At 35.6% G+C, this 144,179-nt stretch overlaps 16 protein-coding genes, 2 non-coding genes and 1 pseudogene across 18 annotated transcripts; 7 read left to right on the top strand and 12 right to left on the bottom strand.

The window, feature by feature from the left end:
* Nucleotides 1–3,425: 3,425 nt before the first annotated feature.
* LOC136412774 (5S ribosomal RNA) lies at nt 3,426–3,532 on the bottom strand (annotated as a pseudogene).
* Nucleotides 3,533–7,834: 4,302 nt separating this feature from the next.
* On the top strand, nt 7,835–9,619 carry LOC136412544 (ribonucleoside-diphosphate reductase large chain-like). Its single transcript, XM_066395623.1, has one exon. It carries the CDS (start codon nt 7,835–7,837, stop codon nt 9,617–9,619), a length of 1,785 nt encoding a protein of 594 aa, XP_066251720.1.
* An 8,733-nt stretch (nt 9,620–18,352) lies between these two features.
* On the top strand, nt 18,353–19,531 carry LOC136412542 (ribonuclease D-like). Its single transcript, XM_066395622.1, has one exon. It carries the CDS (start codon nt 18,353–18,355, stop codon nt 19,529–19,531), a length of 1,179 nt encoding a protein of 392 aa, XP_066251719.1.
* A 479-nt stretch (nt 19,532–20,010) lies between these two features.
* Dpck (Dephospho-CoA kinase) lies at nt 20,011–20,791 on the bottom strand. The gene is made up of 2 exons (XM_066395621.1): nt 20,712–20,791; nt 20,011–20,644 (listed from the first exon to the last, which is right to left on the bottom strand). Exons 1-2 carry the CDS (start codon nt 20,789–20,791, stop codon nt 20,011–20,013), a joined length of 714 nt encoding a protein of 237 aa, XP_066251718.1.
* A 2,482-nt stretch (nt 20,792–23,273) lies between these two features.
* On the bottom strand, nt 23,274–24,500 carry LOC136412540 (protein YkfC-like). Its single transcript, XM_066395620.1, has one exon. The coding sequence runs from the start codon at nt 24,498–24,500 to the stop codon at nt 23,274–23,276; it is 1,227 nt and encodes a 408-aa protein (XP_066251717.1).
* A 2,297-nt stretch (nt 24,501–26,797) lies between these two features.
* On the bottom strand, nt 26,798–28,537 carry LOC136412539 (single-stranded-DNA-specific exonuclease RecJ-like). Its single transcript, XM_066395619.1, has one exon. The coding sequence runs from the start codon at nt 28,535–28,537 to the stop codon at nt 26,798–26,800; it is 1,740 nt and encodes a 579-aa protein (XP_066251716.1).
* A 9,816-nt stretch (nt 28,538–38,353) lies between these two features.
* TRNAL-UAG (transfer RNA leucine (anticodon UAG)) lies at nt 38,354–38,435 on the bottom strand. The gene has a single exon. It is a non-coding gene; the product is annotated as a tRNA-Leu (tRNA).
* Nucleotides 38,436–44,676: 6,241 nt separating this feature from the next.
* LOC136412538 (CCA tRNA nucleotidyltransferase 1, mitochondrial-like) lies at nt 44,677–45,849 on the bottom strand. The gene has a single exon (XM_066395617.1). The coding sequence runs from the start codon at nt 45,847–45,849 to the stop codon at nt 44,677–44,679; it is 1,173 nt and encodes a 390-aa protein (XP_066251714.1).
* A 1,137-nt stretch (nt 45,850–46,986) lies between these two features.
* On the top strand, nt 46,987–48,081 carry LOC136412537 (ribosome-binding ATPase YchF-like). The gene has a single exon (XM_066395616.1). It carries the CDS (start codon nt 46,987–46,989, stop codon nt 48,079–48,081), a length of 1,095 nt encoding a protein of 364 aa, XP_066251713.1.
* Nucleotides 48,082–48,153: 72 nt separating this feature from the next.
* djl (don juan like) lies at nt 48,154–49,362 on the top strand. Its single transcript, XM_066395615.1, has one exon. It carries the CDS (start codon nt 48,154–48,156, stop codon nt 49,360–49,362), a length of 1,209 nt encoding a protein of 402 aa, XP_066251712.1.
* A 5,031-nt stretch (nt 49,363–54,393) lies between these two features.
* LOC136412535 (succinate dehydrogenase flavoprotein subunit-like) lies at nt 54,394–57,909 on the bottom strand. The gene is made up of 2 exons (XM_066395613.1): nt 57,891–57,909; nt 54,394–56,171 (listed from the first exon to the last, which is right to left on the bottom strand). The coding sequence occupies exons 1-2, from the start codon at nt 57,907–57,909 to the stop codon at nt 54,394–54,396; spliced, it is 1,797 nt and encodes a 598-aa protein (XP_066251710.1).
* A 783-nt stretch (nt 57,910–58,692) lies between these two features.
* LOC136412534 (biotin carboxylase 1-like) lies at nt 58,693–61,596 on the top strand. The gene is made up of 2 exons (XM_066395612.1): nt 58,693–59,197; nt 59,471–61,596. Exons 1-2 carry the CDS (start codon nt 58,693–58,695, stop codon nt 61,594–61,596), a joined length of 2,631 nt encoding a protein of 876 aa, XP_066251709.1.
* A 3,269-nt stretch (nt 61,597–64,865) lies between these two features.
* On the bottom strand, nt 64,866–65,576 carry LOC136412533 (ATP synthase subunit b 2-like). The gene is made up of 2 exons (XM_066395611.1): nt 65,414–65,576; nt 64,866–65,266 (listed from the first exon to the last, which is right to left on the bottom strand). Exons 1-2 carry the CDS (start codon nt 65,574–65,576, stop codon nt 64,866–64,868), a joined length of 564 nt encoding a protein of 187 aa, XP_066251708.1.
* Nucleotides 65,577–96,552: 30,976 nt separating this feature from the next.
* On the bottom strand, nt 96,553–98,052 carry LOC136412532 (putative DNA recombinase). The gene has a single exon (XM_066395610.1). The coding sequence runs from the start codon at nt 98,050–98,052 to the stop codon at nt 96,553–96,555; it is 1,500 nt and encodes a 499-aa protein (XP_066251707.1).
* Nucleotides 98,053–106,969: 8,917 nt separating this feature from the next.
* On the bottom strand, nt 106,970–108,322 carry LOC136412531 (inosine-5'-monophosphate dehydrogenase-like). Its single transcript, XM_066395608.1, has one exon. The coding sequence runs from the start codon at nt 108,320–108,322 to the stop codon at nt 106,970–106,972; it is 1,353 nt and encodes a 450-aa protein (XP_066251705.1).
* A 1,147-nt stretch (nt 108,323–109,469) lies between these two features.
* Nucleotides 109,470–109,542, top strand: TRNAT-UGU (transfer RNA threonine (anticodon UGU)). Its single transcript has one exon. It is a non-coding gene; the product is annotated as a tRNA-Thr (tRNA).
* Nucleotides 109,543–110,627: 1,085 nt separating this feature from the next.
* Nucleotides 110,628–111,716, bottom strand: LOC136412530 (DNA processing protein DprA-like). Its single transcript, XM_066395607.1, has one exon. It carries the CDS (start codon nt 111,714–111,716, stop codon nt 110,628–110,630), a length of 1,089 nt encoding a protein of 362 aa, XP_066251704.1.
* A 3,527-nt stretch (nt 111,717–115,243) lies between these two features.
* Nucleotides 115,244–116,203, top strand: LOC136412529 (D-alanyl-D-alanine carboxypeptidase DacA-like). The gene has a single exon (XM_066395606.1). The coding sequence runs from the start codon at nt 115,244–115,246 to the stop codon at nt 116,201–116,203; it is 960 nt and encodes a 319-aa protein (XP_066251703.1).
* Nucleotides 116,204–138,915: 22,712 nt separating this feature from the next.
* Nucleotides 138,916–139,617, bottom strand: LOC136412528 (ribonucleoside-diphosphate reductase subunit beta-like). The gene has a single exon (XM_066395603.1). It carries the CDS (start codon nt 139,615–139,617, stop codon nt 138,916–138,918), a length of 702 nt encoding a protein of 233 aa, XP_066251700.1.
* Between the last annotated feature and the right edge of the window lie 4,562 nt (nt 139,618–144,179).

Here is a 144,179-nt window from a genome sequence, read left to right as displayed (position 1 = left end):
CTTTAAAACTGGAAATAGTATCAGAAAGTGAAACAAATTTACCAGGCATGCCAGTAAATATTTCTGCAACGTGAAAAGGTTGAGAAAGAAATTTCTGAATCTTACGAGCCCTATCAACAATAATTTTATCTTCATCAGATAGCTCATCCATACCAAGTATTGCGATAATATCTTGCAGTGATTTATAAGTTTGCAATATACGTTTCACCTCAGAAGCTACCTTATAATGTTCTTCACCAATGATTTCAGCAGATAAAGACTGAGAAGTTGAATCAAGTGGATCAACAGCAGGGTATATTCCCATTTCAGCTATTTGCCTTGATAACACTGTGGTGGCATCAAGATGAGAGAATGTAGTTGCTGGAGCTGGATCAGTTAAATCGTCTGCAGGAACATATATAGCTTGCACAGAAGTAATAGAGCCAGAAGTTGTTGAAGCTATTCTTTCTTGCATTGCACCCATATCAGTTGCAAGGGTTGGCTGATAACCAACAGCTGACGGTATTCTTCCAAGTAAAGCAGAAATTTCAGAACCAGCTTGTGTAAATCTAAAGATATTATCCACAAAAAATAGAACATCTTGGTTTTCACGGTCACGAAAATACTCTGCCATAGTAAGTGCTGTTAAAGCAACTCTAGCCCTTGCTCCAGGAGGCTCATTCATCTGACCATAAACCAAAACAGCTTGAGATTTTTCATGCTCATTTATATTTATTACATTTGAAGTGATCATCTCGTGATAAAGATCGTTACCTTCACGCGTTCTCTCCCCTACCCCGGCAAACACAGAAAATCCTTTATGAGCTTTTGCTATATTATTAATTAATTCCATTATTAGGACTGTTTTACCAACACCGGCTCCACCAAATAAGCCAATTTTTCCTCCTTTAAGATAAGGTGCAAGAAGATCTATAACTTTTATTCCCGTAACTAAAACTTCTTCCTGTATTCTCTGTTCAGTAAAACTTGGAGGTGCTCTGTGTATAGGCTCTAAGTTATATTTTCCCTTCAGTGGACCACACTCATCTATAAGCTCTCCAACAACATTAAAAATCCTTCCTAAAGTTGAACGACCAATTGGCACCGATATTGGTGCACCTGTATCAACAAATTCATCCCCCCTTGACATGCCATCTGTGCTATCCATAGCAATACAACGAACTATATTGTCACCTATATGCTGCGAAACTTCTAAAACCAGCTCCTTATCCTTATATTTTAGTTTGCTTTTTAAAGCATTAAATATTTTAGGCAATTCACCTTCAAATTTTATATCAACAACTGCTTGAGTTACCTTAATCGCTCTACCTATATTCATCTCTTTATTTTTATCACCTAACACTATAATTCCATAAAAGAACTTCTAAAGAAAATAAATTTTATATTATTAATAGAAATTTTGCAACATTAAAACGCTTGCTAGTTACGCTTCATTACAAACAATGCAAATGCATTTAATAGCCAAGTAATAATAAACAATACTAAACTAAGCGCATAAGCAGCAAGAGTTTGTACACTATTGAAATCCTGATCTCCGGTAAGTAATGTAGCGATCTGCACGGTAATGGTAGTAACTGAATTAAGAGGGTTAAAAGTCAAATTTGCGTTGATTCCCACAGCCATTAGCACAATCATTGTTTCACCTATTACTCTTGAAATTGACAATAAAATTGCACTTAAAATTGTAGGCATTGCATAAGGTATTGTTATATGCCATATAGTTTCCGCTGGAGTTGCGCCAAGTGCCATGAAGCCATAACGCAAGCTTTTTGGAACAGATCTTATGGCATCTTCGAGTAAAGAAATAATAAAAGGAAGAATCATTATCCCAATCGATAAACCGGCAACTAAGGCACTTTCTGAGTGTATACTTAAACCAAAAAAATTTGCTACCTGCTTTATAAAGAAAGACAAAAACACAACCGCGAAATATCCATATACAACCGTAGGAATAGCAGACAAAACTTGCAAAGTTGTATTAACAATATAACGCACTTTCTCACTCGCATATTCACTAATATATATTGCAGAAAATAAACCAAGCGGAACGACAACTAACATTGCTATAATAGTTATAAGTAATGTACCAACTAAAAGCGGCGCTATACCCAAACATCCTATCTTCTCTTCATTGATAGTGACTACATTGTGGCCCCATTTCAAGCAAAACAAGAATTCTGAAATAGCTACTTTATTAAAAAAACTAATGGATTGAATAAAAATAGACAGCATTATAAATAAAGTGATAAAAAATGATATGGCCAAAGCCACAAATAACGAAAGTTTTATTATCTTATTTCTTTTATTTTTAAAGATAAAAGCAAGCATGAAAAAAAGTAACGCTATAGAAATAAAAGTTACAAAACAATTATTATAGAATACTAACAACCAAGTTAGCATCCATACACAACTAAGATATAGATAAGATTTAACCTTATTTACTTCTTGAAACCTACTAAAACAAAATAAAAGGATTAGTAAGACAGGTATGACTATCACCGAATTCATTCTTCCATGCATCAAATTTTATTCTACGAAAATGTCATACAAGTTCACCATTATTTGACAATAAAGTAAAACAATTTAAAATAAATAATTATATTAATATAAAAACAATGAAGAGAACATTTCAACCAAAAAATTTGATAAGAAAGCGCAGACACGGATTTCGTTCACGTATGGCAACAAGAGCTGGAAGAAAAATCCTTAATAAGCACCGTTCATTAGGGTGTAACAAATTATGCGCATAGTAAGTATAAAAAAAAAGATTTTTCTTCTGCTTTCAAAAATAAGTTAGCACTCAACAGTCTTTTTTATCGTGGGCTTTATATATCACTGTACGCTATAAAAGAAAGAGAACCTGAAAAGTACATTCATACTATTAGAGTAGGTCTGGCTATCAGTAAAAAAGCCGGAAAAGCAGCAAAAAGAAATAAAATAAAAAGGCAACTACGAATGCTTGCTAAAATTAACATTTTAAATATAAGCAATATAGGGCACTACTACATAATACTAACTCATAAAAACATTATGCAAGCAAGTTATAAAAACTTACAAAAAGATCTAACTATTTGCTTAAAAAAGATAAAATAAAAAAAAATCTCAATTAAGGTATTTACAACTATATTTTTTATGATAACATAAGTAAAATTTTTAAAATAAATTAATGGGTGTGGGTGTTTAATGGTAGAGAGTAGAAAAGAACAAGATAAAAATCTCAATATAAATACAAATAACGTTAAAGAAGATTTTTATGAATATAAAGAATCTAGTTATCGTACACAATGGGAATTAGCATTTGAGCAAAGCCAATACTTAGAGCAGAATAAAAATAAGCCTAGACCGCAATTATTAGATTTGAAGATAGAAGCAACTTCTCACAATAAAAAAATTATTCAAAAAAGTTAAAAAAGAAATTTCTATAAACTTGGCGACGACCTACTCTCCCTTTTCAAGTACCATCAGCGCTAAAAAGTTTCACTTCCGAGTTCGAAATGAGATCGGGTGGTTCATTTTTGCTATAGCCACCAAGTCAACAAAAATTTCTAACTTAACAATTTTAACTTAATATTTAACACTGCATACACACATATAGAAAGCAAATAAATCAATCAGGCTATTAGTACTAGTTAGCTTCACATGTTACCATGCTTCCACATCTAGCCTATCAACGTGGTAGTCTTCCACGGCCTTAATTGGGAAATCTTTTTGAAGAGGGTTTCTTGCTTATATGCTTTCAGCAATTATCCCATCTATACATAGCCACCCAGCGATGCTATTGGCATAACAGCTGGTACACCAGAGGTATATCCATCTCGGTCCTCTCGTACTAGAGTCAGACCTTCTCAAATTTCCTTCACCCACGGCAGATAGAAACCGAACTGTCTCACGACGTTCTAAACCCAACTCACGTATCACTTTAATCGGCGAACAGCCGAACCCTTGGGACCTTCTTCAGCCCCAGGATGTGATGAGTCGACATCGAGGTGCCAAACGGTGTCGTCGCTATGAACGCTCGAACACCATCAGCCTGTTATCCCCGGCGTACCTTTTATCCGTTGAGCGATGACCCTTCCATACAGAATCACCGGATCACTATGACCGACTTTCGTCTCTGCTTGGCTTGTCAGCCTCGCAGTCAGGCAAGCTTATGCCATTATACTATCAAGCTGATTTCCGACCAGTTCTAGCTTACCTTCGCACGCCTCCGTTACTTTTTAGGAGGCGACCGCCCCAGTCAAACTACCCACCATACAATGTCCTAGTTCCAGATAATGAAACATAGTTAGATATCAAAAGTGTAAAGGGTGGTATCTCAAGGTTGACTCCATTATAGCTAGCGCCATAACTTCAAAGTCTCCCACCTATCCTGCACATCACACTTTTAATAGCAATGTAAAGCTATAGTAAAGGTGCACGGGGTCTCTTCGTCTAACCGCGGGTACCCCGCATCTGCACGGGGAATTCAATTTCGCTGAAGTGATGTTGGAGACAGTGGAGAAATCGTTACGCCATTCGTGCGGGTCGGAACTTACCCGACAAGGAATTTCGCTACCTTAGGACCGTCAGTGTTACGGCCGCCGTTTACTGGGGCTTCAATTCGGAGCTTGCACCCTTCCTATTAACCTTCCAGCACCGGGCAGGCGTCAGACCCTATACTTCCACTTACGTGTTTGCAGAGTCCTGTGTTTTTAGTAAACAGTCGCTACTCCCTATTTTGTGCCACCTACTCATAGTTGCCTAAAAGCAGGTTACCCTTCTTCCGAAGTTACAGGTATAATTTGCCGAGTTCCTTCAACATCATTCTTTCAACACCTTAGTATACTCTACTCATCCACCAGTGTCGGTTTGCGGTACGGCCTCATAAATATAAGTGCTATTTCCTGGAGCTTCTTTTAAGCATAGATCAATCCAATAAGATCTATACAAATACGAAACCCGTCACACTTAAGAGGTTTAGGAATATTAACCTAATTGCCATCGACTACTCCTTTACGGACTCGCCTTAGGAACCGACTAACCCTACGCAGATTAACTTAACGTAGGAACCCTTAGATTTTTGGTGAGAGTGTTTTTCACACTCTTTTACGCTACTTATGTCAACATTCTCACTTCCGATATCTCCAGCAGTTTTCACAAACCACCTTCACAGACTTACGGAACGCTCCGCTACCGCGCCTATTGATCGAAATCAATAAGCACTCACATCTTCGGTATACAGCTTTAGCCCCGGTACATTTTCGGCGCAGAAAAACTTATTTAGACAAGTGAGCTGTTACGCTTTCTTTAAAGGATGGCTGCTTCCAAGCCAACCTCCTAGCTGTAATGGTTTTTCTACTTCCTTCCCCACTTAGCTGTAATTTTGGGACCTTAGATAGTGATCTGGGTTGTTTCCCTCTTCACCACGGACTTAGCACCCGTAGTGTGCCTGCTGTATAATTAATTGTTGGTATTCGGAGTTTAGTTAGATTTGGTAAGACGGTGAATCCCCCTAGTCTATCCAGTGCTCTACCCCCAACAACATACATACAACGCTCTACCTAAATAGATTTCGCGGAGAACCAGCTATTTCCAAGTTTGATTGGCCTTTCACCCCTAATCACAACTCATCCAATAATGTTGCAACATTAACTGGTTCGATCCTCCAGTGTGTTTTACCACACCTTCAATCTGGTCATGACTAGATCACTTGGTTTCGGGTCTAATCCATAAAACTAAAACGCCCTATTCAGACTTGCTTTCGCTGCGCCTACACCTAACGGCTTAAGCTTGCTTCATAGATTAACTCGCTGACCCATTATGCAAAAGGTACGCTGTCACTCTAAATATCAATAAATTGATATAGAGCTCCAACTGTTTGTAAGCACTTGATTTCAGATTCTATTTCACTCCCCTCCCGGGGTTCTTTTCACCTTTCCCTCACGGTACTTGTTCACTATCGGTCGTTAAGGAGTATTTAGGCTTGGAGGATGGTCCCCCCATATTCAAACAGGATTTCACGTGCCCCGCTCTACTCAAGGATTTAAAAACTTTCTACTTATACAGGACTATCACCTTCTATGGTTACTATTTCCAGAGTATTCTAATTCTTATTCTTAAATCACTAGCCTTTTCCGCTTTCGCTCGTCACTACTAACAGAATCTCGGTTGATTTCTTTTCCTTTGGCTACTTAGATATTTCAGTTCACCAAGTTTGCTTTACATACTTAGTACGTAATAACTAGCTAAACTAGTTGGGTTTCCCCATTCGGAAATCTGCGGATCAAAATTTGTTGACAATTCCCCACAGCTTATCGCAGCCTGCCACGTCCTTCATCGCCTCTTAACGCCAAGGCATCCATCAAGTGCTCTTAATAATTTATCTATCCGACTATATGCAGAATATGCAGAGTTAAATATTATTAAAATTGAATTGAGATTAAATTAATCTCTACCATAAAACTTGTCAAACATCTAAAAACTAAATTAATCTTTTATATATTATAACCTAATAAATAATATGTCAACGCCTTTTTGCACAAAACATTTACTTATATTATCAACAACAATATACTAGCAATCCTAAACAGTATAATCTGAGAAATATGTGGTAAACTTATATATACAGTAAAAATTAATAAAAAAGATATTTTGTAAGATAAAATGTGTTAAAATCAATTGCCTAAAAATGATAATAAACATTCGGAGTATTTCTAACGTATGAAAAGTAATCTCTCTTTTATAAAAAACGTTGCTTTAAATTGTATGTCTAAGCTCATTGGCGTATTAAATATTAAGAAAGTAAAACACTTCATTGTGAATAAATATAATACTCTTCATAAAGAAATGACAGTGCTTCTTAAAAAATCTAAGAACCTGTTAAATACCAATATTGAAATCGGTTTATATCACTTTTATAAAGGTAGCATATCAGATGCAAAGTTACGATTTTGGTTAATTAGCATATTTTACCCCCATTTACCTATAGTCTGGTATAACATCGGAAGGTGTCATTTTGCGGTAGGGAATACTAACAAAGCTTATAATTATTTAACAAGGACACTAAAATTAGATAATGACCACGAGGAGGCGTCTTACTATATAAAAAAAATGACAAACTCAGCGCCTATTACAGAATTGCCAAAAAACCTCATAAGACAATATTTTGATTACACAGGTGAATATTTTGTTGAGCATTGGTTGATTGCCAAACAATATAGAGGGCATGAACTTGTACACATGATAATTACAAAAATCTTCAACAACTCCACTTCTGAGCTCAATATACTTGACCTTGGTTGTGGAACTGGAATATGTGGTCATTTCTTAAAAATAAATAGTATTGGAAACCACATAACAGGAATTGACATTTCAAGTAGAATGCTAAATATCGCAAGAGGATGCTTTATAAAAGGTAAGCCTGTTTACAATGAATTAATACATATGGAAATGAAAGAGTTTCTTAAACAAGAGAAAAACCAGCAGTATGATGTAATTATCTTTGCTGAAGTGCTACATTATCTACATGACTTTCAAGAAGAATTGGAATTAGCAAAAAGATCTACGAGCAAAAAAGGGGTTATTGTATGTTTAATAAGAAGAAAGGAAGGTGAAGGTATTGACTTTGTAAATAAAGGAGACTATTTTCGTCACTCAGAAGGTTATGTTCAACATGTTGCAAAAGAAATAAATATGCAAATAAGTTATATGAGTTACTGTAAAATATATGGCAGTCAGGTTGACGGTATCTTGTTTGCATTACAGCATCAACAAGAAAGTCCGAAAAACCTAACTTAAAAATTACTCAAAGTGGCTTTTAAGTATCTATATATAATAAAAGAATAAAAGGAATTTTATGAATAACATTGCTATTGATTACGCAAAGGACAGCAAATTAACCGACTTTGGAAAAGCAGTCCTATCAGACAGGTATTTAATAGAAAATGAAAGTTATCAAGACCTCTTTGCACGTATTACTAATTACTATTCTGATAATAAAGAACATGCGCAGCGTCTTTATGACTACATGAGCAACTTGTGGTTCATGCCTTCAACACCAATACTCAGCAATGGTGGCACCAAGAGAGGGTTGCCTATCTCTTGCTTTCTTAATGAAACCGAAGACAGCTTGCAGGGAATAGTTGATCTATGGAATGAAAATGTTTGGCTTGCTGCACGTGGTGGTGGAATAGGTAGTTATTGGGGAAATTTACGCTCAATAGGCGAAAGCGTAAAGGGTAGCGGCAAAACATCAGGAATTGTTCCATTTATTGTAGTGCAAAATGCTCTAACGCTTGCAATTAGTCAGGGATCCTTAAGGCGAGGAAGTTCAGCAGTCTATCTTCCTGTATCTCATCCGGAGATAGAAGAGTTTCTGGATTTGCGTAAGCCAACAGGCGGTGACCCAAATCGCAAAGCGTTAAATATACATCATGCTGTAATAGTAACAGATAAATTTATGCAGGCTGTTGAGAATGATCAAGAATGGAATTTAATAAGCCCTCACAACAATAAGGTTATTTCAACTGTAAAAGCGCGGGATATATGGATCAAAATATTAACAGCAAGAGTTGAAACTGGAGAACCTTACATTATTTTCCTTGATGCAACAAATAACAATAAGCCAGAATCTTACAAAAAGCTCAACTTAGACATCAAGATGTCAAATCTATGCAGTGAAATAACTTTAACCACAGGTTATGATCACCTGAATAAGTCACGCACTGCTGTGTGTTGTCTATCATCCGTAAACCTTGAGTACTACGAAGAATGGAAAGACAATAAACTCTTCATAGAAGATATAATGCGCTTTCTTGATAATGTATTGGAAGATTTCATAAATAAAGCACCGAATGAAATGCAGCGAGCAAAATATTCTGCAATAAGAGAACGCAGTATTGGTCTTGGTGTGATGGGCTTTCATTCATTTTTACAAAGCAAAATGGTTCCTTTTGAATCAGTAACAGCACAACAATGGAATAAAAAAATATTTAAGTATTTACGCGAGCAAGCAGATATAGTTTCTAAAAAATTAGCAGAAGAAAAGGGAGCATGTCCTGATGCCAAAGAAGTTGATCTAATGGAAAGGTTTACACACAAACTCGCTATTGCTCCTACTGCCTCGATCTCCATTATTGCAGGTAATACCTCCCCTGGAATAGAACCATACGCAGCAAACGTATTCATACAAAAGACACTTACAGGTTCATTTGTAGTGCGAAATAAATTCTTGCAAAAACTATTAGCAGAAAAAAATCAAGACAATGATAAAATATGGTCTTCAATTTCAACAAACGAGGGTTCCGTTCAGCATTTAGATTTTCTTAGTGAGCATGAAAAATTGACATTTAAAACAGCGTACGAGCTTGACCAAAGATGGATTATAGAACATGCAAGTGATAGAACTTCGTATATTTGTCAATCTCAATCAGTAAATCTGTTCTTACCTGCCAACGTACATAAACGTTACTTGCACAAAATACACATGCTTGCTTGGAAAAAAGGATTGAAGAGCTTATATTACTGCAGATCACAATCAATGCAGAGAGCCGATAAGGTCTCGCATGACATATTCAAAAAAAGTGAAATATTGCAACAAAAAACAGATATTGACTACGATGAATGTCTGTCATGCCAATAGCGGCCTTACTCAAAAAAAGTAGAGAGAAAGTTAAGCAAATGGGTAAATAGACTTCTTGCATAACCATATAACGCACTTTTATTGGGAATAGAAACGAAAAAACTTTCTTGACAAACTCCGCCAGCCCCCTTATCATGAAACTGAAGCTATTTATTTATCTTCGCAATCTGTGCAGGTTAATGACAAAAAACTTAGGGTATTTGGCGTCTCATGTTTAATTTTTCGCACTACGTGCATCGCATGTCTTTAAAAATTTCTAGGTTTTTACCTATATAAGCTGAAACGCGCTTACAAAGCGTTTAAGACAGCAAAAAACGTCAAATTGACAAGGGAGAATTTGAATACTAGCTACCCTAGGGTTTCTTTGCCTTTTTTCCTGCTTGGTAAATTTCTTAAACACTTGCGGTGTAGGTTAGTTGCAAGTTAAAAGCAGCTAAATCGCTCTTAATCAAGCGTTTTAGAATAAAAAAAACGCCGATATTTTAGTACATAGTAAATAGCCAACCACCATGGGGCTTCTTTTGCCTTTTTTTTCATTTGGTAAATCTTTTAATATTTATACGGAAGGTGTCATTCCAGCGCGTGACGCTGGAATCCAGCCTTTCTGCAATCTCATCGAAAACGTTGTATTTTAACGTAAAACACCTATTTTTATGCTTACCAACTTAATAAAATTCCTGGATCCCAGTGTCTGGGCACTGGGATGACACCATTCTTTTTTCTGGATTCAAGTAGTCAGGGCACTGGGATGACAGCTAGCCTGACAACCGTCATCCCGCTACGTGTTAGCGGCTGAGATACTGCGGCGGTATGACGTAGATTGCTGTCATTCCGCTACTAGTTAGCGCCGCAGCGGTATGGTGTAGGAAAATTAGCTATATAGCTAACTTGTACCACGCGTTAAAGCTTTTAAACAGGTCTTGGTTTACTTACTCCATTATTTTCTTTATTATCAGATATCATTTTAAATAATATGGAGGAGCAAATTGTCAGCAATTGCCATTATTGATTTTGGTTCACAGTTTACACAGCTTATCGCAAGACAAGTAAGAGGAATGGGTGTTTATTGTGAGATATTTCCAAGCAACATCAGTTTTGAAACAATATCAAAATTCAATGGGTTTATTCTCTCTGGAGGACCACAATCTGTAAATGATGATTGTTCTGAAACAAGTAGAGTAGTACATGAAATTATAAAACTTAATGAGGCAACAAACGTTCCTATACTTGGAATATGCTATGGACAGCAACTCATTTGTCATTATTTTGGAGCAAAAGTAAAAGAGAGTTTCAAACAGGAGTTTGGCAGAACTAAAATCAAGATACTAAAAGAATCCCCCATTATAAAGGATACCTGGAATGTTAATTCTGAAGTGGATGTATTAATGAACCATGCGGACAGTGTTGATACTATACCACAGGGATTTACTGTTATCGCATCAGGTGTGATAAATCAAACAATTGCAATGATTGTTAACGAACAGCGGAAGATTTACTGTACTCAATTCCATCCTGAAGTGAAGCCCACAACAAATGGCAGTAAATTGCTCTCTAACTTCTTGGATATTGCAAATTGCGAAAGAGACTGGACAATGAAGTCGTTTATTGAGGAGCAAAAGGAAAAAATCAAAAATGTAGTAGGAGAGAAAAAAGTAATCGCTGCAGTAAGTGGTGGGGTTGATTCAAGCGTTGCAGCGGCTCTCACACATAAAGCTATAGGAAAACAATTGAACTGTATTTTTATCGATACTGGGTTGTTACGCAAGAACCAAACCATCGCTATGTTGAAAGAGATTCCGATAAATTACGTTGATAAATCAAATTTATTTTTGAGTAGGTTGAAGGGAATAACTGATCCAGAAGAAAAGCGAAAAATTATCGGTAACACTTTTATTGAAGTGTTTGAAGAAGAAGCAAAAAAAATAGGTGATGTGGATTTTTTGATGCAAGGTACCATCTACTCTGATGTAGTTGAGTCAGGGCATGCCTCAGACAACACTAGTACAATTAAGTCTCACCATAATGTTGGTGGGTTGCCAGAAAAGATGAACCTGAAGCTAGTGGAGCCTTTACGCTACCTCTTTAAAGATGAGGTAAGGCTACTTGGAAAAGAAATTGGGCTTTCAGATGAGATAATATTTCAACATCCATTTCCTGGACCTGGACTTGCAGTGAGGATTATAAGTGAAGTCGATGAAGAAAAGGTGCGAATATTGCAAGAAGTAGATGAAATATATATTAATACGATGAAAAATTACGATCTATACGATAAGATATGGCAAGCTTTTGCTGTATTATTACCAATAAAAACTGTAGGCGTTATGGGAGATGGTCGTACGTATGGATATGTTTGTGCTTTAAGGGCTGTAACATCATCTGATGGTATGACAGCCGATGCATTTCCATTTGAAGATAAGGATCAACACTTGCTAGTATTTTGGGATTTTTTACGCAATGTCGGCAGTATAATTGTTAATAATGTTCCCGGAGTAAATAGAGTTGTTTATGATATCACTTCTAAACCACCCGCAACTATTGAGTGGGAGTAAATCAAAAAGATCCCGCTGCTTGTTAGCTGGATCTAGAGATACCGCGAATGAATCGCGGTATGACGGTTAATTTTCTTTATTTTGCTTATAATTTCCACAAGCAGTGCAAACATAAATGAAGAATACAAATATCCTTTTGGTAATTCTATATGAAATCCATGAAGTATGAGGTACACACCGACAAGTAAAATAAATAAAATGGCGATTATTTTTAACCCTGGGTTAGATTTGATTAACTGGGCGGTATAACTTGATAAAAACAGCATTGCTAGCATGGAAAATGTAAATGCTGTAGCAATTATTACCATGTTATAAGTTAGTGCTATAGCAGTTAATATCGAATCAACCGAAAAAACTAAATCTATTAATATAATTTGTAGCACAACTAAAAAAAATTTTGATTTAACGTTTGCTTTCTTTTTATTTTTCTTACATACAAAGATGTCATCCCGTAACTCCATAGAGCTCTTAACAATAAGGAATAATCCCCCTGCGATCATAAGTAAATCCCTTGCTGATGCAGTGTGAAATATAGGTTTTTGCATTGATAATATAGATGATGTAAAAAATAGTATTACAAAACGCATTAATAGTGCTAATCCAAGGCCCATAAGGCGCACTCTTTCTCTCAGCGCATTTGGTACCTTATCTATTGCTAGAGAAATAAAGATTAAATTGTCTACACTAAGTATAGTTTCAAGTAGTGTAAGTGTCAGTAAAGTCCAAGCATCAGTTAGCATTTTTGTTTCAAATTCGGTTCTTCTTACTCTACAATAGATGTGTAAAAATTAAGTGACTTCACTCAGAAGTTTTATAGCAGTTCTCCAGAAAAACAGGATATATAAAGTTCAGCAGCTTCTTCTATTTTCGTTTTTGAGCAAAATCAATAATAAGAGAGTTTCTTATTTTCATGCACGCAAATAAGATAAAGCCTTATTTTCATTTTTGACTTTATTTGAAAATAATATATACTATAAAAATAGTGTGCTAGGTTGAATGAATGTATATTAAAGGATCACCATCAGGCAAAGTATTCGCTGGTTATCAGGCATTTATACCAAGCCCCTTGCCACCAAAATTTGAATGGGACAATGATTTAGTGAATAGTCTTTAAACCCTTACTTTACTATAAGGAAAGTGGTTGAAAACTTAGGTGTCGTATTTACAACAGCCCAAAGAGCAATCGTAAAGCTTGAAGATTTAGGCATCGTTTCACAAACTTCTCAAGGAAAGAGAAATCGGGTTTATTGTGCAACTGATATTTTGAATATTCTAGAAGAACCAACTAAGATTACAGAGAACTTCGATAGCACATTGTAGCTATTGTGATGAATAAATTCAGCAAACAGCAAGCTTAAAGAGTCTGATCCAATGGACATGCTGAACAAAAAGTAAGGAGCTCCTTTTGGAGGATTATATTAACTTATTAATTAATTGCTTGACTTTTAGCAGGATTTATTATATTATTTATTAATGAGTAATGCAATCAAACCAAGGAGGATAGCATGATAAATAATTTGGATTCAATAATTCTTGGAATAAAAGATGGTGAAAAGGCGATTGAAGATTTAAGGGTTGTTCTTAAAAAAAGAAAAGAAGAAGTTATTACTACACAGACATTTAATTACGCTTTACAATGCCCACAAACTACAAAGGAAGCGATAGTACACGAAATTCTGCTTCATTTTATACAAAATCCTGGCGAGCAATCACTAGAACAAGTAATACAATACTTAGATGGAGCAATACAATCTAGGATATATGCAAAAAACAACCCAATAAGAAATCTAGATGAAGAATTTCGTACTCATATAAACTTTAAAGATGAAGAGGGAAATACATTACTACATCATGCAGTTATAGGTAATAAAACTGAAGAAATAACCACCCTTCTTGTTACATATAGTGCAAATCCTTTGATACAAAACGCGGATAATAAAATTCCTTCATATTTAGCTCAAGGAAAAACAAAAGAAGTGCTTATTAAAAGTATGAAAAAACAAGCTAATACGAAAAAAGAAAGCGCTATGGTAGGCAGTTTGGTGCCTGGCGTAATAATTGGTGGTTTTCTTGGTGTTGTACTTGGAGCTGGTGTGTGTGTTGCAGTAAGTCTTTCTGGTGGTATGATACTAGGTGTAATGATAGCATCTTCTCTTGTTGCTAGTATAGCTATTGAACTGGCCATGTATTTTTTGAGTCAAGACTATGAACAGGCTAAAGCGATAGAAAAAACTATTAGCACTGTTAGCTCTGAAATATCTGTTGATGATACAACTGCCGCTAATAAAAATAATAAAGAAGGGCCACAACTTACATATAGCTGACCCAAGCAACACGTCATACCGCGATTCATTCGCGGTATAGATTCCGCTAACTAGTAGCGGAATGACGAATATGTCGTTTTTCAAATTGTCGTAAGTCACTTTTTAGCTATAATACACACAAGGAGGGTGTCATCCCAGCGCCCCTATGATGTCATCCCAGTGCTTGACACTGGGATCCAGAAAAGTTTGCTTGTAAACTAGCATGGAAAGTAGCTGATCTTACACTAAATGAATGTTTTTGATGAGGTTGCATAGAAGCTGGATTCCAGCGTCACGCGCTGGAATGACAACTGCATTTTTTGTTTTTTTGTCATCAAATACTCCTACTCTTTATGTCATCCAAGTGTCCTGACTACTTGGATCCAAGAAATTTAATTGTTTCAAATTTTTCCCTCTATACACCTATTTAAAATTTATGTTATCCACATGTGCAATATAATCTATAATAACGTTTATCAATACAATATATTAAAAAATATTATGAGCTTCGTGAAAGAAAAAAACACCCCTGTGATGGAGCAGTATTTGAACCTGAAAGCTCAATACAAGGATCATCTGCTATTTTATAGGCTAGGAGATTTTTATGAATTGTTTTTCAATGATGCTATTAAAGCTGCGAAATTGCTGAATATAGTGCTAACCAAGAGAGGTAATTCGTGTGGGCAGGACATACCAATGTGTGGAGTGCCAGCACACAGTAGTGAATCTTACCTACACAAGCTAATAGATTTAGGATTCAAAGTAGCAATCTGTGACCAATTAGAAACTGCTGATGAAGCAAAAAAGAGGGGCTATAAATCCATAGTAAAACGTGATGTAGTGCGAGTTGTAACTCCAGGTACAATTATGGAAGATTCGCTACTGGAGGATAAAAGCAATAATTATCTCGCGTCCATAGTTGAACAAAATGACGAATATGCTATTAGTTGGCTTGAATTATCAACGGGAAAATTTTTTCACACTTTAACGAGTTTGAAAGCTCTAGATAGTGATTTATTGCGTATATCACCAAGAGAATTATTAATTTCTGAAAAATTCACTGAGGATGAAAAAATTAGATCGGTTTTAAAAAATTATAAAATATCAATTACACAACACGCCCAGAGTTTTTTTGAGTATAGTAAATCTCACAGAACGTTATGCGAGTTTTATAAAATCAGGGAACTTGGGAGTATAGGAAATTTCAGCAAAGTAGAAATCATGGCGTGCGGTGCACTGCTTGAATATGTCAGAGTAACACAAAGGGGCTCTATTCCAAGGCTTGAATTCCCAAAAACCTATAAGCAACAAAATTTCATGCTTATTGATGCTTCAGCAAGGAGAAATCTTGAGTTGTTTTCAACTCAATTTGGTGAAAAGAAAGGTTCACTAATTTCAGTTATTGATCACACAGTTACAGCCTCTGGTGGACGCCTGTTAAAACAAATGCTTGCTTCACCACTTGCTTGTTCTAAGGCAATTAACCTAAGGCTCAGCACCGCTCAATTTTTTGTAAATAATCATGATTCACGCAAAAAAATACGAGAGATATTATCTAACATTCCAGATATTGAGAGGTCTTTATCGCGCTTAATACTAGGACGTGGTTCACCAAAGGATATGAACCTATTAAAAATAGGCCTAGGAAAGACTTTAGAATTGTCTGAGTTCTTATGTAAAATTGAATCAGGTGAAAATGGATCTCTCCCACAACAATATGTCATCCAAACTGAGATCCAGCCAGCGCCACGCGCTGGAATGACAGTAAAATCAGACGAGAGTGAACTAAGCACAATACATAAAAGCCTTGGCAATCATAAAGACCTATTTGAACTGTTAAATAGTGCTATACTCGATAATAACCTCAGTTCCGTGAAAGAAGGAGGATTTACTCACTCAAAATACAACTCAGAATTATCTGAGTTATCCTACATATTAAATAATAGTAATAAACTAATAACCAAACTCCGTGAATCTTATCGCGACCTAACTGGCATTGCCGCACTCAAAATATTACACAACAACATACTTGGTTATTACGTTGAAGTGTCGGCAAATCACAAAATAACTTCGGATATATTTATTCATAGGCAAAGCTTAGCAAATAGCATGCGCTACACTACTAATGAATTGAAAGAACTAGAAAATAAAATTCTTACGGCACGTGATGCTGCAATCGGCTTAGAAATGAAAATTTTTAGTGAACTGTGTAGTGAAGTCGCTAAAGAATCTGAAAAAATTGCTCTTGCTGCAAATGCTTTGGCAAAACTTGATATTAGAACCGCATTTGCAGAGCTTGCAGTGCAAAATAATTACGTAAAACCCATTATTGATGACAGCAAAGAGTTCAATATCTGTAGCGGAAGACATCCAGTGGTTGAAGTTAACGATAAATTCATTGCAAATAGCATCAATTTAGCTGGTATACATCTAATTACTGGTCCTAATATGGCTGGAAAAAGCACTTTCTTGAGGCAAAACGCTCTCATTGCAATTTTAGCTCACATGGGGTCATTTGTGTCAGCAGAGAGTGCACATATTGGAGTGATTGACAAGATATTCAGCAGGGTTGGCGCAACGGATAATATAACAGCTGGTTATTCTACCTTCATGGTAGAGATGATCGAAACAGCAACGATAGTAAATCAGGCAACGGACCGTTCCTTGGTGATACTTGATGAAATTGGTAGGGGCACAGGGGTGTATGATGGATTATCTATTGCACAGGCGGTGATTGAACATATTCACAATGTAAATAAGTGCCGCGCCATTTTTGCAACTCATTATCATGAATTAACTAAAGTAAGCAAATACTTGAAGAACGTGAAATGTTTTTGTGTAAAAATAAGAGAGTGGAACGGAGAGGTTATTTTTCTACATGAAGTAATTGAAGGCATTGCAGATGAGTCATATGGAATACATGTAGCAAAACTTGCTGGTTTTCCTGATTCTGTTTTAAATAGAGCAAGTGAAGTGTTTGAGGAGCTGAAGGCTTGAATCATTATTATAAGTGAAGAATTACCTATACAATCGTGGTAGTAGCTATAGAAACGAAAAACTTACTTGACACCCTTCGCCAGCGCCCTTATCATGATAGTGAAGCTATTGTATTTGCTTTCGCCAATCTGCAGATTAAAAGGTAAGGATTACTTAATGTATTGGCGTCTTATGTTCAATTTTTTGCAGTATATAGATATTGTATGTCTTTACAAAACTTCATCTACATCTAGATTTTTATCTAAATAAGCTGAACGCGCTTATAAAGCGTTACAAGACATCAAAAAATGCCAATACTCGACAGAGATAGTAAAAGACTAGCTAACTCGGGGGTTCTTTGTCTTTTTTTCTGCTTAGTAAATTTCTTAAACATTTGCAGCGTAGGTTAGTTGCAATTAAAAGCAGCTGAATTTCGCTTGTCAAGCGTTTAAAACATAAAAAACGCCAATATTTTAAAGCGGATAATAACCTCAGGGCTTCTTTTGCCTTTTTTTTATTTGGTAAATTTCTTAATATTTATAGCTAACATGAAGCTAAGTACGAACTTTGTTAAACACAACAAATGGTGTCATCCCAGTGCTTGACACTGGGATCCAGGAATTTTATTAAGTTGGCGAGCATAAAAATAGCTGTTTTATCTTAAAATACAACATTTTAATGATTATGAAAAAGCTGGATTCCAGTGTCAAGCACTGGAATGACACCATTCTTTTTTCTGGATCCAAGTAGTCAGGGCACTGGGATGACAGGAGAAGGAAGCACTGGAATTGGGATGGAAAAGGCTATTTGTGTGATGCCAATGAGTGATAGAAAGTCCTACAATAAGTCATTAATTGCAAAAATTTAATATAAATTATAAAATAAATCCACTGAATAAAAAATATATGCTAATTAGTACAACATCAGAACTGGAGAATACATGTGAAGAGTTAATAGCAAAAAAGCCGAAATTTATAGCAGTTGACACGGAGTTCATTAGAAATAATTTAATCTACTACCCAAAATTATCGTTAATTCAAATTTCTTACGGAGAGAAGAGTTTTATTGTAGACGCATTAGTGCCAGAAATTGATTTATCATTCATTAAGAAAATAATGCTAAATCAGGGGATAACCAAAGTGTTTCATAGCTGCCGGCAGGATATAGAATCCTTACTCACTGTGTTTAAATGTATTCCCACTCCCATTTTTGATACCCAAGTTGCTGCTATGTTTTGTCATTATTATCATGACTTTATTGGTTACTCAAAAGTAGTGGAGCAATATCAAGGAATAGCACTGGATAAAATTAAAACTAAAAATTCAGATTGGTTAAGGCGTCCGTTGTCCGAAGATCAGTTAGATTATGCAGTAAACGACGTGGTACACCTATATGACCTATACCAAATATTGTGCAATAAACTTGAAGAAAATAATAGGATGGGTTGGTTTCAAGAAGAGATGGAATCAACAGTTGATATAAATAAGTATTTACATAGCCCAAAAGATGCATGGAAGAGGATTAAATTTAATTATGAAGTAAATCCAAGATTGATACTAACTGTTAAAGCAGTTAGTGAGTGGCAAGAAACCTTAGCACAGCGCTATAATATGAACCGTAATAAAATAATCAATAATGCTGTAATAGCTGATTTTATTGAAAAAAATGTAGAGCATGTTGATGAGATTTTAGATGATCTCAAGAGGAATACAAAAAATATAAAAGATGCGGATTTACTAGAGTTTGTGAATATTTTTAATGAAAATGAGAGAAATTGGATGCAGCAAAACAACACCTTATCGAGTAATTATGACAAATCTGTACTTGATATACTCTCAATTATTTTAGATAGTAAATGTAAAGAAAGTAACATATCAAGGAAATTAGTTTCTTCAAAAGATGAGTTAACCGGGTCAATATCTGGACAGACAGATAAATTATTCAAGGGATGGAGATATGATTTTTTTGGCAGGTCAGTTGAATCATTTTTGAACACAAGCTCAAAATTTGAGATTTCAGCAGTGAAATCCGCAAATAATATAACCAAAATTCAGAGTAATTTAGTGGAGAATAACTGTTGCTAAAGTAACTTAGATTTATCGACAATCGTCATCCCGCTACGTGTTAGTGGCTAAGAGATACCGCGGCGGTATGACGGTTAAGTAGGGTGTCATCCCAGTGCCCTGACTACTTGGATCCAGGAAAATTGATTGTAAACGAGCAAACATTTTCGATAAAATTACCAAAAAGCTAGATCCCAGTGTCTGGGCACTGGGATGACACCATAGGGGGCTACTTGGATGACAGGAGAAGGAGGCTACTTAGAGGACTAAAAAAGGATGTCATTCCAGTGCTTGACACTGGAATCCAGTTTTCCATATAATCTCATCGAAAGCGTTGTAACCACTTTCCGTGCTAGTTTACAAGCAAACTTTCCTGGATCCCAGACTGGGATGACACCATTATAGAGTGAACCAGTGTCAACTTAGGATGACACCCTGACAACCGTCATCCCGCTGCTTGTTAGCGGGATCTAGAGATACCGCGGCGGTATGACGTAGAGCTACGTGTTTAGGTTTAATGAATCCACTATTTTTTTTACTTGAGAAAAAACATACTCTTTGCTTACACTGGTATCGATAATAAAGTCACTCATCTTCTTTTTCTCCTCAATAGATAACTGAACATCGGAGATTAGATTAAGCTTTTCTTTATCTATGTTGCGTTCGTTAAGTCTTTGAGCTTGCACAACGCTATCTGCATGAACAAAAACAATAAGGTCGCAATATAAATAAAATTTTGTTTCTAATAGAAGTGGCACATCTAAAACTAAAAGTTTTCTATCGATCTTTTTTTCCTTGGCAATAAAAAATTCTAATTCACGCAGCACAGCAGAGTGAACCAAAGATTGAAATTGTTTCCAACTTTCATCATAGGCTAAAAAATATTTAGACAGTACTGTTCTATCTATTTCATCATTTGCCACCACTCCAGGAAAATTTTTCTCTGCATAACTTATTATGCTTTTATCCACTTTATAAAGTTGGTGTACAACAGAATCAGCATCAAATACAGCAGCACCAAACTCTTTAAAGTAATTGGCTACAAAGCTCTTTCCTACTCCAATCCCACCTGTTAAACCTATAATCATATAGCAAAATGCATTAACTTCTTTTGAAACTATAGCTAAGGTTTCTCTATATATATTAACTAGATTTTCTAGATCCCAATGTCAAGCACAGTTATCTAAGTGGAGAAAGTCACCTCTCCCCACTCGACTTCAAAACCGGACTTGTGACTTTCACCACATCCGGCTTCTCTCTAACTTGGTGTTTGTCATACATACTTCTCCATGTAATTAACATTTCAAAGCTTGGTAAATTTGTTTTTATAGCTTAAATACAGCATTCTCTATATTACTAGAGAAGTCGTATTCATTCATACCTAACACTTAATGTTGGCTCATAACATATTAACCACTACTCACAACTTTACCTTCCAAATTACAGTGTCCACGTCAGCATATCCTAAACATTACTTTAGGCCTTGGCTTCTTAGACAATCCCTCATTATAGGTGCATACGGGTGGCTCCCTGCTTAAAGAATAAGAGCATCTATAATGTTACTCCGTTCCATGAAATTGTTTCATGTTAGACTTAGGTTCCAACTTTTTGCCGGGAGATGGGAAACATCTTAATCAGACCAGTCAAGTTCTAATTATCCACTTTCTCCGTACCTTTTGGTCTATGCGTTAATCAACCTTATTTCGCATATCGTTCGTTACGACAATTCAGGCATTGGTTCCTCTCGTAACCATATCTAACTCTGTTTGCAGGGATTCACTATAAGGTTTAGTGTTACCTGCTTTTATCTCATGCTTGCATCCTAGAGGTTGCCACTCTCTAAAATGTGAGACATACATTACCCCCGATGTCTAGGGAAGATGGAATTTTACCATCACAAAATCACGACTTTCGGGTCGCACTAACTATACGAACATTTATTTGCGAAGGCAGTGTGTTAAATGTTATAGCCGATTTTGCCTCAAACACAAAGATGTCATCCCAGTGCCCAGACACTGGGATCCAGGAAAATTGATTGTGCACTATAGCAACATTTTTGATCAAAAACTGGATTCCAGTGTCAAGCACTGGAATGACACCCTTCCGGTGGAAATTGCTCTCAAACTACAATATTTGTGCAGCGTGGATAGGATAGGCTTTGTTAGCTATAGAGGCTCTGATGATACAAGAAAAAATAAACAGCTATCATTTTTTTAGTAATTAAGTAAAATAGAGTGAAAGATTGCGAGGAAGTTTTGAAAAATAAGATAAAAAAGATAGTAATTTCAGGAAAGGAAGTGTGGCCAATCATCGAGGGCGGCAAAGGCATTGCAGTTAGTGATGGAAGATCAAGCGGAGCATTTGCTGCAGCAGATGCTGTGGGTACATTTTCTGGTGCAAATGCTAAGCTTATTGATGATAATGGTGAGTTAGTGCCACTGATTTACAAAGGCAAAACAAGAAATGAAAAGCATAATGAATTGATTGAGTATAGTATTAAAGCTGGAATTAGTCAGGCAAAAATAGCAAATGAAATATCAAAAGGCCATGGAAGAATACACATGAATGTACTTTGGGAGATGGGGGCAGCAGAACGCGTGCTTCATGGCATATTGGAAAGAGCAAAAGGCTTAGTTCATGGTATTACCTGCGGTGCTGGTATGCCTTATAGGCTTGGGGAAATTGCAGCTAAATATCAGGTTTATTATTACCCTATTATCTCATCAGTGCGTGCTTTTAAAGCATTATGGAAACGTACTTACCAAAAAATATCTTCCTATTTGCTTGGTGGAGTAGTGTATGAAGATCCATGGCTTGCTGGAGGGCACAATGGACTGAGTAACAGTGAAGACCCAGAGCTACCACAGGCTCCATTTGAAAGAGTTGCAGAGCTTAGATCTTTCATGAACGAGATCGGTCTTTCAGAAACACCAATTGTTATGGCAGGAGGAGTATGGCATTTGAAAGATTGGAAACATTGGTTTGACAATCTGCAAATTGGACCAATAGCTTTTCAGTTTGGCACTCGTCCACTTTTGACGAAAGAAAGCCCAATTTCTGCAGAGTGGAAAAAGAAGCTACTCACTTTAGAAGAAGGTGATGTATTTTTAAATAAATTCAGTCCAACAGGGTTTTACTCATCTGCAGTAAAAAATAACTTCATACGTGAGTTGCAGGAACGGAATTCACGTCAAATAAAGTTTTCAGAAAATGCTAGCGAAGAATTTAATAATGAATTTGCAATGGGTAGCAGAGGTAGAAAGATCTACCTTACTGCAAAAGACAAAGAACTGGCAAATACATGGACTAAAGCAGGGTATACAAAAGCAATGAAAACTCCAGATACAACTGTTATTTTTGTGACGCCAGGCAGGTTTGCAGAGATAAGACAAGATCAAATCAATTGTATGGGATGCTTAAGTCATTGTTTGTTTAGCAATTGGAAAGATCATGGTGACCATTCAACAGGACGAAAGCCAGATCCGCGTAGTTTTTGCATACAAAAAACACTGCAAAACGTTATACACGATGGTGATATTGAGAACGAACTCATGTTTTCCGGGCACAATGTGTACAAATTTAAGCAAGATCCATTTTATGAGAATGGCTACGTACCGGCAGTAAAAGAACTGGTGGAAAGGATATTGACTGGGTATTGAGTCAACAGTGGGTCGAGTAGACCAGTGGAACTTCCCCCCCAGCCCCTCACAGAACTGTGCATGAACCTCTCGATTCACACAGCTCCCATTATTCAGTACTTTGATTACCATACCAACCTCCAGTGGTAAAAAGTATTCGGATTTTCTGTTCTCATTTTTCCTAGAAGTTTCCTTGCTAGTCTTTTTCCAATCAGATATTTCTTACTTACCCACTTTTCTAGATGCCGCTCTACATTATTAAGAAGTTTATACATCTCCGTTTGGTAAAACCTGCCATAATACTGACACCAGCCTCTGACTATTGGATTTACTTCCTTTGATATTTCCTCCAACTTCTTTCCTGTAAATCTATGTATTTTCCATGACCTTATGGTTTGAGTGATCTTTTTCTTGGCCTTATTGCTAATTGCAGGTAGAAATCCAACAAAATATTCTCCTATTTTGCTCTTTGCTCCTCTAGGTCTAAAGGTATATCCTAGAAAATCAAAGCTTTGTATAGGAAATGTATTCTTCCTGTTGCTATTCTTACAGTACACTATCCGTGTCTTTTCGGGATGCAACTTTAGCTTATACTCAGCCAATCTTTCTTCAATCTTTACTCTCATAAAGTCTGCCTGTCTCTTAGTTTTGCAGTGCACTATTGCATCATCAACATACCTTTCAAATGGTATTGTGGGGTAGTTTTGCCTCATCCACATATCAAACGCATGATGCATAAATATGTTAGAAATGATTGGGCTTACAGAACCTCCTTGCGGAACTCCCTTATTCCTCACTTCCCTAGTGCCATCTGCTTGTTGAATAGGGGCTTTCATCCACCTCTCAACATACAGTATGACCCATTTGCAGTTTGTATATTTCTTGATAGCTTGCAAAACTAATTCGTGATCCAGATTGTCGAAAAATCCAGATATATCAAGATCTATCGTCCAATCGTACCTCCAGCATCTCTTGCGTGCTGTATCTACCGCATCCAGTGCAGATTTATTCGGTCTATAACCATATGAATCCTCGTGGAATTTTGGCTCTACTAGCGGCTCAAGATACATAGAAGCTGCCGTTTGCCCTATCCTGTCGAATACTGAAGGAACACCTAAAATTCTTTGTCCTTCTCCCGTATCCTTCGGTATTGCTACAGCTTTTACTGGCTCTGGAAAATAACTTCCGGATGACATCCGATTCCATAGTTTGTACAGATTATCTTTTAGATTTTCCTCAAACTTTGTTATCGAAACCTCATCTACACCTGCAGCACCTTTATTTTTCGATACTTGTTTATAAGCTCTCCAAATAAGTTGTTTCGGTATATCAAAAGACTTTGTTTTATTCATTAACTCCTCCCTTTCGGTTGATAAATAATTAAAACTAAATAACTCAGCCCCTTCGCTCCATTTCCATTACAGAAACTTCTTCGCTACTACGAGCCGATCCGCCCCTGTTTTCCGCATCAGTACTCTCATCCTTAGAGTTTAGCTCCTCGAATTTCTCCCTTATCATCGAAACGACAGGTTCCCGCAGTTCCACACAATAGCCTAAAATAGATTCACGCCACCTCTATGCCGGACGCCACCTATCCAGTAAACAAGTTCCTGATAGGTTTATCCCAAGAGATTCAGGAGCCCATGGTTTTGACGTCGTCTTTGGAATTTCGACACTTCATCAGTGGTTCATTTTCATTCACCTCTCTATTTTACACATGATGCATAATTGCACCTTTTCCATAACGCTCACTACCATAGCTCTTTACCACAGCAGCTTATGGCTGTTTGAAGCCTATTCTTGCAAACCGACTTCAAGGGGCCCACCCTCATCTATTGTGCAGCTTTGCACTTAGTTTGCTCATTTTTTTTTTTTTAAGCATTCTTTGTGTCTCTACGGCACACCCTGAAAAGTCCATTTTTCACTTTATAAAATGTTTATATTTTACTACCTACTTTATTTGAATAAGTTCTTCTGCCACACTTGAACGAATATCAAAAAAGATTGAATATTTGTATAGAATAGTGTATAATTATTAATCTTTTCTCAGTATTTTTACTATGGCTTTATCTAAGTTTCTCGACCCCAAGCTGGATTTAACCTTCAAAAAAATATGTAGGGTCGAGAACTGGCGCGCCTACTTTAGGGTTTGGTGGCTGATCCATTGTTTTCACAATAGGCCTCAATCCAAATTCCCATGTTAACGTTTCCAGCTCCCGCCTCGTCAAACGCAGCATCCGCACTACGCTTTCCTAGCAGATTCTTTACCAAAGTTTATAACATATTGTGCTGGTGATGCTTTCGGTTTGTAATACCTTATTCTGTAGTCTGAATATAGACCCAGCGTTTTGTATATCCATTCGCTACTCCACTTCTTCCAACCAAACCCTTTCTGACCTTACCCAGAAAAAGTGGAGAGAAAGTTTGGAATGTTTTTTACAAAAAGAATGATGCATCAAATTGTTCTGGAATGCAATAGTTAATAGTGACGTTGTTTGTTATAAAAAATTTCTATGTATTCAAATATTGCAGTTCTAGTTTGTTGAGCAGAGTGTTGTGAAGTATCAATAAGTATTTCTCTTTTCAATGAGCTAAAGAAGCTTTCTGCAACAGAATTGTCGTAACAACAGCCTTTATTACTCATCTATATTCTTTACAGCTAAGAGATATTGATACCCTTGCGCAGTATATTGTGAACCTTGGTCACTGTGCAGCAGTAGATTTTTAACAGGTTTACGCCTATTAATGGCCATTAATAAAGAGTTCATAACCAATTGTTTATTTATTGCACTACTCATTAACTACCATACGTGAGAATTATTGCTGCCAAATATAGCCATCCCTCCTTGGTTTTGATGTAAGTAATCCCATACTTTATTTGGTTGATCAACAATAAAGTTTTGATCTAGTATATTGGGAGCTACAGCTCTATTATCTGTTCGTTGTTTTTTAATTTTAAACTTTCTTCTCAGTATAGCCCTGATGTCATTTTTCTGCATAATACTTTGCACCGTTTTCAAATTGCAACTTTTACCCAAAGCCTTCAATTCAGCATGAATTTTAGGAGCTCCATATCTACATTTAGAAACTTGATATATTTTTTGAATAGCTGCGAGTAGCTCATTATTTGCTGATTCTCTACTGCTTATTTTTCTTGTGGTCCACTTATAGTAGCCACTAGCAGAAAATCCTACATAATTCCTGTACTTTATAGCAGTTACTATATAAAAAAATATTTTACTCTTTTTGACTGGCCAGGGCTTTTTTTTAAATGTCTCTTTCCCTTGTTACTCTTGCTAACTCTCTTTGTAAATCAAACCTCTCTTTGTCGTAAGGAGCCATGTTACCTCTACCTGGAAATGCTTCTGCTGCCGACTTTTTTTCGTTGTGTTTCTTTATCCATTTTCCTAATAAACCACCCTTTATTCCTAAATCCTTTGCTGTTTTTGTAATTGTTTGACCTGCCTTTCTTTGTTCATTTGCCAGTTTAACAGCTTCCAATTTGAATTCTGCTGTGTATTCTCTTACCATTTCTAATCCTCCAAAATTTTATTTTACCCAAAAAAACTCTTTTCTTTCTCTCCACTTTTTCTGGGTAAGGTCAGTTTATCTTGTCTACCTATTTTGCCACTCTGCTGAACAGATACACTCAACTAATGGTCAATACATCTTCTATTAAAAATTGTACAAATTCATTGCCATTCCAGTAATTCATAGAGATTTTACCCAAAATAGCTTTAACATTACCCTGCATGATAGCAGAGCCAAGATGAGTATTTGCAGAACGAAATGCAATAGCTCTTACCATAACATTATCATCAGCAATAAAACATTTTATATGGTCAACTCCTATAACTTCAGGCTTTCTTATCTTTGCTCCCTGAATGATAAACCTTGGTTCAGGATTTCCAACTCCAAATGGTCCTAAGCGTTGCAATTGATTCCATAAAGACAAGTTTATTGCTTTAGCAGTTACTATACTATCAGCTTTTAAAGTTTTCTCATTTATAGAATTTGAAAATCTTTCAGTAAAAAAATCATGCAAATCATTTATTTTGTCTTCTTTAATTGAAAATCCTGCCGCCATACTATGGCCACCACCTTCAATAATCAAATTTATAAACTTTGCGGAAAGGACTGCAGCACCGATATCAACTCCCAAAATTGATCTACAGCTTGCTTTTCCTATTCCATTATTTAAAGATATCACTACTGTTGGCAAGTGAAACTGCTCCTTTAGCCTTGATGCAATTATACCAATTACTCCCTGGTGCCAATTGCCACTTATCATTATAAAATTCGCACCTGATTGGGCAGACTTTTCCGCTTGTGCTGTAGCTTCCAAGAGAGCCTCATTTTCTAACACTTTTCTTGCATTATTCAAATCTATTAATTTTAGCGCGATTGAATGTGCCTCTTCATCATCATCGGTGGAAAGCAACCTTGCACCAAGCGATGCTTCTCCAATTCTTCCTCCAGCATTTATGCATGGCCCAATACTAAACCCTAATCGAGAAACACTTGGTTTTTCAAGGATTCCCAAAGCATCAAATAAAACACGCAAGCCAACGTTTTTTCTTGTTGACATAACTTTTAATCCTTGTGAGACAAGTGCTCTATTGAGGCCTGTGATCTGCATAACATCACAGACAGTTCCCAGGGCAACCAAATCCAATAGATCAAATAAATCTGGTTCTTTTTTGTTGGTAAAAAATCCTTGCTCACGTAGGCTTTTATTAAGAGCAACAATTAGCAGGAATGACACTCCAACTGCTGCTAGGTTATTATAAGGAGAGCTCTCATCAAGGCGGTTTGGATTCACAACTGCTACGGCGCTTGGTAATTTTTCCGTACCAAGGTGATGGTCAACAACTATAATATCAAGACCAAAAGCCTTTGCATCTTCTATTGGTTGATATGCAAGCGTACCACAATCAACGGAAATACATAAATCAATTCCATTCTTTTTAAGTTGTAATAAAGCATCTGTGTTTAATCCATAGCCCTCATCAACACGATCTGGTATGTAGATTATAGAGTGTATATCGATTGCTCTCAGGTACCTGTTAATCAATGCTGACGACGTTGCACCATCAACATCATAGTCACCAAATATTGCAAGGTTTTCATCATTTTTTATTGCCCGTATTATACGAGAAACAGCTTTATCCATATCAAGAAGGTGAAAGGGATCTGGTAATAGCGATCTGATTAGTGGATATAAGAAGTCGCTTGCATTTTCTATGTTAACACCACGAGTAACCAATATTCTTGCTAATATTTCTGGTAACTCAAATCTCTGTGTAAGAGTTAAGATTTGCCTTTGATCTGCTTCTTGCAACTTCCACAATGCATTTGTTATGCTGCGCTTTTCAATTTCAAGTAGCATATTCTTTCTTTGTAAATAAAACTACTTTACCAGAATTTTTAAGCTTGTTCTATAATTGTATTAGACTTCTGCATAACCTAAACTAAGTAGAAAAAAGGTATCATCTAAGTAGCTGACACTGGTCTCCATCCAAGAGGGCAGTAGCCCCTTCGGTGTCATTCCAGCGCGTGACCAGGTCTTTTTAGCTATCATAGGATGACAGAAGCAGACACTCCACTTTGTCGTTCCAGTGCCTCCTTTTTCTGTCATTCCAGTGCCTTGACTATTTGGATCCAGGAAAAAGAATGGTGTCATCCCAGTGCCCCTATGATGTCATCCAAGTAACCTCCCTCTCCTGTCATCCCAGTGCTCCTTTTTTTGTCATCCCAGTGCTTGACACTGGGATCCAGGAATTTTATTAAGTTGGTAAGCATAAAAGTGTTATGTAAAATACAACGTTCTTGATGGGATTGCGTGAAATGCTGGATCCCAGTGTCAAGCACTGGGATGACAAAGGAGGACAGTGTCAGCTACTCGGATGACAAAAAAAGGAGCACTGGAATGACAGCAGTCCTACGTCATACCGCCGCGGTATCTCATCAGCTAACAAGCAGCGGGATGACGGTTGTCGTTTAGCTATAAACATTAAGAAATTTACTAAATAAAAAAAAAGGCAAAAGAAACCCTAGTCATTGTCTATTTTCAGTATTTGGCGTTTTTTAAGTCTTAAACGCTGCAATTTAGCTGCTTTTAAGTGCAACTAACTTTAGCTAAAATGTTTAAGAAATTTACTAAGCAGAAAAAAAGGCAAAAGAAACCCCGTGGTAATTAGTGTTCACTCTCTAATCCTGCAAATTGGCGTACTATACTGTCTTAAACGACTTATAAGCGCGTTTCAGCTTTTATAGGTAAAAACCTAAAAATGTTGTGAAGACATAAGGTGCACATAGTGCAAAAAATTAAAAATAAGATGCCAACTACGTTGTTTTCTTGCTGTTTAATCTGCACAGATGAAGATAACTGAATACCTTCAGTATCATGATAAGGGCGCTGGCGGAGTTTGTCAAGGAAGTTTTTTCGTTTCTATGGGTCAGTTGGTACGCGCTTTGCCTTTTAACAGATGTAAAAGCACAATTATTACGAACAACATTCCACCAACAACTGATATAGCGCCACCTATAATGAAGCACGTGCGTGCTAACATTGATGAAATACTTGGCAGATCTGCAACCTTCCTTAAAGCACCATACCCACCAAGCCAAACAAGGCCAGTAATATGGAGAAAATGCCCTACACTGTAGGCATAAATCTGTAATCTTACCATGGAGTTTTTTACCTCTTTAAAGTTTAATTTGGGTAACAGCCAATAAATGAAATTCATAAAAGCTATAGTGATCCCAACTACAGAACCGTGATAATGAGCGGGAATGGTGACATTTCCTTCAATAGTCAACACTCCGAGCACATCTCCATAAGTGAACAACAAAAATGAATGTAATAAATAGTTGCTTTTATCACTAAAAAAAGTTCTGATGTTGCAGCACACTAATATTATCAAAAAGCACGGCAAAACTGCTCCAGCAATCCTCATATGCCAAGTAAAAAACTGTATTAACTTGGCACTATCAACTGGATAAACAAAATATACAAACGGTGCGCCTACAGCTAAAATCGTGTTTATAAATAGTGGTAAAATAGTAATTTTACTGTTTGAAGCTAAACTAACATCACTGATTATTAAATACACTAAAAACATTCCTTGAGTAAAAGCAAACTGCAATAAATGTCCGCCTCCCCAAAAGAGATATTCGTAAAACAAATTCTTATCTGAATGATATAGGCCTGGAGGCATATTTTGATATGCTAAAACAAAGCAAAGAAATGATGAAACAAGTACAATAACCAGCCCAATTTGCCCCACAGAGAGATATGAAACCTCTTTTTTTGATGTGTATGCTAGCATTGTATTTACTAATATACTGGCAATAAATAAACTGAGTCCAAGTAAAAATAATTTGTTTTGTAACACGGGAATATAGTTACTTTTGATAACTTCAGTATTTGGAACGAATGCAGATATAAACATCAGCAGCATCGAAAGGGTTGATAGAACCCATGAAAAGTTAAACCAACTATTAGTATTTTGTAGGTTTATGATAAAGAGCAGAGATATTATAGAGCACATCCACACCAAAATTGACAAATTTACGTGTATCACCAGCGCATTATCAAAAATATATTGTGCAAAAGGAACAAGAGAGGAGATAAAAGGCAATCGTAGAAAAATAACAATTATCGACAACAATCCAGAGCAAGCAAGGGCACATACTGCTAAGAATATCCATCTTTTACAAAGTGAAGTATTGTCTTGTATGTTAAGCACAATCTTTTTTCTCAATTTTGTTCAATACAATATATAACACTGCAATAATACCTAAAACATAGCAATAGTATACGTGTGGTACGACTGCCAAAGGTGAAACTCCAGCAATAGTGCTAGCCAAAAGCAATTGAGCGCCATACGGTATTAATCCCTGAAATACACAAGAAAATATGCTTAGCCATGCTGCACTATAGTGAGGCGGTATTTCATATTTCTTAGCAATATCTCTAGCAATTTCACCACTAAAAATTATAGCGATGGTATTATTTGCAAGTAAAATATCAAATATACTGACTATTTTTGCAATAAATAACTGCGCTGTTTTTTGTCCACCACGTTGTATCATAACCCAAGATGAAAGTTTATCTGCAAACTCCTTAGAATTTTTACCTACCAGTCCTGAAAGCCCGCCAACCATCAATGACAGTAGCATAATTTCATGCATACTCATAAACTCCTTAGTGATGTTTTGGCTTAAAAACAATAAACCATAATTGTTGTTATTTATAAATCCAATGATTCCAGCAAAAGTTATGCTTAAAACCAATGCCGTAAATACATTTATTCCAAAGTTTGCAAGCAATATAAGTATTATGTAAGGAGTCACAAGCAATAAAGAATACTCCTTAACTGAAATAGCAGCACTATTGCTTGAGCTATAAAATAATATAATTATTGTGAATATAGAAGCAATTAGTGCCACTTTTGCATTCAGTTTTAATTTTTTCTTTATATCAGCCTTTTGAGACATCACAGATGCAATTGTAGTATCAGAGATAATAGATAAATTGTCACCAAACATTGCTCCTCCTACAACGGTTGCCACTCCTAAGGAAGGAGAAATCCCAGCTTGTGTCAGTTCAACTGCAATAGGAGCAATTGTTGCAATGGTGCCCATTGATGTACCAATAGCAGTGGAGATGAAAGCTGCTACAAAAAATAATCCTATGAGTAAAAATCGTGTTGATATAAATGAAAGAGCCAAATTAACTGTGGCATCAGCACTACCGATTGCTTTAGTTACTTCACTGAATGCACCTGCAAGTAAAAAAATTATGCACATAGTGATAATATTACGATCTCTTACCCCATCTAGAAAGGCATACATTTTTTCTTCAGTATTGCCCTTGTATAAAACCCAACCCAGAGCTATGGCAGGAACAATGGCTACCAGTGGAGATAACTGATAAAAAGCATTTGACACGCCAAGAATAGTAAAATATATACCACTTCCTACAAAAAGAAATAGGAACAGTAAAATAGGCAAAAAATTTGTAAGATAAAACATACCTCAGCTCTGATAAACGCAAATCAACTATGATATAATTTATATTATTATAAACCACAGTTAGCACCTTGACCAATGTTTTTCTAGAAAGCAATCTACCAGAAAAGGTTTTCATGAAAAGGACTATTATAATATATCATCTACTTGAATAAAACTGGGAGATAGAATAAGTAAAAAATATGAATGACATAACAACAAAGCAGGTTATATCCTTATGGAATGCACAAATTGGTGGATTTTTGCCGGATAAAAGAGAAATGGAGATTGATAATATTTTTTTAATCTAATGCTTCAATGTTTCCGACATAGGAAAAGTATCATCTTTACTTTCTATAGAGGAAGGCACACTATTTTGATTATCATCACCATCAATTGGAGTAGTAGGGTGCATTAAAGCAACTTTCATAACTTCATCAATATTCTTAGCAAAAACTACGTTGATCCCCTCTTTGATGCTTGCCGGAATCTCTTGCATATCTTTCTCATTTTCACTTGGTATAATCACAGTTTTGATTGATCCTCTGAGCGCTGCAAGCAATTTTTCTCTTAAGCCCCCAATAGCTAAAACTCTACCACGCAATGTCACTTCGCCTGTCATAGCAACATTTTTGTTAACTGGTATATTCGTCATAAGAGAAACAATAGACGTACATACCGCGCCGCCAGCAGAAGGGCCATCTTTTGGTACCGCACCCTCAGGTACATGCAAATGTATATCATTATTTTGGAATTTTTCGGGCTTTATACCAAAAAACAAACAATTTGATCGAATATAACTATACGCAGCTTTTATAGATTCTTGCATAACCTCTCCAAGCTTTCCTGTGTATTTTATTTCTCCCTTGCCCGGAATTAGGACTGATTCTATCATCAAAATATCACCACCTGTTTCAGTATAGGCGAGCCCAGTTACTATTCCTACTAAACTCTCATTTTCCGCAATGCCAAAGGTATATTTACGTACCCCTAAATAATCTTGTAAATTGTCAACTCCTACGGATATTTTCTTATTTTTATCGGTCAATATTTCTTTAACTGCCTTTCTCATGAGCTTTGCAAGCTCCCTTTCCATACTCCGCACACCACTTTCACGTGTATATAAACGTATCAACTCGTATAACGCCTCATTAGTTATGTCCCATTCCTTCTGATACAAACCATGCTCCTTCTTTAACTTCGGAATAAGGTGGTGTGTAGCAATACTGATTTTTTCATCTTCAGTATACCCAGACAATTGTATAATTTCCATCCTATCACGCAAAGGATGTGGTAAATTTAAGCTGTTTGCCGTAGCTACAAACATTACACTTGAAAGATCAAACTCAACTTCCAAGTAATGATCCGTAAAGTGTTTATTGTGCTCAGTATCTAAAACCTCAAGTAATGCAGATGCAGGATCGCCACGCGAATCAGAACCCATCTTATCTATTTCATCAAGCAGAAAAAGCGGGTTGCATGAATTAGCTTTTTTCATGTGTTGAATGATTTTACCAGGCATTGAGCCAATATAAGTTTTCCTATGCCCTCGTATCTCAGACTCATCACGCACACCACCAAGAGCTATGCGAACAAAATCTCTTCCTACTGCTCTTGCCATAGACTTAGCTAAAGAAGTTTTACCAACACCTGGCGGTCCAACTAAGCAAAGTATAGGACCTTTTATCTCTTTTACTCTTTTTAATACCGCTAAAAATTCTATTATTCTATCTTTTACTTTCTCTATGCCATAATGATTTTCATCTAAGATTTTTTTAGCTGCATTTAAGTTAATTTTTGCATCTTTGTACTTTCCCCACGGCAAATCAAGTAACCAATGCAAGTAACTAGATATAACTGTAGCCTCAGGAGAAATGGGATTCATTTTCTTGTATCTCTTCAAATCAGTTATAGCTTTCTCTCTTGCTTCCTGAGAAAGCTTTGTTTCATTTATCTTTTTTTCAAATTCATTGAGTATATTCCCTTCATCACCATTCTCAAATTCACCTAATTCTTTCTGTATAGCTTTCAATTGCTCGTTAAGGTAGTAAACTTTCTGAGTGCTTTCAACTTGCGATTTAATTGTCTTATATAAACGGTTTTGTGCGTTCAAAATACTCATTTCTCTCTCAATAAAAGCAAAAGCTTTTTTTAAACGCTCTTCTGGGTCATAAGCCTCAAGTATACTTTGTTTATCTGATACTTTTATATTTAAATGTGAAGCTACCGTGTCTACAAGTTGATCAACTTCTTTGATTTGATCAATGGAGTTAATGGCAACCTCGGGCTGATTTTTCTTGTTTAGCTTACACCAGCTATCGAACGCGTCTACAACAGACCGCCTTAAAGCCTCTAAATCAATATTGCCTTCATCTTCTTCATATTCATAATGACTGTCTAACTCTACCCTGGCTTGTAATAAAGTATGAGAGCTAATATATTCTACAACCCTTCCCCTTCTTATCCCCCGGATTATAACTTTTACTGCATTGTCAGGTAATTTTATTAACGGTTGTACAATGCTTGCTAACACACCTACTTCATAAAGATCTTCAGGCTCTGGATTATCAACAGAGCCATCTTTCTGTGCTACAAGAAAAATCTCATTCTGGTGATTACTACTACTTATTGCATACTCTAGTGCATTAACAGATTTTTCTCTGCCTATGAATAAAGGCACCATTATATTTGGAAAAATTACTACATCTCTTAAAGGTAATACTGACAATGCAGCAAAACCAGAGCTCACAGTACATTCAATGTTCACAATATATGCCTCAAATTAATCATTAACCGTTATAACATTGCCATTATTATTATGATTAACCGTTGCTTTTCCTAACTCTACCATTTTCTTAGTGATTACTATAGTGCTACCTTCAAAGCCTCCATTTCCGGCTATATACATAATGTCAAGCAAAAGTGACTCTAAAATAGCACGTAACATTCTTGCGCCTGTTTTATAGCTTATAGCCTTTTTAGCAATAGCTGATATCGCTTCATCTGAAAACTCAAGGTTTACTTTGCTAAACGCAAGCAATGCTTTGTATTGTTTTATTAGCGCATTTCTTGGTTCTGTCAAAACATGTATTAAATCTTCATGATCCAGCTCATCTAAAACAGCAGTTATTGGAACCCGCCCTACAAATTCGGGTATTAAACCGAATTTGATTAAATCTTCAGGTTGAACATCATGTAAAGCATTTTTTTTCTTTTGCTCTTTAGACTGACTTATATCTGCTCCAAAGCCAACTGACGTTCCCTTTTTTCTCGCTTCAATAATTTTATCGAGGCCTTCAAAAGCTCCTCCACAAATAAACAGTATATTACTAGTATCTACTTGTATAAACTCTTGTTGTGGGTGTTTTCGCCCTCCTTGTGGGGGAACATAAGCAACTGTACCCTCCATAATCTTAAGCAGAGCTTGCTGGACCCCTTCACCTGAAACGTCACGGGTTATTGAAGTGCTTTCAGATTTTCTTGAGATCTTGTCTATTTCATCTATAAACACTATACCACGCTGTGCTTTTGCAACGTCATAATTTGCAGCTTGTAATAAACGCGACAACACGCTTTCTACATCATCACCCACATAACCTGCCTCAGTTAAAGTTGTCGCATCAGCCATAGCAAATGGCACATCTGAAACTTTAGCAAGTGTTTTGGCTAGCAAAGTCTTACCAGAACCAGTGAGACCAATAAGCATTATATTTGACTTCTCGATTTCAATATCACTTATAGCATGAAATTGTACCATGGATTGACAATGGTTATACATAGCTACAGATAAAACGTGTTGCGCGTGTTCTTGACCTACAACATGCTTGCTGAGAAAGTTTTTTATATCCTCAGGTTTCTTTAGTAATAGCTTCATATCAGATATACGATCTGAATTAAAAGATCTATCTTTCTTTTGACTTATTGCTTTATGGGATAATTCTATGCACTCATTACAAATAAACACCTTTAAACCATCCGAAGAGTTAGTAATCAATTTATCTACTTCATCTTGCGCCTTGTTGCAAAAAGAACAGTAGTGTAAATCATTATTGTTATCCATTAACCCACCTTTTGTTTAACTTTAATATTTTCAATTTCAATATCTGTACGCTCAGCTATCACCCTGTCAATTAAGCCAATTTTCCTTGCTTCTTCAGGATCCATGAATTTATCTCTTTCCATCATTCCTTCAATTTTCTTCAGTGAATTTCCAGTATGTTTTTCATAAATTTGATTTAGTTTTTTCTTAACCCGCAAAATTTCATTAGCATGTATTTCTATATCAGTTGCTTGACCATGATAACCACCAGATGGCTGATGTATCATAATTCTTGAATGAGGTAGAGAGTAGCGCTTACCTTTTGTACCAGCTGCAAGCAATAAAGAACCCATAGACGCAGCTTGACCTATACATAAAGTTGAAACGTCTGGGTTTATATACTGCATTGTATCGTAGATCGACAAACCAGCAGTTACAATACCACCTGGTGAGTTGATGTACATACAAATGTCTTTATCGGGATTTTCCGATTCTAAAAATAAAAGCTGTGCTACTATTACACTGGCCATATTGTCTTCAATAGGACCTGTTACAAAAATTATTCTTTCTTTCACTAGTCTTGAATATATGTCATAAGCGCGCTCACCGCGACTAGTTTGTTCAACTACAATTGGTATAAGAGTCATACCTTTTCCTATTAAATATTATCAAATAATTCCTTTAATTCTTTCACAGAAACAATCTGCTCTTCTTTACTAACTTTTTCTATTATATAATCTGTCACTTTATACTTAAGCGCTTGCCCTCTAACTAATTCTTGAAATTGTTTATTTGATTCAAAATGCTTAAGTACTCTGTCAAATTGCACATCTTTACTGACATATTGATTTACAATAACACTCAAAACATCATTTTGAGTTAATGATATTTTATGTTCTGCACTAAATTTCATAAATAACATAGCAAGCTTTACACGTTTTTCAGCTTCTTTACGAGAATCATTTTGAGCACCCAATTCTCCTTCCATTCTTTGTTGCTCCTGTTTTACTATGTCTGTGGGTAAATCAAAACTATAATTAGCATCCAAATAATCAAACAGCTCCTTTTTAATTAAGAGATTTCTCATTTCGGTGCACTGATCACCAATCATTTTTTTTGCATGATTTATTAGCAAAGAATAATCTTTAAACCCAATACTCTTAGCTATTTCATCATCATTTTCAAAATCTTTGGCAATTTGAATCTCATTAACTCGCACAGAAAAATCAGCTTCCTGTCCTGCAAGGGAAATGGCTTGGTAATTTTCAGGAAATTTCAACTTAAAGTTTTTTGTTTCTCCCTTTTTCATACCAGTTAATTGATCTTCAAAACCATTAATAAATGTGCCAGACCCTAAATTAACGGCAAAATTTTTGCTACTTCCACCTTGAAAGAGCTTATTCCTAATCCGCCCTTCAAAATCAATTATCAATTTATCCCCATCTTTCGCTTGATAAGAAGCATCATCAACAGAGGCGAAATTGGGGAACTTTGTTTTAATAGAATCAATAAATTCTTTTATATCTTCCTCTTCAATCTTTGCTTCAATTTTCTTTAAGTTTATTTTGTCAAGATCTATCATCGGTACTTCAGGCATCGACTCAAAAGATAGCTTGTATATAAAATTGCCCTCCTCATTTTCTTTGCCCAGATCTGGTAATGATATAACATCAACCTTAGGATAAATGTGAGACTTGACTTCAATTTTTTTCATCAAATCACTTGAGCAATAATCAATTGTATTATTTATCACATATTCCAAAGCTTCGTTTTTATAATTTGCAACAACAAGGTCATAGGGCATCTTTCCAGCCCTAAACCCAGGTGATTTTGCATTTTCTGCTATCTCTTGCAACCTGGAATTTACCTTTTGTTTTATATAATCACTACCAACTGTGATTTCATACTCATACTTTAGCTTATCTATACTAAGCTCTTTGTAGGTATATACGCTACTTACTTCGACTGTATTTTGAGGTATATTATTAGACATCATAATTCATTTATTAACATTTTAATTCATATCTTAATAGAGTCATTTTACCAGAATTTAAGTTAAACACAATCCTTAAGAACAGGTTTTTATACAAACAAAAGTGTATTTAGTGATTATAAATTTTCCCTTAAAACCTAAGTTACATGACTTTAAAGTGCGGATAGAGGGACTTGAACCCCCACGAGCAAGCTCACCAGGACCTAAACCTGGCACGTCTACCAATTCCGCCATATCCGCAAGAAATTTTCAGTACCCTATTATAGGTATTCCATTAAAAATATTCAAGGTTTAAAGTCTTACTTAATTTATGGTATTTACACAATCAAAAAAGCTTATTAACATTTCTTAATGAAAGCTCTAAACCCTGAAAATCAATAATGAGATTAATAACAAGCTTCTTACTCGCAATTTTTTTGATTACACAAAGTGGTTGCACAACCCTTATAATAGGTGGTGTGGTGGCTACAGCGACAGCAACAGCAATAACAATGCAGGACAAATCCTTGGGAAATATCATTGATGATACGACTATGGTCATCAGAATTAATAAGGGGCTCTTAAAACATGGGCTATTTTCATCCATAAAGGTTAAAGTAAGTGAAGGAAGAGTATTGCTCATTGGAAGTGTTGACACTCCTGAAAAACAACTTACAGCAGAAAAAATAGCTTGGCAGCAAAAAGAAATTAAAGAAGTGATAAATGAAATAAGAGTAATACCAATTCAAATGGCTTCCATGCTAGACACCACTGTAGATGGCATGATAACAGCGGAAATAAGAACAAGACTCCTGGGAAAAAGAAATATTAAGTCAATTAATTATAGCGTTAATACGGTTGATAGAGTTGTTTATTTGATGGGTATAGCCCAAAATAAAGCGGAATTAAAAGCTGTAATAGCAATTGCAAGAAAAGTAAAGGGAGTAAAACAAGTTGTAAGTTATGTACGATATAGGTACAGTAAGTTACGCCATTAGGCAAAAATCGCTTTCAAATTATAACATTTGTACAATTGTGACAATAGGTAGAGAACATAAATGAAAGTTGCCTTTCAGATGGATGAAAATATAAATTTTGAAACTGACACTACATTCGTGCTAATAAAGGAAGCACAAAGGAGGAAGCACGAAGTTTTTGTCTATGCTCCTAACAATTTAGCACTAAAGCTAAACCATCCAATTGCTCTGGCTCAGAAAGTCAGCGTTGATGATTTTAGTTTTATCTCTAAAGAGGATTTAGCAATCAACTTGAATGAAATGGACATCATATTTATCAGACAGGATCCACCCCTTGATATGCGTTATATTACAACAACATATATCTTAGAAAAAACCAGCGCATTGGTAATTAACAATCCAACAGAAATAAGAAATTGTCCTGAAAAATTGATGACTTCATTATTTCCAGAGCTAATTCCGCCAACTTTGATTACTGAAAATATATCAATGATTAGAGATTTCTACTACAACTATCAAGATATTATTCTGAAGCCATTGTATAGTTATGGAGGAAACGATGTGATAAGAATACAAGATGAGAATAGTATTCATGTAGTAGTGGATCTCATGATAGCAAAATACGAATGCCCTGTGATTGCACAATCATTTTGTAAAAACATAGATAAAGATAAAAGAATATTGCTACTTTATGGCCAACCAATTGGTGTAATGAAACGAATTCCAAAAATCAGTGGAGAGATCAGAACAAACATGCGACTTGGAGCAAGTTTTGAGCCCGCTCAAATGAACGATAGAAACAATGAAATATGTAACAAAATTGGTCCTGAATTAAAGAAAAGAGGGCTAATATTTGTTGGTATTGATATTATAGATGACTTCCTGCTCGAAATTAACACAACTTCACCCACGGGAGTAGTTCATATCAATAAATTGTATAATATATCGCTAGAAAAGGATCTTTGGGACGTGTTTGAAGAAAAAGCAAGCAGCCATCAACTAAACCTGTGAACAATCACCTTAACAAACTCAGTAGTCCCATTCTTTATCCCTGTTTTTTCTGTACTATTGGTCATATCACGCAATTTTTGAGAATTATTTAATAGATCAAATAGTACCTCTGTTAGATTTTTTTTTGCTTCACTATTCTGCTCAACTATTATAGCTGCTCTCGAGTCTTCAATATATTTTGCGTTATAAAATTGGTGATTATCTTTTGAGTAAGGGTAAGGAATATATATAACAGAACGCCTAGCAAGAGTGATCTCTGCTATTGAAGTTGCTCCTGCTCTGCTAATTACCAAGTGAGCATTGGCCAGTCTATTCTCCATATCATCAAAAAATTCACTCAATTCACAATCGATCTTTTCACTTTTGTATAGACTCTTGACCTTGTTTACATTTTTCTTCGTACATTGCTGCGTCACTCTAATTTTCTTTTTCATTTTAATAGGTAAATCACAAATTACGCTGCTTACTACATCATCAAAAAAATTTGCACCTTGGCTGCCTGCTATGACCAATATATTTAGGATTTTCTCAGTGCTAGAATGGCTCTGTGCTTTTATATCAACAAAATTTCCTGTAAAAATACATTTATTGCCCTCTGCATATTTAGTCTCCGGAAAGCTGGTTGCAATTAATTTTGCACTCTTGAAAAAGAATCTATTTACTCTCCCTAAAACTGTGTTTTGTTCATGTAAAATTATAGGTATAGAAAGAACTCTTGCTGCAAGAAGAGTTGGAAAAGAAGCATAGCTACCAAAACCAATGACCGATTTTGGTTTTAATTTTCTTACTTGATACAGTGCTAACATAGAGCTGTATATCAAGAAAAGGAAAAACTTAAATTTGTTGCTGCTTGGTCTACGTAATGGTAAGGTGTAGCTTTCTATGTCGGTATTTTTATTTGTTTTTTTATCAGTGAATAATATGCAATTGTATCCTTGTGTCTTTAGTGCTTTTGCTAAAGCTATGGCCGGAAAGATATGCCCACCTGTGCCACCTGTTGCTAAAATAATATCCATCTGTAAATAATAAATCCTAGATTGTTAACTGTTATTTAACAATTTGCACGTAGAATTTTATTAAGCCTTATGATGGTTGAGTTAAAAATGCCTAAAAGTAATAGTAAAAAAGAACCTAATGAGAAAAATAAACCTCAAGAACAAAGAGAAGGCAGAAGCGGAGGTTTTTTAGAACTGCTAAAAAATATAATAAAAATTCTTTTTAATTCGGTCGTTGACCTACCTGAGCACAAGCAGCATAATAAAATGAAAAGCACTAATCTACAACAAGGTTTGGATACTAAAGGAAAAGGCCCAGAAGATCTTCATCCAAAGGCAAAGCTTGAAGTCAAAGAAGCAGCTAAGGGATTGAAAGAAGAGTTACAGAATTCTGATGCTGGTAATCAATCTATTGAAATTAAAGTGCCTAATCAAACTACTACCCAAGACATTGACAACTCTAAAACGATGGAACGTTAGTTCAACTATTTAACATCTGCAGCAAGCACTGATTCATGTGTCATCTCTGAAGTGGTTGGATGAGGAAAAATCGTAGATTTTATGTCGAAGTCTGTTCCTTCTAGTTGCTTTGCAAGAGCAAAATTGCTAATTAACTCCGTTACTTCTGCACCTATCATGTGGCTACCCAGAATTTCTCCGGTTTTTTTATCTATAATCGTTTTCACTAACCCTTCAGTTTCACTGAGTGCAACAGACTTACCATTAAAGTTAGAGTGAAATTTTCCTATTTTTATATCATACCCACCTTTTATTGCCTGTTCCTCAGTAAGGCCGATGCTCGCTATTTGTGGATGAGAATAAGTGCAATTTGGTATGCATTCTTTTTTTAACGCATGAGCATTTTTACCAGCAATCTTTTCAATGCAGATCACGGCTTCATGGCTCGCTTTGTGTGCTAAACATGGTGGGCCAGCTACATCACCTATTGCATACACATTTGATTCACTAGTTTCATACCATTCATCCGTTTCAATAAAGCCAGAAGGGCTTAATTTAATTTTTGTATTTTCTAAACCTATATTTTCAATATTTGCTTGAATTCCAACCGCAACAATCACCCTCTCAAATTCTTTGCTCTCACCACTACTTAGTAGCACTTGAGCAGAGTCTTTACTTTTAGTAAGAGCTTTTACGCTACTGCTTGTATATATTTCTATCCCCTGTTTTGTGAATATTTCTTGTGCTAAATCTGAAATATCCTTATCCTCCAGCGGCAAAATAGTGCTCTTTATCTCTATGATTGTTACATCAACCCCCAAAGTACTATAAAAACTTGCAAATTCTATTCCAATTGCACCAGACCCTATAATTAGTAGCGATTTTGGTAATCTCTCTGGAGTCATAGCGTGCTGCGCATTCCATATTAAATCTCCATCTGCCTCTATTCCAGGCAGATTCCGTGCCCTCACGCCTGTTGCTAAAATGATATGCTTGGAAACAATTTCTTGTTCTTCCTTATCGCTAACGACTTTTATAGTACTATTGCCTGCAAGTTTACCAAAACCTTGATGAACTTTGATATTATTTTTTTTCATCAAATATGCAACACCACTTGACAATTTATCAACAACGTTTCTTGAATATTTCACTATTGATTGTATATCAAAACTCGCTTCCTTTACTTCTATACCAAACTCTTTTGATCTTTTTATTAGCCTATAAACCTCAGATGCTCTAAGCAGTGATTTTGTTGGTATACATCCCCAATTTAAGCATATACCGCCTAAATTTTTTTCTTTTTCCACAATTGCAGTTTTAAACCCAAGCTGTGCCGCCCTAATTGCCGCTATATAACCACCAGGACCGCTACCTATAACCGTAATATCATACTCATTCATCAGTTTTCTTCGTATTCAAAAAGATTATATATAACAGATGGAACCCATACAATCAATGGTCTGTCATCTACCGTCTTAAGAGTCAAGATAAAAGTTGTTATTTTTTATCATGGCATTTAAACAAACGATAATTTTTCTCATGACAGCAACTAATGCAACCTTAGCAGCTTTGCCAGAATCAACCAAACGCTGATAAAACGCTTTCATTTTTCTGTTGTGGCGCATAGCAACAAGAGCTGACATGTATAGTGCTTTCCTTGCATAAAACCTGCTTCCTTTGATTTGAGCTTTGCCAACTTTTCTTCCACTTTCACTAGTGGGAGTGTTAAATAAACTGTGTCAAACCGCATTTTTAATTCAACTCAATTTTCAATCTACCAGGAAAGAAAATATCAAGCTGAGAGATGGTTAACGCCCAGTCATGTACAGGCATAGTCCATTTTTCCTCTGCTTTCTTTATAGCACAATATACCTGTTTATACAAGGCATTTGTGCTGGTAAATGAACCCTTAGTTTTAGTGAATTTTCTGATCTGTCTATGCAACCCCTCAATTGGGTTGGTAGTATAAATTAGGCTTCTAACAGGGCCAGAATACTTGAAATAACCAGACAAATTTTCCCAATTGTTCTGCCACGATTTTACAACCAATGGATACTTTTCTCCCCATTTTTCTTCCAGCTCAAGTAAGTAATTCTCAGCAATTTCTCTACTTGTAGCACGATATATTTTTTTCAAATCATTCATGAAAACTTTTACATCTTTGCTCGATACATATTTTAGTAAATTCCTTATTTGATGCACGATACATAGCTGTACCTCTGCGTTAGGAAATACGCTGTTTATTGCTGTAGGAAAGCTTTTTAGACCATCAACACATGCAATTAGAACATCTTCTACCCCTCTTTCTTTGAGGTCATTTAGCACCCCTAACCAGAAGTTAACTCCTTCGCTTTCAGCTAAATAAAAGCCCAAAACTTCTTTTCTGCCATTCTGGTCTATACCTAATATATTGTACATACATTTACTTACACAACGTCCATCTTCTTTCACTTTAAAGAACATTCCATCCATAAAAACTATTGGATAAATCGCTTGCAGCGGACGGTTGCGCCATTCATTGATTACTGGTAGCAGTTTATCAGTAATGCTGGATATCTCTGCTGCCGATATTTTGTGATCATAAATTTCCTCGACATGTGACGCTATATCTCTATAGCCCATACCACTGGCAAATGTACTTAATACCTTTGCTTCAAGCTCTGGATGTAGGCTTGTTTGTCTTTTTCTGACTATTTGCGGTTCAAAACTTCCTTCTCTATCTCTTGGCGTTAAAAGCTCAAACGACCCTGCACTTGTGCGCAAAGTCTTCGCATTTCTTCATCTTCATTTGATAAGTGATTTTCTATTTCACCTTCCAAGCTTGCCTCCAACAGCCTTTTTATCAATGGTGTTAATGCTCCACCCCTTCCTGTTAGCGGTTTACCTTCTCTGATAGATGATAAAATATTTGATTCTAGTTCTTTGTAATCTACCAATCCGTTAGTTCTATTTGCTATTTTTTGACTCATGTCAAACCTCCATTTTTTTATATCAATTATTACTTTGTTTTTCGGTTTGACACAGTTTATTTAACACTCCCTTGAACAGTCGGAAAGCAAGTTAAAGTAGGCTCTTAGCATAAAGCACCAGCTCCTCTTTTGTTAAAGTGTAGGAGCTGTCTTCCCAATGTTGCCTGAGCAACTCTAAGTTTTTACCTAAACTTTTTCCTGGCTGGTGACCTATATTTATCAAATCATTACCAGATAGAGGAAATTTTGGAATATTGAATATATTAGCAAATGAAATGTATTTATCAACATTTTCTCCAGACTCAACACCACAAATTTTTACTAAATCACAATATAATTCTCTACCAAATAAAGATATGTATTTTTTTTGCTCTTTTTCTGAGAGTTCTGTTTTGATATCGTTGGATAGTAAAAATAGCAGCTTTTTCTTTTGCTTGTTCGAAAGACGTAAAAATTTGCTTACATATTCTCCAAGATTTAGCCTGTCATTTTTGGTGGTCCTAAGAAGTAACGCTAATTTTACTAGTGCATCAGTGCCCAAAAGAAGTGACGAAGACAGAATTTCGCATTTTACTTCTTTTGGGATAATCTTTTGCAAAACATCAGATTCTTGCATGCTCTTAAGTGTTGGAAAAGGATCATTGCACTCCAGCAATTTAAGTATTTCATCTCTTATTCTCTCTCCAGAGAGGTTTTGAATCATATGCGAATGCTTTTTGCATACGTTTAGTATTTCATCACTCAAATCTCCGACACATATTTTTGCATGAAAACGAAATGCTCTTAAAATACGTAGATAGTCTTCTTTAATTCTATCTTCAGCGTTGCCTATAAAGTTTAACCTTCGCGCTTTTAAGTCCTCTATACCACCAAAGTAGTCATATATATGGCCATGCTTATCTGCATACAGAGCATTAAATGTAAAGTCGCGCCTTGAAGCATCCGCTTGCCAATTATTGGTAAATTCTACTTTTGCATGCCTACCATCACATTTCACATCATGCCTTAGTGTTGTGATCTCAAAAGATCTTTGATTTAGAACCGCAGTGATAGTTCCATGTTTTAAGCCAGTTGGAATAGTTTTTATATTACGGAGTTTTAGCGCTTTAATCGTTTGATTGGGAAGCAAATTAGTAGCTAAATCGATGTCGTGGACATCACGCTGCAAAATTGAGTCTCTCACACACCCGCCGACAAGCCTAGCCTCACCACCAAATTCCTCTATGGCATCAATAATTAAACTAGTCTCATGGTCAACTTGCATTTAGGTTAGTACGTACTGCAAGTTCATATTATATGAAATGCTTGCAAAAGCCCTATATAAAAATATACAGGGCTATTAAGATTTTACAAGTTGTGGTGCTCGTTGTTGATGAAATGGTTCTGCCATCGATTCCGTACCACATCTTAGTAAACTTGAAGGGTTTTGCTGCTCTATGCGCTGCTTTATATCACTAACGCACTGCTCTACAACATCACAAATTTTTCCATCAGCATTTTTTGCCAATAACTCATCAAATCTCTTCTCAACCTCTGCTCTCTCAGAGATATCCTTTGAAAGGTTACAATATTCTAAGATCTCGTCTAGCTGAAGTTTTTTTGCTAATAGGAAATCTTCTTGTTCTTGCTCTTGTTTAAGTTTGGTTTCCTCTTGCAGTTGTTTTGCTAAACTTTTGTTTATATCAAGCAATGGTTCGAAATGAGAATAGCCTTTGTTTATTATATGCACAATACTACTATCATTATAATCAACTTTATTGTATTCACCTGCACTTTTTGAACCTGAATTGTCTATTAATTCATGCAAAAACCGATCTTGTTGGGTGTCAATAGCATGCAATGGGCTACTCTCTATAACATGTAATTTTACACCATACTTTTCACAAAGTATTCTGCCTTCAACGTCAGGGTCACCCCACCTATCGTTACGCATAATGTTTGCTGTATAATCATCTACAGTTTCACTACGGTGCTGGCCATTGTTATCATGACTATTGACAATTGCATTTGTAAACCACTTTGGTGGATTCTTTTGCGCAAATTCTTTACAATCATTTCTTAATTTTTCGATAGTAACTTGCTCTCCTGTCTGTTGTTCTAGACTTTGTCTGAACGAGTCAAAAAAGCAGCTTCCATTACCAATTGCTTGTCCTACATAGAAATTGTCAGGGTAAGGGTTACTATTTAAAAGAGTTATTTCTTGCCCTGAGATCCTGGGCCTTTTTATTCCAACCTCAACATCATGAAAGTCACTTGGTAGTTTCCGTTTCTTAGCTGTAGTCATAGTTTTACCTTAATTTAAGCTATATATTACTATACCAACAAAATTGTCAATAAGCGACTAATTAAGTATAGCAGAAATTTTTAAATTATGCAATAGTTATAATTTTACATAGCAAATATGAGTTTTAACTGCGGTATAGTTGGGTCACCAAACATAGGAAAATCAACCTTATTTAATGCACTTACAGAGTCAAGTACAGCCGAAGCTGCAAATTATCCTTTCTGCACAATTGAGCCAAATATAGGCAAGATTTCGATAAAAGATCAGCGTTTGAAACAAATCGCAACAATTGCAGGCTCAGAGAAGATAATTTATAATCAATTAGAAGTTGTAGATATTGCAGGTCTGGTAAAGGGTGCGAGCAAAGGTGAAGGGCTCGGCAATAAATTTTTAAGCCATATCAGAGAAGTTGATGCCATCGTTCATCTGCTCAGGTGCTTTACGGATAACGATATCAGCCATATACACAGTAAAATAGATCCAATATCAGATGCTGAAGTGGTAGAAATGGAATTAATCCTAGCTGATATTGATAGCATAGAAAAAAGGCTACCACAACTCGAAAAGAAGGCAAAGCAAGGTGATAAAGAGCTAAAGAGACAACTTGAATTAATGCAAGAGGTATTAGCTACTTTAAAATTAGGTAAACCTGCAAGAAGTTTGGAGAATATCGATGGAGATGAGATGAAGTCGCTTCAATTGTTGACAACAAAGCCCGTTATGTACGTTTGCAATGTTGAAGATACAAATGTTATAACTGGCAATGAATTATCTAAAAAGGTAGAGAGAATGGCGGAGGAAAATAAAAGCAAATTTTATTGCATTTCAGCAAAACTCGAAGCAGATATTGCAAATCTTGATAGTGAAGAGGAAAAACAGAGTTTTTTATCAGAATTTGGCTTACAAGAATCAGGCCTTGATGGAGTAGCGCGTATTATGTATGAAGTGCTGAGTATGATAACTTTCTTTACTGTGGGCCCCAAAGAAGCACGGGCATGGCCAGTAAAAATAGGGTCAACAGCCGATAAAGCAGCAGGTGTAATCCACACTGATTTTGAGAAAGGCTTTATAAAAGCAGAGACAATAAGCTTTGCAGACTACATAAAGTATGGAAGTGAATCAGCTTGCAAAGATGCAGGAAAAATTCGCTTTGAAGGCAGAGATTATATCGTACAAGATGGCGATATAATGCACTTTAGGTTTAATGTGTAGCTTTGGTTTTTTATCTAAGGCATTTTTACTGTAGATTAATCATTTGATTATAGTATCATTTTAATTAAGCTTATGCTTGGGATATTTATGAAGAATATTTTATATTTTATATTATTAGCTGTCGTATTCGGATCACCCATCCTGTTTGCCGTAGAGCAGCTTGAAGAAAAGAAAATTGAATCAGTTCATAAAAACGAAAATGTAGGTGTAAGGAAGCAAGATAGCACAAATCAAAAAGATGAGTTAAAAAGCAACGTCGATGCTAAACAAACACAAGAGGCTGAGAGCAAAAGATTAGACGGCACTACCGATGAAGAGAAACTGCAACACAACGAGGACAAAGCTTCCGTGGTTGAAAAAACTATAAGTGAAGGTGAAAGGATTGATAAAGATTTGCCAAATGACCAGCTAGAAGGAAGCACAGACAAATTTGCTCAAAATTTACCAAATGTGGCCAATAAAGAAGTGAATAAAGATTTGAAACCAGAGCCTTTGCCTTTAAGTGCTGATTTAAATGAGAATACAGCTAACCCGCAAAAAAATCTACAAGCTGATCAGAAGATTGATATAAAAGACAATGAACTTTCAAAAAGTGATGCGAGTCAATTATTAGAAGAAAAAAAAGAAGAAGTAGGAAGTCAGTCTGAAGAAAAAAAAGCAAAAAGAAGAAGTAATAATTCTAAGGACCGCAATAGAGTAAAACCTATAACTAAAAAAGATGAAGAAGAGCAAAGTGAAAAGAAAAATTTACAAAAATGGACAAAGCTAAACAGAGAACCAATAAAAGAATGGGATCATAAAGATATACAAAGCAAGTCAATATATAAACGACAATATGATAGCCTTAATGAGCATCTTCCTACACCTATATTTATTGACGATTACAGTAAACAATTTTTTTACTGCATTAAGAAGAACAACTTAACTTGCTTAAGAGGAGTAATAAGTAAGCTAGAAAAAATTGGATTAACAATTCAAGAGATACTAAGATTTAGAAATAAATTGGGTGACACTCCTCTAATTTATGCAGTGAAGCAAGGTGAAATAGATACAGTTCGTTTTCTCTTATTACAAGGTGCTGATCTTAGAGTAGTTAATAATAATTTTCAATCCCCAATTGATATAGCAATCGAAAAAAAGCAGATCAATATAATAAATGCGATTGCCGAAATGATGCCACACCTTTTGGAGGATAGAAAAATAGACAATAAAGAAAGCTCAGCAATGTACGATTGGGCTGTAAAAACGAAAGAAATACAGTGCGATAAGCAAGATGATTAGATTCTTGATATTAATTTTAGTTGGTCATTTATGTTATGGAAACGAAATAAATGATGAAAAAAATCCGATTAGTGATTTTTTAAACGCTCTGCATGATGTAAAATATGTATCTTACAGTAAAAAAGACTTTGCTGAATTTTTGGTGCAGTGCCACAAAGAGGGCGTGCCAGAAGATTTTAAGAAAGGTTTTGGTTCTAACTTAAATGGAGCTAATTTTAGTCAATTATATCTCAATAAATCTGTTTTTGATGGAGTAAGTCTGATTGGTGCTGATTTTTCTAACACCGATTTATCCTACGTGTCTTTCATTGATGTTGATTTACGTGGTGCTAATTTCTCCAATGCTAATTTACATGGCATTAAAATAAAAGGTACAAATTTGAGTTTTACAAAATTTGTTTTTGCAAACTTAACAGATATCGTATTTGATCAGTCTAATGTTAGTTATGCTGATTTTATCAGTTCCGATCTCAAAAAAGTGAGTATGCACAACGTAATTGGTTTGCATACTAATTTCTCGAATGTGAAAATGAATTTCTCCAACTTATCAAACTCGAATGTTAGCCACGTAAATTTTAGTGATAGTGAAATAAACGATACCGTTATGCAGAAAAACAACCTTGATAATGCAAGTTTCTTTGGAGTGGATGCATATAAATTAAAGATACAATTTTCTTCATTAAAAAATGCTAACATATATGATGCAGAGTTAAAAGAATCAGACTTTACAGGTAGCAATCTTTCCGCTGCCTACCTTAATTCTTCTATCATAATTAACAGTAACTTCGACGAAACTAATTTAAGCAACACACAAATTTCCTATGTGAATGACGATAATTCAAGTTTTGTTCAATCTATACTAAATGGTTCCAAGATAAAGCATACATATGTTTCTGAAGCAAATCTTCAGGATGCTGATTTATCCAATATTGATTTTAGTTTTAGTGAACTGCATCAAGTTAATGTCTCTAATGCTGACATTCGTCACGGAAAGTTTCATAATACTAAAGTTGCGAATTCTAACATGAATGGCTCATTTTTTGACCATTCACTATTCACCTCTGCGAAGATAGAAGATTCAGACCTTTCTACAACTTCAATGTATAAGATAAAAATCCAAGACTCTCAAGTTTATAACAGTACACTTTCTCGCCATAATATTGATTCCAGTGAAATAGAAAATTCAACATTCTTTAATTTATTAGCTGATAATTCAAGCTGGTCTAATTTAAAAGTAACTAATTCAAATTTTATTGAAAGCGATTTCAGATCTTCTTTGCTTCACGCTAATGCCTTTAGGAAAACTAGCTTTTTTCTTAGCAATTTGAGCAATTCAACAATTAGTGATATGTCTTTTCACTCTTCAAGCATATATAAAAGTTCAGTTGCTGATGTTCACTTAACAGGTTGCAAATTTGATAATTCAATTTTGATTGACAATCAAGGGCAGGAGAAACTCACAGGTTCAGAAAATGCTATAACTTCAATTGAAGATTTGCAAGAGAAAATATCACAGGGTGAAAAATTTAATGTAAATTATTCTTACTTTGAATTTAAGGATATGAATTTAGAAAATGCTGATTTTGCTAATTCAACATTGAGTAGAGCAAAGTTTGTAAACGTTAATTTGAATAAGGCAAATTTTGAAAAAACCGATTTGCGCTATACTGTCTTTGATAACTCTTCTCTCATTGGCACCAACTTATCAAATTCTAATTTAGAAGGTTCTAGCTTTTTAAACTCTGATCCAAAAAGCACCATGTTAAAAAATGCAAAGAAAAATGACCGTAAAAAGTGAGGGCGTATTATTGGTTCTATCCTCCCCTTCTGGAGCTGGAAAAACTACTATATCAGCAAAATTACTTGAGCAATCAACTAATTTAGTTAGGTCTGTTTCTATGACTACACGCAAGCCTCGCCCCGGCGAAATAAATGGAAAAGACTATTTTTTCGTTACCGAAGAAAAATTTCACGAGTTATGCGAAGCTGGTCAGATGCTTGAATACGCCAAAGTTTTTGAGAATTTCTATGGTATACCAAGAGATTTTATAGAGCAAAACCTGAGCAGTGGAATAAGCGTTTTACTAAGCATAGACTGGCAAGGAGCATTTCACTTATTCAAGCTCATGAGAAAAAAAGTTGTGAGTGTTTTTATACTTCCCCCTTCAATGGAAGAGCTTAGGTTGCGTTTGCAAAAGCGTAATAGCAACAGTGCGGATGAAATAGAGCGCAGATTAGCCGAAGCTCAAAAAGAGATAAGCAAACGTGATAAATATGATTACGTAATAATCAATGATGATATTGATAAAAGTGTAGAAGAGATAAGCTCCATACTAAATAAAGAAAGGCTTAAAAAACTAAAAGAAAAACCAAGTCTGGAAGACTGATAAAAACATTAATGTATCTGTTTAACAGAGTGGCAAAATAAGGTAGACGAGAAAAGACAACTATAGGAACAAATGGGTGTCATGCCAGTGCGTGACACTGGCATCCAGTCCTTTTGCACAGTTTCATCAAAAACGTTGTAAAGCGCTTTCGTGTTTACCAACTTAGTGCCCAATCTGGATCCCAGTGTCAAGCCCTGGGATGACAAGAAAGGGAGCACTGGAATTTTTGTTTCAGCATTAGCCATGCATCTGAACAGATACACATTAATTTGCAGCTATAGTTTCTTATCCTATTTCAGCCAGTAGCAAGTTTCGCAGTTTAGCTATATTTATTATTTTTTAAGATTAAATGGTTAAAATAGTAGACAACTGTTCAAGTGAGGTTTAACTATGACGGCAAATTTTCTCACAGAAATCAATTTTCTGCCTTTCCACCTATATTTCGATCACATATACAACGTTTAGCTCAAATTAAAAGTCAAACTTCTTGGTTGTTAGTTTAGTGCTGACAACTTAAATAGCTTTTAATATTGAGGTTTTAGTATGGGTATAGATCTAAGCGCACTAACTACTAATGCAAAAAAATTAGATGAATGCATAGATAAAAATGAAAAGCAAGAGCGGGATAGAAAAGACGAGCAATTGTATGGCATTATAGAGAGAAAGGTAAAAAAAGAAGAACACAAGCGTGAAAAACCAAGAGGTCGAGACGGAACCCTCAAGGAGTGTAAAAGGTTATTTGAGAAAGCTGAAGTATTAACTAAATTAGAAGAATCACTTAGAGAACAAGAAAAATATTATAGGTATTATGTCCAATGCTTCCTTCCAGTGCTAGGTAAAGCAATAGAACGATCGAAAAAAATATCAAATGAAACAAAAGAACGAGTAAAGCAAGTAATTTCAGAAATTACTGATAATAGCAAATATTGTTCTAATAGTATTACCCACAACCAAAATGATCGTAGGAATAGTGAAGATAGTGAAGCAGAAAGTGGCTACGGTAGCGATGTTGAAGATGATCATAAAGTAGAAATAAGCAACGAAATAACAAATAGCAATGCTCTATTACTAAAAGCGATCAAAAATGGAAATAACAGGAAATTTAAAAAATATCTAAAAGATTGTACGGATATTAATAGTGTGAAAGGTGAAAAAGACAACAATATTTTACACCTTATCGTGTCGTTGGAAAAGAAACAGAAATGCAAGTTTCTAGGTACCCTAATAAAAACGGTCACCGAGGAAGATTTAGCACAACTCATTAATAGTGAAAATCAGGAAGAACAAACACCTCTTCATCAGTTGCTTCAGCATATAAAAGAAAAGAATGAGGATCGATCATGTACAGATAGAAAATTTGAAAAAACAAATAGGTATAAAGCCTTAGAGTTATTTCTACAAAATGGTGCAGATATTACTGTGCAAGATAAAGATGGAAAAAATGCTCTGCACTATATTGCTTCATTCAAAGGAGAACAAAAAGTTACATGTTTAGAGTTGATTTCAAATAAAGATGATGCTGTAAATACTACTAACAGGGAAGGATTAACACCTCTTCATCAGCTGCTTCAGCATATAAAAGGAAAGAATGAGGATCGATCATGTACAGATAGAAAATTTGAAAAAACTAAAAGGTATGAAACCCTAGAACTATTGCTAAAAAACGGTGCAGATATTACTGTGCAAGATAAAGATGAAAAAAATGCTCTGCACTATATTGCTTCATTCAAAGGAGAACAAAAAGTTACATGTTTGGAATTGATTTTAGGTTTAGTAAAAAATGGAACAATATCTAAAGATAAATTAGGTAAAGCTATAAATGCTAAGAATGGAGAAGGGAACACACCCCTAGAATTGGCATTAAAGAAAAAAGCAGAAAAAAGAAGTATCGAATACCTACCGCAAGGAACAATTTTTGATACAGCAACTGCTTATGACAATACAACAAAATTTTGTACAATGCTGCTAGAAATAGGCGCTGATCCCTGTTCTCTGGAGCTGAAAGATCCAAAATTCCATACTAAAAAGTACTATTTAACTTTACGAGATCTAAAAGATTATTCAGGGACTCCACAGAAAGCACAGGAGAAAGCTAAAGAACTAAAAGAGAAGCTTGAAGAAAAATACCACTGTAAAACTGCTTCAAAAAAATGCAAGTCTGGCATTAAAGAAGCAGGTTCTGGTATAAAAAAAGGAGTATCTGCTGTAGCAGGATTCATAGATCCAGCAAAAAGGACCCGCGAACTGTTAGCAATCACGATAACGATTACTGTTATTGCAATGGTAACATTTGCTTTCTTTCAGGGTCAAATGGCAATTGGAGCAGCCATTCCTATCATAGCTGTTGCTGGAGTTATATGCCTTACTTTAACTTTAGGATTTAGTGGTATTAAGAAACTTTTTGAAAAATCAACCAACAAAGCACAGGACACATTTAACGACAAAAACCGCTCTAATTCAACAACAGAGCAGAATCAAGCTTCGAAGAACCTTGTTAATAATGATCAACAGAATTTAAGAAATGAGACTAAAAATCAAGCAGTACAAGAGTCACCAAATCAACCAGAGCATACAGAAAACCCAGCTACTAAAATGAGCGATGTATCAATACTACGTCAATTCATGAATAAGCTAGATGGGCTGACTAATAAACCCTCTTCTCTGGCGCTATGAAATCAATCTCACCGCTCAGAGTTTTTTCAGCAACTTTTTTGTAGTCAATTTTTACGTTAATTTGCCCTTTCTTTTCTTCAAGCCACGCTATAGTGTGCTTCATCCAGTTTTTGTCATCACGTTCAGGAAAGTCTTCACGAGCATGGGCACCTCTGCTTTCCTTGCGATTAGCTGCGCATTCCATGGTAATAACCGCTTGTGGGATCATGTTAGCAAGCTCCAGTGCTTCAACTAAATCACTATTCCACATCATACTGCGATCCTCAAGTGAAATATCAGACATCATTTTTGCTACCTTTTTTATAGCTTTTTTACCTTCTTCTAAAACTTCAGCAACACGGAACACTGATGCGTACTTTTGCATAGTGTTCTGCATTTCGCTGCGTATTTTTGCTACTTTGAGCTTCCCGGAAGCAAATCGCATTTTATTGAATCTATCTACTATCCAGTCTGTGCAGTCTGAATGCAATTTTTTATGTGGTGTACCGGATTTTAGCTTCTCTTCTGCTCTGAGCGCTGCAGCTCTACCAAAAACCACAAGATCAAGAAGCGAGTTAGAGCCAAGTCGATTTGCACCGTGCACAGAAACACACGCAGCTTCTCCAATTGCAAATAGTCCATCTACCACTTCTTCCTTACCTTGCTTCAACGTGATCACTTCTCCATAATAATTAGTTGGAATGCCACCCATGTTATAGTGAACAGTCGGAATGACCGGTATTGGATCTTTAGTGACATCAACTCCAGCAAAAGTTCTTGCGGTTTCGCTAATGCCCGGCAATCTGAGTTTTATTACTTCCGGATCAAGATGTGCTATAGTTAAATACATGTGATCTTTTTTCGGTCCAACTCCCCTTCCCTCTCTAATTTCAATTGTTATTGCACGACTTACCACATCACGGGAAGCTAAATCTTTTGCTTTTGGTGCGTAACGTTCCATAAACTTTTCGCCCTGAGAATTAACGAGATATCCCCCTTCGCCACGGCATCCTTCTGTCATCAAGCACCCTGAGCCATATATTCCTGTTGGATGAAATTGTACAAATTCCATATCTTCAAGTGGTAATCCAGCCCTTACTACCATGCCGTTACCATCACCTGTGCAGGTATGCGCACTTGTTGCAGAGAAATAAACACGTCCATATCCACCTGTTGCTAGCACCACCCTATGCGCGCGAAATCTATGTAATGTACCGTCGCATAGCGACCAAGCAAGAACTCCGCAGCATGCTCCGGTTTCGCTATCCATAATTAAATCAATCACAAAGTATTCAACAAAAAACTCAGCGTTGAATTTAAGACACTGCTGATATAGAGTGTGAAGGATTGCGTGCCCAGTTTTGTCTGCTGCCGCACAAGTGCGTTGAGCTGATTTTCCTTTACCAAAGTGAGTTGTCATTCCACCAAAGGAACGCTGGTATATTTTGCCATCTTCTGTACGAGAAAAAGGTACGCCAAAATTTTCAAGTTCAATAACAGCTTTAGCAGCGTTTTTACACATATATTCTATTGCATCTTGATCACCAAGCCAGTCTGAACCTTTTATTGTGTCATATGCATGCCAGCGCCAATCGTCTTCACCGATATTACCTAAAGCTGCACTAATTCCGCCTTGTGCTGCAACTGTATGACTTCGTGTAGGGAAAATTTTAGAAATGCAGGCAACTGAAAAATTAGTTGCAGCCATCCCAAGCGTTGCTCTGAGCCCTGCTCCACCTGCACCTACTACTACCACATCATACTCATGCTCTATGATCTCATACGCTGACTTATCCATATTTACTTATTTTATCATTACAGGCTTATGATATCACAGAAGTAGAAAAAATCTATACAAGTTTTCTATAGCTATGCCGCCGCGGCGCTAACTAGTAGCGGAATGACAGCAATCCTACGTCATACCGCCGCAGTATCTCAGCCACTAACACGTAGCGGGATGACGGTTGTCAGGCTAGCCTGTCATCCCAGTACTCCTATGATGTTATGAAAGTAGCCTCCTTCTCCTGTCATTCCAGTCTGGAGTCCAAAAAAAAGGACGATGTCATCCCAGTGCGTGACACTGGGATCCTGTTTTTAATTTAACGTAATCAAGAACGTTGTAACCACTTTCTATGTTAGGTTGCTTGTGAGCAACCTGGATCCCAGTGTCTGGGCACTGGGATGACACCCTAGTAGAAATCGTTTTTGTAATTGCAACATTCGTGCAATCTTTAGCCATAAATATTAAGAAATCTACCAAATGAAAAAAAAGGCAAAAGAAGCCCTGGGGTTATTATCCGCTTTAAAATATTGGCGTTTTTTATGTTTTAAACGCTTGACAAGCGAAATTCAGCTGCTTTTAATTGCAACTAACTTACGCTGCAAATGTTTAAGAAATTTACTAAGCAGAAAAAAAGACAAAGAATCCCCGAGTTAGCTAGTCTTTTACTATCTCTGTCGAGTATTGGCATTTTTTGATGTCTTGTAACGCTTTATAAGCGCGTTCAGCTTATTTAGATAAAAATCTAGATGTAGATGAAGTTTTGTAAAGACATACAGTATCTATATACTGCAAAAAATTGAACATAAGACGCCGATACATTAAGTAATCCTTACCTTTTAATCTGCAGATTGGCGAAAGCAAATACAATAGCTTCAGTTTCATGATAAGGGGGCTGGCGAAGGATGTCAAGTAATTTTCTTATTTCATTTAAATTGCTTGTAACCTTCTTATACACTCATCTTTACCAAGAATCACCATGATATCAATGATTCCAGGTGCATCCATTACTCCAGTTATAGGGGCGCGTAATGAGTGGTATACATCGCTTATTTTCATATCGTGCAATTTTGCACATTCCTTGATCTGAGAAGATAAAAAACCCTTATTCCAATTTTCATCACCGATCTTTGACAGAAATGATGCGAGTAACTTAATTATATTGAGGTTAGATTTGACAATTTGACAAGCTTCTTCACTTAAATCAAGTGGCGGATCTTGAATATAAAATTTTGCTAAATCCAATAATTCGGTCAGGTAGTTTGCTCTTTTTTTTAGCTCTGTCAGTCCCTGCAGTAAATAGCCCTTTTTTTTGTCAGTTAGAGTATTTTCTCTAAGCATTAGAGTCAGAATATCTTCATTGCTCATATTACTAATATAGTGGTTATTCAAATGCTCCAGTTTTTTGAAATCGAGCCGTGCAGGTGAACGACCAATACTTTCTAAATTAAACCACTCTATTGCTTGCTCATCGCTAATAATCTCATCGTTGCCGTGACTCCAGCCAAGTCTCAGCAAGTAATTACGCATCGCTTTTGGCAATATTCCCATCTTTTCATAATCGCAAACGCTTGTGGCACCATGCCTTTTGGATAGCTTATTACCATCTTCCCCATGGATAAGCGGCACATGTGCAAAGCGTGGAATGTCAAAATCAAGAGCCTGGTATATTAGCAATTGCTTAAAAGTATTAGTGAGATGGTCAGAACCGCGTATTATATCAGTCATTCCAGCATCATGATCGTCAACTACTACGGCAAAAATATATGTTGGAGTGTTATCAAAGCGTAAGATTACTATGTCATCAAGTTGGTCGCTATTTACTTTAATTTGACCGTATATTTTATCATCAACAACGATCTCTTGTGAGTCTGGCACTTTGAAACGGATAACTGACCTCACACCCGATGTCATTCCAGCGCGTGACCACATATTTTTTTCTGGATCCCAGTGTCGGCTACTTGGATGACAAGAAGGAGGTTTTGTAGTACACTTATGCTTATATATCTTGCCCTCCTCTCTTGCTTTTGTCTTCCTTTCTGTAACTTCATCTTCAGGGCAATAACAGTGATACGCCCTACCCCTCTCAACTAAAAGGTTTGCTACTTCAATGTGCCGCTCTATTCTTTTTGACTGATATACTATTTCCCCATCATAGCTCATACCGAGCCATCTTAGCCCTTCTATAATTGCATCAATTGCTTCTTGCGTTGAACGTTTTCTGTCGGTGTCTTCAATTCTCAGCAAAAACTTGCCACCATGATGCTTTGCATAGAGCCAATTAAATAACGCAGTGCGGGCCCCTCCAATATGCAAAAACCCTGTGGGTGATGGAGCGAATCTCGTGACTATACCTGGCATATTTGTCCGTTACAGTAATATAAATGATGATAGCTAAAATTTATGTTTGTAACAATTTAGAATTTATTTATTCTGAGAGATAAAATTTTATTTATTTTTCATAAATTGTGTTGTATAATTTAGTATTGATTGAATATGGCGAGGTGAGTTATGGATGGACTTGTAGATATAGCAAAATTGCTTTCAGATAATGAAGCTAATATCAATTGGCGTTATACCGGCCCTTTTGATAAAACAAAACAAAGAGTACAGGCAGATAATCTCCTGCATTTAGCTGCAAGAATACAAAACAAAGGTAAATTTGTAGACATTTGTAAGAAGAACATTGCTTCTGTAACTGCGCATAATGAATATGGAGATAATCCATTTCATGAAGCAGCAAGAAGTGGAATTTTGCTGCCTGCAGTACAAGAGATTGTGAATGACTTAGAGACGGAAGCTGATAACAAAATTACGAAAGCAGAAGAAGCTGGAGATCGGAAAGAAGTAAGCAGATTGAAAGAGGAACTCAAATGTAATAAAAAATATATTAAAGATGCGCTCTGCAGTAAAGGCTATGCTTTTAATAAGAAGAGGGAAACTCCTCTTTATTACTTAAATGCTGCACAACAGAAAGAAATTAAGCAAATCGCAGGCATAAAAGACAGCTTTATATGTAACCAGAAGTTTCACCTGTGCTTATATATAATAGGAGCGATAGCATGTATCGCTGCTTTATGTTTGTCTTTATACTTTTTATTTTTAGTTTCTCAATCTTTTGCACTAAGCTCGATGGTTGCAATAGCTTCTGGCGGAGTCACATACCTGTCAGTTAAAGCATGTAGCGAGATACATGCCTTGCATAACGAAAGCACTTTAGTGGAAAATGCTAATGTACAACTTGCAGGAGAAAGTTTAGGTGTTTGATGAAGCTAGAAATTACTTGCAGGCAATGATATAGAAATTTACTTTCTTAACTTCAGAAAGTATACTCATACGATGATAGAAAAGAAGTACAGTAAGATTTTAATAGCAAACAGAGGAGAGATTGCCTGCAGGATTATCAGAACTGCCCATAAGATGGGTATATCTTGTGTGTGCATATACTCGGATGCAGATGTAAATTCTGTGCATGTAAGACAAGCAGATGAGTCAAGATATATCGGCCCTTCGCCATCTTGCCTCAGTTATTTAAACATTGAAAAAATATGTGAAGTAGCAGTTGAAACAGGTGCGCAGGCAGTTCATCCTGGCTATGGTTTTTTAGCAGAGAATCCAGATTTTCCACGTGCTTTGCAGAAGCATAATATAGACTTCATCGGCCCCAGTGCAGAAACAATAGAAGTTACAGCCAACAAAATAACAGCAAAAGAAGCGGCAAGAAAAGCTGGAGTGAATGTAGTGCCAGGATATATGGGTAAGATCAGCGATGCTGCCCACGCAGCTCAAGTTGCTAAAGAGGTCGGTTTTCCCGTTATGCTCAAAGCTGCATCAGGCGGTGGTGGCAAAGGAATGCGAATTGTAAACTCCAAAAAAGAAATTGAACTAGCATTTACATCAGCCACAAATGAAGCAGAGAAAAGTTTTAAGGATGGCAGTATCTTTATAGAGAAATATATAGAATTACCAAGACATATCGAAATACAAATCATAGCGGATAAATATGGCAATATAGTATGTCTTGGAGAGAGGGAGTGCTCAATACAAAGGAATAATCAGAAAATAATGGAAGAAACGCCAAGTCCATTTATTAGTGAAGAAGTAAGACAAAAAATGTATGCCCAATGTGTTTCTTTAGCAAAGCAAGTTGGCTATTTTTCAGCAGGTACTGTTGAGTTTGTTGTAGATAAAGACCAAAACTTCTATTTTCTTGAGGTAAATACGAGATTACAAGTTGAGCATCCAGTAACAGAATTTATAACTGGAATAGACATAGTAGAAGAAATGATTAGAACTTCCTGTGGAGAAAAATTAAGGTTCAGTCAGGATGATATTAAACTTACTGGTTCTGCAATAGAAAGTAGAATTTGCGCTGAAGACCCATCGAAGAAATTTTTCCCTTCCAGCGGAAGAATAAAATATTACGATAAACCGGGTGAAAATGATTATGTAAGAATAGATGATGGAGTTGCTGCAGGTTCAGAAATTAGCACGTTCTATGACTCAATGATTGCAAAAGTTATAACATATGGAAAAGATAGAGTAGAAGCGATCAGCAGAATGCAAAAAGCATTGTCTGAATGCTATATAGAAGGAGTAACAAATAATATAGAATTTCTAGAATCCATCTTCCATCACCCAAATTTTATCGCAGCAAAGCTCCATACGAGATTCATTCCAGATCATTACCCTAGTGGGTTTCACGGCGATTTTGTTGCAGAGGAGTATATTAAAATATTTATTTTCACTGCGTTATATGTTCATTTGGAAAATGAAGAAAGGTACCATCATAAAGCAGTGAATGAAACATCTCAGGTGTCATTCCAGTGCGTGACACTGGAATCTAGTAAAAAAGAAGGGGCACCAGTATCAGCTACTTGGATGGCGGGTGACCGTGCAAGAGATTTATTCATAGTGAATATAAATGACAATGAGTACTCCGTAAGTGCAAGATATCAAGATAACATATTAACAACAGTATATAACCACAATACATACTCTGTAGTAGGCAAGTGGAAATCAAGTCATAAGTTACTATATATTACAATTAATGATGATGCTGATATAACATTTAAAGTAGAAAAACAAGGCAGTAAATACTTCATAAGACATGCAGGCATGAAAGCTGAATGTTGTGTATTCAAATCTCATGTAGCTGAATTAAGTAAGTTAATGCTAAACAATAAAACAGAAGAGATTTCAGTAGATGCTGTAAAATCCCCAATATCTGGCTTATTAGTTAAATTACACGTAAGTGTAGGAGATCAGGTAGAAATAGAACAACCTTTATTTGTTGTGGAAGCGATGAAAATGGAAAATATTATATGTGCTGAAGCAGCAATGGTGATAAAAAATATTCCCGTTCAAGAAGGAAAAAATGTGCAGATTGGTGATGTAGTCTGCTTCCTTAAATAACACAAGAAGTATAAACTTGACCCAAACAAGATAAATGAAAACACTTGATGAGCTATGGCAATGGCTATCGGTATGTGCAATAATAGAGTAATTACACCTAAAATGATCTGAATGACGACGGAGAGCAGTATAATATATACCGGTTTTATGCTAGCATTTTTTATTGTGAGTATTACTACCAAAGTTAGTATTAGCAATGCCAGTGCTCGATGTATAAATTGCACTGTCGCTCTGTTCTCAAAGATATTCAGCCATATAGGCTGTAAGAAAAATAAATCTTCTGGAACGATTTGTCCGTCCATTAGTGGAAAGGTATTATAAATCAAACCAGCATTTAATCCCGCAACAAATGCGCCGAAAATTATTTGTATTACAATTAGAATCAGAATAAGTATTGTGTAATATATACTACTGTTAGTAGATTGAAATCCTGTCATCCGAGTAGCTGACACACAACTGTACGAACGCTTACTTTTGAAAATAAATTGCACAGCAAATGGTGTCATGAAAGTAGCTGACACTGGAATCCAGCTTTTACTATGCAGCCACTTATTTAAAGTTAAGTTTTCTGGATCCCAGTGTCTGGGCACTGGGATGACATCTTCCTTGGTGAAAATTACTCTTATATTGCAATGTTCGTATAGTTGTGTACGTAACACTGGGATCCATATTTGGTAATCAAAAAATTGATACGATAATAGTGCAAAGATAATTAATGCTAATAATAAGTGAAGTGCAAGCCTATAGTGGCTAACATGAGGTTCAGTTACTAAACCACTTTTAACCATATACCAACCAGCAAAAGCTTGTAAAGCTCCAAATAATAATGCCACAAATAGCTTTATTACTACCTCTTTAGATATTTTTCTTCTTAATGTAAAATATATAAATGGTAGGACAAAAACTAAACCTGTTAGTCTTGCAACCAATCTGTGTACATATTCTATTAAGTATATAGCGCGAAACTCCTCCATACTCATACCATAGTTGAATGCTTTATACTCAGGTGTAGCCTCGTATTTTAATTTTTCTTGTAGCCAGTCTTGCTCATTCAGTGGTGGTAATGTTCCAGTAATAGGTTTCCACTCCGTGATTGACAATCCCGCTCTTGTAAGTCTGGTAAATCCACCAATTCCTACCATAAGAATTACCATAACCGAGCAGAGAAAAAGCCAAATAGCTACAGGTTTTGCTTCCATAAACCATGTTTAGTTTTGTTCCATCGCTCAGGGTAAAGAATAAATTCCCACAAGGCAAGAAAAGCCGCAACACTATGTAGCAGACTATAGACCGGAAAAAATATCGATACTATATAAAAATAAAAAGACATCTTTTGCTGTTTAACAGCTATTACCAAAAGAATCAGGTTAGTAACGTATACCACTACAAAGTAGTACAAAAATAATTCATTTAAAACTTTAGTTAATATCAATGAAAGCAGTAAAAATGGAGTAGTAAAAAATATAAAAGCTGCAGAGCCAACAAAAAGATTCAATAGCAAAATTCCCTTAAATCCAGTGTGTTTATAAAGTGACTTTATATTTTTTAAATGAACAATATAAGTTTGCATATAGCCTTTGATCCAGCGCGCTCTTTGCTTAATCCAAGCAAATACAGCAATTGGTGACTCTTCCAATGTTTCTGAGTCAATCATCCTGGTTTTATATCCCATTTGCGCAAGTCTCAAACCAAGGTCAGCATCTTCGGTAACACTGTAAGCATCCCAGAAAAACACTTTTTTTAGAATTTTTACTGAAAAATGATTACTGCTACCACCCAAAGGCATTGGCATGTTCATTTTTTGGAATCCAGGCAATAAGTATTGAAACCAGTTCATATACTCCAGAGAAAAGGATTTTGTGAGAAAATTATAATCACAATTATAGTAATTTAATTTCGCCTGTACACAGGCTAACTTATCGTCGCCCTTATTAAATTCAATCAGTGCTTTTTTTAACTGCAATGGGTCTGGTTTATCGTCCGCATCATATATTACTGCATACTTTCCTCTAGCAAAGCTCATAGCATAATTGCATGACTTGGCTTTTGTTCTAGGCAAAGAATGAGGCACTTTTATTACTTCAAAATACTGCGGTAAAGTGTACTTTTCTATAGCTGCTAGCGTTTCTTGGTCATCACTTTCTACCTGAAGCTTCACATCTAATTTTGATTTTGGATAATTCAAACTTTCAATGCTTTCGATCAATTGCTCTATCATTGCACTTTCTTTAAAAGCAGGCAATAAAATAGTATATATAGGAAAATCTTCTTCATTCAGCTTACTATAATCCACTTTTTGGTTGGAGGTTTCACATAAGCTAAAAACTGTAGCTATAAACTTGAATAAATAACTAGAACATCCGATTATAAATATCAACATCAAAGCAAAATATGTATATTTCTCTGTTAGTGTTAAAATTGAAGTTACAATAAAGAAAGAAGCAAAAAATATTGAGCTTAGTTTAATGCTTTTAGCTGAAAAATTAGGATTCTTGTAATATAAGTAGTTGCTTGCAAATTCTGAAATACCAAAGTGCGAGTTAAGAAGATTTAAAATCTGTTCGCTATCCACTTTTATTAATACATAGTCAATACCGTAATGAGCTTCGACCCAACGGTTGATATCTCGGCTTGTGTCTTCAACCATAAAAAAAGTAGTATTATTTAATTTTTGCCAAGGAATTATATTAAATTTATAGTAAAAAAGTTTTTCTTGCTCTTTGCATAAACTAGAATCAAACTTAATTTTTTCTACATTATCAGCTTGAAGTATGGGCATTAAACCTAATGCAATTTTTTATTTAAGTCACGTGAAAATGAAGATATGACCTCGCTACTACGCTTATCATCCTTACGTTCATGCATTATTTTTTTTACAGCATCAGCAGCTATATTCGCTGTGTTAGCCTGTAAATCTCCAAGAGCTTTTTCAACTTGGTCAGTGACTTTCTTCAAGTTAGAATGGGCATTGTCATCTAATGTCTGATCTAGCTGCTGTCTATTGTGCTTAATGATACTATTAGCTTTATCAAGTGCTTCATTCATCATTTTATTAACTTCTGCATCTAATTCTTTGTATTTTTTAGAAGATTTTTTGTAATACTCCAACATATCTTTCCTGAATTTTTCAGTTTCTTCACTTGAAAATTTGCTTTTGTTACGCTTATTGTTAAGCGCATTTTTTATCACTTTCTTTAGCAATTTATACGAAAGGACAAAACTTACCAAGAAGGCAAGACCGATAATCAGTGATGTAGACATAAAAACCCCTAAAATTCTTTGGACACCAAGTCAGCAATAAATTCCTCTTCAATTTCAGAATTAGTCAATTTAGTATAATAAATTAAAGCAATACTAGTAGCCATTTGTTTTAACTGATCAGTATATTCAGATTTAAATTCTGCCACTTTTTTTTCAATAAGCTTGCTCTTTTTTTTGTCTTCCTCTTCTAATATATTCTTAACATTAGCTCTCATTTCTTCTACCTGAGCAAGTGCATCATCTATGATTTTTTTTGCCTGTATTCTAGCTTGGGTTAAAGCTGCGTTATACTTGGCAACCTGATCTTCCGTAAGTCTTAAAAGATGAACAGAACTATTAAAAGAATCCAATACTTCTTTACTTCTAGTGCTTATTATTTCATCTAACTTTGGTAAAAATAAACAACTTACTACGAAAAAAAGTGAAGAGAAAAAAATTAAAAACCAAAAAACTTGAGAAAAGAAGGTTGAAACATCAAGCTGTGGCATGTGTTAAGTACGGAATATCAATATCATTGCAATTACAAATGCAAGAAAGCCCATGACCTCAATCATACCAGCACCAACATAAACATAAGTTCTCATCTTCTCTTCCGTGCCAGGATTTCTTGCAATCCCATTTAGTATACTAGAAAAGATATGAGCTACGCCTAAAGTAACACCTAACATAGCAAACACCATCAAACCAATTGCTATAAACTTTAAAGCTACTAAATCCATATATTACCCTTAACTATTCCTTAATAATATTATAAAATGTTCTACAGGTAAGTCAAGCACTTACTTTACTGTATCTGATAAGTATACGCATGTTAATATAGTAAATATATAAGCTTGCAAAACTGCAACAAATACCTCAAATCCTATTAGTGCAATTATAAATAAAAAAGGTGCAGGAATGAAAAGTACGTTCATATTCACAATCAACCCCGCTATCACTTTAATGACTGTATGACCAGCAATCATATTTGCTGCAAGCCTTATTGATAAGCTAACTGGCCTTACTAAATAAGTAAGCAACTTGATAATAATTATTATAGGTGCAAGCCACCAAGGAGTTCCTCTTGGTAGGAATATGCGTAAAAACCCTATTCCCCTTTTCTTAAATCCAACAATTGTTATATAAATAAAAACCACCATCGACAAAGCAAAAGTGACTATCACATGACTTGTAACTGTGAAACTATAAGGAAGAATACCAACTAAATTACACGATAAAATGAAAATAAATACTGTGAATATCAATGGAATGTGCTCCAAACCTTTACTTCCAGTGTTACTTTCTATTATTGAAATAACAAAATCATATACATATTCAACAGCAGCTTGCAAATATCCTGGTATTACTGCCCCCTTCTTTATTCCAAAAAGCAAAAAGAGTATCACCAATATCACCGAAATCATCGTGAAAAGAGATGAATTGGTAAAGCTTACGTCATACCCAAATAACCTAGGTAACTCTATTATTGTATATACTTTAAACTGCTCCAGCGGATTTAATGCCATTTTAATCTGAACTATAAACAGTAAATAAAGTATGAATTTTATAGGACAAAGTCAAGAATTAAGATAGAGCTCTGTGTTATTATAACATTGATACATTAACAAAATATGTAATTAGAGTGTTAATTACAGTCAGCTCTGTATTTTAAAATTTACTAATCTTATTAAATTACTCAACATCTTGACTTAACATCTTATTTTAATTATAATTTAATTTTTAGTGAGGTAGATAATGAACGAAATAGATTTTATTAACACTAATCATCTTTTAAATTTAGAGCAGGAATTTGGTAACGGATACATCAAATTGACAGATGGTTCCTTTAACGAATATACTGGCCATTATCAAATAGGAAGCGAAATACTAGATGAAAGCCATAATATGATAGGAAACTTAACTATTGATGGTTACATTTGTAATGCCTATGCAGGTGACCACAATATGAATCTTAAATTCTTTACGGAAATAGATTTAAAAGGTGATATAAAGAAGATAAATTCTCTTCGCAAGAAGATATAAAGTTACAAAAGCTTCTACATCGTTGCTTGTAATGCTCTAGTGTACAAACATTGCAATTTGTAGATAATTTGCGTAGTAGGTGGTGTCATTTCATTGCTTGACACTGGAATCCAGTTTTTATTGTACAACCACCTGGTGTACTCATTTAAAATTAAGTTTTCTGGATCCAAGTAGTCTGGGCACTGGGATGACATCTTTCTTAGTCTCTTGTATCACAATGTTCGTACAGTTGGTGCGACCCGAAAGTCGTGATTTTGTGATGGTAAAATTCCATCTTCCCTAGACATCGGGGGTAATGTATGTCTCACATTTTAGAGAGTGGCAACCTCTAGGATGCAAGCATGAGATAAAAGCAGGTAACACTAAACCTTATAATGAATCCCTGCAAACAGAGTTAGATATGGTTACGAGAGGAACCAATGCCTGAATTGTCGTAACGAACGATATGCGAAATAAGGTTGGTTAACGCATAGACCAAAAGGTACGGAGAAAGTGGATAATTAGAACTTGACTGGTCTGATTAAGATGTTTCCCATCTCCCGGCAAAAAGTTGGAACCTAAGTCTAACATGAAACAATTTCATGGAACGGAGTAACATTATAGATGCTCTTATTCTTTAAGCAGGGAGCCACCCGTATGCACCTATAATGAGGGATTGTCTAAGAAGCCAAGGCCTAAAGTAATGTTTAGGATATGCTGACGTGGACACTGTAATTTGGAAGGTAAAGTTGTGAGTAGTGGTTAATATGTTATGAGCCAACATTAAGTGTTAGGTATGAATGAATACGACTTCTCTAGTAATATAGAGAATGCTGTATTTAAGCTATAAAAACAAATTTACCAAGCTTTGAAATGTTAATTACATGGAGAAGTATGTATGACAAACACCAAGTTAGAGAGAAGCCGGATGTGGTGAAAGTCACTAGTCCGGTTTTGAAGTCGAGTGGGGAGAGGTGACTTTCTCCACTTAGATAACTGCTTGTGATACAGAAGTTACCTTTTATTCCACTACAACAAACTTTAAAAGCACTACATTTTATATTACAATAACTCTTTTATTTCTTTAAAGGTTCATGAAATTCACATTATCTTGGTTATTAGAACACTTAGAAACCAATGCTAGTTTAGAAGAAATTACCGATAAATTAACTCACATAGGGTTAGAAGTAGAAGATGTAATCGATAATTCCAGATTAACTGGGTTTATCGTTGCAGAGGTATTAGAAGTCGTACCTCATCCAAATGCCGATAAATTAAAATTATGTAAAGTAAATGATGGGAGTAAAATTCTACAAATAGTTTGCGGAGCAAACAATGTTAGAGAAGGTATGAAAACTGTGCTTGCATCTCTTGGTAGCACATTGCCAGAAAGTGATTTCACAATCAAGCCCACAAAAATACGAGGAGTGCTAAGTGGAGGGATGCTCTGCTCTGCTTCTGAACTTGCACTTACTCAAGAAGAAAGTGAAGGAATAATCGAGCTTTCTGATGATTATAAAGTAGGGGATAAATTTTTCAATTGTGACCCTGTAATTGATATAAATGTTACTCCAAACCGTGGAGATTGCTTAGGCATTTATGGAATAGCTCGCGACCTTGCTGCAACTGGAATTGGAACATTAAAGACTTTAAGCATTCCACAACTTACCAGCTCCATAAATTCACCAATCGATGTTGAAGTTACTGACGGGGAAAGTTTCATTAGTGGAATATACATTGCCAATGTAAAAAATCAAGAAAGCCCAAAATGGTTAAAAGATAGGCTGGAATCGATAGGAATGCGCTCCATTTCTGCAATAGTTGATATCACGAACTATATTATGATATCTTTCAGCCGCCCAATGCACGCGTATGATGCAAAAAAAATAGAAGGAGAGCTTGTAGTACGCAAAGCAAACGACGGAGAAAAATTTGCTGGTTTGAACGGTAAAGAATACTTATTAAACAAAGACATAAGCGTTATTGCAGGTGATAAAAATATTCATGGAATTGCTGGAATTATAGGTGGTAAGTGCAGTGAATGTACTTTTGAAACTACCAATATTTTTTTGGAATTAGCTTTGCTCGATCCAATCTCTATTGCTAAATCCTCAAGGGAGCTGAGCATCTCCACAGACGCTAGTTACAGATTTGCACGTTCAGTTGATCCTGGATTTACTTTTGATGGACTTAATCTTGCAGCTAAAATGATTTTGGACTTATGTGGTGGAGAAGCCTCAAGCGTAGTGTCTGCTGGCAGCTTAGATAATGCTGACACCAAGGTGAACTTTGATTATCAGGATGTGAACAAGTTTGGAAGTGTGTCTGTATCGCCTGATGAGGTGCTTGATATCTTAACGAAACTAGGGTTTAGTATTGATAAAAAAACCGAAGGCAATTGGAATGTACAAGTACCAAGCTGGAGACCGGACGTGACTATACCTGCTGACCTAATCGAAGAAGTAACAAGAATATACGGCTATGACAAAATAAAAGAAGAACCACTACCAAATAATGTTGAAGAAGTAAATAGTACATACGACAATTTGCGTATTTTGATGACAAACAGGGGGTTTCATGAAGTGCTAACTTGGTCGTTTATGAGTGAATCAACAGCTGAAAAATTTGGTTACTCGAATAAGTTATTTATCATCGATAATCCGTTTAACAATAACTTTAATATAATGAGACCAAGTATTATGCCAAATTTATTGCAAGTCACTGTTGATAATATTGCCCATGGAGTACCTGATCTTGCAATCTTCGAAATTGGGCCGATTTACGATGGTGAAGCTCAGTCTAAGTATGTTTTTAGTGGAATTAGGTCAGGAAATAATTTACCGCGAAACCATTATAATACTGATAGGAAAGTAGATGTTTTTGACGCAAAGGCTGATTGCATAGCAGCTTTGGAGTTTTTTAACGTTAATTGTGATAATTTAACGATAGAGAAAGCAGAAAAAGAACATTACCACCCAGGAAAGTCAGGCACTCTCTCTTTTAAGAATAAAGTAGCAGGTTATTTTGGAGAGTTGCATCCTAATATATTAGATCTTTTTGATATCAAGCAAAAAGTTGTAGGTTTTGAGGTAATACTAGAAAATATTGAAAATTTACCTGTAAGTAGAAAGAAATTTATCGATTATAAATACCAAAGTGTAAAACGTGATTTTGCATTTATAGTAAATAAGGATGTGGAAGTAGGTAACATAATCAATGTGATAAAAAAAAGCTCAGAGCTCATCACAGAAGTTTTGATATTCGATGTATACCATGGAAATAATATAGAACCGAATAAGATGTCTATAGCGTTGTCAGTTACTTTTTGCTCTCCAATCCACACTTTAACTGAAAAAGAGATCCAAAAAGAATCAAGTGCTATAGTTAATTTAGTATGTGAAAATACCGGAGGAACTTTGAGAACTTATCGTTGAGTCACAATCATAGTTTCCTGCCGTTGCTGTGTCACACTTACTTCATCCAATTTATTTCCAATATTGAATTCAATATCCTTGAAAAATCTATCCCACATTCCATGCAAATGCTCTTCTATTTTAGGCCACACATCATTTTTAAATGTTACCCCATCATCAGAAAATAAATTACCTAAAAAGGCTCCAACACCTTCATAATTTGACTGAAAACATTGAAGAAATGTCTCTCCTTCTTTATAAGTATTATGTGCCACATTTAACGCTTTTCTCTCTGTAGTCTCTTTATAAGCATTTGATGCTCCAATCTTTATTGCACCAAACATAACTTTACTCCAGTTCTTAACTTTCTGTATACAACCTTCACTATTTCCTGGTATATTATTTATTATATCTTTTGTCAAATTATCTATCAAAGGAGACAATAAACCTTGATAAAAGTGCTTGATATTATTTTTTGTTTTTATCACAGGACTTTTTATGCATTTTTCTGCCAAATAGTATTCAAGTTCCGCTTCCTCTAACAACTTCTTAACTGCTTCTTCGTTAAAAGTTTCACGCTCGAACTCCTTCAGTAAATCATCCTCTATTATTGCAAACTTTATTTTTTCGCGAGATTCTAGTTCTTCTATATAATCATTTTTTGTTTCTTCATTTATCAACAATCCTTTTTCTTCTAATTCTAACTGTTTTAATGCTTTGAGAATTTCTTGGTTATTTTTCAAATGCTTCTCTATTAATTTTGTACTTGGATGCTGTTCTCCTTTCCTATTTCGCTCACCTTCTAAATATTTGTTTAAATCCTCATTTTCTTCTATTACTTTCCTTAACGATATAGGTTGCTCTAAGCATTCTGCAATTTCCGCTCGGTGCGCATTAATCCTCTGTACTAAATCCGGCTCCTTTTCCTCTAACAGCTTACATGAATCCTCTATACCCTTTGCTTGGCCTTTGAGTACATTTTGTATTTTGCATTTCGTTATTTCTAAATATATCTTTGCTACAAAAGCATTTACTTTATCTGAAGCTTCTTTTAAATTCTCACTCAAAGAACCTTTTATCTCCTTTTCTAAATCCCGAAACTGGTCTATTAAGCTGAGCATGCCTAATAGGCCTAACTCACCCTTGGCTTTTTTCATTACTGATTTTACTAGCCTTTGCTCAACTTCTTGATCATCATACTCGAACTTAAAAAGACCTTCTAACCTTCTTCTTAAAACATCACCTGCTAAATTATTCTTTTTTACATCTCCATATATTTCTTTCAATTTTTCATGTATCCTAATATATCTTTTTTGTCCTTCTTTTTTTAAAAGATTAATCTCTTCTTTAGCATTACCTAGAGCTGTCTCTGTTTCTCTACTATGTATATATTTATAAACATCAATAATTGTTCTCTTAGCTATCTTCCCTTCTTCCTTAAGCCGCTTCCATTCTGCTTTAAATATAGGAAGCTCACTATCATCTAAAACATCCGGTACTTTTGCTCCTGCTTTTTTCAGATCTCTTATTATCACTTCTTTCTCACCTGGTAATTCCTTACCTTGACTCTCTAATTCCTGTCTCACTAAAGAATTTTTTATCTCATCTTCCAGTGAAAAACCTTCTTTCCGTCTATCCAGCTGAAACCTAACTGCTTGTATAAAGGCAACTTGATAGACGTTGTATATTAAGTGAGTTGTCAACTTAAAATCTATGCTACTTACCACTTTTAACCTGAATTCGTCCAACAATTCCTTCAATTTATCATATGTAATCTCTTTCTTTTCTAGCTTTATCAGTTCTTCCATAGTCTTCGCAAATTCTTGAATAGAAGTTGCAAGCACATTCTTGATCTCATTACGTAAAGGCTTAAGACCATTTTTTAAGTGGATATTAGCTGATAATTTCAGTATGGTATTATGTTCTGAATCACGTGCAACATTAAACCAACTACCATCTTTATCTTCGTATAAATCTCTAAGTAGTTGTTTAAATTGCGGTGGAAACTTAACTTCCATATTCCACTTAATGTCTGCTTCAATAGCCTCTATCTTATGAAAAGACACCTCAATATTTTGGTGTTCATTTTGACATAACCCATTACTTATTTTAATAGCAGCAATCAAAAAATGAGATAATTTTTTATTTAAAAGATAAAAAGTAGCCAAAGCGAGTGTTGCAGGAATAAGTAATGCTGCAAGCACAGCGATATTAACAAGAATCACTATTGCAGCAAGAACACCATATGCCAATCTTTTTGCTGTACTTTCACTTACTTCACTTTTTTTTTGTTTTATTCTCCTCTGAACTGATTTGTGTCTTATCATTTGTTTTTAATTTATTATATACGGCTAATCCTAACGCAGTGAAAACTATATAAGGAAACATTAAAACTGATAGAGCTAAATTTAATACTTTCTTCTCCGGGCAAGCTCGATTTACCTCTTTAAATATTCTACTTGATATATTATACCAAGAAGTAAAAAAATCAGAGTTATAATCTTTATAATGAAATATACTGAGTGGAACGTTAAAATTAGCTAACGGCTCTTGTTCTTCCACAGCATCAAAAAATTCTTCTTCCTCTTCTGAAGTAGCAAGACCTAAATCATTCCCTTCTTCTACATTAGAAACAGCTTCCATAGCATCAAAAGACTCTTCCTCTTCCAAAGTAACATTGGAAATAAATTCTACTTTACCTAAATCATCACTGTTGTTATTCAAATTAACAACTTCCTCACAATCTACAACAGCATACATACCATAACCTTACCCCAATTACCCTAAGTATAGCACAAATGCTAACAATTTGCAACTATCAACAATCTAACTTAATACCAACAATTGAATCTTGGTATTCTTTAGAGTAAAAGTTGATTCCAATTTCTATATTAACCTCTAAAGATAAGGCTAGAGTTTGCTCTTTTATATATTCACTCCACGTATTTATTGCTTCCTTAATTTTCTCATCTTCTGTTTTGATTATTACTCTGATTCTATTTGATACATGAAAATCAGCTTGTTTTCTGGTTTCTTGAATAAGCCTCACGGCATCTCTCGCTAGCCCTTCTAGAATTAATTCATCATTTAGTTCAGTATTTAGAATGACAATCCCTTTATTGTTATCAAATACAGAGGAATATTCACTGTTTGCTTTTAACAATAGTTCATATTCGCCTTTTTCTATAATATAGTTCTCTGATTCGTCTCCTAGAAATATCTGCTCATTCTCAACTTGCTTCCATTTTCCCTCCTTGACATATTGAACTAGCTTCTTGATTTTGTCTGGAATTCTTTTCCCAAGCAGTGGGAAATTTAGCTTTAACTCTAGTGATGCAATACCTTCAAGTCTGTTTACTAATTCCAAGCTTTTTACATTCACCTCATCTTTTATCATCTCCCGGTACTCATTTGAATCTGCAGCACACTGGATCCCAGTATCAGCTACTTGGATAACAGGAGAGAACTCTGAGATGACAGAAAGCGGTTCACCTTCAAGAAAACTACAGGAAGACTGATGATAAATCGTCATACTACTAAGTGGTTGTCTGATACGTATGTTAAAAGTGTTTCTAATAGAGAGCGCAGAGTTGCATATCTCTCTCACTAAATCCATCTTGGCAATGAGCTGACTATCAAACTTCTCTAATTGTGGAAAATTAGCCAAATGAACAGATGTTTCTTCATACTTAAGCCCTTGCCATATATTCTCTGTTATAAGTGGCAACAAAGGAGCTGCAGCTCTTAGTATGTAATAAAAAACTGTATATAGAACATTATAAGCATCAGTTTTATCCTGATCCAAATCACCTTTCCAAAAACGCTCGCGACTGCGACGAATATACCAGTTATTCAGCACTTCAAAAAAATCTATCAGAATTTTGCAAGCCTCTTGGGAGCTATAGCTGTTCATAGAAGCTTGGATACTTTCTACAGCTTCAAAACATTTGGAAATCATGTAGCGATCAATAGTACTTTGATAATCCTTACAAACTTCAGCTTTAATTCCATCTGCATTTGCATACATAGTAAAAAAGTGATAACTGTTCCAAATAGGTTTTATTACGTTTTTCAGAACATCTCGTATTGAGTTTCCTTCTTTATCGAGTAGCAAATTACCACCACAAACAATAGATCCAGAAAGCATAAGAAAACGCAGTGCATCAGAACCGTATCTATCAAAAACCTCCATTGGATCTGCATAGTTATTCAAACGTTTGGACAATTTTTGCCCTTTTACATCCAAAACAACACCGTGGCATATGCAGTTCTTAAATGGTTCCCTATCAAACAAAGCAGTGGACAATACAAAGAGCGTATAAAACCACCCCCTGGTTTGCGCTATGTATTCAGTGATAAAATCCGCAGATTCAAACCACTCCTTATTTTCAAACGGATAGTGGATTTGCGCAAATGGCATCGAGCCAGATTCAAACCAGCAGTCAAACACGTCAGGTACACGGCGCATAACTGATTTTCCTGTTGGATCATCAGGGTTTGGTCTTGTTAAAGTATCGATAAATGGTCTGTGCAAGTCGTCTATTTTAACATTAAAATCTCTCTCCAGTTCTTCTATTGAACCATATACATCTACTCTTGGATATCTCGCATCATCTGATTTCCATACAGGGATTGGCGTACCCCAGAATCGATTGCGTGAAATTGACCAGTCGTGTGCCCCTTCAAGCCATTTTCCAAATTGACCATCTCTAATGTGGTTTGGTATCCAATTAACTCTCTTATTTAGCTCTACCATTCTGCTTTTGAATTTTGTAACAGCAACATACCAAGAAGGCATAGTGCGATAGATCAAAGGAGTGTCAGTTCTCCAGCAGTGTGGATAATTGTGAATATATTGCTCAGTTTTAAACCAATTCCCTTGCTCTTTTAATTTTTTTATTACTGTATCATTGGTATCAAAAACATGAACCCCTGCCAAATCTGAAACTTCAGCAGTAAATTTTCCACTGTTATCAATTGGACAAATAACTGGAATATCATAGCTTTGGCAAAGGTAAAAATCTTCCTCACCAAATCCAGGAGCAGTATGTACAACGCTAGTACCGTCTTCTTCCGTCACATAATCAGCAATAAAAACGCGAAATGCATTTTTTGTGTCTTTAAAATAGTCAAACAGTGGTTTGTAAGAAAGACCTGCAAGATCATTCGCTTTAAGTTTTATATTGCAGTTTTCATATGGAATATTGTTTTGTTCAGAGTGGCTGATAAATTTCTCTAAGTAGCTTTCAGCAAAAATGTATATTTCACCATTCATTGAACTTCCTTCACTACTCCCTGTCATCCCAGTGCCCAGACACTGGGATCCAGAAATAGATTCCAGCGTCACGCGCTGGAATGACATCAAAGGGTGGACTGACACTGCACAATACTTAATATCTTTTCCTATTGCTAAAGCCAAGTTGCTCGGCAACGTCCAGGGAGTTGTAGTCCAAGCAAGTAATTTACACTTTCGTTTAACACTTTTAAATTGCTGTGGGTTTTCTAAAAGCTCAAATGCAACAGTTACAGCTTTGCTAACTTTTTCTCTATACGCGTTATCAAGCCTTGTTTCGAAATTAGATAATGGAGTTTCGCATGCCCAGCTATATGGTACAACGCGCACTGATTCATACACCAGACCCTTATCATAAAGCTGCTTGAATGCCCACATGACCGACTCCATGAATGATTTATCCATAGTCTTATAGTCATTGTGAAAGTCTACCCACCTTGCTTGCCTATTTACATACTTCTCCCACTCTGATGAAAATTTCATCACAGAAGTACGGCAATGATCGTTAAATTTATCTATACCAAACTTCTCTATCTCAGTTCTACCAGATATTCCAAGTTCTTTTTCTGCACCCATCTCAGCCGGCAATCCATGGCAATCCCAGCCAAATCTACGTTCAACCCTTTTTTGAAGCATAGTTTGATATCTTGCAAATGCGTCTTTGATGAAACCAGTGAGTAAATGTCCATAATGCGGAAGTCCATTTGCAAATGGAGGCCCATCATAAAACACAAAACAATTATCCTTAGAACGTTCTCCAACTGACCGCTCAAAAACTTTGTTTTCCTGCCAAAATTTTATGATTTCTTTTTCTAACGACGAAAAATCAGGACTACTTACTGTATCAGGATAATGCTTTGACTTCATGTTCGCTATGTAAAACTAAAGAATATAGGGCTTTCTGAAAAATTACAAATTCAAAAATATTTCCGTAGCTCACATCCCAGCAAACTATTCTGCCGAGCTTCTAATACCTTTTTTTAAGTTTTACTTGCAGTTTTTATTGTTTTACTTAACATTAACCCAAGCTTTAGGGGTATTTTATGGATCAGAAGACAGATAAGTTTCCACAATTTTTAAAAATGTTGTGCTTTGTTGAAATGTGGGAACGTTTCTCTTATTATGGAATGCGAGTACTTTTGGTCCTGTTTTTAACTTCTCACTTAGGTTTCACTGATGAGAGGGCCTTTACTATTTACGCATTATTTGCTGCAACAGGTTATGCTATACCAATACTTGGAGGTTTTTTAGCTGATAAGTTGATGGGATTCCGCAACATGGTATTGCTTGGAGGGATAGTGATGATAGCAGGTCATGCTTGCATGTCATTGGTTAAGTTTGAACCAGGTTTTTTATATTTAGGTTTATCTCTAATAGCCATAGGTACTGGTATGTTTAAAGGGAAAGAGTAAGAGTTCAATGGACTAAGATATTTACCCATCGAACCCTCCTCTAGGAACCGTACGTGAAAGTTTCCCTTCATACGGCTCGAGCCACCTTAAGTCCTTTTCTTTAGAACCGGCAACAGTTTTTATCGAATATTTGGACATATCAAATTCCTTCTTAGAACTAACATTAATCATACCTTACCATTTTACAAAGAGAAGAGTTTTTTTGATTGACGTTCTTTAAAGTAAGCATACCACTCTTTATCATAGGGGTTAGCTACTGCTCTAATTTTCTTATGGCGGCGAATTGGTACACTTGTCGCTTGGAAGAGTTCTTTCCATTCAACTATGTTTTTATTCTTAGCCAGTACTGCAAAACACCATTTTCGAGACTCCTTGACTTTAAAGTATTTACCTTTAATCCAACGTAATCCTTTATTAGGATGTCTGCGTTTTGACCAGTGCCATAAGGCTTTGAAGATCTCATGGTCCACTTTTTCGTAAGCTTTTCTCGCACATATTCCTCGATGGTAATTGGCCCATCCTCGAATTTGAGGTGTAAGCATATCAATTACTTTTTCTTGGGTTTCTGCGTTCTTCTTGCGAATTAGGTACCGGATGCGCTTCAGAAGTCTGTTTACACTTTTTTCTGAAGGTTTGATGATTAGTTTTGTTTTGTACTTGCGTACTGTCTGACCGAGAAAATCGAATCCCTGTTCTATGTGTATGATCTTTGTCTTTCCTGCCGATAAAGATAGCCCTCTTTGGCTCAGGAAATCCTCTACAAGCCGTTTGACTTTAGTCTCTAGAATTTCTTTCGATTTTCCAGTTACTATAAAATCATCCGCATAGCGGATCATGTGTACACCATATTTCTTGCGTTTTTTGGTTCCCTTTTTTCCGAAATGTTTATTGAAAACATCATCAAGACCGTCGAGAGTTAAATTAGCAAGTACAGGAGATATAATTCCACCTTGTGGAGTTCCTGCTATTGTGGGATGTAGCATTCGTCTTTCTACGAATCCAGACCTTAACCATTTATTTAGGATACTCTTTTCCATTGGAATTGAGTTCTTCAACCAGTGGTGGTCTATTTCATCGAAACACTTCTTAATATCCCCCTCTAAAATCCATTGCGGAGCATCACGTCTTGCCAATGTTATGAAAATTTGACTTACCGCATCTGCTGCTGAACGATGCACCCTGAATCCATATGAGTGAGTGTCTCCTATTGTTTCTGCAACAGGGTCCAAGCCCATAAGGTATAAGGCTTGTATCGCACGATCTTTTATAGTTGGAATACTAATCGGCCGCTTGCCGCCCTCAGGCTTGATTAGATAAATGCGTCTCATAGGTTGAGAGTGATATCCACGTCGCTTTAGGCTAGCAATTCCTTGAGATTTAGCTGAAGGACTTTGCCACAACTGATTATCAACACCAGCTGTGTATTTTCCTTTGTTCGAAGTTACGCGTTTCACTGCTAATGCTTTAGCACTAAAACTACGTGTGAGAAGATGTTGTAAAGTTTTCACTTTATTCCATCTCCCATCTTTTGTTGCCTGAACAATACGAGCTTGTAGCTTCCTAGTTTTTTTCTTACATTGAGACCAATTAATTTGGTTCCAGTGCTCGGCAGTACCGAAAGGTGCACTTACAATTTTACCTGTAACCATCTGCTTTCCTCTCTTTAAAAGTTTTACAAACAATCTTGTCCAAGATGACCATTGTGGACGTCAGTTCTCTTTCGAGCCAGGTAACGTTTAAACCTGTATCACATCCATTACAGATGAGCGTTCACTTTTTCCACACTCCCAATCCCACATACCCATAAGCCTTTCTCACGATCGACCTTACTGAATATCCAATATTGGTACCCAGAGATATATGGGGTTTCCGTGTTCCACCTATTAAACAACAACGGGTTAGGATTGATCTCTACACCGGTGACCTTGATGTTTGCGTATCAAATGCGTTCAGTTTGATAACCTGTCTACTTACCTTTTGGTTCAAGCCTATCAGTGTCTTTGGCTTGTTCGACGTAACGATGCTTAGGATCATTTGCTTGCGCTATCCATACCATTAACCCTAGCCCCCGTGCCAATTTGACACTTATAGCATTGTTCTTTCTTCACAGACCGAACTTCTCCTTTTCAGGCGGGTTCATTGTCCTAAACGCTTTGCACAAAACATTACTGCTTTTGTACAGTCTAGTAGGGTACGAGCGGCAAAAACACTCGGTTTAGTCAGGGTGACCTGCTAAACAATTTAATAAGCGACTTTTCACGTCGCACAAACGCAACATCATTTTTTGGATCGAGAAACTTAGAAATAGCCATGAGAAAGTAAGATAAAAAGCATTAATAATTATACACAATTGTGAAGAAATATTCAACTAAAATTGAAACGTAGAAGTTTTTGTATATCTTTATTTGGTAGTATTAACCTGTATAATATTTATGGCAAATATCTCGATAAGGTACCAAATAGCACAAAAAGTAAGGAGCTGGAGGTTAAAAAGAAAATATACCCTGAAAAACTTAGCAGACAAGGCAGGCATAAACTATCATACACTGATAAGATACGAGCAAGGAACATGTGGCATTCCAACTGAAAAGTTAAAAATCCTAGCAGAGTCGTTATCAATCCCTATTAGAAATCTCTTTCCTGGGCGAAGAGCACTAAAAGAAAGCAATTGTTTCGACAAAGCCAAGACCGAGGAAATGTATAATTTTATGGAAAAATACAAAAGAATAGCAGGACGAAAAGCAATTTATATGTTAACCAAATCTGTCCGAGCTGAGGAAGAAAGTAATATAAAAGCAGCAAGAATAAGAATTGCAAGGAATCTAGTTAAGGCGGGGTTTGCTACTGAGATTATCTATCGGGCAACAGGCTTATCAACTGATGAATATGATAATAAGAAGGAAAAAGGTTCTGAGCATTCAAATGAAGGACAAGAGATCAAGAAGTGGAAGAGGCTATACACAAGAAGAATTAGCAAAAAAGCTAGATGTAGGTCCCTCACAGATACATCATTATGAGCAAGGTAGTGTTACTCTTTTAAGTGAAAGGTTATGGGAAATAGCAAAAGAATTATCAGTGGATGTTGAAAATCTGATAAAGGAATACAAAGAAAATGATTGCGAAGGAGAAAATGAATTATTAAGTTTGGCAAGAGAATATAGAAAAATTGACAATCAAGAATCACGAGATGAGCTAAATTGTAATAATTTAGACTTAATCTGACAGGCGAACAAAGTAAGATAAAAATATAAACAAGTTTTAAAGGAGTGTCAGATATGAGTACAACACAACAAAAAATACTAAAACCAAAGTTGGGATTGCTAGAACTTGCAAAGCAATTAGGAAATGTATCACAGGCGTGTAAAGTAATGGGATATTCAAGGGATACATTTTACCGCTTCAAAGAGCTGTATGAAGCAGGAGGGGAAAAAGCATTATATGAGATAAACAAAAGCAAACCATTACTTGCCAATAGAGTGCCAAAGGATACAGAAGAAGCAGTAGTTAAAATAGCAGTAGAGTTTCCAGCATATGGACAAGAAAGAGCAGCTAATGAGTTAAAGAAAAAAGGAATTTTAATATCTGCTAGTGGAATAAGGTCAATATGGCAAAGAAACGACCTAGAAAATTTTAAAAAGAGATTGAAAGCCCTGGAAGCAAAGGTGGTCCAAGACGGTATAATTTTAACAGAGGAGCAAGTTGCTGCTTTAGAAAAAACTAAGGAACAAAAAGAGGCCAATGGCGAAATTGAGACACAACACCCTGGATACTTAGGTAGTCAAGATACCTATTATGTAGGTAATATCAAAGGTATTGGACGAATTTATCAACAAACTTTTATTGACACCTACTCTAGAGTGGCTTTTGCTAAACTTTATACGGAGAAAACTGCCATCACAGCTGCAGATCTTCTCAACGATAGAGTTATACCATTTTTGACGAACAGAAAGTTCCATTGCTACGCATTTTAACTGATCGTGGTACAGAGTATTGTGGCAAGCCAGGAAATCATGCGTACCAGTTATATTTGGGAGTAGAAAATATTGATCATTCTAGAACCAAAGCTTACTCTCCACAGACTAATGGTATATGTGAAAGGCTTCATAGAACTATGCAAGATGAATGTTATAATATTATTTTTAGGAAAAAGATTTATAGTACTTTGGAAGAACTCCAGTTAGATGTCGATCATTGGTTGCATTCTTACAATAGAGCTAGACCTCATTCCGGTAAATATTGCTATGGTAAGACTCCTATGCAGACCTTTTTTGATAGTATGCATATTGCTTACCAAAAAAATATTGATAACATTAAAACAGATTCTGATATCGGTTTTGACTTCGTCGATTCTTCTGTCAGTTAATTTATGCCTGTCAGATTAAGTCTAAACTATTACAAGCCCTCTAAAACAAGAGTTTCTCATACATTAAGAACCATTGACGAAACAAAACCAGGATTTGATTTTCTTGGATTTTCAATAAGACAATATCCAACAAAAGAAAGTAAAAAAGGTTACACATTATTAATAAAACCAAGTCGTAATTCTATAAAGCAGCATACATTTGCTATTAAACATAAACTTAGAGAAATGCGTGGGGCACCACAGGAAGTAATAATAAGGAATCTCAAGCCAATAAACAGAGGATGGAGTCAATATTACTCTTCGGTAGTTTCATGTAAAATCTTTAGCTCATTGGATAATACTATACATAGAAAGCTCTGGAAGTGGGCAGTCTTTAGGCACCCAAACAAAGGGAAATGCTGGATAAAAAGAAAATACTTTAAAAAGTATAATAACGATAATTGGCGTTTTATGACAAGTAACAAGATACATCTTATTATACACAGCGATCATGTTATTAAACGACATATCAAAGTGCAAAAAACCAGATCTCCATATGATGGTGATTGGGTTTATTGGGGTAATCGTCTTAGAGAAATACCAGATAAGCCATCAAGAGTAATAAAATTATTGAAGTTACAACAAAATAAATGCGATAATTGTCGACTATGGTTCGAAAGTGATGATATGATAGAAGTACATCATAAAGACCGGAATAGACGTAACAATATAATCGAAAACTTATTTTTGTTACATGGACATTGTCACGATGAATTACACAGGAGGTGTGCATGACAAGCACCAAATTAGAGAGAAGCCGTATGAGGCGCAAAGTCTCACGTACGGTTTTGAAGTCGAGTGAGGAGGGGCGACCTTCTTCACTTAGACAACAACACGCCGGTGAAACAAGTGAAGATGATCTAAAAAAAATAATAGGAAGTGATTTAATTATTGGCAGGGCTTATGATGAGCTGAACCAATATAATTGGAGTAAAGAAGAACGTCTTGCTTACGATCAAACTAAGAAACGTACCGATGATTATTTATCTAGTCTTGAAGAAAAACTTCATGAAGGCATCCTCATAGGTCAAGAAAAAGGTAAAATTGAAGGTAAAATTGAAGTAGCAAAAAACTCACTCAAGGCCGGTGTCTCTATAGATGTTATAGCTCAAATCACCGGTCTCTCTCATTCTGAAATTTTGCAACTCAAGGAAAAAACATAATATTCCTACTTATTCACTTTAACATTTATGAAAACCTTTTCTAAGTTAGACATATCCCCTAATTAAGAATCTAGTGAACTATCTGAAATGGCTATAAAGATTGCACATAGAATTATATAAATTACTATCATAACGTTACCCAAACTTCTATATCAAAGCTACGTGCTGTAAACTCAATATGGAAAACACATCAAACATTTAGCATTTAATGTCTACTTCATCCATTTTAGTATTAAGACTATCAAACTTGCTACTGGTTGTTTCCCTAATTATTTTTGCTACCCTTACTTAAAATTTTCCACTACTTGGCATATTATAGCTCCACCTCTTATATTATAACCTACCTATTGAGATTACCTCCAAGCTTGGTTACTCCTATCTCAGAAAGACAAGTTGATACTTTATCCTTTGGCAAAACATTTGTACAAAAGCACTTCTTGCACTTTTCTAAAACATCATCTAACCCAACATTACCACTAAATTCAACTCCTCTTTCAAGACTTGCTGTTATTTCTGGATACGCATCTTTAAGTTCAACATGTATTCTAGCTTGTTCTTTTGATTCCAGGTTTCTTATTTTATCTTCTACAAATGAATTAAATTTTTTCAGAGCAAATTCAACTGCAACTCTGCTGCTTGGTACAACTTCTACTCCTTTACTTATGAAATTTTGATAGCGTTTACTTGAAGTGTCATCTAATGCGTCAGCGACACAACTCGCAAGGGCAATATTTTCATTATTTAGGAATTTATTCCAACCAACAGATGCTGTACTTTGTGGTATGTTTTTATTATCACTTTTTACATCATTCTTGTCTACAATGTTGTATTGAGCAGGTAATCCCGGAGTTATAGAGAAAGTGCTAACTGCTAATCTTTTCATCCAATCAAATAAACCATGTATCCATGAAGATGGTCTTGTGCCACTACTTGCTGCTATCTTAGGTTGGTCTATAGCAAGAGGGTAAACATGATGACGATCGTGATCTCCATGGTAATGACGGCGTTTACGTTGTACAGATTTTTCTCCTTTTTTATTGAGTCTTTTTTCTAAGTATTTTACAATATTAGTGCATTCTACAGTTCTAGCAATGCCTAGTGGTGTTGTACCGTCCTTGTCCCTAGCATCAACGCTAGCTCTATTATTTACAAGGTATTCTACTACATCTAAGTAACCAGCCCTAGAAGCCCAGTGCAATGGTGTCCAGCCATCATCATTTTTAATGTTAACACCAACTCTTCTGCTATCTACCAGGGATTTCACTATATCGAACTGACCACTCCAAGCAGCACAGTGGAGAGGAGTATTGCCATTATTATCTCTAGTCTCTAAATTGGCTCCCCTATCTATCAGGCATTGTACTACACCTAAGTAACCATTACAAGAAGCCCAGTACAGAGAAGTTCTACCATTTCTATCCTTAGCTTCTAAACTAGCACCTTGACTAACTAAATTTTTAACTTCATGACAATCATTATCTTTCACTGCAGCCGACAATTTTTTATCTAATTGTACTTGTTTTAAGTACTGCACAATGTTGTCATATCCTTTCCAAGAGGCAAGATCAGATGGCGTTTTATTATCCTTGTCCTTGACATCAAGATTAGCTCCCCCTTCTGTGATAGCTTGTACTATGTCCAAGTAACCATCTCTAGCAGCCCAATGCAGAGGAGCCCGACCAATATTATCCTTATCATCAATGTTAGCACCTTCCTTTATAAGATAATCTATTCCAGATCGGAAATTCTTCAGTACAGCAAGGTGTAGAGAAGTATATCCATCATCATTCTTAGTATTAATATTGGCACCTCGACTTACAAGAACTTCAGCTTTACTAAGATTACAATCTTGTACTGCAGTTAACAACTGTTTATCTAGATCTAATTGTGTTTGCTTTAAAAACTCTGCTATACCTGTATCATTTTCTTGAGTAGCTAAGTCTAAAGGTATTTTACCACCCTTATCTCTAGCACTGATATCAGCGCCTTTGCCCACAAGAAATTTTACTACATCAAGAGCATTGTAATACACAGCATAGTGTAGTGGTGTCCAATCACTATTGTCTTTAGTATTAATGATAGTTTCTTTATCCGAAAGAAATTGAAATATATCATTAAGTAAATCCATATTACCATTGTAAACGGCATAGTGCATGGTAGTCCAGCTTGTTGAGAATTTATTTTTGTCTGCAACGTCATCTTGACTTCTCTCAGCAGTTTTATCAAGGAAAAGATTTACTACATCCCACTTACCATTTTTAGCAGCATATTGTAGCGGTGTATAACCGAGCTTATCTTTTTCCTTTATAAGGAACCTCAATCTTTCTCTTTGACGAACTGCTTTTACTAGCTCATCAGATTCTGCATATACACTCTCTTCAAAACTCACACTTTCAATTTTACCTACAAGAAGCTTAGCAGAGCTTAAATCGCCTTTATTGGCAAATATATGGAAAAGTGTTTTACCATCTTTGTCTTTAGCATCAATATTATTTTGCTTTATGGAATTCGATATTTGCAAAATTATTTTTTCTTTGTTGAAGTCCATTACAACATCTTCTGAGTTACAAGTAGAAATTATACACTTTGAGTTAGAAACTATTGCATCATTAAAACCGAACATCATTTCTCTTGCTGGCTGGTAAGTATTCCAGTTCTCTACTTCTGCAAGAGTGTTATTTTTATGTGATAGCAATAAGGTATCATTCATAACTTTCATATCGAAATCTAATATAGACTTACCTTTTAAATCAACCAGACCAATATCATTCTTATTAATAGGCTGATTATGATAAATCTGTAACCCTTGTTCATCTGGTTTATAATACCTGAAAGAACTAAAGTCGTCAGCTCTTTCTCCAAATTCTTCTGGTTCGATAATTATATTGTTCAATCCTATAGATAAATCCCAGTTTTTATGAACAGAAGAATAGTAATCCGATATTGACAATGCCCCTCTATCTGATAACAATAGCAAATCATTATTTAGCTTCAAAAAAAGTACTTTATCTGAGTCAAATGTGAAACAATTATGATGATTTAAAAGGTCAGTACCATTAACACTAAATCTTCCATCTATTCTCAAACTATGAGAGCAATAATCTCGCTCTAATTCTCCATTCTGAAGTTTGTAATATTCTTCCCCATTAAATGTAACTGTAACATCTTTATAATTTGGCAGCAGGGTTACATTTAGGCCATTTTTATTAATCTTTATTTCCCCTTCATTATTCTCTGTAAATGGCATATCATCTAATGTACAATTTAATTGGCTAAAATCCAATATACCATTTGCTTGAGCAATCGTAATATTAGCGTTTCTGTTATCGAAAAGATAAAGATGACTTATATTACTTGGAGCTTCCCAGTAAAAATTATGGTGCTCTTTATCAGGATAAAAAATATGATTACTGGAGCTACCTATAGTGCTATGATAATTGGCACTTGATAATTGCTTTGTAATATTAAAGCTTGAATTGTCTATCTTTCGTAAATTATCTAATTCATCATCTAACACAACATCACCACTCAAGCTTTTTGTCACATGCAAGTTTGTTACTACGCCAGTCTTATCATCTATTTTTGTTGGTGTTACAAATAAACCATCTGCTGTTTTTACCGATGTTTGTTTATCTACACTTATAAAAGCCCCACTTTTATTATAGATGGTTGTTATGTTATTAACGTGGGTTATGTTATCTATATCATTAAAATTTATCGGTAATAATACTAAACCTTTTCCATGAATGGAATCACCAAAATAACCCTTTATTGTAGTAAAGTTTTTTGCTGTTATTACATCATTTCCACCTTTACCGTCTACATAACCTACATGAGAAACTTCTATATGGTTAGCTTTGTCACTACCAATAATAGAATGTATATTCTCTGAATCTGTAAAATTACCTCGCGTTACAACTATATTATTTTGTCCAATAGAAGATCCACCTAAATTGCATACAAAATTATCCTTTGCTATGTAGAAGAAATTCGTTCCTTGTTTATGAATATCACAATTACTTAGCTGATTTGTAAAATAATACCTGTTCTGTATACCAGACCCTTGATTATTGATTCCATAACTATTAAGTAGTATATTATTACCATTAAAAATAACATCGATGGTATAGTTAGAAGTTACATCTATAAAAGTATTTTGAGATGTAATATAATATATATGCCCATATCCACGGGAACTTTTTCTCTCATATATAATTATGTTACTACAGGCAGACGGGAAATTCTTGAAAAAAAATTTTGTTTTTGTTGTTGTTACTGTTCTGGTGTAACTAGCACTATACTCTTCACCTTTTGTTGTTCGATTATATACTTTGAACGATATATCATTACTAATAGGCCCACAAACCACATTATACTCATCTATAATAGGAACTAACCTTGAGACAGTATCATCAAGTTGCAAAGGATACTTAATGTGTGTTTGGATACTAGAATCTAAAGTCATACTATATGATTCGGAACCATCTCTACATTCATTTTTGTAATAGCCGCCTGAAGCAATTTTGTTTCCAACTCGCCTAAGATAACAAGCATTATATACTCCCTTGGATTCCAGTATTGTAGGTAATGTCATAGCTATTCTATCATACCTATCTCTAAATTTATTTATAACATTTAATATATACTGTTTATAAATGTTTTCTGCTTCTATATCATTTTCTATATAATCTGGTACTTTTTTACCAAGAAAGAAATCCCAATACAAATTATGTTTCTCTTGATCTGTAAGTTTTATATGTTCTCCTAATTTTTCTACTTCAAGTCCTGCTTCTACAAACTGTGATATAACAATAACAGCAACTGAGACAGCAGCACCAACTGGACCAGCAAATTCTCCTACTACTCCAGTTTCTAGACCTGCTACTGACATTGTTTCAGTAACAACCGCAGGTACATCTGCAGCTATAAAAATGGAATTAGTTGCGATGTTTAGGTCAGCAATCTTTATATCTACAGGATCTGTTGTATTCTGACGAGCCTTTATCGACTCTGCTAGCCCTAAAAATGCCGCAAAGTTACCTATAGCACGTCCCATAACTGGAGCAAATCCCTTCAACATCTGAGAATCAAGCTTTGTTCCTAACTCTAATATCTTTCCAGAGATTTTTTCACCAATCTTTGGCATTACCCAGAGATTTAATGCATCGTAGCCTAATCCCTCTATGTCTCCATTTGCTATATGCTTACCAACTAAAAATGCTGTAAAGGCAAGACCTGCACCTTCTGCTACTTTTCCTATTTTTTCTGCTACTCCGGATCTTCTCAGAATATTTTTCACTTCTTCTTTGTTCTCTATATTATCCTTCATTTCTTTCACAATATCCCTAATCTCTTGATCTATCGAATTTAGGTCTACATCCTTGATCTTTGCTACAAATGCTTCTTCAACATTTTTATCTATAATTTCACCTTCAGATATCTTCTGAGAAACCTTAAAAAGCTGATCATAAAACTCAATATTCTTTACTCTTTCTGCTACCTTGTCAGCATTGAATAACTCTTTGATACGCTGTTCTTTTTCCTCCTCTGTAATCTTTTCTTCATCAAACGAATCTATGCAGGCCATATTTACACTTCTTTCTCTTCTTGGTTTTTTACTTAGTGGATACTTCGGTGATGAAGGTTCTCCTTTAGAACACTGCCCTACAGTAGGTAACATATGAACTGAACTATGAACTACTTCAACAGGAATAAATCCTTCCTTAGTTGTCCTACTTGTTAAAATAAGTTTATTCGGATTATTAGATCCTTTATCGAAAACAACACCGATAAATTTCACCTCATCACCATCTGTTAGTGTTTTATAGGTAACACCTTCTTTATACTCTTCATTTATTTGATCATTTGCTTCCCTCAATAAAGCTTGAGCTCCTTTACCCTGCCTTGATGCCTTAAGTTCCAACCCTATTGGAGTGTACTCCTCAGCATTTCCACCTTGAGCCACAAACTTAATACCATGAACTAGCATGTCAATACGTTCTCCTCTACCGGTTTGAAACTCAGTTAAAACTAATGCCCTAGTTTCTGGTGATTCTTGTAATTTTAGGTCGCTATAATAACTAAATGCTCCATTCAATATTCCCTGGAAATGAGCTTCTTTATTAACGAGGCTCTTAAAAGGGAATATTCCTTCTCCAATTTTTTCTAATAATCTACTATATCCTCCTATTGATAAAGATTGGATATCTAGTGCTTTATCGAATGTTTCTTTTAACTCATTAGGGTAAGGAACTTCTTTGAAAGTACCTTGAAATCTCTCAGCTCCGTTGTTGTACTCTTGTAAAGAATTGTATTTTTCAGTCCAAATAGTAAGATATCTTCTAAAATCTGACTTGTATCTAGTATCAAAATTAAGATTTAATTCGACTATTTCCCTATTCCCTATTTCTCTATTTAATCTATCAAGAGGGAGCACTTCATTTAGCATGTTCAGAACATCCTTTCTGTTAGCTTCAACAATATTTATTACATAAACCAACTTCTCTGTATTTTCTGGAATGAGCACCATTGTTACAACTGCGTGGCTTCTATCAAGGTTAGTTGATAGTGCTTCTCTGCTTCTTTGAACTGCTAGACGTCCAGGTCTACCAGAATCGGGATGCGCTTCAGTAGGTATATTGTCTACATAGGCAAAAATGTATTTTTTAAAACCAGTTTCTAAATCTTCAACTCTATTTAACAATAGCGATTGCCCTAGTAAAAACCTACTGAAATAATGATTATCTCCCTTCTCCGGTGTACCAGGAAACGTATGGTAAATACGTTCTATATTATTTTTTATTCGTTTTTTTAGTGCGTTTGTATAAATTTCTTGCGTATCCCAATCATCAGAGGATTTTAGCATATCTTGAAAAAGAGGAATTATTCTTTCCCTACGATTCGATACCCTAACGTCAGAGATAGGAGATGGATTATCAAGATTGACACCAACACATAAAATGTTATCTGCAGTAGTTAAAACTCGCTGAACATTTGGTTGAAACCCTTGTGCATACTTTTCTGCTTGCTGTAAAGCCCTATCTGGAGTGGCATTAGGACCTGCCCCTGCTTTTAATTCAATAATAATGGGAATAGAATCCAATGCACGGTCAGGACCACGAGCTAGCAAGATAATGTCTGCATAACCCCTTCCTGCAAATTGCTCTGGGTAAACTCTAAGATTATACCTATAGTGGAAATTCATGAAAACACCTACCATAAATCCATGATGTGCTGCTTCACGTGCACTACTATCATAGATTAATGAGTTTTCATATTTAAAATGAACTCTCCCAATCTCTCTAAGAACCACCTCAAGAGATCTTTCAACTATTGTCTCATCAAAACCAGTTAATCTAGCTATATCATCTTCCGGATTATTCCATATTCCTTTTTCTATTTCATGAAATTCTTTACTACTGGCAGAATCAAGTATCTCCTTAACTTCCATATTAACAAAAATACCATCCTTTCCTTTGTAGATCTGTACTAATCTGGATTTTATTCTATCTTGAATTTCATTCTTAATATTTTGCTCAACGTTCCGATCTCTAATCTTACTCCTATCTATATTATTTCTTAATATGTTCTCCAATTCATTAACAGTAAACTGATGGCCACGCTTACCTTCTGAAATGGAAAATAGATCTATATTATTAATAGCGTCTTCAGCATTTCCAATTTGACCATTTTTAACAATAGCCACCTTTAAAGTTTTCGAAGTATCAAAACTAAAATAAATCTTTTTAATATTTAACTTTTCTGCAATTTCTGTATCCAGCAAAGTAGAAAAGCTCCCTAAGAAGAAATGTGTAAAAAATCCTGCTTTTTCTACAGAGTGTAAATAAGATGGAATCTGATCCACAAATGATTGAAATCTCGGTTCAAAAGATTTAAAGTCCTCATCTTGCTGGTTTGTACCAACTTCTTTACCTGCTTCCTCTATTAATAACTGTATTAACTCAAAGTCTTGTGGCCTTCCTTTACCCATGACTTTTTTTAAACCTTTCGCAAGCTCTATATCATTATCAACAGTACCTCTCTCAAGACCAAAGTTATAATGATTGCGTTTACCTGGTGCGCCAACATGAAACAACTGTATTTGAATATTTCCATTTTCATATCGACTTTCAGCTGCACCAGAAACACTAACCCTTGCTCTGAGCATTTCACTCATTGCTCTTATTTCAGGCTCACCTCCCCAAGCATTAGGTTTCCGCATGTTCTCTAAGTAATTCTCAAAATTGCCCTCAACAAAACCTCTAAACTCGTTTCTATGAGAACTTATATAATCAACTACTCGGTTGCGAAATACATTTCTTACTAAGTTTGCAAATGTATCATCATAATTGGCAGTACTTAAATTCTGAACCAGATTCTTAATATGATCTAAATCTCGGGTTACAGCTTCTTCATTTCCAAACAAAGCTTCATACCTTTGCTGAAATAGAGCATCATTGTTTCTGACAGGTATTAAGTAAGCCATAGTGACAGACCAAAATAAGCAACTACCATCCCCTGGAACATCGATTATTTTAAATCTATTTTCACTTTCGGAATCAACATCAAACCTCCGATAACGCTTAAATTGAGAAAATCCTTTAGCTTGCTCTATATACCGCATTTCATCCGATAATTCGGTAATCTTTGAATTAACGCCTTCTTTTTTTAGATGATCTGTTGGATATTGTATCTTAAACATAAAACCCCCTTCATTACATTATACTAAACCCACTATACCAAGCTTATTATATAACAACCAGAAATATCAACAATAAAAGCTATTTTTACCCATATACTAACTTATATATGTAATACTTGTATTATAATGCAACACCTTTTTGACAGAAGCTAAAGTAGTAACAAGAAACCATCACCTGCTTTATAGAATTGCCTTATAATACCTCTTAACTACCCAACTCTAATTGCTCACATACTTTTCTTAATTTAACCTCAGTTAAGCTAGTACCTAAATCACCTCTACCAAGCTCTTCAGCTGCAGACTCTCCATATGCTAGAAACCTATTTAATGAATCAGTATCTCTCTTCTCTAATACAGATCGTATATACTCTGCTTGTCTAGAACCCATAAATTCCTTGATTTGATCAGAATTAGCTTTATCTAATATCGCCCATACCGGTGCCATACAACCTCTATCAACTAGAGGCATCAACAACCTTCCTTGAAGTACGGAATCACTCTTCATTTCTTCATTTAATAATAAGGCACGATGGCTATCAAATCCCTCTTTCGTCCACATATGCACAAAAAGTTTTACTCCTTCATCTACGCTAAATTCTGAATAGCCTTCTACTTTTCTTATATACTTCAACCAAACACAATAATAATCTCCTGAAATACTACTTGGCTTTAAGTAATTAAATAGTTCTCGAAATTGATCAAAGCGAAATGCATTCTGTAACGTTTTTAAACTACCATAATAACGATTTTCAGCTAAGTCTCTTTTTAGAAGTTCTGGATATTTATCAGGATTTATTTGGCTAAAACAAAACTCGAATATTTCAGGATAACTATTACAACGACTTCCTGCTGCATATACTGCTGTTTTCATGAAGATTTCATCCTTTTTCTGTGCACTCATTTCACTTTCAGGCAATGATTTTATTTTATTCCAGAAGAATTCCACTGCCTGCTCTTGCTTAAAACTCATAGCACATTTAAGCCCGTACTCATATGGATGACAGCCATCTAAATTTAATTTAGAGATATAACCACTAACAAAATGTGACCAAAACTGCGCTAAAAGACCAGATCCGCAACACCTAACTAAGTGCTCATACTCCAACAGACTACTCTTACCTTGAGCTGATAGGCTTTTTTTTCTTTCCTCAAATAAAGCAATAATATCTTCTTCTAAACAGTACCGACAGGCAATCTTGTAGCTAGAGTTACTAAAGGGACTACCTTGCACTATCAGCTTTTTGCCTACCACCTGTCTATCAAGCTTAACTCCGTGTAAATTATCTACTTTTTTCCAACAATCCTCATTAGATAACACCTGCGCAAGAAAATTGTGTCTCTTTTTACCAGCCATTTCGTGCAAATCCCAATTCGCATAGCACCAACGTTCAATTTGAAAAAGCTTAGATACTCTATAGGGATCATCCTCTTTAATAGACAAAAACAAAACTTTTGGAATATCTGAACGCAGCATAATCACCCCTCTATCAATGGAAAAACATGGAAACTGTTACACCTAACATACACTTGTAACTTGATACCATTTTAAGAAAGATATCCCGTTTCTAAGTTTTGTCAATCCTCAATTTGAAAAATTTTTTAGACTTGAATAACTCTCAACAAAAGCCTCTTAATATGAGAGATACATGACGTTTTGTTTATTTTAAACTCTGTTTTTTATAAGTTTATCTTAATTATTATTCTAAAATAAATTAATATTAATTTAGTACCTTATCTTATTAATAATTAAATAATATAACCATTTCCAGTGGTCAAAAACAAAGGCCATGAGAACAAGTTTTTTTGGGATGGGTTGGTCTACCATGTGTACCATACGAACTTTTTAATATAGTGATTTTGCTATACGCTAAAACTATCTATATTGGCCTACTTTTACTAAATTTACGTACGAACTATTTACCTAACTTTATTGCAAAAATTTCACACCTTTATTTTTACAACGCTGCTTTTATTTAATTTATTCTCATAAAGGTAGGTACTTTTTTATGGTTTTTGGAAAAAGTTAACAACTAAGTTTTTTGTGACGCTAATCGTAGTATGTTCATGCTGAATTATTCTATCATACCATTACACTATTGGACCATACACCTAGTGCTAGAGGCAAGGCATGATGTATAAGTCATATTTTTCTGTTGATTTACCAGAATATATCCATATATTCTTAAGGGTATAGTGAGTAATAGCGATGACTAATACACCAAACAGTAAACAAAAGTTTATAAATATTTGTTCAGGGTGGTCGGAAGTCGATTATTGGGGAACTGAAAATAGTGGTAAAAGGGCTTCTTTTAACAATTGGCCAAGCGGAGATGATAACGAACAAACCTCTTCAAGTGATTCAGGTTTGTGGACGACAAATTCGAGCTGTAGCTCAGTTGACTTTTCTTTCTTGAAGGAAGACTTATCCTTAATGAAGAAGGAGGTATTATTAACTCATGAAGAGGCTTTACTAATTAATGAATTTTGTGAGAAAATGGTAAGCGTAGGGAAAAAAAATGAACAAGAGTATAAAAATGAATTTTGCAGGGGAATAAAAAGTGAACAAGAGTATAAAGGGAAATCTAACCAGGAGAAAAATTGGACAGAGGGTGCTTTAGGAAATATTAAAAACTTGGTAGATGAATATCTGGGAAGGGGAATAAAGCTAGATTCATATTGTAATGATAATAAAGAAACTGTAGTAGACTTAATATTTCAAGAGATAATAGGTATTCTTGAAAGTACTACGAATATAACTTCCGGTAGTGAAGCACTTGGATTTGGCTCTCTAGGCTATGATGAAGATGAGGCAATAAAAATTGAAAATATAACTATCATACAAAGTGTTGTTTGTCAATTACTGCTAAGAGGTGGGAGAGTAAAACGACATCTTTTCTATCATGACAGAATAGCACATGCAACTACTTCATTCATGGGTAATGATCCTTACAAACATCTTGATCAATATATCTCTAATGAATATGAGGAAATTAAAGAACAACTAAAAAACATAGTGTGTGTAAGCATTGTGAACAAAGGCAACCAAGCTCAAGAGTATGTGTTAGCAGTAGAGATAGATAATGAGCATTTTTATGTAAAATGTGCGCAAGATAGTATTATTGAACCTGCGAAAATTACGAACAATATTGGTTCTATATGCTCTAATACAAGGGATAAGGTTGAAGAAGTTGTGGGCGATCAGGAAAGTAAAATTCGTCAAAGAATAGAAGATTTAAAAACAGAAGGTCAAAAAATAGCAGCTCTAGAAACGGAAGGTCAGGAAACAGTAGATCTAAAAACATTAGCTCATAAAATAACAGATCTAAAAATATCAGCTTATAAAATAGCGGGGCTAGAAAATACAGACCAAGAAACAGCAGATTTAGAAACATTAGCTTATAAAATAGCAAATCTAAAAAAGGTAGCAGATTCAAAAGGGAAAGATCAAAGAATAAAAGAAATAGAATGTCTAGAAAGATTATCTCACAAAATAGAAAATCTAAAGACGGAAGGTCAAAAAACAGAAGGCCTGGAAATATTAGCTCATAAAATAGCAGACCTAAAAACAAAAAGTCAAAAAACAGAAGATCTGGAAGTATTAGCTCACAAAATAGCAGATCTAAAAATGTTAGTTCACGAAATAGCAGATCTAGAAGCATTAGCTTGCAAAATAGCAGATCACAATATAGCAGCTCAAAATTTAAAGGTTTGCATATTACAGATTGGAAAAAATACAATAGGATTTGAATGCACAGAAGAAAAAAGGAATTATATAGACCTCGCTGATGATAGTGATATAGTGCTAACTTTCTATACCAGTCAGAGGGAGCTGGAAGTTAGGTTATATCCCGATAAGCAAAATAAAAATCTAATAAGGGTAGAAGTAGAAGATCAAGAAATGTGGGAGGAACTGAAGGATTGTAACGAAGAAATAGGAAAAAATTGCTCACTTGGTGGATATTCAGTACACGATGCTATTGAACAAGGACATTTTAAGAGGTCTGGAAAACTTTGTCAATCTTCCGAAATAGTTAGTTCATCTGCTAAAACTGTAAATAAAAAGCAACAACTATTACAGAATTTACGCAATATTGAGTCTAATATTGTAAAAAAGGAGAAGAATTTTGACATAAAAACTCACCTGGTAGAAATCTTTAAAACTTTATCTAGGTTCTGTGAAGAAAAAGGGGATATTTCTAAAACAGACTTAGCTAAAGCAGCAGAAAAGGAAAGTAAAAAATTGGGGTTAGAAGGTAAATATAACTGGAGTAAGATTTTTGGTTTAGAGAAAGGAGTTATTGAAAAAGCAGAAAAACAAGGTGATAAAGAGCAAAAATCAAACATACCTGATAACTTCTATGTAAAGCAAGCAATTGCAGATGGAAACTGTTTTTTTTATTCGTTTAGACAAGGACTGGAACAACAATTAGGAATAAGAGCTACTGTTGAGCAATTGCGACAATATTGTAAAGAGTTTGTACAAAAGAACCCACCAGAATGGTTCATAAATGCTATTGCTAACAGTCATGATAATAATGGCGCGGTGCGTAGGGAAACTCCAGATTTTTATACAAAAAATATTCTAAATAACAACAGATGGGGTGATCCTGAAGTTGAAGGTAGAATACTTTGCGGAAAGTATGGTGTAAAATTGCATGTTGTAGAGGGCAATCCATTACATGCTACTGACGAGCAACAAGATCCATCCTTGCATCAACTAATAGATAGTTCAGGATCAAGAAATGCAGGTGAGTACAATAGGATAGATTATAATGACAATAATGTCATACATATAGTAAATAAGGGACATGATCATTTTGAACCACTGCTTAATAGGAATAAAATCTTGGCAAAATGCTATTCAAGCTCACCAAGGTGTAGTATGGACGAGTTAAAGATAGAATCTCACCGACATAAGGTACTACTTGTAAGTGGATCATAGCTCCGTATATGACTTGTTACACAGCAATGATGGAGGAAGTTTATTTAGAAAGTTAAAAAAAGAAATTATTTTATTTAAAAAGTTTACTTAGCACTTATGAATTTTCAAGTACGCTTTCAGATTTCGATTTCTATAGAGTTTTTCTCCAAACCTACTATTAAAATATGCAGCTAAAATTGGATACATTTTCTACCACTGTTGCATCTGATATGCTAAAATCTTCATCATCTATATTGATATTTTCACATAATTGAGTGTCAGCTTCTGTAACATTGATTTGTTCTTCTACATCAATTTTAAGTTCTTCAACATCCTTTGGCGTGGCTCTTTGTAGCAGCTCCTTCTGGCACATACTCTTTCTGTTACTTTTATAAATTAAGACCATAGAATTTTTCCAATTGCTCACTCCACAGCATCGGTATTTCTCTCAAATCAACTAATTTCAAATCTCTTGGCTGTCTTCCATTTACTATGTCTTCTTTAATTTTTGGTGCTAAATAATTTAATCTTAAAATTTGTTGTATTCGTCTTGTACCTATATTAATTTTCGCACTCAGTTCCTTCACACTTCTATATTTTCCTTCCTCTAGTTGACGTTTCCACGAATGAGCTCTCACCACTGCTTTCAGTAGCGCATTGTTTGTTTTCCCTTCTGGCTCTATTACTGTGCATTTGTTTCCTTTCTTTTTTATTGGTATAAATTCCACCTTATCCTCTAAATACACTTCTATTTCATCTTCTTTTACCATCACTCCCTTTATTAACTTTTTCACTACTTCTTTCTGCTTTCCAAAACTTAAATTTTCCCATAACTTTTCAATTTTTTCTTCGGTCTTTTCTTTCCAATTTTCATATAGCTGCTCCGCTTTCTTCATTACTTCTTTTTCTACTTCTCCGGCTACTACTATTCGATTTATTGATTCACAATTCTTTCCTCTTAAATGGTTATTACATATATAATATCGGTACCTTTTATTTTCTTTTTTTGAGTATGTTAGCGTCATATTTACACTGCAGCTCTTGCATTTAATTATTCCTCTAAGCAGCGCTTCCTCATATTTTGCTTTTCTATATGGTTGATTCTTTATCAATTCCTGTGCTTTTTGCCATTTTTCTTCTTCTATTATTGCATCGTGCTTTCCTTTATATTGTTTGTCATAATGTCTGATTTTTCCCGTATATATTGGATTTGTTATTATTCTCCTCACCGTGGCCTTTTTAAAGATATCTGATTTCGTTCTGTAACCTTGACTATTCAATTCCCTTGCTAATTCTGCCATTGACTTCAGCTCAATATACCTTTCAAATATATGCTTCACTGTCTTTGCTTCTTTTTCATTTACTATTAATTCTTTATCTTTTACATCATACCCCAGCGGTAAAGTTCCTCCCATCCATAACCCTTGCTCCTTTGATGTTGCTATTTTGTTTTTTACTCTCTCGACTATCATTTCTCTTTCTAGTTGTGCTGCTCCTGATAACACTGTTTGTACGAACTTTCCCATTGGCGTGTTATTGTCAAATATTTGTGTTACTGCTATAAAATTTACTCTATGCCTTCTAAAAAATGACGTTACTTCTATGCTGTCTTTTGTTTCTCTTGATAACCTGTCCAGCGTATATACTACCACACAATCTACTTCTCCTCCTTTAACATCTTCAAATAATTCCTTTATTGCTGGTCTTTCTAAATTCTTTCCTGAATAGCCTCCATCGTCATACCTTTTTGCCAATACTATCCAAGCTTCTCGGCTTTTTATGTATTTTTCACATGCTACTCGCTGCGCATCAAGGCTATTAAACTTTTGTTCTAGTCCATCCTCATTTGATTTTCTCGTATATATCGCACACCTTACCTCTTTTAGCATTTTATTCTCTTCAACTTTCATTTTTATCACGCATCCCAAATAATAAAGGTCCGTTATAACTCATTCCCATTATTTTGCCTGCTACTGCTGACAATGACATGTAAAACTCTTCTTTGTAGATTAAACCCTTATCTGTTACCATTACCGCATGCGTCTCTTCCCCTCTCTCTAATATCAACTCTGTTCCTGCTACTGGCAGTTTGTCACTACTTATTCTTTTTCCCTTCTCTAGTCGATCCGCTAGATACTCTAGTCTTTTTGCCCCTTTTCTTGATATTTCTCCATACGTTTTCTCCTGTAACCTATATGCTAACCTCGGTATCAAATATTTCTTTGAATATCTAGGTGCCTCTTCCCCATATACCTTTTTCCATATTTTCCTCAGCTCTTCCAACGCTTTTTTCTCCAAACTCATTACTTTCTTTTCTATTTCTTCCTTTCTTTCCATATTTTCAGCCTCTCATAATTTCTCAAATAACTTTTCTATTCTGTCTGTTTCTTTCTTTAATATCTCGGCTATTTCTTTGTTATTTTTTGCATAATCCATTGCTGTCATTCCAAATTTATCTGCTTGCTCTATTTCTGCTCCTGCTTCCACTAACTCTTCCACTATTTCTTTTTCACCTACCATACATGCAAGGTGCAGCGGTGTGCATTTACTTCCATATTCTTCCGCATTTACATTTCCTCCTGATTTTATCAATTCCCTCACGATTTCTAGACGTTTCTCCGTTACCGCCAGGTGCAGTGCTGTATATCCTCCTACATCCGCTGCATTCACATTCGCTCCTTTTTCAACTAAGAACCTCACTGTTTTTGCGTCTACTGCATAATTCAGTTCCTTTTTCGTCTCTTTAATATTTTTAAATGAGTTCTCTAATAATGACTCCTCTTTCTTACCAAGCTTTACCATAATCTACCCCACCTTTTTTTAAAATTAAGTCCCTCCTTTAAGCCTTCATTCTCATCACCTCATCTATCATTTCATTTACTTGGCTCATTATCTTGCTTGCTAAATTTTTACATTCTTCCTTTATTAGTGACTTATCTTTCTTCCTTATTTCTCCTATCTCTATTATTTTTAACTCCGGTAAGTGGCTCCCATTCAACATGTCTGCTATTTCTCCCACTAGCCTCTCTATTCCATAGCATGTCAGTTCTCTACTTTTTGTTATTCCACCTTTCTCTCTCAAAAATTTACTTGCCTTTTCACTCTCTTTGCTATCACATAGACGATACTTTTCACTTTCCCATATGTAATACATTGGTGTTGCGCCGTACTTATTCAGTTGATTAACTTCAGCTCCTGCTTTTACCAGCTCTTTTATTATTGCAACTCCTGCTCCTATTCTGCATGCAGAGTGCAGTGGCGTGCATCCAGCGATATATTGAGCGGCATTTACTTCTGCTCCTTCCCTTAGCAGCACTTTTACATTTTCTAAACTTTTTGCGAATACTGCACAGTGTAGTGGCGTATAACCATTTTTATCTCTTGCATTAACCTCTGCCCCTTTTTTTATTAATAATCTCGCTGTTTTGTAATTGGAGATTTCTACTGCTTGATGTAATATCGTCTCTCCTTCTTCATTTCTTTCATTAATATCTTTAAATCCGTTACTTGATACTTCTTTAAAAAACTTACTCTTGCTAAAACTCATACTTACCTCACAAAATTAGCTTTTCTAGCGTCAGATAAATTTCTTATGTTTACCTGCTGCTATTCAAGTCATGTCCTTTTTAGTATAAGAAAGCAAGTCCTTTTCTTTTTATTTCATATACTTTAACCTATTATTAATATAATATATGAGTATCTAAATATAAGTACTTAACTTATTATAGATATTACTTGGCTATTTTTCCAACTTCTGTGCAAATGTCGATGTTCGTGCCACTTTAGTACTCCCGGGTAAAATACTAAAATGTAATTTTCTAATTCGTGTATTGAGTCTTTTTGCTCTTTATCTAAATCGTTTTTATACCTAATATTGTGTTCTGCTATAACGTATCCTACTATTTTTTGGTCAATGAAGTTCTTTGTTTGATAAAAATGAGTGACGCTAAACCTTTCTAAAATTGGCTTATATTTTAAATTCCAATGTTGCCCTGAAAGTTTATCGCTTCCCAATACAAATTTATTTCCTTTTTCTTCTACGCTACTTACTGGAAAACATGCGTTTATTTCTCCTAACCTCCAACTGTCCGATAATACTATTTGTGCCTTAGCAAACTTTATTTCTGGTAATAAACTTTGTGGTAATGGATATAGTGCTTTTAAATTGTACCACTGATGACTCCTTTCATAGATGCCTTTGTAATCCTTTGTGTGAGTCTCTGTTTCCCCAAGTACTGCTACACCTAATCGATATATGTCATTACTAAATGCTTGCTCATAATGAACACGAAAAGCACTAAACTTAAAACTTGGATTTAAGACTTTTAGCTCAAATGTGTTCTTTCTACCAAATGACAGTACTGGTCCATCTTTTTCAACTTTTCTACCTGAGTAATCCGATAACAAACTTCCAAAAAAGCTTTCATCTAAAATAAACCTATCAACGTTGTAGTAATCATTAAACATCCTTATTAGCCTTGATCTTGCTGGTAATGACAGCTTTGCCAATTCTACAACTGCATCTATAAAAAAGTCATTTGGCACATCCTTTATTCCAATTTGCAGCTCAAAGAAGTGTTTACCAGGTGGTTCTTCGATAATTGTAATATCTTCTATATTTGCCCATTTGAGCGCTATTTTGAGTGATGCTGGGGTTCCTCTTAAACGCTGAAATTTTACTCCTTCTACTATAGCTCTTCTTTTATCTTTTACCCAGCGTAAGATTTCTCCCAATTCATATTCCTCAATCAACCACGGCAATGTTTCTCCTTTTAGGTTGAACTTAAACCCTCTTATACAGCTTGGATCAACCTTATAATCTATTGCATCAACCAGTGCTTGCTCTTGCTTTGTTGCATTTGGCGGTAATAGCATTACTCAACCTTTAAATTTCTCAAATTTGCACATTCATTTCCCAGAACCACAACATCTTCTTTTGGTTCTATTAATTTTACATTCTCTACACCCTCTACAAATAGATTCGCTATTATCCAAGATCTTGTTACACTCCACCCTAATCTTTTTGCTAATTCAAATTTCTTAATAAACTGCTTCTTGATTTCTTCCTCTGATATTAAAGGACTTATGCTCATTCTACTGTGAATATCTATTTCCGTAATATTGCAACCTATCACTGTTACTGTATCGGTTAAAACCCTTAAATCATCTCTAGTAACTTGCCTTGTTACAATTTCTAGTAGCTCTTCTGACACTATGCTAGTTGTGGATAATTGCGTTGATAAGATTGAAATTTGTACTTTCCCTGGTATAGGTGATTCTACTAATGCATCTTTTACTCTACTATCTGCTGACAGTGCATGATACCTATAATACTCCTTGCTCCCACATGTGCTCCAACCCATTATCTTTGCTTTAATTCTTTTTCTAAATCGTTCATCATTTTCCTCTTTTTGTCTCTCTACTCCATAAAATTCAGCCAAATTATCAAGATCTTCTCCCGTTGCAAACTTAAGTAAATTACTTTTTACCGCTTCGTTTATCCTTTGTCTGAGTAAAAGTTCTCGCCATGCTGCTACCTCCAGAACTTTCATTGCTGGATCCGATTCTACTAATCCTGAAAAGGTTTCATCTCTACGGACCAATTCTTCCTTCATTCTCGAAAAGATTTCTTCATAACTCAGCTTTTCAATAATATTAGGTGTCTGCATTTCTAAACAACTATTCCTCTAATATCTATGAATTTACCTTCTGGAAGATAAATACCTTGAAGTACAAGAATCACTTTTCCTTCTTTTACTTCTGTAATTTTTACTTTTTCTAACTTAAATCTTTCCTCCCACCTTTGTAGAGCTTCTGCTACTGCTGCATAGATTTCCAAAGTTAAATCTCTATTTATTGGCTTATCTACTAATTCAAATAGTCTTGACCCATAATCTCTCCTCATTATTCTACTGTTAATAGGAGTGGTCAGTATATCAATTATCGACTGCTTTAAGTGCTCTATTCCTTCTAACGTTTTTCCTGTTTTAGCATCCATTCCTTTCATTTTTCGACTACTTTAATCTTTTTTATTTTGAAAACACACTTTGATTTTTACTTACTACTTGAAAACTACAGGACGCCACATCACCTGTTCTCGCTACACCAATACCATTTACAAATACGCTGTTTGATCCTTGTGTTAGTGTCTCTCCCATAGTTAAGGTATCACTTCTACGACAGACAGATCTACCATTAATACGCACATCTTTACTCCCGCTTACGCAAACATGAATAGGTACTCCAGTACAATTATCACCTGTACAAACTATAGCTCTTCTCATGTCAATTTAAATCTATTATACTTCCTTTCAGTTTTATTCCACTTTTTGTCATTTCTATACTCGATTCTCCAGCTTTCAGTGTTATTTTATCTACTACTTCAATCTCTAAATGATGTTTATCTTTATCGTATGACAACTTTGTTCCATCTTGAAATGTTAAGCTACTCACCTCTTTTTTATTTTCTGGAGCAGAGTACTTTTGTTGATATATTCCAGGAAGTACTACTCCTAAAGATAATTCTCCCAGCGGGGAAAGTATAACTACTTGCTCATCAATATCTGGCGGAGACCAATTTCTATCTTTTCCTGCTTTGCTTGTTATCCATGGCAACCAATCTGTTAAAAATTCCCCTATTTTAACTCTTACTTTTGCTTTTTCATAATCTACTTCTTTTACAAGCCCTATTCGTACAATGTTTGCTAATTTTCTTTGCAGCTCTGAAATAGCAAAATTACTCTCTAACATTTTCTCCTATTGTAATCGTATGTGGCTTAATCTTATTTTCTGTCCATATCGATTTACCTAAATAAAGCTGATGACTCCACTCAACCAACCACACCAAATACGCATCTAATTCGGGTCTAAATCCGTCAATTTCCGCAGAGATAAATTCTCCTGGTGAAACATTTTCCACATTCCAAGTATTTTTATTTACTACTCTTGCTACTTCTGCTGCTAATGTTCTGACAATAATAGGGGCATTTTCTATTGTGCTATCAATCACAATTCGTGCTTCAAATCTTGCTTTCAGCGCTAATTCCTCTGTTCCAGGATCTTTTCCCGATTCTAAACTCACAAGCTCTACAAATAACGCTGGCGCTATCAATTCTTTTCTTATTGCTGGATAAATTTCACATGTCTGTATAGCCGGTATTTCTTCCTTTAACTTAGTACAAATTGCTTGATGTAAATCTTTCCAGAACTTTGTCATATCTTTAAAATATAGTTTAGCTCATGCTTAAAGTATTTCTCAAACTCTCTCTCACTCTCATAATTAACAAGGTCTTTTATTATTCTTGAGCCTTCCGGTTCCACTGGTAGCTTTACTTCTTGTATTGGTAATGCTGTTCTTCCTTCACGCTTAAAAATACCGCTATTTCCTTTTGGCATAACTGCTGCAAATCCTCCTATAAACTCATGCTTTCCTACTTTCGATCCTCTTCTTGTTTTTTGTATTTTACCAATTGTCGATGCTCTAATGTCATAGAGATTTGCTCTAATTAACACGTCTAATCTGCTAGTTTTCGCCTTAAAAATTCTTAATCTCTTTCTTATCAAACTTAATTTTATTCTCTTTTCCTCACTAATTTCCTTAGCTGCTTGCGCTTTTAACCATAGTGCTGTTTTGTTCAGCGCTTTTATAGCTGCCAGTTTTATTTTCTGCTCTTTTCTTTCAATATTGGAGATTATTTCATTAATATTGTTACTAATTTTAATATCAAACACTTTCTATTGGTCGAGTAGACCAGTGGAACTTCCCCCCCAGCCCCTCACAGAACTGTGCATGAACCTCTCGATTCACACAGCTCCCATTATTCAGTACTTTGATTACCATACCAACCTCCAGTGGTAAAAAGTATTCGGATTTTCTGTTCTCATTTTTCCTAGAAGTTTCCTTGCTAGTCTTTTTCCAATCAGATATTTCTTACTTACCCACTTTTCTAGATGCCGCTCTACATTATTAAGAAGTTTATACATCTCCGTTTGGTAAAACCTGCCATAATACTGACACCAGCCTCTGACTATTGGATTTACTTCCTTTGATATTTCCTCCAACTTCTTTCCTGTAAATCTATGTATTTTCCATGACCTTATGGTTTGAGTGATCTTTTTCTTGGCCTTATTGCTAATTGCAGGTAGAAATCCAACAAAATATTCTCCTATTTTGCTCTTTGCTCCTCTAGGTCTAAAGGTATATCCTAGAAAATCAAAGCTTTGTATAGGAAATGTATTCTTCCTGTTGCTATTCTTACAGTACACTATCCGTGTCTTTTCGGGATGCAACTTTAGCTTATACTCAGCCAATCTTTCTTCAATCTTTACTCTCATAAAGTCTGCCTGTCTCTTAGTTTTGCAGTGCACTATTGCATCATCAACATACCTTTCAAATGGTATTGTGGGGTAGTTTTGCCTCATCCACATATCAAACGCATGATGCATAAATATGTTAGAAATGATTGGGCTTACAGAACCTCCTTGCGGAACTCCCTTATTCCTCACTTCCCTAGTGCCATCTGCTTGTTGAATAGGGGCTTTCATCCACCTCTCAACATACAGTATGACCCATTTGCAGTTTGTATATTTCTTGATAGCTTGCAAAACTAATTCGTGATCCAGATTGTCGAAAAATCCAGATATATCAAGATCTATCGTCCAATCGTACCTCCAGCATCTCTTGCGTGCTGTATCTACCGCATCCAGTGCAGATTTATTCGGTCTATAACCATATGAATCCTCGTGGAATTTTGGCTCTACTAGCGGCTCAAGATACATAGAAGCTGCCGTTTGCCCTATCCTGTCGAATACTGAAGGAACACCTAAAATTCTTTGTCCTTCTCCCGTATCCTTCGGTATTGCTACAGCTTTTACTGGCTCTGGAAAATAACTTCCGGATGACATCCGATTCCATAGTTTGTACAGATTATCTTTTAGATTTTCCTCAAACTTTGTTATCGAAACCTCATCTACACCTGCAGCACCTTTATTTTTCGATACTTGTTTATAAGCTCTCCAAATAAGTTGTTTCGGTATATCAAAAGACTTTGTTTTATTCATTAACTCCTCCCTTTCGGTTGATAAATAATTAAAACTAAATAACTCAGCCCCTTCGCTCCATTTCCATTACAGAAACTTCTTCGCTACTACGAGCCGATCCGCCCCTGTTTTCCGCATCAGTACTCTCATCCTTAGAGTTTAGCTCCTCGAATTTCTCCCTTATCATCGAAACGACAGGTTCCCGCAGTTCCACACAATAGCCTAAAATAGATTCACGCCACCTCTATGCCGGACGCCACCTATCCAGTAAACAAGTTCCTGATAGGTTTATCCCAAGAGATTCAGGAGCCCATGGTTTTGACGTCGTCTTTGGAATTTCGACACTTCATCAGTGGTTCATTTTCATTCACCTCTCTATTTTACACATGATGCATAATTGCACCTTTTCCATAACGCTCACTACCATAGCTCTTTACCACAGCAGCTTATGGCTGTTTGAAGCCTATTCTTGCAAACCGACTTCAAGGGGCCCACCCTCATCTATTGTGCAGCTTTGCACTTAGTTTGCTCATTTTTTTTTTTAAGCATTCTTTGTGTCTCTACGGCACACCCTAAACGATCCATGAAGCAGTCCGTAGCTATGCAGTTGTTGGAGCCATTGGCAATCTTGAACGTCAGACTTCCTACCAGGTACATTCTTTACATGCCGTGCATTTACCAATCTTACCTCGAATTTATATGACTCAAGTATTTGAAATAAAGGAATCCAGTATACTCCTGTTGATTCCATAGCTACTGTTGTAACTTTACACTTTTTCAACCACTGTGCTAAGTTATGAAGGTCTTCAGTAAAGCAGCCAAATTTCTGAACGCGTTGTTCATCTCCTCCTTCAGGTACACACACATAGTGTACAGCTGAACCAACGTCTATTCCTGCTGCATTAGGATTCACTATTTCTAATTTACTTTTTGCTTTTTTCATGGTAACTCCTACATATAATTTGTTACAGGGAAACGCTTCAGCTTGGAACGGTTGATAGTACAATCTCCTAACCGAGGTAGTCTAAATGACTCCATCAATGATTTGACCGTTCCTTCCAAGACCATGCTTGCATACGGGCACTTAGGCACCATTGAAAATGTCGATCATAACTGCAGAGGCGCTCCCTCTACAACTATACTTGAAAATTACTAAAAACTTAAATTTGTGTGTTTCTTTCTGATTTGACAGATTTTGTCTGTTCGATGCTTGCATAACACTTTGTACTGTTTTAATTTTTGCCTAAAGCTTTTAATTCAGCGTGAATTTTAGGGGCTCCATATCTGCATTTAGAAGCTTGATGTATTTTTTGAATATCTGCTAGAAGCCCTTCTTTTGCTAATTCTTTACTGCTTTTTTCCTTAGCAACCCATACCACCAGCACAAAACCCTACATAGTTCCTGTGTTTTATAGCAATTTCTATATAAAAGAATACTTTACTCTTTTTCTTTGCCCAGGGCTTTTTTTAAAATGTCTCTTTCTCTTGTTAGTTCTTTTTTTAGATCAAATCTTTCTTTGTCATAAGGAGCCTTTGCCTGGAAATGCGTATGCTCCAGACATTTTTCCATCATATTTTCTTACTTAACATACTGCCATCTATACCTAGATCTTTTGCTATTTTTGTACTTGCTTGACCTGTTTCTTTAACCAGCTTAACAGCTTCTAATTTGAATTCTGCTGTATATTCTCTTCTATTTGTCATATTTTGAAAAAACGTTTTATTTTACTCCAAAAACGTCTTAACTTTCTCTCTACTTTTTCTGGACTACTCCGAATCGGTTGACAAATTGGACGTTTGATAAGCATAATTTGGAGCTTCTTGTGTAATGACTATATCATGAGCGTGACTCTCTCTTAATCCTGATGCAGTAATAGTAACAAATTTACAATTTTTTTTCATCTCTTCTATATTCCTATTACCAGTATACCCCATTGCAGCTTGCAATCCGCCAATTAATTGATGGATCACTCCTGAAGCTGGACCTTTAAATGGAACTCTTCCTTCCACTCCTTGTGGAATTAATTTAAGTTTTGAATCTTTATCTTGAAAATAACGGCTAGCTGAACCTCGTTTCATTGCACTAATAGATCCCATTCCTCGATAGCCTTTATATGCTCTGCCCTTATACATGATAATCTCACCTGGACTTTCGTCAGTGCCAGCAAAAATCGAACCAATCATCACAGAGTCAGCACCAGCTGCAATAGCTTTTGCAACATCTCCTGAGTATTTTACCCCACCATCAGCAATTAGTCTTACGTTTCTTGCTCTACACGCCTCTGCAACATTCTTGATTGCAGAGAATTGTGGCACACCAACACCTGTAACTATTCTGGTTGTACAGATTGATCCTGGTCCTATTCCAACCTTCACTGCATCAACACCCGCATCAATCAACACTTCAGCAGCCTCCTTTGTTGCAATGTTTCCGCCAATTAATTGCGTATTAGGATACATCTTTTTTATTTCCCTAATGGTATTGATAACGTTTTCGGAATGACCGTGAGCAGTATCCACAACAACTACATCAACTTCTTCTCCGATCAAAGCTTCACATCTTTCTATACCATCTTTTTTACCAGTGCCAATTGCAGCAGCAACTCTGAGCCGTCCTTTACTGTCTTTACATGAATTTGGGTATCTATTGTATTTTTCAATGTCTTTAACCGTAATTAAACCTATACAACAAGAATTTTCATCTACGACCAAAAGCTTTTCTATTCTATTTTCATGCAACAATTTCATTGCTGAGGCACTATTCACTCCCTGCTCCCGCACTGTCACTAACTTATCTTTTGTCATCACTTCGGAAACTTTTACATTCATGTTCTGGTCTTCAATAAACCTCACATCTCGGTTAGTTAAAATTCCAACTAACTTGCGTTGATCGACTACAGGAATGCCAGAATAATTGTGCTCTCTCATTAATGAAATTGCTTCCGCAACTGTTTTATCCGGTGAAATCGTAATTGGGTTATACACGATCCAACTTTCATATTTTTTCACCCTTCTCACTTCTAAAACTTGTTCATCTATTGATAAATTCTTATGTATGCAACCTATCCCTCCATGTTGGGCAATAGCTATTGCAAAGCCCGATTCAGTAACAGTATCCATTGCAGAGGATATGAGAGGGATATTTAGTTCTATACTATTTGTTAAATAATTTTTTGTATCTGCATCGCAAGGCAATATATTAGAATAGGCTGGCAAAAGAAGTATATCGTCAAACGAATAACAAGCTTCCATTTTTTTCATAGGCTTTATTTAAAGCTTATACGCCAATTAATTAAATTGCAATAGGCAAAATTAGCTAGGAGCCTTTAATTGTATAGCTCTAACTGTTTTTAGGAGATAGAAAAGCTATATAGTTGCTAATACATTTTATTGCAAAATAAGCATTCTACATTATTTGCCAGCAAACAAAACTGCTCAATAGTTAAGTTTTCTGGACGCTGGTTTCCGCTCAATTTAGCGTTTTCAAGGACAGTTTCAGCGTGGTTCGTTATATTTTGCAAGCTATTTCTCAGCATCTTTCTTCTTTGAGAAAAAACAGCACGTGTTAATTTTATTAAGGTTTCCAAGTTTACTACAAACTTTGGGGTAGGCAAAGGATTTACTGTAATTACTGAAGAATGTATTTTTGGTCTTGGAAAAAACTCTTTAGGTTCAATATCAAATTCCTTTTTTATATCGTATAGTAACTGGCTTAGCACTGATAGAGGACCATAATCTTTAGAATTGGGTCTTGCTGTAATGCGATCTGCTACCTCTTTTTGAAACATTAATGTCAAACTCGTAAAAAATTTTATACTATTTAACCACTTTAAAAATAACGCTACCGAGATATTGTAAGGCAAGTTAGCAATAACTTTAACTGGGCGCTCTATCAGCTCTTCTTCTGTAACATGCAGTACATCTGCTTCTATAATTCTATACTTTCCTTGATGCTCATTTAGCAGTTGGTCATGGTGTTTTACTAAATCTCTATCTTTTTCTATAGAAAGTAGAGACTTTGGATTATGCACCAATATTTCTCTTGTTAATGCACCATATCCAGGACCAATTTCAATGACATTAAAATTTTCCAGACTACCAGCTAAAGCGACGATTTTTTTGTTATCTCACTCGATAAAATAAAATTTTGCCCTAGACTCTTTTTTGGCTTCAGTAAAAATTTTTTCATATTATTTTCATTATACAGTATTTTAAAAATTAGTTGACTAAAATTCATTGATAATTGTATATTATTAATGTGTTTAACGCCGGCTTAGCTCAATTGGTAGAGCAACTGACTTGTAATCAGAAGGTTGTCAGTTCAAGTCCGACAGCCGGCACTCTCACTCATATAAGTAAAGTTGATGTCCTTTTTAATAGTAGCAAATTGGAAAATGAATGGAATGCGTTCTTCATTTGTTGACTTTATAGGCAAACTTAACGACAAGAGCAACGAAATTACCTCTAAATTAGTAATTTGCCCTCCTTTTACGTCATTTCCAAGCAGTATAGAGTTGAACAATAATATTAATATAGGAGCACAGAATTGCCATCATAAAAAGTTCGGTTCTTACACAGGTGAAATTAGCGCAGAAATGTTAAAAGAACTAGGGTGTACTTACGTAATACTTGGGCATTCTGAAAGGGCTAATGAAAAAGATAGTGAAATAAAACTTAAGTCGGAAATAGCAATAGAATCAGGCTTACACCCAATTATCTGTGTAGGTGAAAATTCAGAAGATTATAAGAATGAAAAAACAAAAGAAGTAATAGAATATCAATGTAAAAACCGCTTGCCAACACACGGTGAATATACCGTAGCATATGAGCCAATATGGGCAATAGGTACAGGTCATGTGCCAAATAATGATGCAATTACTGAGGTGATAGAGGTAATAAAATTGTGTACTGGTAAAAAACACATTATATATGGTGGTTCAGTTAGTTCAGAAAATATAGAAAATTTGTTAAATATTTCAAATTTATCAGGAGTTTTAATTGGCAGTGCAAGCTTAGATTTCGATCACTTTTATAAAATTATACAACAAGTTGAAAAAAAGTTTTCTCTTATCAATTCTAAAAGTAGATAAAAGGGAATTACTCACTATAGGAATAGGGCTATCACGGGCGTCTCAGTAGATTCCGCTAATGCGTACTCCCTCGTCATAACGTCACGGTATCCGCTAACACGTAGCGAGATGACGATTGTCAGAGTGACACTGGGTTCCATACAAAAGTGGTGTCATCTAAGTAGCTGATACTGATTTCTATCCAAGACGCCAGTGCCCAGACTACTTGGATCCAGAAGACTTAATTTCAACCAAGTGGCTGCATAATAAAGGCTGGATTCCAGCGTCACGCGCTGGAATGACATCTTTCTTGGTGGACTCAAATCATAATGTTCGTACGGTTGTGGGCTTATAGCTTAGAAAATTAACGATATTTTATTCCCCGGTGAACGCTCTATTTTGTTTTCCAACTCTAGTTCCAAAAGAGCCATTAGAGCTATGTTGGTAGAAAGTCCGCTTGCTAATATAAGTTCATCTATATCAACAGGTACAGAGTTAATATGATCAACTATAACAGATTTTGCCTGTTGTAATTTTTCTTGTTTTTGGTTAACAGAGTGGTGCTCAACATCAAATAGGTTTTTTTGCTGCGGAGGTAAACTAAACCTAATACTCTCTATTATGTCATCAGCGGATTCGATAAGCTTAGCACCGTTTTTAATTAAATAATTACTACCACTACAGCGTGAATCTAAGGGGAAACCAGAAACTGCAAACACCTCTCTCCCTTGATTTAAAGCAAAATCTGCTGTTATTAGAGAGCCAGAACGTTTCGATGCTTCAATCACTGCAACACCTAGCGATAGGCCAGATATAATTCGATTCCTTTGAGGAAAATATTGAGGCTTTGGTTTAGTAGCAAATGGAAGCTCAGTAATTACTAACCCACCGTTCCCAGTGATTTTTTTGTATAGATCAAAATTCTCTTTTGGATACACCGCATCAATTCCGCTTGCTGTAACAGCAATAGTGGGATGATTTTTGTATATTACACTGTTTGCTGCAGTATCGATTCCTTTTGCAAGTCCAGAAACAATAACAAAACCAGCTTCGCTTAAATCAAGTGCCAACTTATTGGCAAAATTTCTTCCATTCATTGAAGAGTTACGCCCACCGATTATTGCAATTATCTCACGGCTTAATAATGATATATCACCAAGCGCAGTTATTACAGGAGGACAACTAGAGATATTTCTTAAAAGATCAGGGTAATCTGGGTCACATGCGGGTATAATTTTAGCTCCAATTCTTTCTGCATTATTGATTTCTTCTCGTGCATCTTGAATGCCATACACCTTATTATTAGCCACCCTATTGAGATATTTCAACACCTCATCTAGCGATCCATGTGTTCTTAGTATACTAAAAAACTTTATTGGTCCTATAGTTCTAGCCAAGCTTAACCATACTTCTAATTCTTTGTTGTTCAATTTATTTATCTTCATAAAAGACTTGAATTTCTTATCAATTTAGTGTACCCAAGATAATACAAATATACAGTGTTTTATGACGCATTTTGTTACAGATAAATGCATAAAATGTAAATATACGGACTGTGTGGAAGTATGTCCCGTTGACTGCTTCTATGAAGGTAAAAACATGCTCGTGATTAACCCAGATGAATGTATTGATTGCGGAGTGTGCATACCTGAGTGTCCAGTAGATGCAATTGTAACTGATGATTCCATAAAAGATATTTTAGAACTAGATGAAGAGTTACTGAACAGTGAACAAAAAATCTTCAAATCATTTTACAACATAAACGTAGAATACTCACAAAAATGGCCAAATATCACAGCTAAGAAGCAACCTCTCTATACAGCAGAAGAGTATAAGGAAAAAAAGGATAAAACAACTTATTTTGAGGAAAATTTAGAATAATATTAACAAAGAAAAAGATCAGACTCCTTGCATAACCATATGAAAAACTAGCAACTCACTCTTCTTTGTCATTCCAGCGCGTGACGCACAATCGTACGAACATTGCAATTTGCAGGTGGCAGATGGTGTCATGCAAGTAGCTGACACTGGTTTCCATCCAAAAGGGCAGTGCCTCTATGATGTCATCCGAGTAGCCCCTATGATGTCATCCCAGTGGCCTCTATGATGTCATCCCAGTGCCTGACACTGGGATCCAGAAAAAAGAATGGTGTCATTCCAGTGCCCAAACACTGGAATCCAGACTTTCCGTAAAAACGTTATATTTTAACATAACACTTTATATGCTCACCAACTTAGTGCTAATCAAAATCCTGGATCCAAGTAGTCAGGGCACTGGAATGACACCATTTGTTGTATCTTAACAAAACAAACGTTCGTACAGTTGTGCATAGGATAGAGCTATAGAATTTTTCAAAGCGTTTTTTCTATTGAAGATAAGAGCATCTTTTATATATGCTATATAGTAAAACATAGGATGTTCATAGTTCCAACTATAGCAATTTTAAGTGGTGGATTTTCTTGTGAGAGAGAAGTGTCGCTTATGAGCGGAAGAGCAGTGAAGAAGGCGCTCGATAGCCTTTCATATAATGCAATAGAAATAGATGTTGACAGCAATATTGCTGAAAAGCTTAAAAAAATTAATCCGGGCCTTGCTTTTATCGCTCTGCATGGACCTTATGGTGAAGATGGCTGCATTCAAGGTTTATTGGAAATCTTAGGTATAAAATATACACACTCAGGAGTTATGGCTTCGGCTGTTGCTATGAACAAGGCAATGTCAAAGCATATATTTTGGTCCCTTAGTATTGATACTCCAAAAGGTTATGTAATTAGCCAAGAAGATGTACTAAAAAATAATATTAAAATCGATTATCCGTACGTCTTAAAACCAATTAATGAAGGTTCAAGTATTGGAGTGTACATAATTTTCTCGCACGAGGATTACTTAGAACTGAAAGATAATAGTTCTACTATAATGGAAAAGATGATCGTAGAAGAATACATACCGGGCATAGAGTTACATACTGCTGTATTGCTGGATGAAGCAATTGGCACTATAGAAGTACGACCAAAAAATAAATTCTATGATTATGAAGCAAAGTATACAGATGGATTTGCAGAACATATATTTCCTGCTAAAATTCCTGACAATATATATAAAATGACCTTGGAACACGCACTGAAAATACATCAATTTTTAGGATGCAAAACTATTTCCCGCTCAGATTTCCGTTATAATCCCAAAAATAACACTTTAAAAATGCTTGAGATTAATACACATCCTGGCTTTACTGAGTTATCGTTAGTGCCAGAAATTGCAAAATTGGCAAAAGGAATCAATTTTAATGAATTAGTTAAAATTATTATTGAAGATAGTTTGCAGCACAAAAATATTAGGGATTTAAGTCATGTTGAGCAGTATTACTAGAAGCCAAAGGAGTTTTTTGCGTAAGTGTGCCTTGGTTATTATCACAGCACTTTTTCTTACGCTAATACTTTACAGCTCACTTGATAAAATAATAAATCGATTTAATTACTACTTTACTTGGTATAATGACTGCCTATCTAGTTTATTACTCAGTAGTGGATTTTCAATCGACGAAGTAGTCGTGAGCGGCAATAAATTTACAAACAAAAAGGATATTCTAAGTTTGACAGATAGAACGCAACCTATCCTGTATATATCACTTTCAAAACTTGCCGGTAACATACAATCCGTAAGCAGGTGGATAAAACACGTAAGAGTTCACAGAATTTTGCCCAATACTCTACACATTAATATAGATGAGCATAAACCGTTTGCTCTCTGGAAAGATAATAACAAAACCTCGGTAATTGATTTCGAAGGCAAAGTGATCGTAGATGACTATCCAGTAGATGATCTTGTTGTAATTACAGGACAAAACTCGTTATCAAACCTAGAATTTGTTAGAGATGTGTTAGAGAGTAAAACTCAATTAAGTGACCACATTTCTTCTTTTGCTTATATAGGGAATAGAAGATGGAATATCATACTTGATAACGATTCCACAGTAAAACTGCCTGAAGATAACCCTTATAGTGCATGGGAATATTTAAACCACTTGCAAAATACAACTGATTTTACTTTCAGCGATTGGAGTATTATTGATATGCGTATTACTGATAAAATTTTTGTGAAGAGGTGATCTGCTGTAATCCAAGTAGCCCCTTTTCCTGTCATCCCAGTGCCCAGACACTGGAATCCCGCCGCGAACCGTCATACCGCGATTCATTCACGGTATCTCTTGGCATAGATCCCGCTAACACGTAGCGGGATGACACCCTACTAGCGGAAGTTACTCTCAAATGTTTGTTCATGTTAGCTATAAATATTAAGAAATTTACCAAACGAAAAGAAAGGCAAAAGAAGCCCCGTGGTGGTTGGCTATTTACTATGTACTAAAATATCGGCGTTTTTTTTATTCTAAAACGCTTGATTAAGAGCGATTTAGCTGCTTTTAACTTGCAACTAACCTACACCGCAAGTGTTTAAGAAATTTACTAAGCAGGAAAAAAGGCAAAGAAACCCCGTAGTAGCTAGCATTCAAATTCTCCCTTGTCAATTTGACGTTTTTTGCTGTCTTAAACGCTTTGTAAGCGCGTTTCGGCTTATATAGGTAAAAACCCAGAAATTTTTAAAGACATGCGATGCACGTAGTGCGAAAAATTAAACATGAGACGCCAAATACCCTAAGTTTTTTGTCATTAACCTGCACAGATTGCGAAGATAAATAAATAGCTTCAGTTTCATGATAAGGGGGCTGGCGAAGGGTGTCAAGGAATTTTTATGTAAGAGATCTATTGAAATGCCCCTGTAAAATTATACTATTAATTAGTACACTGTAAATTTAAAATTATAAATATGTTAAGCAGATTGGTAATTTTGCTATTAGTTTTTATACTTCCTTTTTCTTCATACTCATACCAGTTTAGAACCAAAGCAAAGCAAGCAGTAGTCTTAGATTTAGCTTCAGACTCATTCATTTTTGACCATAATTCTGATGAAAAAATGGCCCCATCTTCAATGAGCAAGCTAATGACTTTATATATAGCCTTCGATTATCTAAAAGCTGGAATAATACACATGGAGGATAAATTTCGAGTAAGTAGAAAAGCATGGGAAAGGAGAGGCTCTTCTATGTTTTTGAAAGAAGGTCAATCCGTTACGGTGAGGGAATTACTTGAAGGAATTACAACAGTCTCAGGCAATGATGCCTGCATAACACTAGCCGAGGGCATTGCAGGATCAGAAGAGAATTTTGTGGCTGAAATGAATGAAGTTGCACAAAATTTGAATCTGAATGACAGTCATTTTGTCAACTCAAGCGGGTGGCCAGACGAAGATCATTCCATGAGCGCAAAAGACTTGGTAATGCTGGCAAAAAGGATTTTCACCGATTTTCCTGAATATTATGATTTATTTTCCGAACAATATTTGACATATAATGAAATTGTACAAAAGAATAAAAATCTTCTACTTTTTCACGATATTGGGGTTGATGGCTTAAAAACCGGTTATACAAATGCTGGTGGTTACGGCATTGTAGCATCTGCAAAACGAAATGATAGGAGAATTTTTGCTGTCGTAAATGGTTTAAACACTGAGAAAGAGCGAATAGAAGAAGCAAAAAGATTGATACAATATTCCTTAAATCATTTTAACACTAAGAAAATATTCGTTAAAGACAGCGTAGTTGAGGAAGTAAATGTTCTCTATGGAAAAGATAGAAAAGTACCTATTACAGTTGCAAACGATGTTACCATAACTTACAACCGCAAATTGCATGACCAAATTAAGGTGCGTATTGAATATAAAGATATGATACCTGCACCCATTAAAAAAGGTCAAGAAGTGGGCAAAGTTTTTGTAGAAATACCAGGTATTGAGCAACAAACTACACCACTTTATGCAGCAAATGACGTGCAGGAATTGAATTTCGTAGAAAAGTTTTTTAGGATGTTGTTTTAAGTTTGATATTAAAGCAATTCCGAAAGAGAGATCTATTGCACTTTAGTGTAGTTTTAACTAACAATTTCTGTTACAATACAAGATTGAAGTGTTACGAAAATGTGCTGGTTATATTTGTTGCTGTCTAGTATCCTAGAGATACTGTGGGCTGTAACGCTAAAGTTTAGTAACAGTTTTACTAAAGTTGTGCCTTCGATTGCAACATTGGTAATTATGATCATTAGCATTTATTTTTTATCTCTTGCAGCATGCTTTCTACCTATTAGGGTATGCTATGCAGTTTCCTCTGGAATATGCACAATTGGAATAACTATAATTGGTGCAACCACTTTCACAGAGAATATTAATTTATCTCAAGTTTTATGTATCGTTTTAATTGTAATAGGAAGCATAGGGCTAAAGCTCTCTATTTAAACCTAAAAATTTATGCATGAATTGGATATATTTACTCTTATCGTCACTAATTGAAGTGTTCTGGGTCATAACACTTAAGCATAGTTATGGATTTACTCATCTCGTACCATCAATAATTAGCATACTCTCCATGGCTCTTAGTACATATTTACTTTCGCTCGCTACACGTTCTATACCTATCGGAGTATGCTATGCAATTTGGACTGGAGTGGGCGCTATAGGAGCTTCGATACTTGGAGTTTACCTATTTGATGAACCAGTTAATTTATTCGAAGTAATATGCTTTATTTTAGTTACATTCGGGATTATAGGATTAAAATTGTTTGATACTGCAAAACAAACTGTTGATAAAATGGAATAAAAGATCCCACTGGGATGAAAGAAGCAGATACTCCATATTGTCATGCAAATTGGAATCCAGACTTTTTTCTATACAGCATGGTGAAGACGGGAAACCGTAACCGTTCACACAATGGCGTCAACTTAAGGAAAAATATCAGCGATAGTGTATAAAATTTCTCTCTAAATTTTTCATCATTAAATTATCCAAAGAGTGCAAGGGACAGCACTTTTGTTTCTATTTTATTGCAACAAAAAAGTTTAAAATGTGTCTTTTTTAGGTGAAACATGCAAAAAGGAAAAAACCTTATTCTACAAATTAAAAATGCAATATACTCGAAAACTTTTCAGAAAATCCATTGTGTTGAGTTTTACACGAACAAGCTTTTTCGACAGTATTTTCTATGATTTTAAAGTTAGTTAAAAAAAGTTTGGGAATAGAATGTGAACTTATGGAGCCATTGACATGTACCCTCAAAGCAAGCTTTTTCTAAAGCAAGGTATAAGATTTGCCATACAGGCTTTCAAGAATTTAAGCATCCAAACAGCCTATCAGGATGAACCTGAGTTGGAGAGGCTATAGACTTATTGCAGCAGATGGTTCTGGTATGAGATTACCCAGCTCTGGGGAAATTGTATCCGAGTTTGAACCAAATAGAACAACAGGCACCATTGGCAATTTGTTTGTTGATTTGTGTACTTCGCTGATTTGTAGTGCTCGTCTTGCAGCTTGGAATATAGGTGAACAAACGTTGGCGGCAGAGCAATTACCCGAAGTTATCACTCAAATGCGTTTATTAAATCAAATTATTTATCTATGATCGTCTTCAGTAAAATTCATTCAGCAGCATTATGATTTGGAAGTAGATTTTATTTTTCGCTTGCAAAAAAGAAATTATAGTAAGCTATGGGAACGCTGGCGAATTAGATTTTGATTTTATATTAGAAAATGAAAAGCTAAAAAATAAAATGAAAGGACAGAAAGTAAGAGTTATAGTGCTGACATTAGCCAACTGAGAAACAGAGTTTTTGACCGAGACTTTGGAGCAAAGCTTATGTGTTAAGGTGGCACATAGAGGAGTGCTATAAACGACTCAAAGTAGGAGCAGAGTTAGAGAATTTTTCTGGAGAGGCTGTGTTACAAGAATTTTGGGCAAACTTGGTCATGTGCAATATATTATCGCTTCATATGTGTGATGCACAAGGGCCCAGATCAAATTACTGAGTATCGTTTAAATTTTTCAGTTTTATTTGGTGTAATGAGGCAGAAACTCTATCAGGTATAGCTCTTCTCATAATAGTCAGAACAAATCATAAAAAAGCAGAATCAACAGCTTGACGGAAAGACTGAAAAATAGGGATATTTTTTCTAGCTCTGTTCTTTATAGCAAACCAATGATGCTCAATTTCGTTAAAGTCTTACTTTTACCCACAAATGTAAAAAGTGAGTAAGCTAAATAATTTAGGATCAAAATGATAGAAACAAGTACGAGCGTGCAATATACAGATGGCTTAGGGGATAAATGGCTGGAAAGAGAGTTAAAACACATTAATTTGGGAGATATAAGGCTTAATAAAAGACTTATAAAAACAAGTTATTGCATAAAGGGTAAGGCATCTGAATCAAAGCTGTAGTGGGTGGAAAGAAGCTAAGGGTGCATATAAGCAATGAAAAGCTTGAAGATAAGGAAATTTATTCTTCCCATTATAAAGAAACTAAGGAAAGAATAAAAGGAAACCAGTTGGTCTTTTCAGTTCAAGATACAAGTTATTTGGATTTTGACTCTCATATAAAGACCAAGAGACTAGGCAGTATTTCTAAAGCTTATACAAAGCATAAAATGGGTTTACTGTTGCATAGTGCCTAGCAAAGACGGATTACCTTTAGGTCCACTGCCATTAAGTTAAGGAAAGAATGGTTAAAAACTGAACTAAAAAGTCAGAAATAATTAAGGATTTATGACAAATACTGAAACAGAATAGAGTAAACTTTAAAGCAGATAAACTCTGAAGTGTAAATTACTTAAGGAATAGTTTGTTTAGAAGTCATTTTACAGGAGCTATGGCAATAAGCTACCCAGTTATTATCAGAAGATATGAATACTACCTCTAGTCAAAATATGTGTTTTCTAGGGAATGTTCAAAAAAGTGTGTCAAACCGAAAAAAAAGTAATAAATTGATATAAAAAAAATGGAGGTTTGACAATGAGTCAGAAAGTAGTAAACAGAACTACCGGATTGGTAGATTATAAAGAATTAGAAACAAATATCCTGTCGTCTATACGAGAAGGAAGGCCGCTGACAGGAAGGGACGGAGCATTAACACCGTTTATAAAAAGGTTGCTGGAGGCAAGTTTGGAAGGTGAAATAGAAAATCACTTATTAGCTGAAAGTGAAGAGAATAATCGAAGAAATGGGAGAAATGGAAAGACTTTGCGGACAAGTGCTGGTTCATTTGAGCTGTTAACACCAAGAGATAGGGAGGGAAGCTTTGAACCCCAAATAGTCAAAAAAAGGCAAACAAACCAGAGCTTGAAACGAAGATTTTGAGCACATTTGCCAGTGGTATGGGCTATAGAGATATAGCGTCACATGTTGAGGAAATTTATGATCACAAAATATCTGCAGCAGAGATATCAAGTATTACCGACAAATTGCTACCGATAATCAATGAATGGCGCAGTCGTCCGCTGCAATCTGTATATCCGATAGTGTTCATGGTTTTTTAAGGTCAAAGAGGACGGACATTGTGTAAGTAAATGTATGTACAATATATTGGGCATAGACCAAAATGGCAGAAAAGAAGTATTAGTTGGCTGAAAGTGAAGGAGCTAACTTCTGGTTGGGAGTACTAAATGATCTAAAAGAAAGAGGAGTAGAAGATATTCTAATTGCCTGTGTTGATGGGCTAAAAAGCTTTCCTACAGCCATAAACAGTGTGTTTCCTAATGCGGAGGTACAGCTATGTGTGGTGCATCAGATACGCAATTCTCTGAAATATGTATCTAGCAAAGATGTAAAGATTTTCATGAGTGATTTAAAAAAAGTATATCAGGCTTCAAGTAGAGAAATAGCTGAAAATTATCTGCTTGAGTTGGAAGAAAAATGGAGAGAAAAATATCCACTAGTCATAAAATCCTGGCAGAATAATTGGATCCGGCTATTTCAAGTATTCTGGCCCAGTCAGGAGGCTAATTTATACTACCAATCCTATTGAGGGACTGCATAGACAGATTAGAAAATTTACTAAAACTAAGGGCTCATTTACCAGCTTGTATAAACAAGTGTATTGTGCTATAAAAAAGGCAGAGCAAAATTGGACTATGGCTTTGCCTAATTGGGCATTAACTATGTCTCAGCTCGACATTTTCTTTCCTAATAGATTGAAAATTGAGTTGAACTAAAAATGCGGTTTGACACAGTTTATTTAACACTCCCGTTTTCTAACCCTTTTTTGGTAATTGAACGAACGAAGATAAGGTACCTTATGACGATCAACTTTTCTTCCCTTTCTTACCGCCAAAGTGTTCATCAAAAATAGCTTTGATAATTAATCCATAATGCAGTAAGTATCTGATTCCGTAGCAAAAATGTCGAAAGCCAAGTTTTTGATTGCGTTAAATGAGACAGATTTGTTAATGCTTCTCTTAAGCTTATCATCGGTTAAGTCCATATTCAACGCTTCTTCTACATCTTCTGTCATAACACTTTCTAGGTTGCTAATAAAGATAGCTGACCAAAAATCCTGTTTAACAGACTCAACACTTTTTCCTGTAAAATTTTCTAGACTTAGTCTTCCTTTGAGTTTTGCAAAAAATGTCTCAACTCCCCAGCGTAAAAAATATAACTCCTTAAATCCTCCAGTTTGAAACTTTTGTTCATCCATTAATGATGTAGCTAACACTTCAATTTCACCAGATGGCAGTACCACTTTGAAGCGTTATTCCACTATTTTCTTGTTTTATCTTACGCTGAGCACATATGGTAACCTCAACACTAGATGGGCTTTTTTCTTCAAACATAGCATTCACTTCATTAAAAGATGATCTAGGACATCGAATGACATAAGCAATTTTTCTTTTTGTAAGGCTAGAAAGAAATTTATAAGATAAATATACAAATCAGTAAGTCATTATTATAGAAATTACACCTACTGTTTTCAGAAGAGATAGAAATCCTTTTGAATCTAAGTGTTCTTTTTCCCTTAAATAATATAAAGAAAATGCTTATACACATTATAGCACAAAGTATTACTGCTGCTATAAGTGCTGCTAAATAAGCTATATTCATTATAACTTTACCACTAAACTTAATAACACAGCAATTATCACACACCATAATAAAAAAGTCAACTCCATATGTTTAGGTTGTAAAATCCCAAAAAGCAGCCAGAATAGAATAAGCAAACATTTACGAATTGAATTTAGTGCAAACAAGGGTGTTGATATCAACCATACTCTGCAGAATCGCAATATGGTATGACTACATGCTTTTTATTGATTTGATTAACATAATCAGCAGAGAGTTTTGTTTTGCAAAAGATGTCTACAGTAACATACTGCAATTATTTGGAATTGTAGGGCTAGGTGCAATTGTAAGGCCACTTGGTGCATTCATATTTGGTCACGTTGGTGACAGGTATGGAAGGAGGATAGCATTAATAATTACTATCTTGCTAATATCGATACCATCAAGTCTCATTGCATTTATTCCAAGTCACAATCAAGTAGGTATAATTTCTACTATATTGCTTCTTGCAATCCATATAACACAAGGAATTGCACTTGGTGGTGAACAAGGAAGTTCTGTTTATCTTATAGAGCATTTATCCAGTAGGAAAGAGAACTTAGGGATGTATTTTGGAGTGATGGGTTTTGGTCGTTCCATTGGCGTCTTGCTTTCTGCGGTGATAGTGATTATCTGCAAAAAAACTACTGATTTTTGTACCTGGGGTTGGAGATTGCCATTTATTTTCTCAGCTATTTTAGGATTAATTAGCGCGTATAGCATATACACATTGGGAGAAACTCCAGCATATGAAAAAAATAGAAAACAAAGAAATTTACCTGATTTGCCAATAATAGAGCTTATAAAACGCCACAAGAGAGCTCTTATACTTGCTATTTTAATATCTGTACCTGTTAATGTTGCTGTTGGATTTACCATATTTCTTCGAACTCTCGCAAAGGAAATAGCATCAGTGGATGTTTATGTAACAACATATATCAACGAAATTGTATTGATTATAACCAGTGTATTAATGCCGATATCTTCAATAGCGTTTGGAATGTTGGCTGATAAAGTTGGAAAAGAGCGCACTGCAATCTTATTTATAGCAATTACAATGGCACTGTGTTGTCCTGCGTTATCTATTGCATATTACTATAAAAATTATCTTGTGATTGCGTTGAGCGTAATGGTTCTCTCTATAATAGAAAGGGGTATAGTTCCCATAGGAATAGTTGCATCTGAACTCTTTCCTACCAATGTTAGATTTAGTGGTGTGAGCTTATCACGCAATATCTCTTATGCGTTACATGGAGGATTTACTCCTATGGTTTGTATTTGGTTGACTGTAACATTTCCTCAAACAAACCTTGCTGCTGGGCTTTATATAGTCTTCTGCTTGTTGGTCAGTGTGGTAGCAATATTGCAAATAAAACCGCAAGATAAGAAATTTGATTGGTCTTAGTTTTCTCCTATGTGATTTGATAGACCGGGAAAGGGTTTCATCTAAGTAGCTGACACCCTGACAACCGTCATCCCGCTGCTTGTTAGCGGGATCTAGAGATACCGTGACGGTATGACGTAGGACTGCTGTCATTCCAGTCTGGAATCCAGAGAAAAGGATGATGTCATCCCAGTGTCCCTGTAATGTCATTCCAGTGCTTGACACTGGAATCCAGCCTTTATTATGCAGCCACTTGGTTAAAATTAAGTTTCTGGATCCCAGTGTCTAGGCACTGGGATGACAAAGGAGGGCAGTGTCAGCTACTCGGATGACACCATGCTGGTGGACAATGTTTGTATAGTTGTGCGTCACGCGCTGGAATGACGAATTACTTAACCGCCATACCGTCACGGTATCTCCTAGCATAGATCCCGCTAACACGTAGCGGGATGACGATTTTGTATCGGAAAACAAGTAGCATGACGATTTATCAAATGTTCCTTAGTTTCTCAAAAAAATCCTTTAACAAAAAAGAGCATTCTGTTTCTAATATTCCACCATAAACTTCAGGTATATGGCTGCAAAATTGAAATATCTTAGCACCATTTTCAATTCCTCCACCTTTTGGATTATAAGCTCCAAAGTACAATCGTTTAATTCTGGCAAAGGAAATAGCTTGAGCACACATCGGACATGGTTCTAATGTTACGTACATATCAGCATCACAAAGCGTGGAAGTTGAAAATGCTTGTCTGATCGCTAACATCTCTGCATGTGCAGTTGGATCGCTGGATATATTGTGTGCAGAAGAAATGATATTGTCTCCACTCACTATTACAGCACCTATGGGCACCTCATCATTTTTTTGAGCGAGTTTGGCTTGCTCTATGGCAAGCTCCATATATTGATACTTAAACACTAGGCACTTATTTCTTATCAATTGCTACTTTAACGAACGACACGAAAAGAGGATGAGGAGAAAACGGCTTTGATTGAAATTCTGGATGAAACTGCACACCAATAAACCACGGATGACTCTCTAACTCCACTGCCTCTATGCACGTTCCATCTTCTGATATGCCACTGCATAGCAGCCCATTTTTTTCCAAATCATCTTTATAATCTGAATTGATTATGTATCTATGCCTGTGTCTTTCTGAAATAGTAGTGTTACTATATGCATCCATCATTTTAGAGTTTGCATTTATATTACATTTGTATGCCCCAAGTCTCATGGTTCCACCAAGATCGTCATCTTGATCGCCAGCTAACTTAACGATTGGATGTTTACAGTTACGAAATTCTTCAGAGTGTGCATCTTCAAGCTTAACAACATTACGAGCAAATTCAATAATTGCAAGCTGCATACCAAGGCAAATTCCGAAAAATGGGATATTATTTGTACGGGCATAATTTATTGCTAATATTTTACCCTCTACTCCGTCATCACCAAACCCCCCTGGAACAAGGATTGCATGAGAATTCTGTAATTTCTCTCCTATAAGTTTTTCATTTATAGGTTTTTCTTCCTTCTCTCTTGAGTTAACCCAATTTATCTTTACTTTGACTTTATTACTAATCGCACCATGATTTAATGCTTCAACCAGTGATTTGTATGCATCAGGGAATTCGATGTATTTTCCCACTATAGATACAGTAACTTCCTGTGTTGGGTGCCTTATGGAATGCACTATTTGATCCCATTCAGTCAAGCTTGGTTTTGGCTTACTTAAATGAAAGTGCTCCAAAATTTGCGTATCAAGCCCACATTGGCTATACAACACCGGTAACTCATATATATGACTCACATCAGGGGCAGGTATCACATTGGATAAAGAAACATTGCAAAGCTTAGCTATTTTCTCTCTTTGATTATCGAAAATTTCTTTCTCACTGCGGCATAATATAATATCTGGTTGTAACCCCGCGGAATTTAACTCTCGAACTGAATGCTGCGTTGGTTTTGTCTTTAATTCTTGCGCTGCGGTAAGATATGGTATTAAAGTTAAGTGAATCAGGATAACTCTTTGTTTTCCTAATGTGTAGTTAACTTGGCGTATAGCCTCCAAAAATGGTTGGCTTTCAATGTCACCTACAGTTCCGCCTATTTCACATATTACAAAATCTAAACCTTCCGTACCATTAAAAATGAACGATTTGATCAAATCTGTCACATGAGGAATGACTTGCACAGTTTTGCCCAGATAATCACCACACCTCTCTTTCTTCAATAACTCATGATATATCTTACCAGTTGTTATATTGTTATCTTTTGTTGCTTTAATTCCAGTAAAACGCTCATAATGCCCAAGATCCAAATCAGTTTCAGCACCATCTTCGGTAACAAATACCTCTCCGTGCTGAGTTGGGTTCATTGTCCCAGGATCAATGTTGAGATACGGGTCAAGTTTTCTGATACGGATCTTAAAACCGTGAGCTTGAAGAAGCGCACCAACACTCGAAGCAACTAAGCCTTTACCAAGCGATGACACAACTCCACCTGTGACAAAGATAAATTTAGCTTCCTTCATTAATTTTCAAATGGAACAGAAGTAGATTCACTTTCTTGCTTTTTTTCTAATATAATTTTTTCTGCGATCGATTTTTTATGTACGTCTTTTGAACATAATCCTGACAATAGCAATGTGTTTATAATAAACAATCCAGCAACAATAGCCGTTATTCCGCTGAGCGGGTTTTCAGAAGATTTCACCGGAATCATCGAATTGACCCCCTGTTGTGTATTACTAAAACCACTTAACGAACTACTTCCAGGTGGCTGCAAGAGCACTAAAATTACTAACACAACAACCAATATTATTTGAAATATACTTAATACCGCTACTGACATTATAGATAGGGCTGAAAATAAAAATCTTAGCAGTACAAAGCACGTAAGTCAAGAACATCTGTCACCCAAGTAGTTTGAAATCTAAGTATGTATTTACTGCTTACCTTATTTTGATTAACATATGCATAAGACTTTGGGCTTAATATGTATCACATTTTAAAATACAAAGATTATGAACCAAAAATAGACGAAAGTGCTTTCATTGCAGGTGGTTCGCATATCATAGGCAAGGTTGAAATAGGAAGAAATGCGAGCATCTGGTTTAATTGTGTAATCAGAGGGGACGTTGGATCAATAAAAATAGGTGATGGAACAAATATTCAAGATGGAACGGTAATTCATGTGGATAGAAACCCAGGCGGTGACACAATTATTGGCAGCATGGTAACAGTGGGACATTTTTGTATGTTGCACGCATGCACGGTGCATGATAGAGCGTTTATTGGTATGGGCTCTACCGTGATGGACCATGCAGTTGTAGAGTCTGAAGCTATGGTAGCTGCTGGCTCACTAGTGACACACGGAAAAGTGATAAAAAGTGGAGAAATATGGGCTGGTAGGCCAGCAAAATTCTTCAAAAAAATGTCAAATGAAGAAATTAAACATATCGCGCAGTCGGCACAAAATTATATTATGTTAATGAAGGAATACAAAAACGGGAGGGGAGTGTTAAATAAACTGTGTCAAACCGAAAAACAAAGTAATAATTGATATAAAAAAATGGAGGTTTGACACAGTTTATTTAACACTCCCTAATATATAGTTAGCTATGGTTTAAAATTGAGAAATATTTATGTTAAAAGAAAAATACGGCTTTAAAGAAATTGAAGACAAATGCAACATATTGTGGGAAGGCAGTAAAGTTTACAGGTGGAATGGTGAAAAGGATAACACTTTCACTATAGACACACCTCCACCGACAATATCGGGTAAATTGCATATTGGCCATATATTTAGCTATTGCCACACGGACTTTATTGCAAGGTTTCAGCGCATGCTGGGAAAAGATGTGTTTTACCCAATTGGGTTTGATGATAATGGGCTTCCCACTGAAAGATTGGTTGAGCAAACCTATAAAACCCGCGCAAAAGAAGTTGGCAGGGAAAAATTTATAGAGATGTGCCATGAGGTTATTGAAAAATCAAAGCAAGAATTCAAGGAACTATTTAAATCGGTCGGCATTAGTTATGACTGGGATTTGGAATACCACACGATCAGCAAGGAAACTGTGACGCTTTCACAGATGTCGTTTATTGATCTATATAATAAGGGATATGCATATAGAAAAATGCAGCCCATCCTTTGGGACCCGGTTGATAAAACAGCAATTGCGCAAGCAGAAATAGAAGATAAAGTTTTTGAGTCATCCTTAAACACGATAGTTTTCTCTACTCAAGAAAATGAGCAGATCAATATTGCAACTACGCGACCTGAACTACTTCCAGCATGCGTTGCAGTTTTTTGTCATCCAGAGGATACGCGCTACACTCATCTGATCGGAAAAACAGCGGTAGTGCCAATAACAGAGGAGAAAGTTCCAATAATAGCAGATGATAAGGTTAAAATAGATAAAGGCACCGGGCTTGTTATGTGTTGTACATTCGGTGATGAACTCGACATATATTGGCAGCAAAAGCATAATCTACCGATGAAAATTATCATCGATCAGGATGGGAGGATAAGCCTTTATGATGTCATTCCAGTGCTTGACACTGGAATCCAGGAAAAAGAGCCAATGCCAGCGATGACAGAGGAAGATATCATGTCAGCGTATGGTCAGAAAAAAGAACCAGTGTCAAGCTACTCGGATGACACCGAAGGGGCTACTCAGATGACAAAAGAGGGTGGGTGTGATCAGAAAGAAGAATGGATCCCAGTGTCAGCTGCTCGGATGACAGACGATATACTAAATGAAATAAATGGACTAAAAATTGTAGCAGCAAGAAAGAGGATGATCGAAATCCTAACTAAAAAAGGACTTTTGATAGAAAGCACTAACATTTCTCATTCTGTTAAGTGCGCAGAAAGATCTGGTGCACCACTTGAGATATTACCTACTTATCAATGGTTTATCAAGACTTTAGAGCAAAAAGCTCAAGTATTAGATAAAGTAAAAGAATGCAATTGGCATCCAGCTACTATGCGTAAACGTATGGAAGTGTGGATAGAAGGACTAAATTGGGACTGGTGCATCTCAAGGCAGCGCTATTTTGGTGTGCCATTTCCAGCATGGTATTCCAAACGTAAGGGAGAAGAAGGTAAAATTATTCTAGCTGAAGTAAAGGACCTGCCTATAGATCCATTGAAAGATTTGCCAAAAGGGTATAGCAAAGAAGAGGTTATCCCAGATCAAGATGTAATGGATACTTGGGCCACAAGTTCAATTACTCCTCAACTGAGTGCACTGGCAGTAAACAGTGAGTTTAGTTTACCAAATCATCGCTATGATACGATATTTCCTGCAGATCTGCGCAGCCAGAGCCATGAGATAATCAGAACTTGGGCTTTTTATACTATTTTAAAGGCACATTATCATGCAAATTCTTTACCTTGGAAAAACATTATGATCAGCGGTTGGTGTTTAGCAGATGATAAGAAAAAGATGAGTAAATCAAAGGGTAACATCATCACTCCTCATGTAATACTTGAAACTTATGGAGCTGATGTAGTGCGCTATTGGGCAGCGAACTCAAGGCTTGGAGTTGATACAGTCTACTCTGAAAATATATTCAAAATTGGCAAGCGCCTCGTTACAAAACTTTGGAACGCTAGCAAGTTTGTTTCCATGTTCATGGAAAAGCATCAAACAGTAAGCATAAATTCCATCAGTGAGACGATGGATAAATGGATACTGTCTAAGCTGTACAAAGTAATAGGTAGAGCAACGAATAACCTATTACAGTTTGAATACTGCGAAGCTTTGAGTGCAGTAGAAGAATTTTTTTGGAAGGATTTTTGTGATAACTACTTGGAATTAGTAAAAAAACGCGCGTACGGAAGCAGTTTAAGTGCAAAACAAAGCTTGGCGTATGTACTGAATATTATTTTGCGGTTATTTGCACCTTTCTTGCCATACATTACAGAAGAGATATACCACCAGTTGTATAGTTATAGTTCTGTACACAATCAAAGTAATTGGCCGAGCAAAGAAGAACTTATCTATGATAAATATTCAGAGGAAATGGGAGATAATGTTATTCAGATATTAAACATTATCAGAAAGATGAAGGCAGATAATAATGTATCAGTTAAGCATCTGATAAAAAAGTTGATGATAAAAGCAGATCTACGAGAGGATAAGTTGGATCAATCCGCACAGGATGATTTGCAGGCAGTGTGCAATGCGGAAACGATAGAGTGGATGCAGTCTGAGCTTGAAACTGAAGACGGGAAATACATAGTGAATATAGACTTATACTGATTTTTATAGCTTCACTTCCTTTGATATCTATGCTATCATAGTCATTATTGATTGTGAGAGAATAATAATGGGGGATTTATATAATAGAGCCAATGCACCATATCTTATAGCTGGTGCTCTTGCTACTTTGGTATTGCTTGCGTCTGGGACACTTACTGTTGCCCCTTATGTTAAGTTCTTGTCTTCAGTTGCAGCCTTTAATGTAGCTCTTCCTGTTGCTTTGAGTTTGTCTATACTTTCTATTTTGGTGCTTGCACTTTCATGTAAAATAATTAGTAATAATAAGAAAATAGAGGTTGAGAAAAATAAATTTGCTGAAAAAGAGCAAGAGTTAGAAAGCGTAAAACAACAGTCAGAGAGTAGGGTACAAGAGTTAGAAAGTAAAATAGCTCTGGGAGAAAAAGCTAAAGAAGCTGTAAATAAAGAAGTGAAGGAATTAAAAGATCAATTAACTCGAGAAAAGCAAGATTTGGAAAGCGAAATTGCAGGGTTAAATAAGGAAATAGAGCAGTTAAAGAAACAACAAGATGATGCACAGCAAAAATTAGATGATGCTACAAAATAGTTAAATAATAAAGGTAATCAAATCCGAGAATTAGAGGGTAAGATAGGTGCTCTTAATAATAAGAACAAAGATTTACACGATGAAAATACAGAATTGAGTGCAAAAGTACAAGGTCAGTTAGAACATAAAGAGGAGATGCTTTCTCTTGAATACCAAGAGTTACGTGATGAAAATGTAAGATTGAATGAAAGAGTGGATTCTTTAATGGAGGAATTATCTCAACCTCAAAAAGAAATAGATTCCTTAAAAAGGCAGTTAGATGAATTAAAATATGAAGGAATTTTAGCTCTTTTATTAAAAGAAAGAATAACAGAATTGGAAACATGTTTAGAAAAGAGAAGGAAAAAAGTAGGAGAATTAGCAGTGCAGTTAGAAAAAGACAAAACTTCTTGTTTAAAATCTGAATTAGGGGAAGTAGTAAAAAGAGAAATACGATTGAAAGAAAAGTTAAGTAAAAAAGTGCAAGAAACGATCCAGCTAGCTAAAGATTTAGAACAAAAAGAAAAACTATGCAAGGAATTAGAAGAGGAAAAAACTAAAAATCTTGATAAGATCGGAGAGTTAAAAAAACTTAATGAAAAGTTGCGCGATAATAACAGTGAGTTGAAAAGTAGCGAAAAAGAGTTGGATGACGAATGTAATGAATTAAGAGAACATAATTCTGATTTGAAAAGAAAAGTTGAACGTCTGCAAGCAGTAATTGGGCAGGAAGACGAGCAAAGTCATTCCATTTCTTCAGATATAAGCAGTGAACATTTATCAGAACTTGAAGGAGTAGGTGAAAATGAGTCTGTTAATAAACAGTTCCCGAAACCAAAACCACCTTATATATCCACTCCAATAAGACCGCCATATAAAAAGCTGAATGATGCTTCATGTGATTCCGGATATTTCAGTGGATGTTCTACCCGAACCAATAGCTACCACACATTTTGAGTACAGTTGTACACTGGATACATAAAACCTTAGCCATTTTTAGCTAGCAGACTGAAGATGGGAAGTTTGTTGTAGGTGCAGCACTATAATTCCTCCACAGATAAGAGAATTTTAATAAATATATACAAGACTGCTGAACGTGGGGGAGGAGGGGAGTAATGAGCAATTTGCTTAGTGAGGCTAACACATTTTATTTTATAGCTAGTTCCTTAGCTACTCTTACGTTACTTACATCTTTAGCGCTTATTGTAACTTCTAATGTGCCTCTTCCTCTAATTCTTGCTTTAGCTACATTATCTGTTTTGGTGCTTGCACTTTCGTATAAAATAATTAGTAATAATAAAAAAATAGAGGTTGAGAGAAATAAATTCGCTCAGAAAGAGCAAGAGTTGGAAAATAAAATAACTCTAGGAAAGGAAGCTGAAGAAGCTGCAAACAAAGAAGTGAAGAATCAATTACATGAATTAACTCGAGAAAAGCAAAATTTAGACAAGAGAGCAAAAAAATTGAATCAGAAAGTAAATGAGTCAGAAGTTGAGAGAGAATCTCTTCTTGAAGAAAAAAAATCTTTAGAGAAAAAATTAGAAACAGCAAAGAATCGTACGTTTGAAATAGACAATGAATTGGACAGAACAAGAAAGGAAATAGGTAAGCTTAATGAGCAGGAAGAGAAATTAAAACTTGAAATCTCATGTTTGAAGAAACAGTTGGAAGAAAGAAGTAGATTTATTGCAAAGCTGAAGATGGAAGTGGATGATAATAAACATTTAGAGCTAGAGAATAAGGGGTTGAATGATAGAATAGAAACGTTACGTGAAGTACAAAAGGCACTACGTGAGAAAAAACATGAACTTAGTGAAAAAGTAGAGGCATTGAATAAGGAAAAAAATAAACTTTCTAAAGAAGTAGAGGAATTACGTGAAGAACAAGAAAGGCTGCATGCAAACTTAGATAAGCTACAATGTAAAATTAAAGAGGTCAACAAAGAAAAGAAAAATTTATCTAAAGAATTAAAAGAGAAATTTGAAGAGTTAGATGAAGCAAATGGTTTAATTAAAAATCAATCTTTTGAGTTAGATGGGATAAGAAAAGATTGTAATAATGAAGTAAAAAGTTTAAGAAATTCACTTTTAGAACGAGACAGTCAAATAGAAGATTTTTTGAAAGAGAAAGAAAAACAAGTGAATTTTGCGCAACTGTTGATAAGATGCGTAACAGACAATATAGAAGAACCAATAAGAAATAATGATGGAAAAGCAATATTAGATACGATTCAAATATTAAAGTTTGCGTTACAAGGAGAAATTGCACGGCTTTTGCCAGACGAAACGCCTTCTTCTTCGCTGGAAGATCTTGGATATGAATCATTATTTGTCAGTCGCTCATCCACTCCGATCAAATTGCCAGATTTACCGTGGACAGAACGTTGTAAACGCAGTCAATTTCGGAATGTAGAACTTGACAATACAACAATTAGTCTTATTATAAAATAAATCATGCAAGATAATGAACCCAATAATATGTGCACTGGATACACAAGACTTAAATGAGGCTATTTCTCTAGCTAATGCTCTGTGTGGTAAAGTTGGCATGGTAAAGCTGGGATTAGAATTTTTTGCTGCTCAAGGTCTTTCTGGAGTCCAAGAAGTTGCAAAATGCAATGTACCAATTTTTTTAGATCTGAAATTGCATGATATTCCAAACACTGTAGCCAAAACAGTTGAAGTAATAAAAGTTCTGAACATTGAAATGTTAACTCTGCACATCAGCGGTGGAACAAAAATGCTTGAAGAAGCGCTAAGTGTAGTGCAAGGCACAAAAATAAAGCTGATTGGAGTGACAGTGCTAACTAGTATGAACAATGAGGATTTAAACGAGCTTGGAGTAGCAAGAGAGGTAAAATCACAGGTGATTTTGCTTGCAAAGCTTGCAAAAAAGATTGGACTCCATGGAGTAGTCTGTTCTGCACTAGAAGCTCAAGAAGTGCGCCGAGAATGCGGTGAAGACTTTAAAATTATTACTCCAGGAATTCGTATAGATCCAGGTCATGACGACCAAAAAAGAACAGCAACACCAAAAGAAGCAATAAATTCAGGAGCTGATTATATTGTCATTGGCAGACCCATTACAAAAACTGCAAGTAGTGCAGAATTAATACTGAAATCCCTTATCTAATTGAAGTAGATAAAAAAAAGTGCTTGACACAAAAAAACAAACGTTATATAGTGCTATTATCTTTCATTTTACCTCGCTTAATTTAATTACTGGATTAAGCTTACAGTACTAAGCGTGGCACAGAGTGCCACGCTATTTTCCGGTTTACATTTTCAACAGATAAAAAATGATGCCATTTCAGTGCCAAGCGCATAACTGTACGGATATTCATTTTTAAAGGTAAATTGCACAACAGATGATGTCATTCCAGTGCTTGACACTGGAATCCAGAAATTTTGCTTATAACTGAGCTGATGAGCTAAAGGTAGTTGTCTTACGCTAAAACAAACGTTTTTAATTAAGTTGCATAGAAGCTGGATCCCAGTGTCAAGCACTGGGATGACAAGAAAGGGAGCACTGGAATGACATCGTTTACTATGTACCATATTGCAATATTCGTACAACTGTGGGAAACATCTATGGGTGCCGTTCCTATTACCTTATTTCCATTCTAATTTCATTTTCAAAGGAGGCTATTATGTCACTTACCGATATCGCTCACCGTATCAATGAACTCGCTTCATCATGGGAGCAATTTAAATTAATAAATGATCGCAAATTAAAAGAAATTGAAAGCAAAGGGCGTGCTGATTCTGCAACGATTGAGCAGCTATGCAAGGTAAATAATGCCATTGATAGTTGCAAAGAGCGTTTAGACTTGATCGAAACTGCAGCTCAACGTCCAGAAGTAAATACAGATTTTAGCACAAGCGATAAATATTTTTCTGATTATATCCGCAAGGGAATGGAAAGCGGTTTATCACACAAAACCCTCAGTGGAGATGACAGTGATATCGGGGGGTATCTAGTTACTCCGCATATTGTAAAACGCATAAACAAGCGCGTAACTGATTCGTCCCCAATGCGACAAATATGCTCCAGTCAAAGAATCTCTACTGAAACATTGGATTACATTATAGAAGATTTTGACCGCGCCGGTGCAGGTTGGAGCAGTGAAACAGTAGATGATGAGGACGGTGGCAATAAGTCTAAATATGATTTTGCAAAAGATACGGACACGCCCAAAATCCAAAAGATTTCCGTCACAACTTACGAGTTATATGCTCAACCACAAATATCACAAAAGTTACTCGATGATGCGTTTGTCGATGTTGAGAGTTGGCTGGTGGAAAAGATTGCCGAGACTTTTAGTAAGGAAGAAAGCGAAGCCTTCATTAAGGGTGAGGGCACTTTTCAACCAAAAGGAATTTTAGCTTATGAAAATGGAAACAGTTATAATAAAATAGAGCAAGTTAAAACTGAAAAATTAGATAGTGATTCAATAATGATGTTGTATTACTCTCTGGACGAATATTATTCCAAAAATGCATCATTTTTGATGAACAGGAGTACGTTGAAGGATATCAGGCTGCTAAAATCTCAAACAGGTCAGTATCTCTGGCAGCCAAGTCTGTCGCTTGAAGCTCCAGATACTTTAATGGGAATACCAGTATATCAATCTGCCGATATGCCACCAGCGCCAAACAATCAGCTACCAGTAATTGCGATGGCAGATTTCAAACAAGCTTATAAGATTGTAGATAACAGAGGAATGAGAATATTAAGAGACCCTTATACGAATAAACCTTATGTGAGGTTTTTTGTCACTAAGCGTGTTGGCGGAGAGGTTGTAAACACCAGTGCTATTAAATTGTTGAAAGTTGCGAGCAAGTACTAAAAACTTCCACAGCATCATCTTTATAGCCGGGAGTGTTAAATAAACTGTGTCAAACCTCCATTTTTTTATATCAATTATTACTTTGTTTTTCGGTTTGACACAGTTTATTTAACACTCCCTCTAATTCTTTTATCTTATCCTCTTTATCTTTTAACTGAGCAGCATCTGGTCGGTTGCTTAACTGTGCCTCTAAATCTTTTATTTTCTCGTCTTTATCTTTTAACTGAGCAGCATTTGGTTGGTTGTTTAACTGTGCTTCTAAATCTTTTATTTTATTTGTTAGTGTTGTTTTTTCACTCTCTAACTTCGTAACAGCAGCATCTGGTTGAGCTTTTAATGCTGTTATTTCATTCTCTTTCTCTGTTAACTTTTGCTGTAACGCCACAGCATCTAATGCTTCCAATTCTGTTATTTTAGCATTTTTCTCTTCTAACTGCTGCTGTAACGCTGTAGAATCTATTGCCTTTAGTTTTTCCACTTCAGCTTCTAAGTCTTGTTTTTCCTGCTGATCTGTGTCCAATTGATCTTGTAATTCTTGTGTTTTAGTTCTCAATTCCTCCTCAGCTTTCTTCTTTGCAGCTTCTAATTCTTGTATTTTAGGTTTCAATTCTTCTAATTGTTTTTGGGGATGTTGAAGCATCTGTACCTCAACTTCTTTTTTTGTATTATCAAGGCCCAACAGGGTTTTTATTTCTGTTGCAGTAGTAAAAGCTTTTCCGTTACCTTGTTTGTGAGCTGAAAATATAGGCATGATTACAATATTATCTCCTTGATTTTTTTTTCTTGTTCAAACAAACCGGTAATATATAATTGCTTATTACCTAGTGAAAAACCCGCATAAAACTTTTTAGAACTTGAAATGTTTTCATACTCTTGAAATTTTTTAAAATCATCTTGCGCTATAATAAACATTATTTCATTATTGATAACCTTTATTGTACCATTAATCTCCATAAACATATTAAACCTCAATATATATAATTAACGTCACATAATACCTTTAGAACCTAAGGTCAAGTAATATTTTATCATAGCATAGAAAATTTATGTTCGTAAACAAAAAATTTTGGCGTAAAATTGCCGTGTTTACTTAATTGTGCTATAGCTAAAGCAATAAGTGGGATTCCAGCGTCACGCGCTGGAATGACATGGTTTTAGGCGTTATGTAATCATGGTAGGGTGTCATCCCAGTGCTTGACACTGGGATCCAGGAAACTTATTTAACACTCCCAGGAGATCCTTTACAGCTTTTGAGCAAATTTCTTCACTTGGAATTGATAACTCCTTATTCATTGCTAACGTTAAACATTGAGTTTTGCACGCTTGTTCTAAATGATACGTGTAAAACATTGCTTCTTGTATAGTCCGACCACACGTTATAGATCCATGATTACGCATTAACATGACAAAATTTTCTTTCAGATCAGCTATTAACCTCTTTCCTTCTGTATCGCTAAGTGCTAGGGAATTATAATTATGGTAAGAGATTTTATTGTAAAAGTGCAGTGCCCATTGACTTATAGGAAGCAGCCCATCTTTGAGAGAAGAAACCGCTACAATAGAAGGTGTATGCAAGTGAAAAATTGCTTGAATATCTTTCCTTGCTTGATAAACAAAACCATGAATTATATAGCCAGTTCTATTATATTGATATTCTTTGCCTTCAATTACATCTCCATCAAATGATACTTTCATTAACGAACGTTCATCTACTTCATCAAAACGCATACCAAACGGATAAATATAAAACGACTTTTGATCTTCAGAACGCACTGAAAGGTGAGTATATGTATGATCATCGAACTTAAGGTAGGACAAAATCTGATAGGCATAGACTAGATCCCTTTTTACTCTGCTCTTTGTTAACAACACAATCCTCTGTTAGAATCTTCTGAAGGTTTATACGCGAAAAGAGACTTGTAGTAAACTAATAAGTCTATGCCACTCTGTCTTGCTTTCTGAATACCAAACACTTTTGTGTTGTAGCTTGCTTAAAAATAGTTATCGTTATTATAGAGTTTATATACAGAATTTATGTTTTTAAATTACATAATATCTTAACTACAAAAATAATTTTCTATATAATGTTTCATATGTTTTAAAGCTTCATTTTTATGTTATTATAAATGTAAGTTTCAAGATTGAAAATAATATGGTAAATATTAACACAAAAAAACAGCCAGCAGGATTTTTCATATATCTCTCTGGTCTTTCGGGAAGTGGTAAACTTTCCACAGCAATAGAATTATCTAATATGATAAACGCATTAATTGTAAATAGTAAGTTCTATAACAATGTTCAAGCTTGCTCTATATACGATGGTGTCTTTGAACGTGATCAAATACCTAAAGAAGTTCAAGATAGAATATATGGCATTATGCAAATTATGCTTCAGGTAATAGAAAATTATCCGATTCACTCAAAAAATTACATATTTATTGATGAGTTGATGGAAAATAATGACCAGAACATGAGGATGTATGATTCAATAGTAAGGCTTAGTAAAAAAATGAACACAGAAATCCTTCCTGTGGTACTTAGGTGTGATCTACCGACATTACAAAAGCGTATTGCATTAAAAAGGCAAAGAAAAAATAGGAAGGTGATTAATCTAAATAGCATGATAGAGCAATGTAGGATTAACAATTTATTTACACTACCGAGTGCTATAGAGATAGAAAATTCAAATATGAGTATAAAAGAAGTAGCTCAAGAGATAGTAAACCAGATGCACAAGCTTAGCCAAATTGCGTGTATGCAAAAAAATAGTCTATAGCAATTTCATATACTGAGGCTCATTTAAATATAGAGCTTCAACTTCATTTAATTTTTGCTTGTTCTTCAGTCTATAATGAACTAATAGCCCTGCATGGCTAGCATTTAAATTGCAATCCATATGTGTACTGCTTGTAGCGTGACCAGGGTCACATGCTGCAGTTGGACCAGACAGCGGCAATAAATTGAAATCAAATAACTGCGTATAAAACCCTTGAGCATTTTTGATTATAGCTCTGATATTTTTTTTGCTATTTGTACAAAGCAAAGATATCGCATAGGCTTGAACTTCCAGTGCATTAACTCCGTATAACGGCTTATTTGTAGCAAGATTTATACCTTGTGCAGCTGATATACCAACTCTAATTCCAGTAAAACTTCCTGGTCCAACTACTACCGCTAAATGGTCTATTTTATCGTAGTTATAATTGTGCTTATTAAATAAAGTATTTAAAGTTTTAAAAAATGATTCTGCATGACTATTGCTGGTGGAATTGCGCTCTACAAAACAATTACCATCATAATCAACTATTGCTATTGAACTACCAATACCTACAGTATCAATCGCTAAAATAGACATTACTTAAGCTTATCATAGAGTTTTGCAAACATCATAGTAAAGGCACCATTACCCATAACATTTGCTGAAGTGATTATTGGATCAAACACTATATACAATGCTGTAATTAACGAAAGCATTTCTGGAGAGAATTTGAGATATTTCTCAAGAATAGGTAGCATTACCATAATTCCTCCTGCCGGCACTGCCACGATAGCAAACTTAAATAACAAAAAATAGAGAAGAAAAGTTACATAATCTATTGTGAATAATGAATAACCGGAGGCAATTATCATTGATAATATTATGATAAAAAAGCAATCACCTACTAAATGAAAGCTAGCAGTTATTGGTACAACAGACGATGCTATGTCAGGTTGCTTTACATTTTTTTTGCTTCCTTCAAGAGTAAGTGGCATAGTTGCATTACTAGACATTGTGCTCATTGCAGTAATAAATGCCGGTATCATATTGCCTATACTAGCTATCCAGCTTGTGATCTTGAATGAATTTGCTGCTCCATATAAGAGGAAAACATAAAGGTAGGTTGCAGATGCTATAATAATGAAAATTATTGAGTAATCCTTAAATATTATAGATAAAACTTGATCATGCTGCATTTTTAAAGCAAGCCCAAGTACAAATATTGGAATAATCGGCGTCAAAAACGTCTTCAAAATAAAGAGAGTTAAATCTAACATTTTGTTCGAAAGCTCTTTGCTTTTCTTGGGTAGCAGTGTGGACACTACTATGCTGGACACAAATCCACAGGCAAGGGCATAAAAATTAGAAAGCAATGCAGGCAGCCTAAACGACCATAAGGGAACAATTGTTTCTTCATACGTTATATCTTGTATTGAATGAGTGTTTTGTATGATAAAATGCCCAACAGAATAAGCTATTAAACTTGAAGCCAGATTTGACAAGAAGATCATTATAATAAGTAACAATATGAACTTTATAGCTGACTGCTTAAGATTGTTAACACTGCTAAAGATTAACGCAAAAATAATAAAAGGCATTATAAATAGCAAAACCTCTTTTATACTCAGGCTCGTTGAGTACAAGAAGGTTTTTGCTTCCATTGGAACTAAATGACCAAAGAATGCAACTGAAGTGATGACCGTGAGTAAGATTAATAGTTGTAGCACGTTCTTATATACCAATGTCCTATGGACATATATATGGTAAGTTAGTTGTTAAGTAAAGCAAAACTGTCTAAACTGCACAGCAAATGGTGTAATGAAAGTAGCTGACACTGGAATGACAAAGAAGAGTGAAATTAGCACTCACTTATTATTCGTGTCGTTTTCAGTAAAAGCCTCCTCCCATGTGCCTTGAGTTGCTGCACGGCTATACTCTGTTACTCTATTTTCAAAGAAATTCGTATGTTCCACGCCATTTAGTATTTCATCAAGCCACGGAATAGGATTATCATTAACATCATATATGGACTCAAGACCTAATTGCATTAACCGTCTGTTTGCTACGTAGCGTATGTAATTGCGCACTTCTTCTGCGGATAGTCCTTCAACGTCTCCGAAATCAAAAGCAAGCTTTATGAATTCATCCTCAAGTTCAACGATGGTGCAACATGCAGAATATAATTCCTCTTTAAACTCGTCGTCCCAAATTTCATTATTCTCTTTAATAAATGTATTAAACAACATGATAATTGAATTGGTGTGCAAAGTTTCATCACGGGCTGACCAGGCAATTATTTGTCCCATGCCTTTCATTTTTCCAAAGCGTTGAAAATTGAGCAAAATTGCAAATGATGCGAATAACTGCAACCCCTCGGTAAATGCACCAAACACCGCTAGAGTTTTAGCTACATGTTTTTTATCGTATTTTTTGCTTTCCTCGAATTCTAACATGTATTCATACTTCTTTCTCATAGCATCATACTTTAAGAATGCTTGATACTCGCTTTCTGGCATGCCAATTGTGTCTAAAAGATAAGAATAAGCTGCAATGTGTATAGTTTCCATATTGGAAAAGCTTGCAAGCATCATGCATATTTCCGTTGGCTTAAATATATTTGAATAATGCCTCATGTAGCAGTTATTTACTTCAATGTCTGCCTGAGTAAAAAATCTAAAGATCTGGGTTAGTAGATTTTTTTCTACACTTGAAAGTTTAGTTTTCCAATCCTTTACGTCATCAGCAAGCGGAACTTCCTCAGGTATCCAATGGATTCTTTGTTGCTGCAGCCACGCATCATACGCCCAAGGGTAATTAAAAGGTTTGTATATTGGATCTGCTTTTAACAATGACATAAGACACCTATTATTTTCTAAAGTAAATATTATATTAAGTGATATTGAGAATCAGTCAATTTAACTTTTTTGAAATTTGACGGCAGATAATTTATTAGTGTATTATAGCTTCAAGTAATTTATCAACAGAAATGCGAGTATTAATATCTTTTATTTTATTATTTACAGTGAGCTGCACTCACACTATTCACAATCACGGAGCTCCTGGCATTAGTGTTGAATTGTGGAGCAAGATAAAAGTAGGTGACGATAAAGAAAAAGTGGTTCACACTTTAGGATCACCAACATTAGTATCAAAGTTCGATGACAATGTTTGGTACTATGTCTCATATAAAATTAAACAAGCCAATTTTTTAGGAAAAAGGAAGTATAGTAGTAAGTCTCTGCAAATTTCATTCGACCAGGACGGTAAAGTTGAAGATACAAAAGAAACTGACATCTTAGAGAGATCTTTGGCTGTTTCTGATTGAAAGTTTGCTAACTATAGAGTTTTTCTCACTCTTCTTTGCATCTAAGAACCGTATAACGTCATCCCAGTGCCCAGACACTGGAATCCAGGAAACTTAATTGCAAGTAATGCATTGGGTTTGGTGAGTATGGGTTTTGCGTTATAGAATGAAGCACTTTTGATGAATTTGTAAAGAAAACTGGATCCCAGTGTCTGGGCACTGGGATGACACCCTACTTAGCCGTCATACCGCAATTCATTCGCGGTATCTCAGCCGCTAACAAGAGATCCCGCTAACAAGCAGCGGTATCTCTTAGCCGCTAACACGTAGCGGGATAACGGTTATCAGGGTGTCATCCAAGCAACATCCTTCTCCCGTCATCCAAGTAGCTCCCCCTATGGTGTCATTCCAGTGCTTGACACTGGAATCCAGGAAACTTAATTGCAAGTAATGCATTGGGTTTGGTAAGTATGGGTTTTGCGTTATAGAATGAAGCACTTTTGGTGAATTTGTAAAGAAAACTGGATCCCAGTGTCAAGCACTGGGATGACACCATTTGTTGTAAACTCACTTTTACTCTATGGTTATACTACCTTGCTGCTATCCTGAACGGATACAGTGGGCTTATTAAATTATAGAATTACTTTAGCTATAGAATAAAGTCTAGTGTTACTTCACGCCAAATGTGGTGGTGCTGAGTAGGCAAGCCGGTTAATGGGCTACATTTATATGCTGCACGCATTGCGTTATCTGCTATCGACCTGAAAAGTGGATTATTTCGATAGGAATCACTGTCTGCTACATCCGCCATAATTATCTCGCCTTGACTGGATAACAATAAGTTAATTTTTATATTAAAATTTTCTTTGTAAGCTATGCTTTCAGGAATGCTCCAGCATTTTGTGAGCTTGTCTCTTATAGAGTTAATAATTTCTGTTACAACTAATTCATCCTTTTTGCTCTCAACGCTTTTTTCGTTTCCTATTTCATTTTTTGCCCCTCTAACATCCCTTCTTAGTTTTTTCTCTACACTTTTTTTTCTTTTTGGAATTGGAATGAATTCTTTACCCTCGTTAATAATGACTTCTTCTTGCATTTCGATAATTTGCCTCGGTTGTGCTACAACAGTGTGCTCAACCAATTCTTTTTTCCTTTGTGGTATAGGAACAACTGACGTATCATTCGTTTGGGCTTTTGTTGAAGGTAACGAAAAAAGCAGAAAACAACATAAAGACAAAAAAAGAATATAATTAGAATAGAAAAAACGCATATGTTAAGCAGCTTGTTTTACTGGTTTAAAGCTAATATTGCACATAAAGTCAATATATTTTAGTTGATGGACAACTTTGAAGTCAATAAGGAATCCCTTCAAAGTTGCAGGCAAGCGAAAGATTGTCTTCTCGACAGACAAAGAATTGTATAATGGATTAAAAGGGACCGTATGACAAAAATTATAGGAAAAGAATATACAGAACTTTTAGAGCAGTTGAAAGATCGTATTGCAACAAACCGTTATAAGGCAGCACTTGCAGTAAATAGTAAGCTTATTTTGCTTTACCACCATATTGGTACAGAGATCCTAAAACGCCAAAAAGAACATACCTGGGGAGCTAAGGTAATTGATCAATTAAGTAAGGATTTGAGAAGTACATTTCCAGAAATGAAAGGCTTTAGCACGAGAAATCTGAAGTATATGCGTAAGTTTGCCGAAGAATATCCTGATGTTGAATTTGTGCAGGAGCCTCTTGCACAATTAACTTGGTATCACAATATCACTCTTTTGGAAAAAATAGAAAGTCATGAAATAAGATTATTTTATGTAAAAAAAGCTATTGAACATGGCTGGTCACGTAACATTATGGTAATGCAGATAGAACTTGGACTACATAAACGTCAAGGAAAGGCTATCACTAATTTTAAAGAGAAGTTACCTTCACCTCAATCAGATCTAGCGCATTACACGTTAAAAGATCCATATATTTTTGATTTTTTAAGTATAGGAAAGGATGCTCATGAAAGAGAAGTAGAAAAAGGACTCGTAGGGCATATGGAAAAATTTCTGTTAGAACTTGGTGAAGGATTTGCATTTGTTGGTAGACAATTTCATTTAGATGTTGGCGATGACGATTTCTACATAGATTTATTGTTAGTGCGACCCGAAAATCTTGTTTATGAATATCAGGAACAAGAGAAGTCGCGATTTTCGTGGCGGTTAAATTCCGTCTCTCTAGACATTGGAGTAACAGTGTGGCCCACATTTTGGAGAGTTGGCAATTCTTTAAAATGCAAGCATGGGACAGAAGGGGATAATTCTAAACTTAATAGAAGATCTCTCCAAACAAAGCTGAATATGGTTACGCAAGAAACCTGTGTTCGAACCGTCGTAAGGTCTGAATATGCGAAAGGAGTTGATACGCATAAACCAAAATGGTACGAGACAAAGGAGGAATCAGAGGTGAATAGGTCTGGTTTAAATGTTCTCAGTCTCCGGCGGAAAGCAGGAACCTACGTTCAGCGTGAAACGAAATCGTGGAACGGGATAACTATTATAGATGCTCTCAGTAGATTGAGTAGGTGGCCAGCCGTATGCTCTATAATGGAAGGATTGTCTCAAAAGCTAATGCCCAAGGTAATGTTTGGGATATGCTGACAGAGACACGATAGCTTGGAAGATAAAGTTGTGAATAACGGTTAATATGTTATGAACCAATTAAAAATTAGGTATAGATGGAATGAAATTCCCTGGCGTCAGTTAGAGAAGTCTTCATTTAAGCTGCAAAAACGAATTTATCGAGCTTCGCAAAATAATGATATCAAGTCGGTGCACAGGCTTCAAAAGTTACTACTCAGATCAAAGAGCGGAAAGTTCATGTCTGTTAGGAGGGTAACACAGGATAACCAAGGTCGAAAGACAGCTGGTATAGACGGAATCAGTGATCTTAATCAAGAGCAAAGATTAGACTTAGTTGAGTCTTTGTCATTGAATGAGAAAAGCAAACCCGTTAGGCGTATTTGGATTTCCAAACGTGGAAAAACAGAAAAGCGTCCGTTAGGAATACCTACAATAGCAGATAGAGCGAAACAAGCTCTTATGAAAATGGCACTAGAACCAGAATGGGAGGCAAAATTTGAGCCAAATAGTTATGGTTTTAGACCTGGTAGATCTTGTCATGATGTCTACGAGGCTATCTTCGAAGCATTGAAGAGAAAAACAGCATTTGTTTTAGATGCAGATATTTCAGGATGTTTTGATAATATCAACCACAGTGTATTACTAAAAAAGCTAAATACTACACCTACAATACAACGTATTATAAAGGGGTGGCTAAAGGCAGGTATGATGGAGAATAGTTTGTTTTATGCGACAGAAAGAGGAACGCCTCAAGGGGGAATCATTTCACCTTTATTAGCTAACGTTGCTCTTCATGGGTTAGAATACGACACAAAACAAGCTTTATCGAAAGACCTTTTTCAATATAAAAAGGAGAAGTCTGGAAAAGCATCATACATAAATACTCAGAAAATGATGAGTATTATTCGATACGCTGACGATTGTGTTGTTCTCCATGAGAGCAAGGACATTGTTCTTAAAGCAAAAAGTTTTGTAGAAGAGTGGTTGAAAAAGATAGGTTTGGAACTAAATTCATCAAAAACGTGTATAACCCACACACTAAAATCCTCAGGTAACAACCAAATAGGATTTGATTTTTTAGGTTATACAGTACGACAGTTTCCAGTAAACCATAGTAAGAAAGGATATAAACTACTGATTAAACCAAGTCGTAAGGCTCAAAAGAGACACGCACAAGTGATCCAAGAAAAGCT

This window comes from Euwallacea similis, chromosome 12 (genome assembly GCF_039881205.1).
Source record: "Euwallacea similis isolate ESF13 chromosome 12, ESF131.1, whole genome shotgun sequence".
Lineage (NCBI taxonomy): Eukaryota > Metazoa > Arthropoda > Insecta > Coleoptera > Curculionidae > Euwallacea > Euwallacea similis.
This window is presented reverse-complemented; position numbering and strand designations above follow the sequence as displayed.

Coding starts and splice junctions, on each gene's coding strand:
- LOC136412544 (XM_066395623.1), top strand. CDS start 7,835: ATGAATAACATTGCTATTGATTACGCAAAGGACAGCAAATTAACCGAC.
- LOC136412542 (XM_066395622.1), top strand. CDS start 18,353: ATGCTAATTAGTACAACATCAGAACTGGAGAATACATGTGAAGAGTTA.
- Dpck (XM_066395621.1), bottom strand. CDS start 20,791: ATGTATGACAAACACCAAGTTAGAGAGAAGCCGGATGTGGTGAAAGTC. Junction 20,645..20,711: donor TTGAAGTCGAGTGGGGAGAG/GTGACTTTCTCC, acceptor TAATATATATAG/AGAAACCTTAGCTATAGTTT.
- LOC136412540 (XM_066395620.1), bottom strand. CDS start 24,500: ATGAATAAAACAAAGTCTTTTGATATACCGAAACAACTTATTTGGAGA.
- LOC136412539 (XM_066395619.1), bottom strand. CDS start 28,537: ATGCTACTTGAAATTGAAAAGCGCAGCATAACAAATGCATTGTGGAAG.
- LOC136412538 (XM_066395617.1), bottom strand. CDS start 45,849: ATGCAAGTTGACCATGAGACTAGTTTAATTATTGATGCCATAGAGGAA.
- LOC136412537 (XM_066395616.1), top strand. CDS start 46,987: ATGAGTTTTAACTGCGGTATAGTTGGGTCACCAAACATAGGAAAATCA.
- djl (XM_066395615.1), top strand. CDS start 48,154: ATGCTTGGGATATTTATGAAGAATATTTTATATTTTATATTATTAGCT.
- LOC136412534 (XM_066395612.1), top strand. CDS start 58,693: ATGGATGGACTTGTAGATATAGCAAAATTGCTTTCAGATAATGAAGCT. Junction 59,198..59,470: donor CATAAAAGACAGCTTTATAT/GTAACCAGAAGT, acceptor AATTACTTGCAG/GCAATGATATAGAAATTTAC.
- LOC136412533 (XM_066395611.1), bottom strand. CDS start 65,576: ATGGATTTAGTAGCTTTAAAGTTTATAGCAATTGGTTTGATGGTGTTT. Junction 65,267..65,413: donor TTATGTTTATGTTGGTGCTG/GTATGATTGAGG, acceptor TTTTTTTCGTAG/TAAGTTGTTTATTTTTACCA.
- LOC136412532 (XM_066395610.1), bottom strand. CDS start 98,052: ATGCTAAAAGAGGTAAGGTGTGCGATATATACGAGAAAATCAAATGAG.
- LOC136412531 (XM_066395608.1), bottom strand. CDS start 108,322: ATGGATACTGTTACTGAATCGGGCTTTGCAATAGCTATTGCCCAACAT.
- LOC136412530 (XM_066395607.1), bottom strand. CDS start 111,716: ATGAAGATAAATAAATTGAACAACAAAGAATTAGAAGTATGGTTAAGC.
- LOC136412529 (XM_066395606.1), top strand. CDS start 115,244: ATGGCCCCATCTTCAATGAGCAAGCTAATGACTTTATATATAGCCTTC.
- LOC136412528 (XM_066395603.1), bottom strand. CDS start 139,617: ATGGAAACTATACACATTGCAGCTTATTCTTATCTTTTAGACACAATT.